At 38.2% G+C, this 144,179-nt stretch overlaps 1 long non-coding RNA gene and 2 pseudogenes across 1 annotated transcript; 1 reads left to right on the plus strand and 2 right to left on the minus strand.

The window, feature by feature from the left end:
* The first annotated feature begins 17,561 nt into the window (after positions 1-17,561).
* LOC134761716 (uncharacterized) lies at positions 17,562-61,868 on the plus strand. The gene is made up of 3 exons (XR_010140781.1): positions 17,562-17,711; positions 29,522-29,566; positions 61,405-61,868. It is a non-coding gene; the product is annotated as an uncharacterized LOC134761716 (long non-coding RNA).
* On the minus strand, positions 31,515-53,105 carry LOC100460387 (rho GTPase-activating protein 5-like; annotated as a pseudogene).
* Positions 40,088-40,173, minus strand: LOC112134545 (small nucleolar RNA U3; annotated as a pseudogene).
* Positions 61,869-144,179: the final 82,311 nt, after the last annotated feature.

The following is a 144,179-nucleotide window of genomic DNA, read 5'->3' on the forward strand; positions in this document are numbered from 1 at the left end:
CTACTTTCCACACCACACTGAGTAAGGACCGAAAACCTTCTGATAGAGATTGGCTTGGAGGGGAAATTGACATTCACTGAATTTACACAACCAGGTCAATGATAGCTCAGTTTAGAAAGAAAAAATCCAATCAGAAAAAAAGACAAAAACAAGCTTTTATACAAATGTAACCTCTTGTACACACTTGAGTTTCACACCTCCACACCCCACCCTCAGCAGGCTGATGGGAGGATCCTGTCCCTGAGCCCAACCTCCTGGGCGACAAGCACAGGGATGAGAAGGGTGAGCTCTGGCAGCCCCTCACGTCCCCTCCTTCCACGTGTGGCCCTGGCGGTCCTGACAGTGCCGCCACCCCACTAGCTCCCCTTGGTGACTGTCCTTTCTCTAGAGGGATTGTGGGTCTTTCCTTCTTCAGTGTAATCTTCTCTTAATCTTATTTCACCAATATTCCTCAAATGATTCATCATATTAGTCATTTGTCATGAGTTTTTTTTTTCTCTTAGTGGCTTCTTTTATACTATTTTTTAAGTGACAACAGTTGTATGTATTTATAACGTACAGCATGTTTTGAAATGTGTGTATATTGTGGAATGGTGAAATCAAACTAATTAACATGTGAATTACCTCAAAAACGTATCGTTTTTGTGGTGAAAATGCTTGAAAGTTACTCTTGTAGCAATATTCAGGAATATAATACATTGTTGGGAACTATAGTCATCATGTTGTACAATGGATCTCCTGACCTTATTCCCCGTGTCTAACTGAAATTTGTATCTTTTGACCAACACCTCCCCAGCCTCGCCTCACAGCCTCTGGTCACCTCTGTTCTGCTCTCCACGCACGTGAGTCCACCCTTGCTACATCCCGTGTGTAAGTGAGATGATGCTGTCATTAGTTTTAGGATTGTGTCAAGTGTGGGAGCGTGGGTGCTGCAAGAGGTGAGATCTTCCACTGACTCCCAATCATGAGACTATACAAATCATTAAACATATAAGAAAAATACCTATCAAAAGGAAAAACAAATAACTTGGAAAATATTTTTGGCTTATATAGGAAAATGTATTTGTTATTCAAACTAATGAGAATTGAATGAGAGCTTCAAGTTTAAGTACAGAAAATTTGCATAGTAGGAAATATTTTTAATATGCAAACATCAAATGATGATTAACATTGTGATGTGTGAATGAAATTATATTTAAAAGACTGATAAGTTACCTTTTATGATTAATGAGGTGTCAGCAGTGAAGGAGGTGTCCCCCCGTGATATACCTGACGTAATGAATGCAGTGTTACTGAAGCCAGGTTTGCATCATCTGTCCTGTGAAAACTGACAAACATACTGACAAGTAAAAATACCTTTGATCAGGATCCTACTACTGTGACTTTATCTAAAAGTAAAAAGATGATCATTGTAGCATTTACATATAATAGCAAAATATTGGCATCAATCTCAATATTCTACCATAAGATAAAAACGGAAATAAATTTTAAAATGCAGAACTTAAAATAATAACTGTGGAGTTTATGCAACATAAAATATGTTCAATGTTAGCATAAATACAAAAAATATATACTTATTTTCTATGTCAAGGTTATAACTATAGAGGTGATGTTCTTTTTTCTGCAACAGAAAAGTGGAAATAGTTTGGCATTTGGGGATAGCAGCATCAATTTAATTGAGCAACAATTAAGCAAACACTAATTTTAAAATGTACTATTGTTACTAAATGTTGCATAGTCAACATGGCAATACTTTCATTCCTTATGATTAGTAGTGGTTGTATTTCAAGGCTTTGCAAATGTCAGTCCCTGTCTCTCAACCCCAAACCCAAATGGCCACCGGCAGTTCCAGCCCTTTCGAGCCTGCAATAGAAACACCTGGGCTGTACTGACAGCTTCCAGAGTGAAATGAAGACCGCATGTGATGCTTTGCCACAGGCCTGGGAATCGAGCTGGGCAGTGCTTGTAGGAACACTGGGCTGGCTTCCTGTCTCCCCACCACCAAGTGCGGCCAGGTTATATGACTGGCCTGCCAGGTGCTAGGTGTTGGTTTACATTTGCAGTCCTCTCCCTGTATAAGCTTCTGCTAGATTCTTCTGTGTTTAAAAGAACGTATTATTCCTCAGAGGGTTCATAAGAGCCTCCCTTTTCTGGGCTGAGAATGCCCACAGGATATCAAGAACCACCACTGCTCCCTTCTCTTCCACTTGGGAGCAAATTCCTTGGCTACCAAGACCATGGCAGTCTAGTGTGTCACATCTGTTGGATGTATTGAGACTTCGGGAAATCATTGACCTGGTCATGAGTAGACCCAATAACTGCTCTATCCACTGTCTCTAAAAAAACCCTGAACTAGATACCATGGCTTATCCTGGGTCCTTTATTTATTTCCTTGTTAGCCTTCAGTCTGAATAATCCTTACTTATGGATGTTCACCATGTGACCTGAGGTGGAGGATGGTGGCCTGAGAACATGAGGTGGCCCAACATGTTCAAGCAATGGGATTGGGTTGTTTTGTTCTTGTTTGCTATGATATGTGTGGGGAACTCTGGATGCATAGTTGGAATAGTTGGCATCCCTACAATTTGGAATGTTTGTGTCTCACACATTCCAAGGACATGCTCAGGTGTGCAATTGCCCGGCCTGTCGCAATACAGAGAAATGGGATGTTCAACTTGAGTCAGAATAATCACAAACAATGCAAAGTACAAACTTCTCATAAACTTGAATGTGTCTCTAGACTTCTCATGTAGCTATTGAAGGTGAAACCCTCCTCCCCCAAAAAACAAATGGACTAAATCAAGGTTATAGAAGAATGAGCATAAAAGCACTTTATAACAGGGCTATGTTGGAATGTCACTTGGAATTCAGGCACTTGTCTGAAACTTGGCATCTTAGAATTGGAAGAGAAAGATTGTGAAAGGAATATTTAATTTGCTCCATTCCAAAACTTGACATCTAAACACTATTTAAAGAAACAGTTTTGATAATCTGTAAACTTGACGTTTTGAACAGTCTTGTTCATTAAACCCCTTCTCTTTTCAGCCATGTTTATGAATCTCAAAAGCAGCACATAAACCTTCACTTACTGACAATTATTTATTGATCTGTTTCATTTTAATTTAGTACTTTTAATATAACAACTGCTGTTATGGTCCAGACATCAAGCTGAGCAATTTACAAGGTTTACCTCATTTAATCCTCATGACACCCCTATGACATGGTTACTATTTCTACATACATTATTCAGAATAGAGACTTACACAGGTTTGTTAACTTGCCTTCATAAGTAAAAGCTTCAGTAAATTCTAAGACTTAATAAATTCCATGACTGTCATATAAACCCAGATGGCTTTATTTCAGAGTCAACCCATGTACTTAACACCACACTATGTGATGCATGCCCGACACAAACAAAGAAAACTCAAGTCAGATGTCAAAGCATTCTAACATGATAGTTTATATGCTCTTCTCACAAGGGTGACCCCTAGTGTCTTGATTTCACTCTGTCCCCTGACCTAGCTCACATAGTTATGTTCCCTGACCTAGCTCTCATGGTTATGTTTCCTTTTTCACCTGCCTTAGGTAGTGAAGGTGTTACCTAAAGGAGGGTGCGTGTGTGGCTCAGTGACATTGCTGAGATGTCACAAGCTTATTCTGAATAATGCACATAGAAATAGTAACCATGTCATAGGGGTGTCATGAGGATTAAATGAGGTAAACCTTGTAAATTGCTCAGCTTGGTGTCTGGACCATAACAGTATTTGTTATATTTTAAAGTATTAATAACAAGCTTACTTTCCTGAACACATCTCACCCTGTTTTGTATCTGTCTCAATGGGTAGAACATAACTATTGTGCCCAAGGAAGCTGTTCATGAAATAGAAGATGTAGTTAATACCATGGTTCCAAACCTTCTAAAGACAGGTAAAGTTAGCTCCAGAACAGTTAAAGTCATTAGACCATGGTTAGAATCAATTGTCATTCCTCCTTTCCCAAGAAAAGTATCCTATAATAAATTTAAATATAAGAAAAGGCTTTAACTAAGTTATTGCTGACTATATCTTATGTCCAATGAGATAATGAAAGAAAATGAAAACTTTTATTGTTTAAAGTCAGTAACAGTTTAATGGGTACAGAGTTTCTGCTTGGGGTATGGAAAGAATTTTGGAATGGGACAGTGGAGATGTAATTAATGCTGCTGAATTTTACACTTAAAAATAGTTAAAATGGAAAATCTTATGTTATATATATTTTACCATAAAGTTGTTTGGTTACTTCAAGTTGAGTATAGTCATCCTTCAGTATTTGTGGGGTATTGGTTTCAGTATCCTCTGCAGATAACAAAATCCACAGATGCTCAAGTTCCTGATATAAAATGGCATAGTATTCGCATATAACCTACGCACATATACGTTTCTCCTCTATACACTTTAGATTATCTCTAGATTATTTATAATACCAAATACTATGTAAGTTCTATGTAAATAGTTGTTATACTGTAAGTTTTATTTGTATTATTTTTATTGTTGCATTGTTATTTATTTTGAATATTTTCAATGTGGGGTCAATGAAATCCATGGACGAGGAACCCACAGATATAGAGGGTTGACTATAATCCAAGAAAGGGAGAGAGGAGAAAATCACAGTGTCCTTTATAAACTGGTCTCTGAAGTTAGATATCATCACTATGTTTCATTCTATTAGTTACAAAGGAGTCAGTAAGTCCAGCTCACACTCAAGGGCAGGGGAATTACGTTCTACCACAGTATTGGAGGGGAATATTAAAGCCTTTGTTGACGTATTTGAATTTCACCACGTGTGGTGAGCTATAATGAATATCTTTCAAGTATTAAGCTACTATTAACCTCCTAGAATAAATTTACTTGGTAATAATGTATTTTTTGTATATTGTTATATTTGATTGCTAATTTTTATTTAAGAGTTTTGCATGTATGTATTTTGTAAGATGCTTGTGAAGTCTTGGTATCTAAGTTATTCTGGCTTCATAAAATACCTAAGATTCTTTATTTCTTTTCCTATTACTTTTGGAATTTTTTTCAAAGAATTTATTTGTCTGTTTCATCTAAATTATCAAATTCTAGGTTGTAAAGTTGTTTATATTATACTCTTGTTGCCTTTTTAATATCTGTAGGATACACAGTTATGTTTCTCTTTTCATTCCTAATATTGGTAATTTGTGTTTTCTCCTTTTCTCTTCCTTGATCTGTCTTGCTAAACTTTACCGATTTCACTAATTTTTTTAAGGAAACAACTTTTAGTTTTGCTTTTCTTTTTCTTTTTGACAGCTTTACTGAGATAGAATTCATATACTCACCCATCATAAGTCTACCACTTGTCTCAACCCTCTTGGGCTGCTGTAACAAACATTCCATAAACTGGCTGGCTTATCAAGAACAGAAATGTATTCCTTCTAGAGGCTGGGAAGTTCTAGAGGCTGGGAAGTTGCAGATACAGGCTCTGGCATATTCTGTGTCTGGTGAGGGCTCTCTCTTCCCTCCATAGATGGCACCTCTTGCTGCAGCCTCCCTAGTGGGAGGGGCATGCATGCTCCCCTGGGCTCTTCTGTAAAGGCACTAGCCTCGTTCATGAATGCCGCACCATCATGGCCTGATCACCCCCAAAGCCCTGCCTGTTAATACTAGTACATTGGGGATTAGGTGTCAACATAAGAATTTGAAGGGGACACAAACACTCAGACCATAGATCCATTTAATAATTTTTAGTAAATTTTAACCAACCTCACAACCCAGTTTTAGGACATTAATAAAATGTTCATCATTGCCAAATATCCTGAGTGACTTTCAACCAAAACCACTAAGCTAAGCCACTCCCAAACCCTCAAACCAAAGAAATCATGAGATGATGAGTGTTTGTTGTTTTGTGTCTAAATATTGGAGTGATTTTTATTCAACAATAGACAAAGAATATAGATCACCACTCTTTTCTAGCTCTTCTATTTATGCTTACAGACAGACTTCAGTATCATTTAATTGCTCCCCACCCAAAATATCTTTGTTACTTTAAGTCAAGAATTTTCTGTAACATATTGATGTACTTGTCAGGGTTCTCCAGAGAAACAGAATTTGTATTTATTTACTTATTATAAGGAATTGGCATGTGATTGTGGAGGCCAAGAAGTCCCAAGATCCGCAGTTGGCAAGGTGGAGACCCAGGAAGCCAAAACCCTGAGAACCAGGAGAGCTAATCTCCTAAGTTCTAGACCAATTCTGAGTCAGAAGGCAAGTGAAGACCAAGAGCACAAATTCTCTCTTACTCAGACTCAGACTTTTTCTTCTATTTAGGCCTTTGATAGATTGGATGAGGTCCACCCACAGTGGGCAGGGCAAGGTACTTTATTCAGCCTACCAATTCAAATGCTAATCTCATCCAGAAAAACTCTTATGGATGCACTTAAAATAACGTTTGACCAAATATCTGGGCACCCCATGGCTCAGTCAAGTTGATACATGAAATTAATCATCACATGTGATAAGAGCACAAGCTCTGTAAACAAAGTGAACAGGATTCAAATTCCTGCTCTGCCATTTATCAGCTGTGAGGCCTTAGTAGTTATCCTAATTTGCCTTACAGAAAATGTTTTATTAAAAACAAATTTTAGCTGTATTCATATTGTGATGGACTCTAACTCCCAGCCTGACACGTGAATTATTGGTTTTCTGGTTACACCTGGAGCCCTGTTGTCCTCAGAATTCTGGCAAAGTCTATGATCCTTGGCAGAAATATGTTGCCTCTTTGGAAACACCAGGTTCCAACACTTTGGAAACTCTTTATGCTTATCCTTGACTTACTTCCTGATAAATACACGGAAATGATTTCCAGATTAGCGCATGGCTTCCAAAGGCAATATGAACACCCTGCCAAAACTGCTGCCCAATGCCTTTAAAGGTTGCTTTTCAGTTTGAGATTAATTTTTTATGTAACAATAGACAACTAATATAGGTACCACTCTTTTTTTCCCCCTATCTAATTTTTTATTATACTTTAAGTTCTGGGGTACATGTGCACAATGTGCAGGTTTGTTACCTGTGTATACATGTGCCATGTTGGTGTGCTGCACCCAGTAACATGACTAAAACACCAAAAGCAATGACAACAGAAGCCACAATTGACAAATGGGATCTAATTAAACTAAAGAGCTTCTGCACAGCAAAAGAAACTATCATCAGAGTGAACAAGCAACCTACAGAATGCGAGAAAATTTTTACAATCTACCCATCTAAGGACTAATATCCAGAATCCACAAAGAACTTAAACAAATTTACAAGAAAAAATCAAACAACCCCATCAAAAAGTGGGCAAAGGATATGAACAGACACTTCTCACAAGAAAACATTTATGCAGCCAAAAGACACATGAAAAAATGCTCATCATCACTGGCCATCAGATAAATGCAAATCAAAACCACAATGAGATACCATCTCAAACCAGTTAAAATGGCAGTCATTAAAAAGTCAGGAAACAACAGGTGCTGGAGAGGATGTGGAGAAATAGGAACACTTTTACACTGTTGGTGGAATTGTAAACTAGCTCAACCATTGTGGAAGACAGTGTGGCGATTCCTCAAGGATCTAGAACTAGAAATACCATTTGACCCAGCCATCCCATTACAGGGTATACACCCAAAGGATTGTAAATCATGCTGCTATAAAGACACATGCACATGTATGTTTATTGTGGCACTATTCACAATAGCAAACACTCTTTTCTAACTCTTCTATGTATGCTTACAGATAAACTTTAGAATCATTTAATTACTCCTCACCCAAAATATCATTGTTATTTTAAATCAAGAAATCTCTGCAGAGTATTGGTGTATTAGTCAGGGGTTCTCCAAAGAAACAGAACCAATAGGATATGTATTAGCAGGATATGGATTAGGATCCTGCTGCTAATTAGGGTGTGGATAAGCTATAGAGAAGAGAATAAAATTATTTATTTATTTTTCCTTCTGATCCTTTTGCAATGAGTCTCCCTTCTTAGAGCTTGAGGCTGGTAAGGATTATTTTTTTTAACCTCACTTTCAAGCTGGTGGAAATGTGACAATGGCGGCTTATATTTGCCAAGATATGGGTGGTTTGCATGTGTTGTCAGCCCCAACTCTGAGCCCAGGACAAAGAGCAACACCAGGCTAACAACCCAAGTGCTCACTGCCCAGGCATTGCCTGGCTACATGGCCTAAGGGATGCAAAACTTTCAAAAGTTTTATAGCTTGGAGTTTGTTGCTTACTTTTTTTTTTTTTGAGAAGGAGTCTCACTCTGTCACCCAGGCTGGAGGGCAGTGGTGTGATCTGGGCTCACTGCAATCTCCCCTCCCAGGTTCAAGCAATTCTCCTGCCTCAGCCTCTGGAGAGCTGGGATTACACGTGCCATCCCACCGCACCTGGCTAATTTTTGTGTTTTTAGTAGAGATGGGGTTTCACTCCATTGACCAGGCTGGTCTCAAATTCCTGACTTCAGGTGATCCACCCACCTCGGCCTCCCAAAGTGCTGGTATTATAGGCGTGAGCCACCGCGCCCAGCCTGCTTACGCTTTTAAAATAAAGCTTTCTATTTTCATATTTATATTCAAGTGTCATAAATGATTTATGGTGAGGGTGAAATGACTCATCAGAGATGACAATGATTATGAAATGAGCCTAACAAACATGAAGGGTCTGAATTTGAGCCTGCCGTGTTATTACCTGATGTGGGCTGGTCTCTAAGGGCAGAAATGCCTCCGAATAGAAGGAAAGAAAACTTAACTCCTTGTTGCTATTAGTAGAAGAAATTAAGAATTAGCAAACATTGGGCTTTCAAAATTATTGTTTTCCAAATTTTAGAGGTGGGTGTGTGTGGGCAGGAGAGTGTGTAATACATAAACATCTAGACATGAACTTGTATATAAAGAATTGTAACTTTCTTGTTTTCTTTTGTTCCTTCCCTCCCTCCCTCTGTCCTCTCTCTTTCTATTTTAAACACTAACTCAATTTCCTTTTGAACTCCATCTTGCTATTTGACAGAAACCTAATTTGGATTGTGTCTTGCTTCCATTCCCGGTGTTTCGCAGACAGTCAGGGGCTTGCATAGAAGCAGCACAGATCATGGTGATCGTGATGCTGGGTGGGTGGGGGTCATCTATGTAGGCAGGTCCTTGACTTTACCCATCCACTCTGACAATGGTTGAAAATCCATTTGGTCCTTGGTCCTAGGCTCCTGAGGGTGGCTTGCTACTGAATCACACTTTGTTTCAGTATTGTTAGGGTCAAGGAGGATTTCGTTCTGCTTCAGTACCATTCTCAGGCCCCTGGAGTCAGTTGCTTCCTGGACCATGGTGGGAAGGGAGCCCTGTGTGACTATTACAGCCATTCTGACTAATCACATCCATATATACTTTTGGGCTAGTTCTTGCTACCTCCCTTGGCTCCACCTACTTAAGGGGCATAATTCCCCCTTGCAGTTGGACACCCTCAGACAATGTGACACGCCTCCCCACCAACTGCCTGAGTCATCATTTTCTCAGGTGTCCACTGATACTGCCTGCATTGTCTTCATTTCCTTTCCAACTCTGTGCCATCCCCCTGAAGAGGAAAGCCTTTCTCTGGGTTGGCCAATGAGGAAACTGCCATTTCTCATCACAGCTTCTAAATGGGTTGCTACTATGTTTCATGAGACTTTCCTTTTACTCAGAGACTAGACTTAAAAAAAAAAACACAAAAAAAACAAGGACAGGCTGTTGCTTTTCCCCCAATCATGTATCATCTGCTTCTTCAAGCAAATCAGCCTAGATTATCCTGACTGCTCCCCACAGGCGGAGGAAGGCGAGTGGGAATGGGAATGCCGGGGAAAGTCATGCCTCCTGCGTGGAAGCCAGCTTTGGAGGCTGGAGGTGTCATATAGGGCACTAAATCAAGGTGAATCGCCTTTCATTCCTTCAAATACAATGATGGGAATTGTGGTCAAGGAATTGTCGTTTCTATGTGATTCTCCTGCTTTATCTCTGTGTTATGCCAGGACGCCGGGTACTGTGGCCCTCCCTATCGCTTATGTCGCTCCTCCACCTTGGCTTCTTTGAAGGCATTCTCCCCTCTGGCAGGACCTTCACTTTCCAGGCTGTTCTCAGCATCCGCCCCTTCTCATTTCTCCTGAAGTGCTGATGGTCCCCAGGCCTCACCCTGTGCCCTCTTCCTGGATGTCCTCATCCTGGCCTGGCACTGCTGTTTTGTGACTTCTGGTGATCTCTTCCAGCTGATAAGCAATAAGGAAGGATTGGTGGAGTTGACTATTAGCATCTTTTCACATCTAATGAAATAATAGGTTAGGCCCTGACCACCAGTGTCTGCTAATGTCAGAAAGGTGAGGCTAGCAGGCTTCTGTGCCCAGTGCTGGAAGTGCTGGCATTGCGTGAGGGCAGGCATCCCTCAGCATCTGCAGGCACTGCTTTCAGGGCCCCCGTGGGTGCCAAAATCCACAGATGCTCAAGCCCCTGATAAAAAATGGATTCGTATTAGTATGTAGCCTACATACATTCTCCCATATGTTTTAAATCACCTCTATATTACTTATAATATCTAATACAATGTAAATGTTATGTAATAGTTATAATATTTTATTGTTTAAGAAATAATGACAAGAAAAAAGAAGTCTATACATGTTCAGTACAGACACAGTTTTTTAAAAACTATTTTCTTTCTGCAGTTGCTTGAATCCATGAGTGCAGGACCCACAGATATGGGGGGTTGATTGTATTTTATTGCTAAAAATTTGAACGTGGATGTGATAAAATATCTAGATTGAATTACCAGTTAACAGGAAATATAGGAGACAGTGCATCATTGGGATACAATCAGCAAAATGTAGACTATATAAAATTCTACCAACAAACTACTAACTTTCTTCAACAAATAAATTGAGAAAGAGTAAGGGAAGAGGGGAGGTAAAAAAAAAAATAGAGGGAGAGAGAGAGAAAGATGGCAGGAGAAAGAAAGAGAGAAAGATTTTAGAGTCTGCAAAAACCTTAAGAGACATCCTGGTTTGAATTCTGATTCAAATTTTAAAAATACATGTTAGTCAATGGGAAAAATTTGTACATAACTGGATATTTGATAATATTAAGAAATTATTGCTAATATTTTGGTGCAATAGAGGTATTGTGTGTTTAAAAAAATCTTCATTCTTGAGACATTTATGGATGAAAAGATGTGATGTCTGCTATTTACTTCAAAATAGTTAAGGTTGGGCTTATGTGAGGGCATGGATAAAACCAGATTGGCAGTGGAATGACAATCTTGGAAGCTTGGTGATGGATACATACAGGGTCCACTATCTTACTTTCCTAATCTCGGCATATGTTTAAATTTTTTAGAATAAATCAGCAAATAATGAAGTTAAACGTCATCCATATCTGAGCTCCAGACCCATCTAACCATACACTAGGTAGTCACAGAGATGTCACTTCTATTTCCCACAGGCACCTCCAGGTCATTGATTCTAGATGCCCTTTCCTCTGCCCAGCGCCTGGTCTCTGTTTCTTCTGCTAATGGCACTGCTATTCCTCCAGCCATCCAGGCAGCACCCCAGGGCTTCATCTGAGTGGCTTCCCTCCTCCAGCCCCCCCCACATCCTGTCAGTGTCCACTGCTCAGATTCCATCCCTCCCCTCACTCCTTTTTTTTTTTTTTTTTTTTGAGACTGAGTCTTACTCTGTCACTCAGGCTGGAGTGCAGTGGTGCACTCTCAGCTCACTGCAACCTCCGCCTCCCAGGTTCCAGTGATTCTCCTCCCTCAGCCTCATGAGTAGCTGGGATTACAGGCACCCGCCATCACGCCCGGCTAATTTTTGTATTTTTAGCAGAGACGGGGTGTCACCATGTTGCCCAGGCTGGTCTCAAACCCCTGACCTCAGGTGATCCACCCACCTTGGTCTCCATAAGTGCTGGGATTACAGGCATGAGCCACCATGCCCGGTGATGCCATCCCCTTAATACCTCTCCTATCAACGTTGTCCTCCTCACTCCATGGTCATTGCACTAGCTCAGCCACTCACTCTTTCTCACTTGAGGTCCTGCAGAACCTCCAAACATCCCATACTTATTCTTCAAAACTTAGTTTTCAGGGTCATCTCCGCTAGGAACCTCTGCTGACCTCACCTTTAAGGGAACTTTGCTCTGTGCCTGCGTGGCATCCTGCATGTCTGCTTCACTGGCTGCATCATCAGACCTGCCATATTCTCATTCTTTATAGCAAGAAAGAAAAGGAGAACTGACAAGGAGGGAGGAAGGGGCTTCCTCTGCCTGTCAGCATTTTCCCCACACCCCATCTCCTAGAAGAACCCCATTTTCTGCTGCAAGACCTGGCCTGCATGCTACCTCATCCAGAAGCTCTCCTCATCCCATCAGGCTGAGTTAGGCAAGTGCATTCCATGCCCCACTGCATGTTGTCCATCCCTGTAACAAGACACAGAGGCGTGGGCTTGTTAGCACCAGTTAGTGTTTAAATCATCAACACCAGGGGGTGAGCATTTTGAAAAGTGCTTTGGGATCCAACACTCAGTCCCTGCTCAATTTTTTTCATGCTCCTCTGCTGCAGGAACTGTTTTAGAAATTGGAGATAGAGCAGTAAACAAAACTGCTCCTTAGGGATCTTGCATTTTACTGCATGGAGGCACATGCTGACCCCATGCAAGAGCTGATTGTGAAGGGTGCTGAAATGTCATAAGCACTCAGAGAAATGAGAGAAAATGAGTAGGGGAGAGGGAGGATGAAGAGGCGTCGTGACTTTTCAACTGTCAGAGAAGGCTACCTTGAGATGGCGACATCTAACACAGACTTGAGTGAGCTGATCCCTGTGCACTTGTGAGGGAAGAGAGCTGCAGGCAGAGGGTCCCCAGGGAGGGCAGGCCCCAACTTGGGACCCGCTGAGAAGGGAGACGTCCAAAAGACAGTAAGGAAGGCCAGGCGGCCAGCCGGGTGCCAGTGCAGCTAGAGCCAGAGATGAGCTCAGCAGGCTGACGGTGACCTCGATCCTATGAGGCCTGTGGACCACGGGAGAGATTCGGGTCATATTTCTCATCTGTTTGGGAGCCTTTGCAAGATTTTGAGCAAGGACCTCTCATCGTTGACTCACATTTTATAAGAACCATTGTTGGCTGCTGCCTGGAGAACAGATAGCAGAGGTAAAGAGTAGAACAGGGGCCAGGCACAGTGTCCCATGCCCATAATCCCAACACTGGGAGGCCGAGGAGGGTGGATTACCTGAGGTCGGGATTTTGAGACCAGCCTTGCCAACATGGCAAAACCCCATCTCTACTAAAAATACAAAAATTAGTCGGGCATGGTGGCGTGCGCCTGTAATCCCAGCTACTGGGGAGGCTGAGGCAGGAGAATCGCTGGAGCCTGGGAGACGGAGGTTGCAGTGAGCTGAGATCATGCCACTGCACTCCAGCCTGGGAGACAGGAGAGAGTAAGCCTCCGTCTCAAAAAAAAAAAAAAAAAAAAAAAAGTAGAACTGAGCACCCAGTTGGCAGAGGTGCTGATGGCTCCAGGCAGGTTGGAGGCAATCGAAGGAGGGTTGGATCCTGAATACACATGGAAGATAGGACAGGATTTGCAACAAGTAGGATGTGGATGGGAGAGAAAACTGTGAGTTGAGGTTGAAATGACCTCCCATAAGATCAGCAGGTAGTAGATACATAAGTGTATTTGTTGAATGACCTAGCGTGCATCTCATTCTGGTAGATTCTTCATCTCTGAATTGAAATATCCTTGAGGGCTGTGATCATGTTTCACCCGACTTTACACCACCAACACCTTGTGTAGACCTCATACACATGAGGACCCACCACATATTTCCTCCATAATCGAATGTCATGGCTTCCAGGATGCAGGGGGAGGAACACGGCTTCATTCCTGCTCTGAGTCATTGTCACTATTCCCACATCCACTTGGTGATGAGGGACACACATCTCAGCTGTGAAGCTCACGGAACTTGCTCAAGAGCCACAGATCTATTTCGAACACATTTGGAGAGTTGGTGTGTGCAATCCGAACAGTGAGTGCAGTGGGAAGTGAACACGCAGAAGCAGATGCCCTGCTCTTTGTGGGTTGCCAAGAGTTCAACTGAGAGGAAAGGGAGCATAGCCATTGTCTCTTGAGGAACAAAGATGAATCTTGCCCAAAATGAAGAATAGGCAGAGCTCTGATTCTTAAGGTCTCATTCAAACAGCCCCTTATGTGTGGTGGGTACAGATGAAGGCGCTGAGTGGGAATGGCCAGGATTCCAACCTGCCGACTAAAACTGGTCTGGGATGCCAGCTGCCGGGGTTGACTGGAGTCCAAAGTGCTGGACCCAGAGAAAAAGAAATCCCAGGGGCCAGCACTGGCCTTTTAATTTTTTTTTTATTTCTGCATCCCAGAATGGCAGAACCCACAATTGGCAAGATTTGCAATTTCCCTGCTGCTTCTTGTTCTCTGCACTGTGGCAAATGCAGCTTCCTTCAAACTTTCTGTTAATTGACTTTATAAAGTTACCCCAGAGTTAGCTCCTAGGAGGTGAGACTGGTGTGGCTGCTTTCAGAACTCAGGAAATAAAAAAACACTTTCTTCTAGCCATACCAAATACATCAACAGATAGTGTAAATATTATTTGTAAAAGGGCTAAATTTGGTGGCATGACTGGAAAGCAGGGATAAAAGTAGTTCATGTATCATGTGCCAACTATGTGGTTGCACATGACCACAGTAGATAGCAAACACAAACCAAAATGTGCTTATGGAATCTCTCTCTTTCTCTGTCATATCTATGTATATAATATAGATATAAGACTGCACACACACACACACACACACACAGGCAACCTCTTTTAATCTTGCACAGAATTTGAAGCTGTTTTCAATGTATTTAGTTTAGTTACATGAATAAACATCTAGAACTGTGAATAACAAGTTACCAGTGAAAAAATTAAACTGATTCAATAGTTCCAAGGTGATTGAATAATTTGGCTCAGATACAGTAAGTACTTGGGAATTTTATTCCTCTTAGCTAAAGCTGATTTAGTATTAAGGAAATAAATGAAAACAATCTTGAAACATGTTGACCTCTGTTACGAAGTGCAACAAATAAATTCTAGGGCATTTGAATGCATGTTAAGTCAATTTTGTGTCCTATTTTATTAAAAATATTCATGAGTCATTTCATTTGGTTGGTTGCTCTTCATTTTGACACATAGAAGTCATAAAAGCCTAGAGATTTGTTGACTAATATGCAATAATACCCTCTAAAATGTGGATTAACTGTAAACTCAACGTCCCAAATAGAAGCCTTCTTGAAATAAAAGGGGTCACAAAGCTTCTCATATAGGTGCCTCCTTCATACAACCTTCTGATGTCTACAGCCCCAGATCTAAAGGGATGAGGCTCCACCAAAGCTCAGCATGATACTCAACAGATTTCAGTATCTTGAAGCCCAGGAGTGTATGTCTTTATTCATTTGGACCCATTCTCACTTAGAAGAGAGAATCTATGGTAAGAAATGTTTCTCAAATTGCTCTTAGCTGCTTCAGGAGCCTGCATGGGTGGCTGGTCCATGCTAAGGATGGAGAGAGATGGCCTCTTGTGCTGTGGCTAGAACTGGACATCTGGGGTCTTGCTGTTTCATGTGGACCTTTAATCCACCCCTTCCTTCAGCCGCATTCCAAGCCCAGCCTTTAGAGGTAGCTCTGATGCCAGCTGTGGTGCCTTTAGAGATTCCATGGGCCTAGACTAGCTTGTTCTTTCTGCTGCCTTCCCCTCCTCGCCCCACTGCAGGGTGGCCTCCGTTCTCTTCCTCCTAAGCCTGTCCACATGCCTCAGGCGTCTTCACACAGCTGCCATCTCTCACCTACCTTCTTCCCTCTTTTGTTTCCATTTTCCTTTTGGAGAGATTCAGATAGAGACATCAGTTTTTAAATTTCTTGAAAAATGTCTTGGGATTTCAGGAAGTCCTGGAGATAAATATAGGGTTTCTATCTGTCGTGCCTTACCAGGGTGTGTGTTGAAGTTCATCCTCAGGCCACACTCTGGTTTCCCTTTTGCAGGTCCAGTCAGTCAAGCTCAAGGGCTGATTCAATTCCTGTGCAAAGGAGAGATCTGGCCCCCTCCTCCTCATCCAAGGGGCATGTGCTTTTGCCTTGGGTAATCTCAGGAAGTAACCCAAATAATAGGAGATGCAGGACATGGATTAGGAATAGCCGCATTGGGTAGATCACTATCGATTTCATTTATTCAGATTTTAGCATTTCTGTATAGAACAGTGCTGTTCATTTAGTCCTTACAATATTATAGAACTGGGCAAATTTAGTTTTATAAATATCACAATGACACAAAGAAATTATACATCCTTACAAACCTTTGTGGGATATTTTATTTGTAGCTGGAGTAGAAAGTTTAAATTTTGGTTGCCTCATTTATAGCTGCTTGGTTTTATGTTCAGCTAAAATTTTATCAATACTTATGTAAGCTGTGTATTCCTTTGGAATTTTTATTCTCAATCATTTTTATCTGATAGCAGTTTTCCTGATCACCAGAAATGTTCATGTTGACAGTTGACATTTTGAGAAACAGAGACAGTATAAAGATATAAGAAAAGGAATCCATAATTCGTGGCCCAGGACCAGTTACTATCCATAGTTTGGTGTATTTCCTTCTGCATGTAAATATTTTTCTGTATGTGTGCACATACCTTCTCGCTTATAGTGTATATTATGTTGTATATACAAAGTTATACCCTGTGATTAATTAACATTATATACACATGTTTATTTTGTATGAAAATGAAATATTCTGCACATATTGCATTGCAACATGCTCTTTTACTTTGCAAAGTACAAAGATCATCTTTTCTCCCCAAGTATCTTATTATTAAAATTATTTCCTAAGATGGATACCGCATTTTCCATGATGTGATTATTACACATTTGCATGCCTGTATCAAAATATCTCATGTACCCCATAAATATATACACCTACTATATACCTACAAAGATTACAAAAAATAAAAATGCAAAAAAATCCTGATTTTTATCAGCTGCTTATTATATCATCTTGGATTTGCCCATCTTGGATTTTGCTAATCTATTTGGGGAGTTTGCAGTTTTGTCTGTTTTACACTGCACTGAATATCCACAATAAAAATTAACTCACATCTCTGAAAAAAGAGCTGTTTCCTAATTTAATAATAAAATCATGGTATTTATTCTTATTTTTATGTGTATTTATTTGTTTATTATTTAGGGTGACATTTCAAATCTTATTGATCATTTTTTTCTTTCTTTTTTTAATTGTCTGTCTCTGGTGTTGTGATGGTTAATACTGAGTGTCAACTTGATTGGATCAAAGGATACAAAGTATTGATCCTACTTGTGTCTGGGAGGGTGTTGCCAAAAGAAATTAACATTTGAGTCAGTGGTCTGGGGAAGGCAGATCCAGCCTTAACCTGATGTGCACAATCTAATCAGCTGCCAGCGAATATAAAGCAGGCAGAAAAGCATGAAAAGGAGAGACGGGCTTAGCCTCCCAGCTCACATCTTTCTTCTTGCTGGATGCTTCCTGCCCTCGAACATTGAACTCCAAGTTCTTCAGTTTTGGGACTCCGACTGGCTCTCCTTGCTCCTCAGCTTGCAGCCTGCAGACAACCTATTGTGGGACATTGTGAGCATGTAAGTTAATACTTAATAAACTCCCATACACATATATTATATATGTATATCTCCTATTAGTTCTGTCTATCCTATCTAGTAGGATATATATGTATCCTGTTAGTTTAAGTTCTGTCCCTCTAAGAGAACCCTGACTAATACAGATTTTGGTACCAGGAATGGTTCTAGAGAAACAGAATATTAAGGATGGAGTTCTGGAGTTGGCTGTTTAATATGATTACACCCCAAAATGCTAAGAACTCTACTTATAGTATGGAGAACACTGATAGTCCTTGGCATAAACTGTTTAGAGAGTTATGCAAAATAAATGCATTTGGTACTCCTGATTCACCACTCATGAGAGGCAAAGAGTTTAGTGACTCTATACATAATACCTTTGATCATATGTGGAGAACCATGGAACAAAATGAAGCTGGTTGGTTGCTCCTAAGTTTAGTGAACACAGCGATGAAAGAAAATGATGAACTTAGGGATTCTGCCTCCCAGCTTCAGAAGCAGACACTGAGGCTCAAATCTGCTAAGATTTCCCTGAATGAGAGTCTTATCTCCTGTAGAGAAAGAACTGAAATTGTGGAAAAACAGACACAAGCTGTTATCATGCAAGTGGCTGACCTTCAACGAAAGGTTTATGCACTGCCTCACCAGGTGTCTGTTGTTAAAGTGAGGGCATTGATTGGAAAAGAATCGGACCCTGCAACCTGGAATGGGGATGTGTGGGAGGACCCTGATGAAGCTGGGGACACTGAGCTTGTAAACGCCGATGAACTTTTTTGCCAGAAGGAACAGCTTCCTCATCCCTAGTAGTGACAACATCCCCTCCCTGACCCATTCTGCCATTAGCCTTTCCACCTTTGTCTGGGGAGATAAACCCTGCACTGCTTGAGGCAAGAGTGATGGCCTCCCCTGAGGCAGTTGCCAGGCAAGATAGTGTTGATTCTCCTCTGAAGCCAACCCCAACACATCTGTTTGCTTATAGACCTATAACTAGACTAAAGTCCCAGCAGGACCCTAGAGGTGAGGTTAAGAGTATGACCCATGAGGAGGTGCGCTACACTCAAAAAGAACTGTTTGAGTTCTCCAATTTACATAAACAGCAATCTGGAGAACAGGCATGGGAAATGAATATTACGGGTATGGGATAATGGTGGAAGGAACATAGAGTTGGATCAGGCTGAATTTATTGATTTGGGCCCACTAAGTAAGAACTCTGCATTTAATGTTGCAGCTTGGGGAGTTAAAAAAGGTTCTGATAGTTTATTTTCTTGGTTAGCTGAAATATGGATTAAAAGATGGCCACTGTGAGCCAGCTAGAAATGCCTGATCTCCTTTGGTTTAACATAGAGAAAGGGATCCACAGGCTTAGAAAGATTGGGATGGTAGAGTGGATTAATCACTTTAGACCTACTTGTCCCAGATGGGGGGGGCCAGAAGATATACCCTTGACCAGTGCCTTGCAAAATAGATTTGTGAGGGCAGCACCTGCATCTTTGAAGAGCTCCGTAATTGCTCTTCTCTGTATGTCAGATCTAATGGTGAGAACCTCAGTCACTTAACTACAAAATTTAAATACAATGGGAATAACTGAGCTGGCAGGGTCCAAGTGGCAGCACTCAACCTTCAAAGGCAAGGTGGGCATAGCTGCTGTAATGGACAGTAGAGGCAAAGCGGCAATCAGAATAGTCTGACTTGTGTAGAGCTCTGGTACTGGCTAATTAATCATGGTGTTCCTAGAAATGAAATTGAGAGGAAGCCTACTGCATTCCTACTTAAGTTATACAAACAGAAAACTTGCAGGTCGAATGGAAAAGGCCAATTTGAATTATAAAAACAGAGAGCAACAGCCCCTCTACCAATTTCCAGACTTGAACCAGTTTACAGACACAGAACCCCTTGAATGAAGGGGAGGCTGGGCCCCCTTGAGGAAGGACCTCACTATATTACCAACAATTTATGCAGTGAATCTTTCTCCCATCCTTCCCCAAGGAGACCTCTGGCCTTTTACCAGGGTAACTGTGCACTGGGGAAAAGGAAATGATCAGACATTTCAGGGACTACTGGACACTGGCTCTGAGCTGACTTTGATTCCAGGGCACCAAAAACGTCACTGTGGTCCTCCAGTTAAAGTAGGAGCTTATGGAGGTCAGGTAATTAATGGAGTTTTACCTCAGGTCCAACTTACAGTGGGTCCAGTAAGTCCCTGGAATCATCCTGTGGTCATTTCCCCAGTGGCAGAATGTATAATTGGCACAGACATATTTAGCAGCTGGCAGAACCCCCACATTGGCTCCCTGACTGGTAGGGTGAGGGCTATTATGGTGGGAAAGGCCAAATGGAAGCCATTAGAGCTGCCTCTACCTAGAAAAATAGTAAATTAAAAACAATATTGCATCCCTGGAGGGATTGTGGAGATTAATGCCACCATCAAGGACTTGAAAGACGCAGGGGTGGTGATTCCCACCACATCTCTGTTCAACCCTCCCATATGGCCTGTGCAGAAGACAGATGGATCTTGGAGAATGGCAGTGGTTTATCATAAGCTTCACCAAGTGGTGACTCCAATTGCAGCTGCTGTACCAGATGTGGTTTCATTGCTTGAGCAAATTAACACATCTCTTGGTACCTGGTATGCAGCCATTGATTTGGCAAATGCCTTTCTCTCCATTCTTGTCTATAAGGCCCACCAGAAGCAATTTGCCTTCAGCTGGCAAGGCCAGCAATATGCCTTTATTGTCTTACCTCAGGGGTATATCAGTTATCTGGCTTTGTGACATAATCTTATTTGGAGAGATCTAGATAACTTTTCACTTCCACAAGGTATCACACTAGTCCATTACATGGATGACATTATGCTTATTGGACCCGGTGAGCAAGAAGTAGCAAACACACTGGACTTATTGGCGAGACGTTTGCATGCCAGAGGATGGGAAATAAATCTGACTAAAATTCAGGAAGCTTCTACCTCAGTAAAATTTCTAGGGGTCCAGTGGTGTGGGGCATGTAGAGATATTCCTGCTAAGCTGAAGAATAAGTTGTTGCATTTGGCCCCTCCTACAACCAAGAAAGAGGAGCAATGCCTAGTGGGCCTGTTTGGATGTTGGAAGCAACACATTCCTCATTAGGGTGTGTTACTCTAGCCCATTTATCAAGTGACCCAAAAGGCTCTCAGTTTTGAGTGGGGTCCAGAACAGGAGAAGGCTGTGCAACAGGTCCAGGCTGCTGTGCAAGCTGCTCTGCCACTTGGGCCATATGACCCAGGAGATACAATGGTTTGAGGTATCAGTGGCAGATAGGGATGCTGTTTGGAGCCTTTGGCAGGCTCCCATAGGTGAATATTAGCGGAGGCCTTGAGGATTTTGGAGCAAGGCCTTGCCATTTTCTTTTTTTTTTATTATTATACTTTAAATTTTAGGGTACATGTGCACAACGTGCAGGTTAGTTACATATGTATACATGTGCCATGTTGGTGGGCTGCACCCATTAACTCGTCATTTAACATTAGGTATATCTCCTAATGCTATCCTTCCCCCCTCCCCCCATCCCACAACAGGCCCCGGTGGTGATGTTCCCCTTCCTGTGTCCATGTGTTCTCTTTGTTCAATTCCCACCTGTGAGTGAGAACATGCAGTGTTTGGTTTTTTGTCCTTGCAATAGTTTGCTGAGAATGATGATTTCCAGCTTCAATCATGTCCCTACAAAGGACATGAACTCATCATTATTTATGGCTGCATAGTATTCCATATGTGTATGTGCCATATTTTCTTAATCCAGTCTATCATTGTTGGACATTTGGCTTGGTTCCAAGTCTTTGCTATTGTGAATAGTGCCACAATAAACATACGTGTGCATGTGTCTTTATAGCAGCATGATTTATAATCCTTTGGGTATATACCCAGTAATGGGATGGCTGGGTCAAATGGTATTTCTAATTCTAGACCCCTGAAGAATCGTCACACTGACTTGGTTGAACTAGTTTACAGTCCCACCAACAGTGTAAAAGTGTTCCTATTTCTCCACATCCTCTCCAGCACCTGTTGTTTCCTGACTTTTTAATGATTGCCATTCTAACTGGTGTGAGATGGTATCTCATTGTGGTTTTGATTTGCATTTCTCTGATGGCCAGTGATGGTGAGCATTTTTTCATGTGTCTTTTGGCTGCATAAGTGTCTTCTTTTGAGAAGTGTCTGTTCATATCCTTCGCCCACTTGTTGATGGGGTTGTTTGTTTTTTTCTTGTAAATTTGTTTGAGTTCATTGTAGATTCTGGATATTAGCCCTTTGTCAGATGGGTAGATTGCAAAAATTTTCTCCCATTCTATAGGTTGCCTGTTCACTCTGATGGTAGTTTCTTTTGCTGTGCAGAAGCTCTTTAGTTTAATTAGATCCCATTTGTCAATTTTGGCTTTTGTTGCCATTGTTTTTGGTGTTTTAGTCATGAAGTCCTTGCCCATGCCTATGTTTTGAATGGTATTGCCTAGGTTTTCTTCTAGGGTTTTTATGGTTTTAGGTCTAACATGTAAGTCTTTAACCCATCTTGAATTAATTTTTGTATAAGGTGTAAGGAAGGGATCCAGTTTCAGCTTTCTACATATGGCTAGCCAGTTTTCCCAGCACCATTTATTAAACAGGGAATCCTTTCCCCATTTCTTTTTTTTGTCAGGTTTGTCAAAGATCAGATAGTTGTAGATATATGGCATTAATTACAAATCTTGAATGTCATAGATTACAGCATCAGTAGACTATTATCTGTATAAAGTCACATAATTTTAGAAACTCTGTTCATGAAGTTTGGCAATGGAAACATTGCAATAACATAGTAAGTGGTTATTTTGGACACAGTTTATGTAGATAGTTAAAATGCTTTGTCAAAATCAATGAACTGTAGAATTGCATACCACATACTCCCAACATCTAACCATCTTTAAGCAGTCCTTCTTTAATCTCGCTGGGATGGTAGCATTTCAAAGGCCTAGGGCTAGACTGCAGTGAAAAGGCTATTACCCTGCCCCTGTAAGCATAGAGTGAGCGTCAGAATCCTGACGCTTGGTCTCCTGACACTTGGTCTCTGTCTCTCACTGTTACATGAACAACGACAAAACAGAGATTCTTAAAATTTTGTTGCTTCAGTTATACATTTAAAAAAGCACACATAGAGATTAAAAAAATAAAGAATAAACAGTAGATACCTATATATTCAAGCAGGAAAATAGGAAATGTACTTTCATCTGTTTTTAAGTTCTAAGACACAACCTATTTTTTAATAATGGCTGTCAAATCATTTTGACTTACTCAAAGAAAGGGATTAACTACCTGGATGCAGATAATCAAATAGCATGCACCCTTTTTCTTCACTTTCCCACCCTGCCCCCAGTCTCAGGCACACCCAGAGATTATATATAACAACGTTTTTTCCATTAGATCTTCTGTAGACAATCTCGCTGAGAAATCAGGAAAACCAAGCTTACCACATAGTGAGTGAAATCTTTCCTTTTATTGGATTTGGCTTAAACTCAAGCTTTTTGAGCAGCAAATTTGACAGGGGTTCAGGAAAATCTCTGCCTGGACTCATCCTGGAACACGGGGCCACACCTCATTTCAGAGTTGTATGGCCCAGGTATGTACAAGGTGTGGCACGCAGAAGTGAGCTCAGTTAAATAATGAATTCTGTATTCCTAGCTTCTTCTTTGCTGCAGTATTTTCTTCTTACTGGAACTTCTCTATGACCTAGTATTTTCCTCCTTTCTTTTTTTTCAAATTACTGTCAGAAAAAAAGATTCGATAAATTCATCAGTTCCACAAAACAAATGAAGGATCAGTTTAGGTGAATACTCCTTTCAAGAATTTTTTAAACTTTAACAGAAAACAAAACCTTAAGCTAAAGGTCTTTTATAGAGTTGGTGTACCAGTATGGCAGGCTAGAGGAATGTAGTTTGGGCCAGTGTGTTTTTCCTGTTACCATAACACCCAGATACCTTTTTAAAGCAAATATGAGAGCTTATATATCTCATGCCTCAATAAGGACCTCCTAACATGCCATCCTCCCAAAAGAGCAACATGTGACCGAACGTATGACATTCCCTGTCAACCAGTCAACAGAAAGATCCTCAAAATTCCTTGAAGGTTTCTGTACTTGTGTCTATCCCATCACGGAGTACACGCACGCACACACACACCTTTCTCTTATCAGCTCCATTATATCCTTACTTGAATTCAGTCTTGTTTCATTTCTAATTCAATCACCTGCATGCAGGACCAGGCCCTGATTCGGACCCTCTTCTAAAGGGTTGTGCTCTCTCTGACACAGTCATCTCTCCAGTTGCCATTCCCCAAGTTCTCTTGAATCAACTCTGCCATTTTTATGATCTCTAGGAAGTTGATAGCTTTCTATTATTCAATTATGTCGTTTCTATCTTGAGATCTTTCTATGTAGCTTGGTTTAACTAACACCCTACTTTTTTTTTTTTGGTTATTGACTAACCTTCTATAATATTGGCCTCCTAATCTTAAAACTATGATGGCAAAAGTCATGTAATATGTTAGCTTTTTCTACTAGTAATTAATACATTTAATATAGCTTTGATCTTCAAAATCATCTTATACATACATATATTTTAGTTTTGTCCTATAATTTGCTTCCACTTTCTTGCATCATTTTATTTCTCTTAATTCGTACTGACTTTTTCTGATTTTCCCATGAAACTTCTCATACTCAACAAGGCCATTTGACAAGAAAGATTTTACTATTTCTTAGATGCAATTACTGTTTTTATTGCATTACCATCCATATATATATATATACTTTAAGTTCTCAGGTGCATATGCAGAATGTGCAGGTTTGTTACATAGGTATACACGTGCCATGGTGGTTTGCTGCACCCATCAACCCATCATCTACATTAGGTATTTTTCCTAATCTCTCCCCTAGCCCCCCACCCTGCTACAGGCCCCCATGTGTGATGTTCCCCTCCCTGTGTCCATGTGTTCTTATTGTTCAACTCCTGTTTATGAGTGAGAACATGCGGTGTTTGGTTTTCTGTCCCTGTGATAGTTTGCTGAGAATGATGGTTTCCAGCTTCATCCATGTCACTGCAAAGAACATGAACTCATCGTTTTTTATTGCTGCATAGTATTCCGTGGTGTACATGTGCCACAGTTTCTTTATCCAGTCAATCCCTGATGGACATTTGGGTTGGTTCCAAGTCTTTGCTATTGTGAATACTACCGCAATAAACATATGTGTTCCTGTATCTTTATAGTAGAATGATTTATAATCCTTTGGTTATATACCCAGTAATGGGATTGCTGGGTCAAATGGTATTTCTGGTTCTAGATCCTTGAGGAATCGCAAGACTGTCTTCCACAATGGTTGAAGTAATTTACACTTTCACCAACAGTGTAAAAGCATTTCTATTTCTCCACATCCTCTCCATCATCTGTTGTTTCCTGACTTTTTAATGATCGCCATTCTAACTGGCGTGAGATGGCATTGTCATCCATTCTATCTCATTTTGTTCCGGTTTAGAAAAATGCTTCCCATTTTCAGTGTTTCCATCCACCTTAACTCAATGTGTTCACATTTCCTGTAGGATCTTTATTCATCTCTTCATTCTTGTATGCATCAACTTCCTTGAATTCCATGATATTAATTTTTATTTTACTTTGCTTTTATTATTTTTATGCTTTCCTTTAAAAACCTTTATATAATAGTTGTTTTCAAGTCCTTGTCTGTCAATTGCATTATCTCTGTCATTTCTGAGTCCATTTTTATTCATTGATTTTCTTTCGATTATGAGTCCTAGTTTCCTGTTTCCTCACATTTGGGTTTTTTTTTTTTTTTTTTTTTTTTTTTTACACTGTACAATGTGAATATCACCTTACTGAGGTCAGGATTTTTTTCTTTCAAGAGCACTGAGTTTTGTTTTAACAGGCGGTTAAGTTTCTTTCGGCTCAGCTGGATTCTTTAAATGCTTTTGAAAAAAAAGCATTTTTTTAAAGCATTTTTAAAAAGCATTTTTAAATGCTTTAAAAAAAAAAAAGCATTCTGTCAGGGCAGGTTTATAGTTCCCTATGCTAGATACTTTAGCCCTACTGTAATTCTTGACCTTTCTGAGCGCTCTTTTGAATGCCTTTGGTGTTTAATGAGCTTTCTACATTCTGCCTGGTCAGGTGCCAATTATTCCTCTGCCTTGTGCAAGCTCTAGTGAGTGTTCAGTTTCAGTTCCCTAGTAGCTGTTCTTTCCCCTATAGTTTTGTGCCTAGTCTCATGGATCCATACTCTAACCATGCATAGCTTGGTGTTCAGCCGAAGACTCCAGTGAATGCTATTGTGCTCTTTCCCTGCCCTGCTCACTCTTTTCCAATACTTTTTGCAATTCCAGTGACTTTAGACTCACTGAACTCCAATCACTGTTTCTTCAACTCAGTGAAGCTATCATGCTTTGTTTGGATTCTCTCCTAGTACTGTGTGTGTGTGTGTATATATATATATATGTATATATATATATTTTTAAGTTTTGTAAAGTTTGTGGATAACTTTTTATCCACAAACAAGGTATATTCCTCCATTTTCTAAATTCTATTTCACGTCTTTAATAAAGGTTTATAATTTACCCCCCAAAAGTTTGTGTATCTCCCTTGTTAGACTTATTCCTTGGTCCTCATGTAGTTATCGTATATTGTATCTTTTTTAGTTTTTTAAAAATTCAAACTTATAGAAAATTTCAAAATTACATAAAAGTTGCAAGAATATTAAAAAGAACTCCCATACAATCTGGAATTGACAATTTTAAACATGATCATGTTTATTTTATCATCTTTATCCATATCTAGATACATAGACACAATGGCAAAATTTCACGGAGTCATTTGACAGTGAATTGTATACATTATGTACCTTCATGCCATAAAAATTCAATATATATATTATATTTTTTGAGACAGAATCTCATTCTGTCTGTCACCCAGGCTGGAGTGCAGTGGGGCAATCTTGGCTCACTGCAACCTCCCTATCCTGGGCTCAAGTGATCCTCCCATCTCAGCCTCCCAAGTAGCTGGGAGCTGAGACTGAAGGCACGCACCATCATGCCCAGCTAATTTTTGTGTTTTTTGTAGAGACAGGGTTTTGCCATGTTGGCCAGGCTAGTCTCAAACTCCAGGGCTCAAGTGTTCTCTCTGTCTCAGCCTCCCAAAGCGCTGGGATTACAGGCGTGAGTCACCACACCCGGCCTCAATGTGTATTTCTTAAGAAAAATGATATACATACTTTTAGACATTTACAGTTCAGTTATAAAATGCAGGAAACTGAATATTTATAATACACTTTTATTTAAACTATAATCTATATTCTAGTTTTGTCTCTTACATCAATAATTTTTCCTTTACAGCAATGATTTTTCCAGTATAGAATCCAGTTCAAAATCATGAACAACAACAAACAATTCTATGGTAATTGTTTGTTGTTCACGCCATTGGCATGTTTGAAGAATAAAGGACAGGTATTTTACAGAGTATAACTCAATTCGAGTTTGTCTGATGTTTTCTTATATTTAGATTTAGATTTTAGATATTTTTCCTAGAATGTTGCATAAGTGATGTATGTTTCTTAAAGATACATGTGATAATCTTTTGCCCCTTAGCGATGTTTATTTTGATGACATGTGGAAGGTTTTGTCTGACTTCTCCACTGCTTACTTACTATTTTTTGTAATTAATAAGTATTTATGTATTATTAATCTAACAATTAACAAATTAAATCATTTCTTCCTTCAAATCTTTCTATTCTGTATTTGTATCTCGTATTTTTTTTGCCATCTTACTGCACTGAACACACAGTAGTAATACTAAGAATCAGCATCCTTGTTCTCTTTCAGTTTTTGATTCCTTCCCTCCTTCCTTCCCTTCTTCCTTCCTTCTTTCCTTCTTCTTCTTCCTGCATTTTACTTCGTATTTCTAGAAATCTATTTAAAAAAAAGAAATATATTTAATTTTTTGAGTCTATATTGTGAAATATATTTTTTCTGAAAAACTAAATTTTACCTAAGTGTTCATTTTTGTAAAATGTGACTATAGAATTTCCTTCCATTGTAATTCTGTATAGATATCTAGTTATGTCCCCATTTTATTGCCATCATTATTTCTTTGTTTTTTGTCTTTTTGCAATAGGTTTAAGAATTTTATTAGTCTTTTTCAAGAACTTAGTTTTAGGTTAATCAATCTTTTCTGCTGTATTCATTTCCCTCACTACTTTTCCATATGCTCCCTCTCTTTTTTTTTTTTTAACTATGTTATGGTCTAATTGACAAATAAAAATTACACATATTCAAGGTATGCAATGTGGTGTTTTGATAGACCTATATATTGTGAAATGGCAACAACAATTAAGGTAATTAGCATATCACCTCACCTAGCCACTTATGTTGTTGTTACGTGGTGAGAATAGTTAAGATCTACTCTCTTAGCAAATTTCAAGTGCATAATATGTTATTATGAAGTGTAGTTATCATGCTGTACATTAGGTTTTCAGATCTTATTCTGCAAGTGTGTACCCTTTAACCTTCTTCTCCTCATTTCTCCCAACTCTTCAGCCCCTCATAACAACCATTCTGCTCTGTGCTTCTATGTATTTGACCTTTTTAGACTTAGATTCCACATATTCTCTTCCCTCAGTTTTCTTTAAGAACACTCTGCTGCTTTTCTTTTCTTTTCTCCTTCTTTTCTTTCTTTCTTTCTTTCTTTTTCTTTCCTTCCTTCTTTCTTTCTTTCCTTTTTCTTTCTGAGTTTTGCTCTTGTTGCCCAGGCTAGAGTGCAGTGGCACGATCTCAGCTTACTGCAACCTCCACCTCCCGGGTTCAAGCCATTCTCCTGCCTCAGCCTCCCAAGTAGCTGGGATTACAGGCATTTGCCACCACGTCCGGCTAATTTTGTCTTTTTAATAGAAACGGGGCTTCTCCATGTTGGTCAGGCTGGTCTCGAACTCCTGACCTCGTGATCTGCCCACCTCCACCTCCCAAAGTGCTGGGATTACAGGCACGAGCCATCATGCCTGGCCTCATTTTCTAACTTGTTAAGCTGGTTTTTGAGCTTTTATAAATAAGCATTTATGAATATAAATTCCCCTCATAATACTTTGACTATAGCCCATACATTTTGATATGCTGTATTTATGTTTTGTTCACATCTAGGTATTTTAAAATATTTGTTATGTGTAATATTTGACCCACGAGTTACTGAGAAATGCATTTGTAAATGTCCAACTGTATAAATTTTAAGTTATTCTTCACTGATTTCTAACTTAAGTCCACTTTTCATAAAATATGCCAGTGTGACGCTTGTTGAGGTTTGATTCTTTCCTTACTTTTCCATTCCACATCCTCTCCTCCTCACAGGTTCACACAATAGCCTGCAGGCACTGCGTGACCTTCTCTCTCTCCAGTGTTTACCTTTTGGTCTTATTCTCCTGCCACTAGGTCATCCTCTAAATCAACACATTCTAAAAATATTGGCCCATTTACTGTTTCTTGGACATGCCCCGTTTAAGGCCTTAGAAGTTGTTGTTTCTTCTGAAATACTCTTCCCTTAGAAATCCAGATGTCTGTCCTTGCTTCTTCACCCCCCTTAAATGTTGCTCAAAAACTACATTTCCAGGGAGGCTTTTTCCTAAACACTCTTCAGCAAGGCCAACTCCCTCCCTGTGTTCCTCCTTTGTCTTCTATTTTTCCATAGTACTCACCCCCATGGAATACCATACACATGTTACTAGAGTATAAGCTCCATGAGGGCAAGCATTTTTATGAGAATTCATTTTTCTCTTTGTAGCATCCCCTGCAACTCAAAGAGTGCCTGGCACGTAAGAAGCAACCTGTAACTATTTGTTCAAAATTTTTTTCTCTTTAATCTCTCATGTGCTGTTAGATTTCTCAATCTACCTTTTTGATTCTGTACATTTTTTCTTTATACTTTTAAGACTATGTATTAGTTTTATACAAGGTTAAAACTGTTGTGTGTTATTGGTTAATTTAATGTTTTATGACATAATCTTATAATCCTTTTGCCTAAAATTTAATCTATCTGACATTCTTACCTCTGACCCAGATTTCTTTTCATTAGTATTTAATGAGTTTATCTTTTCTCCATTCTTTTAGTTTCAACCTTTCTGTGCAGTAATTTCAAGTGTTTCTTTCAAGTATCATTTAGTTAGACTTTATCAAAATCTAATCCTACAAACTCTGTGTTAATATGTTTATCTGATTTACATATATTGTGATTAATGGTATATTTGCATTTCTTCTGCCATGTTATTTTATAGTTTCTAATTGCCCTGCTCTTTCTTTTCTTGTTTCTTACTTTGACTTAATGGATTTAAACTCATTTCATCATACTAGTTGGGAGCTTATATATTCTACCCCTATTGTTAGGAGCTACTCTTACATGTTATGTTAAGCTACTCTTAAACGTAACATACATACTTGGCATAAAGTCTAAAGTTACTTTATATCTACTTCTACCTTCCTTGAAAACAATTATTACTAAGGTTTCATAATACTAATACTTGTTTAGATTTACCAGCCTGCTTTCTTTTTTAAGATCTTAAAAATTAAAAAAAAATTTTTTAGGTACATAGTAGGTGTATATATTTATGGGGTACTTGAGATACTTTGGCAGGCATGTAGTAAGCAGTAATCACATCATGGAAAGTGGGATATCCATCCCCTCAAGCATTTATTCTTGAAATTGCAAACAATCCAATTTTTTTTTGAAAATCATCTGTTTACTATAATACATATAAGACAATCTTAAAATTGTAGTCTGAATTAAGATAACACTGACCAAAGAATTTTTTTCTTTACTACACAAAATATAACCTAGTGAAATTTGCCTGTGCCACCTATTCTGAAAATTTTATCCATAATTTATTGTTCTGGTTATATCTTCACTAACAACATGTTTACCCCCAAAAGCAGCAGTCGTTTATAGTAATTCTGGTACCAACATCAAAGGAAAAAAATTGGCTTAAAATGGCGCAAAAGCCATTTTGGGTTTTAGGATAACACATCACAGGAAAGAACATGAATACAAATTTGTAACATAAACACTCGAAAGAGTTTGTCAGTACCCAAAGTATTTTTATTGGTTTTTTGGATATGTTTTTAAGGGCCACATAAAAATACACACAAGGAACAAATTAAATTGAAGTCTTAGATTTAAATGTTTGGTTTAAAGAATTTTCTACAACAAATTTCATGTTTATGCATGAAAAGTTATATAAACTTAATGCAAATGTCATGAATTATTTTCTACACTATACTAAATGTGTTCTCCAAGAGGAGAAAAAATTAAAACATCTAAAACATATTAGATTAAGATTATAAGAACATCATAGATCTTTTGAACATGCATCTGTTTACAGAATTAACAGTCTACAAAATGTTTATTTCATTATGGACCATAAAGAAATGAGTTGGTGACAACTATCCTTTGCACAATATTATCAACTCACTTTAGTCACAAGCATGTCCTTGGTATGTGTGTAAAAGAAATAGGTTCATTTATCCTTCATCAAATCATCCACAGGTTTATTTGGAAGTAAAGATGAAGGTACAGAAATGTGAAATATGTCAAGTGTATTTTTTCTTTCTTTCAAACAACATCCCAAGCATGGCCTCAGTAGCCTGAAATTATAAAATACTTAACTGGGCTTTTACTTATCTACACTGACTGCCAGAATGTAAATTAAGTTGCCCAAATTAGCACATCAAATAACAAAATCAGCCAGAAAGCAGGCTGAAAAGCATTAAATGTTTCATATAGGTGAGTTTTTAAATCATTTAATTTCTATAGAAAAATTTTATTCACAATATAATGTGACAGAAATTGTCACAGGAATGATATACTGATTGCAATAAGGTTGCATGCAGCAGCAGCTTTGTATTCTATAGCTATTTTGTTTATAAAAATTAAACCTCTCCAGTCATGCTTATCACATGGTCTTAGATTTGTAATGTAAGTGAATAAGGAATACCATCTAGTTCAAAGAGAAAATGTCATTTTGAATGTGAATTATCTGTATGAAATATGAAGTATACTACTGAATCCTGAAACATGCATGTCTAGGTTTGTTTTTTGTCCAAATCCAGCCTGTTTGCAATCACCTCCTACTCGCATAATACAAAGAGGTTCCGTTTGTAATTGTGGTTGTATCAGCTGAGGTTGCAATGGTGGCGGCAACTGAAGTAGTACCATTGGTTCCACCAACTGTGCTGGGTTTGAAGGTGGTGGAGAAGCCACAGTGTTTGTCGTTTCTACAATTTCTCCATTGTAAAAGAAAAACTGACACTGTTGAATGAATGTTTCAACAACAGATTGATGAATCTTAGTAGTAGACAGAAACTCTTGATTTTCAAAATCAGCTCTCATCAAGGTTGGCCAAAAACAGATGGATAAGTTGTCTGCTGTCATTAGGTTGATTTTATTTTGCTGACTAACCCTGTTCAGATGTGTTATCATGTATCTGAATACATCATAGTTTACAGGATGAAATTTCTTAACAATTTCTTTCAAGGCATGAAGATGTTCTGTTTTATCTGGGATTTTTGCTGCTTCCAATAGCTCTTGATGAAGAAAATACGGTATTAAAGGAACTGGCAGATCTGCAAAGAAAGCTTTAAGGGCTCCAGCTACAGCATTTACTGTTACTTCCGTTGACACTAGATTGATATTATGATCTTGATCAAACTGCTTTTGAATATTGTCTTGGTCAGTTTTGCTCCCGCTAACACGGTAGAGTCCTTCAGTACATAACCTTGTATCTTCAATAAATTCCACACATTTCTCAACAAATACTGGTATGGGCTTCTCAGCTGTAAACAGATCCTGGAGGGGCATCCCAAAGTAATTACTTTCCCAATTTCTACATGTTGGTGGATTGAAGGTCTTAGTTTTCTTTTTCTGCTTTTTATCTCCTTTCACTTTGCGGGTTTTCTTCTTCATCTTCTTATCATCTAACTCCTGGTCAGAAGTGATTGCAGGATTACCAATACCTAAACTTTCCAAGTTTCAACAGGAGAAAGAAGCGGATCTTCTTCACTTCCACGATGTCTTCCTTTTCTTTTTGTTTTAGAAGTGGTGAAAGCCTCATCATCACTTGCATCTGAATGTGTTCTCCTATAGTACGACTTGGCTTTACTAACCAAGATTTTAGATTTATATTTGTATTTTGAAGGCCTCCGTTCCCTGTGATTTTTTGAGGTTCTATCAGAAAATCCATTTTCTTCATCTCCTTGGGTGTTATTTACAAGTGAGTTTTGAATTTTAATGTGATTTTGACTATCATCTGGGACAATATAAATCTCATCAGAACAGCCCTTCTGTTTGAAAATTGTATCAATGGGTTCTGCATAGTTATCAGAAGGATCCATATCTCAAGATGTGCCAAAGGCACCCAGGAAGTCCGCTTTCTTGGATTTTTACCAATACCAGCTTCAATTGTTTTTAAAAGGTTTGGATCCATTTTTTTTCACATTTGTCTTAGGTACAACTGGTTTAGGTTTAATAGGTGGAGGCACTTTATGGTTGCGTTCATGGTCATGACAGTTTGGGGTACTATGAATAGAATATTCATTTCCTTGCAAATCTAATCTATATCTGGAATGGTCACTAGGTGTTGGAAGCAACTGTACATCATCCCCAATTGGACTATAAGGAGGTAGTGCTTCTGTGTCATCATCTGAATCAGGGTAGTTGTTATAGGGAAAAGAGTCTCTGGGAGATGGTAGGAAAACATCTTCACTTTGATGGGTTGATTCCCTTGTATTATCAGACAAATAAGAATTTTCTATCATATGTTTTTTCTCTACAACATCACTAAAAAACAGAATAAAGATCTCAGTTTGCCGATGATACTGAGATAAAGAATACAATGCTGTAAATTTAGCAGTGATCTCAGTTGCAATGTGTTCTCCTTCAGTCATTAATTCTTTGATAGCCTCATTTTCAAAAAAAATCTGCTTGGTTATCAGTAACTGCCACCAGCTGTACAGGAATGTGTCTTGAACTTCTGATAGAAATGCTCGAAGCATTCCCATTGATGCTTTCCGTTTTGCAGAGTAAATTAATATATACCCATGAACTAGTTCATCTTTTCTTACTCCAATTGAAGAGTGGTATGATAATATTGTAGTCTGTATTTGCCTCCTTTTTTCACCAATGATTTTATCAAGCATTAGGGAATTATTCTGTCCAGCTTGAGCAGCACTGCAAGAATGAGAATCAAGGAAGGGTGAGAGGAATAAGATCCACACTAATTGGATCTCCACACATGGCACACATGACAATTCTCACGTCAGCTTCTGATATGTCCTTATTGGCAGAAACTGGGCTCACCACATCCAAATTGGGTTTAACAGATTCCAGTACTCCTCTTAGAGCTTGCTTTATTTGGGTTTCATTAAAATTATGAGGATATGTACCAGCAGGTACATCTACAAAAGGACATTGTAACTTGTTTGCCATCTGCTGCCCTTGGTGCCTGAGAATTGGTAGATTCTTACTAATGGAATCTCTCTGATTAGCCAGAATTAATGTAAATGGAAGATTACCCAAATATTTATCTTTTCTGATCTGAGAAGCTTCAGTTCTTATTTTCCCAATAAATTCCCCTAATAAAACTCAATGACTCAATGGAATTAAATACAAGGAGCACCAATGTGGTTTTAAGGCAGCAGTCCATAACTGACTCAAAAAGTAAGGCGAACTGGCCGAAGATCAAGTTCACAAATTTTCCATCTAAGGCATACTCATCATCAGTGGATTGTGTCCTTATCTCATTTGCTAGTTCTTGGGCAAGGCCAACCTTCCCTAAAATAAAAAGGTTAATTTTATCTATATTGGTACTATCGTGATATAATCTCAAGCAGCCGTGATCCAACTGTAAAAGACTGCTAGCAAGTAACTGCTCCACTTTAATGTCTGTACAATTTTGGTCACTAAGACACGTTTCTTTAGTGGGATGATAAACAAATCCTATATGCTTAAGTAGAAGAGAGTCCCTATCAGGTGCAAGTTTCTGTAAAGCTTTATATCTAGGTTCTTCACTCAGAACTGTATGAATTTCACTCATTTTATCTGAACTAGGTGTTGCATTAAGATCTAAATCATAAAAAAGTTCAGAATGCTCAAAAAGCATTTCTTGAAACTTTTATTTGGCTTTTGCAACTATTTCTCACTGATGCCTACCATATACCTCTTTGCTATCAGCCTCAGTGATATACTTGAAGGCTTCATCCTCCATAACAAAGCACATAACTTCCTCCCATGGCTGTCCAGGTGAAATGACTTGAATTTTTTCCAAAGTCTTTTTGAATGTTTCCTTCATTTCTACCCTCCTCTTCTCGGATATTGGATGTTGTACATGGTTCTGACAGACTTTTTCAGCTTCTAAAGTGCTCAGGAGGTCAAATGGAATCTGCCTGTCATTAATTTTGTCTGTATGGTCAGTTTCATCCCAAGGTGTTTTTTCTAGCACCACAAAACATAACCGGAAATCTATTCTCTTTTCCATTAACTTCAAAGCTTCTGACCAATTCAAATGTTAAATCTCTTCTAGACTTGGCAAGAGTGTTAAAAGCTCTTGGTAAAGTATTTATATACTCTTCTCTCCTTTTTCTTATAGGTTCCTGTTTAAGTTGTTGTGTATGTTTTGAGAATGTATTTCTGGCGTTTCTTGTTCCCTCTAAGTTGATGTATTCTTCATAATCAGGATGATTTTTTAATTTATTACTAAGTTTTCCAAGTTGCATGATAATCTCTCACAGTCTGCACAAGTTTTCAGATTTATCTGTTGCTGTGACAAGTTGTCTCTGTGTTTTATAAGCATCCAAATAAGGAATAATTTTAGGCTTGCTACGAGTTTTATCCAACATTTGTACCAGTGCAGTGAAACACGTTTCAATGTTGACATTAAATCCTGCTGATGTTTCCACTACAAGAAGCTTCTTTTTGTTTGAAGCAAATGCCTGAACTTCTCTAAGATAATGATCCACGCATTCATCACATTTAGTTGCCGCTATTATTACAGGTACTTTTGATTTTGATAACTGGCGTAGATATGAAACCAGATATGCTTCTCATTCTGAAAATAAAATCATCTCAAAATACAGATCCCAAGTTTCAGAACTGTATTTGGTTCTTTGTATTTCCCTCATTTCTGTGCAGAAACCTCTTCAAGATCATAGAGATCATCTTCCTAACAACGTCGGTCTCCTCTGTCTCCTCCTCAACCACAGCGGCCCTGGCTGTGGCTGCAGCAGCAACATTCCTGGGTAACGCTCCCGCCGCCACCGCCTTCTCCTCCAGTCTCTGCTCGCCTCTCTTCTCCGGAGCGCTCACCGAGCAGCGCGTCCCTTCAGCCACCTCCCTGCGCCCTCCCCGACACACACGCCCCGAAACCCTGAGCCCCACGGCTCCCGCAGCCTGCTCACCCACCCTCCCTCCTTCTCTGCCACCAGCTGCGGCCCCGTCCCTCCCCGCTCTCCCAGCGCCAGCCGCAGCGCCAGGCTCAGTAATGGCGGCCACTCGGGCTCCCTCGCGCTGACCTAAGTTAATTTTTGATGTACAATTAAAGTATTATTGACTATAGTCACCCTGTTGAGCTATCAAATACTGTCTTATTCATTCTAAATATATATATATGTATGTTTTGTACCTATTAACCATCCTTACTTCCCTCCTTCACCCCCCACTACCCTTCCTAGCCTCTGGTAATCATCCTTCTACTTTCTATCTGCATGAGTTCAATTGCTTTGATATTTAGCACCCACAAATAAGTGAGAACATGCGAAATCTGACTTTCCAAGTCTGACTTATTTCACCTAACATCATGACCTCCAGTTCCACCTACGCTGTTGTAAATGACAAGATCTCATTCTTTTTATGTCTGCATAGTACCCCATTGCGTATATGTACCACATTTTCTTTATCCATTTGTCTGTTGATGGACACTTAGGTTGCTTTCAAATCTCAGCTATTGTGAACAGTGCTGCAATGAACACGGAAGTGCAGATATCTCTTCCATACACTGATTTCCTTTCTTTTGGGTATATACCAAGCAGTGAGATTGTTGGGTTATATGGTAGCTCTATTTTGAGTATTTTGAGGAACCTCCAAACTGTTCTCCGTAGTGACTGTAATAATTTACATTCTCATCAACAGTGTATGAGGATTCCCTTTTTTCCACATCCTCATCAGCGTTTGTTATTGCCCATCTTTTGGATAAAAGCCATTTTTACTGGAGTGAGATGATATCTCATTGTAGTTTTGATTTTCATTTCTCTGTTGATCAATGATGTTCATCTCCTTTTCATGTGCCTGCTTCCATTTATATGTCTTCTTTTAAGGAATGTCTATTCAGATCTTTTGCCTATTTTTAAATCAGATTATTATTTTTTCCCTATAGGGTTGTTTGAGCTCCTTATATATTCTGGTTATAAATTCCTTGTCAGATGGGTAGTTTGCAAATATTTTCTCCCCTTCCGTGGGTTGTCTCTTCACTTTATTGACATTTCCTTTGCTGTGCAGAAGCTTTTAAACTTGATGTGATCCCATCTGTTCATTTTTGCTTTAGTTGTCTGTGCTTGTAGGATATTACTCAAGAAATTCTTGAAGTAATCTCTTAGTTTCAGGTCTTAGATTTAAGTCTTTCATCCATTTTGATTTGATTTTTTTGTATATGGTTAGAGATATGAGTCAAGTTTCAGTCTTCTGCATTTGGATATCCAGTTTTCCCAGCACCATGTATTGAAGAGACTGTCCTTTCCCCAGTGTATGTTCTTGGCACCTTTGTCAAAAATGAGTTCACTTGAGATGTGTGGATTTGTTTCTGGGTTATCTGTTCTGTTCTATTGATTCATACTTCTGTTTTTATTCCAGTACCATGCTGTTTTGGTTACTGTAGCTGTGTAGTATAATTTGAAGTCAGGTGATGTGATTCCTCCAGTTTTGCTCTTTTTGCTTTGGCTATTCTGGATGTTTTGTGGTTCTATGTAAATTTTAAGATTGCTCTATTTCTGTGAAGAATGTCTGGTATTTTTATAGGGATGGCATTGAATTTGTAGATTGCTTTGAGTAGTATAGACATTTTAACAATACTGACTCTTCCAATCCATGAACGTGAAATACTTTTACATTTTTTTGTGTCCTCTTCAATTTCTTTCATCAGTGTTTTATAGTTTCGTTGTAGATATCTTTCACTTCTTTTTGATTCCTAGGTATTTAATTTTATTTGCGGTTATTGTAAATGGAGTTACTTTTTTTATTTCTTTTCCAGAATATTCACTTTTGGAATATAGAAATGCTACTGATTTTTGCATGTTAATTTCTGTGGTATCAGTTCTAATGTCTTTTTTTTTCCAACTCTGCAACTTTTCTGAATTTGTTTATCAGTTCTATACTTTCTTTGGAGTCTTTGCAGATGATATCAGCTCATATCATCTGCAAACTAGGATAATTTGACATCTTCCTTTCCAATTTGGATGCCCTTTATATCCTTCTCTTGTCTGATTGCTCTAGCTAGGACTTCCAGTACTATGTTGGATAACAGTGGTGAAAGTGGGCATCACTGTTGTGTTCCAGATCTTAAAGGAAAGGCTTTCAGTTTTTCCTCATTCAGTGTGATACTAGCTGTGGGTCTGTCATATATGTCTTTTATTATGTTAAGGTAGTTCCTTCTATGCCTGTTTTTTGAGGATTTTTATCATGAAAGGGTGTTGAATTTTGTCATTTGCAGCACCAATTAAAATGATCACATGGTTTTTGTCCTTCATTCTATTGATATGATGTACGACATTGATTTATTTGCATATGTTAAAGTGTTCTTATATCCCTGGGATAAATCCCATTTAGTCTTGATGAATATTCTTTCTAATGTATTGTTTAATTCAGTTTGCTAGTATTTTGCTAAGGCTTTTTGCATCAATATTCAACAGAGAGAGTGTCCTGTAGTTTTCTTTTTTTGATGTGTCTTTGTCTGGTTTTGGCTTCATAGAAGGAATTTGGAAGTATTTTCTCCTCCTCTACTTTTTAGAATAGTTTGAGTAGGATTGGTATTGGTTCTTTAAATGTTTGGTAGAATTCTGCTGTGAAGCCATCAGGTTCCCGGACTTTTCTTTACTGAGAGACTTTTTATTCTTTTTTTTAAAAAATTATTATTATACTTTAAGTTTTAGGGTACATGTGCACAATGTGCACGTTAGTTACATATGTATACATGTGCCATGCTGGTGCGCTGCACCCACTAACTCGTCATCTAGCATTAGGTATATCTCCCAGTACTACTCCTCCCCCCTCCCCCCACCCCACAACAGTCCCCAGAGTGTGATGTTCTCCTTCCTGTGTCCATGTGTTCTCATTGTTCGATTCCCACCTATGAGTGAGAATATGCGGTGTTTGGTTTTTTGTTCTTGCAATAGTTTACTGAGAATGATGATTTCCAATTTCATCCATGTCCCTACAAAGGACATGAACTTATCATTTTTTATGGCTGCATAGTATTCCATGGTGTATATGTGCCACATTTTCTTAATCCAGTCTATCATTGTTGGACATTTGGGTTGGTTCCAAGTCTTTGCTATTGTGAATAATGCCGCAATAAACATACGTGTGCATGTGTCTTTATAGCAGCATGATTTGTAGTCCTTTGGGTATATACCCAGTAATGGGATGGCTGGGTCAAATGGTATTTCTAGTTCTAGATCCCTGAGGAATCGCCACACTGACTTCCACAATGGTTGAACTAGTTTACAGTCCCACCAACAGTGTAAAAGTGTTCCTATTTCTCCACATCCTCTCCAGCACCTGTTGTTTCCTGACTTTTTAATGATCGCCATTCTAACTGGTGTGAGATGGTATCTCATTGTGGTTTTGATTTGCATTTCTCTGATGGCCAGTGATGGTGAGCATTTTTTCATGTGTTTTTTGGCTGCATAAATGTCTTCTTTTGAGAAGTGTCTGTTCATGTCCTTCGCCCACTTTTTGATGGGGTTGTTTGTTTTTTTCTTGTAAATTTGTTTGAGTTCATTGTAGATTCTGGATATTAGCCCTTTGTCAGATGAGTAACTTGCGAAAATTTTCTCCCATTTTGTGGGTTGCCTGTTCACTCTGATGGTAGTTTCTTTTGCTGTGCAGAAGCTCTTTAGTTTAATTAGATCCCATTTGTCAATTTTGGCTTTTGTTGCCATTGCTTTTGGTGTTTTAGACATGAAGTCCTTGCCCATGCCTATGTCCTGAATGGTAATGCCTAGGTTTTCTTCTAGGGTTTTTATGGTTTTAGGTCTAATGTTTAAGTCTTTAATCCATCTTGAATTGATTTTTGTATAAGGTGTAAGGAAGGGATCCAGTTTCAGCTTTCGGTGCTCTACACGTTCGGAGAAACTTCTCTAGTAACGAACTATAGAAATAATCCCTGAAAGTATAGTCTTACTGAGAGACTTTTTATTACAGCTTTGATCTCATTGCTTGTTAATGGTCTGTTCGGGTTTTGGATTTCTTTATGGTTTAACTTTGGCAGGTTGTATATGTCTAGGAATTTACACATTTCCTCTAGATTTTCCAATTCGTTGGCATACAGTTGCTCATACTAGCTACTAATGATCCTTTGAATTTCTGTGGTATCAGTTCTAATGTCTCTATTTTTTTCAACTCTGATTTTATTTATTTGGCTCTGGTGTCTTTTTTTCTTAGTCTCCCTAAAGATTTGTCAATTTTATTTATTGTTTCAAACAACTAAATTTTCATTTCATTGATCTCTTGTACTGTTTTCTTAATTTCAAGTTTATTTATTTCTGTGCTGATCTTTATTTTTTTTTCTACTACTGATTTTGGGTTTGGTTTGCTCTTGTCTTTCTAATTTTTAAAGATGCATTCTTGGCTTATTTATTTGAAGTTTTCTTTCTTTCTTGATGTAGGCTTTTATAGCTATAAATTTCCGTTTTTGCTACATTCCATAGGTTTTGGCATGTTGTGTTTCCTTATCATTTGTTTCAAGAAAATTTTCAATTTCCTTCGGATTTCTTCATTGACTCACTGATCATTCTGGGCCATATTGTTTAATTTCCATGTGTTTATATAGTTTTCAAAATTGCTGTTGTTATTGATTCCTAGTTTTATTCAACTGTGGTCAGAGAAGATGCTTGATAGTATTTCAATTTTTCTGAATGTTTTAAGACTTGTTTTGTAACCTAACATATGATCTATTCTTGAGAATGATCCATGTGTTGAGGAGAAGAATGTGTATTCTGTGGCCATTAGATTAAATCTTCTGTAAATATATATTAAGTCCATTTGTTCTAAAGTGCAGATTAAGTCTGATGTTTCTTTGTTGATTTTCTGTCTGGAAGATCTGTCCAATACTGAAAGTGAGGTGTTGAAGTCTGCAGCTTTTATTGTGTTGAAGTCTCTCTCTCTCTTTAGCTCTAGTATTATTTGCTTTATATGCCTGGGTGCTCCAGTGTTGGGTGGATATATATTTACAACTGTTATATTCTGTTTCTGAATTGACTCATTTATTATTATATAATAACCTTCTGTGTCTCTTATTACAGTTTTTATCTTGAAGCCTATTTTGTCTGACATAAGTGTAGCTACTCCTTTCTTTTGTTTTGCTTCCATTGTCACGCAATATCTTTTTTCATCCTTTTATTTTCAGTCTATGTGTGTCTTTATAGATGAGGTGTGTTTCTTATAGGCAACCGTCATGGGTCTTGCTATTGTGTTTATTCAACCACTCTATGTCTTTTGATTGGAAATTTTAGTCCATTTACATTCAATATTATTATTAATAAGTAAGGACTTGTTTTTGCCATTTCGTTATGTGTTTTCTGGTTGTTTGGTGGTTGTTTTATTTTTTTCTTCCTTCCTGTCTTCTTATAGTGGAGTTGATTTTTGTTGGTGGTATGATTTAATTTCTTGCTTTTTATTTTTTGTGTGCCCATTGTGTGTTTTTCAATTTGAGGTTACCATGAAGCTTGAAAAATAATCTTATAACCCATTATTTGAAACTGATGACAACACTAATTGCATAAACAAACAAATAAGCAAACAAGCAAAAATAAAATGAATAAAAACTCCACACTTCAACTTCATCCACTCACTTTTTAACATTTTATGGTTTCTCTTTATGTCTTATTGTACTCTCTACATCTTGAAAAGTTGCTGTAATTATTATTTTTGATCGGTTCATCATTTAGTCTTTCTATTTAAGATAAGAGTATTTTACACAACACAGTTAGAGTATTATTATACTCTGTGTTTTTATGTGCTATTACCAGTGAGTTTTGTACCTCCAGATGATTTCTTATTGCTCATTAATGTCATTTTCTGATTGAAGAAATCCCTTTAGCATTTCTTGTAGGACAGGTCTGGTGTTAATAAAATCCCTCAGCTTTTTTTGGTCTGGAAAGGTCTTTATTTCTCCTTCATGTTTGAAGGATTTTTTTTTTTTTTTTTGGCAGAACTATTCTAGGGTAAAAGTGTTGTTCCTTCAGCACTTTAAATATGTCATGCCATTCTCTCCTGGCCTATAAAATTTCGACTGAAAAGTCTGCTGCCAGAAGTGTTGAAGCTCAGTTGTACATTATTTGTTTCTTTTCTCTTGCTACTTTTAAGATCCATTCTTTATCCTTGATCTTTGAAGAGTTTGATTATTAAATGTCTTCAAGTAGTCTTCTTTGGGTTAAATCTGCTTGGTGTTCTACAACCTTGTCGTACTTGAATATTGATATATTTCTCTAGGTTTGGGAAGTTCTCTATCATTATCCCCTTGGATAAACTTTCTACCCCTCTCTCTCTCTATCTCCTCTTTAAGGTGAATAATTCTTAGATTTGCCATTTTGAGGCCATTTTCTAGATCTTGTAAGCATGCTTCATTTTTTTTTTGTCTTCTCTGTGTATTTTCTTTTGTGTTTTCTGTGTATTTTTGAATAGCCTGTCTTCAAGTTCATTAATTCTTTCTTCTGCTTGATCAATTCTGCTAGTAAGGGACTCTGATGCATTCCTCAGTATGTCGGTTACATTTTTCAACTCCAGAATTTCCGCTCAATTTTTAAAAATAACTTTAATCTCTTTGCTAAATTTATCTGATAGAACTCTGAATTCATCCTCTGTGTTATTTTGAATTTCTTTGAGTTTCCTCAGCACAGCTATTTTGAATTTTCTGTCTGAAAGGTTGCATATCTCTCTTTATTCAGGATTAATCCTTGGGGCTTTGTTTGGTTAATTTCATAGGTCATTTTTTTTTCCTGCATGGTCTCGATGCTTGTATATGTTAGTTGGTGCCAGGGCATTTAAAAAAAGATTTGTAAAATCACCAGAACAATTGTGTGCTTTATTTTATAGGTAGTGGTTATTAGTATTACATCCCCATTTTAAAAACAGAAACATAATAATGGTTACAACATGTGGAGTTTTACTGACACACATATGAAATCAAAGTATATTCTTAAAAGTACTTGTGGAGTAAAATCTTGTGCATTTTTAATACTTGTAAACTGGAAATCAGAAAATATTTACTATGAACAGGAAAATCTGACTTATACAGCCCTTTTTGATATGTTTATTAATAATGATTCTTAATGGGGCTCATAATAAGTTTAATATGCACAGCATCTTAGAAAAGTTTAACCTGCAAACCCTTTTAAAACATAATGCCTACTTGATTTATATCTATAAAAAGACTGTCAGGTAATTATATTTGGAAAACATTTAATGCACTAACTTTAAAGAAATTGAAAATTCAGGTGGATAAATAGTCTTACAAAAGACAATGCACTTTATGTTATACTTATAGCTTTGGTCCCATCTTTAATTGAGAAACATTTATCTGTATAAAACATATTTTTGGATAAATATACATATATATATATATATACATCTCTACAGAAAGGCTCTAAAAGGCATTTGAGGAAAATATTTGGTTCCCTTTTCTATAATCATCCTTTAAGATCCTTATAGCTACATTTGGTTTATTCATTGTATTTACAGTATATATATATTGTTCTTTTCAGTGTTCACATCTTGTTCCCCATTTCTCACTTGTGTCACCAGCTGTTTGTGCCATTTTTAGTGTAAAAGTTGCAGACCTATTAGATCTGCAGTTTAAGTTGCCATGCTGCTAAGAAATTGTCCTTTTTCTTTCCAGCTGTTTACCTACTTCCTGGAAAAAGTAGTAGCTCTCTGTAGCATTATGGAGTTTCAGTGGAACCAAATTTTTGCCATTAAAAACTGGCATTTTACTGAACTATACATTGAGAAATCAATCAAAATAAAAATTTTTTACTTTCAAAAAAAAAAAAAAGAGTTAGGCATTTATTGCAGTCTTCACTGTCTAGGCTTGCTTGTTTATACCAACCCTTCTTGGGAAGGCTTTCCAGGTATTCAAAGAGACATGGGCCCCAAACTCAATAACATTGTTGTTCTTGTAGGCTCAGAGAGGTACCACCTTGGTGGTCTTGGACAAGATCTAGAATAATTATCTGGATTACCAGGCAGAAACTCTTGTTCTTTTCCCTTACCTTCTCCCAAACAAAGTCTCTCTCTCTTTGCTAAGCCTCCTGGAACTGGGGTGGGGGGACAAAAGAACCCTGTGGTCACCAACACTAGGACTGTGCTACTTTAGACCTGAACAGCCAAGCACAGCATTGGGTCTCACCCAAGGTCCACTGTAACCACTACCTGGCTACCACCTAGTTCACTCAAGGCCCTAGGGCTCTATGATCAGCAGGTGGCAAAGTTGGCCATCAGTTTGTCTCCTTCAGAGCAGCAAGTTCCCCCAAGCCCTGGGTGGGTCTGAAAATGCTGTCTGGGAGCCAGGAATTGAAGTCAAAAACCTTAGAAATTTATCTAGTGTTCTATTCTACTGTGGCTAAGCTGATACCCAAACAACAAGACAAAGTCTTTCTGACTCTTCTCTCCCTTTTCCATAGGCAGAGGAGCCTGTTTCTGTGGCCACCACCACTGATCCATGTGGGGTTCTGCCAGGCCACCACCATTGTTCACTTAAAGCCCAAGGTCTCTTTAGTCAGCTTGTGGTGAATGCTGCCAGACCTGGGACTCACCCTTCAGGGCCATTGGCTCCCGTTTGGACCAAGGCAGGTCCAGAAATGTTGATCAACAGCCTTGGCCTGGACTCAGGGACCCCAAGAGCCTGCTTGGTGCTCTACCCCATTGTGGCTGAGCTGGTACCTAAGGTGCAAGACTGAGTTCCCTTCGTTTTCCCCCCTACTTTTCTCAAACAGAAGGAGTCTTTCACCATAGTCACCACAGCTGTGAATGTGCTGGGTTACCCCTGAAGCCAGCAAGTCTTAGAGCCCTAGGCCTGTGGTGTATTACCTGGGTATCACTGTTGGTTACTCAGGGCTGATGGCGGAGGGGCTCTATAGTCAGCAAGTGATGAATCCTGCCAGGTCTCTGCTGTGCCAGGGCAGCACTGAGTTCAAAGTAAGGTCCTCCAGTCACTGTGCTCTCCCTCTCCCAACACATAGATTTCTCCATACTGTGCAACACTACCTTAGCCACCCTGGCTGGTGTCTCAGTAGGTCACATGCCCCTCCAGTCCACTGGCCCTGAGCCCCACTCAGCACTAGGACTTGCCTAGAAATTGCAGTCCTTGTGGCCTAGACTGCCCTTCAAGTTTATTTAGGGCCCCAGAGCACTCAGCCCACAGTGGTGAGGCTTGCTGGAACTCAAACTCTGATCACTGGGATGGGTGATTCTTCTCTGGCTAGGGCTGGTCCAGATGCTCCCTCCATGGGCAGATGTCAGTTGAGTACAACCTTGTTCTGCTTTCCACTGGGACAAGGCAGCAGCGAGTTCAATGCAAAACTTCACAATCACTGTGCTCTCACTCCCTTAAGTGCATAGATTTCCCAGCAGGAGGGAACGAGGGAGGGAGAGCATCGGTGTGTGGAGGCTGTCTTTCCTGCCCTCTTCAATGTCTCTTTCTGTGATATGAAGTTAAAATCATGTATTGAGATTGCTCGCCTGATCTTTCATTCTTGTGATAGTGCTTTTTGCGTGTAGTTAGTTGTTAAAATTTGGTGTTACTGTGGAGGAACAAATGGTGTAGGCCTCTAGTCCGTCATCCTGCTCTGCCCCTCCCTTTCTAATTTCTTTGCACGCCATTACCTCTTGTATATCAGTCCATCCTAAGAATTGAGATCACTTAAGAATATCCTTTTCCTTGATAAACTACGTATTTTAAAATTCCTTTAATAAATTAGGTCTGTTAGTGGAAACTCAGGTTTTATTTGAAAATGCATTTACTTTGCCCTCTTTCTGTCTTTCCTTTTTTTATACTTTAAGTTCTAGGGTACATGTGCACAATGTGCAGGTTTGTTACATAGGTATACATGTGCCATGTTGGTTTGCTGCACCCATTAACTCGTCATTTACATTAGGTATTTCTCCTAATGGTATCCCTCTGCCTGCCCCTCAACCCACGACAGGCCGCCATGTGTGATGTTCTCTGCCCTGCGTCCAAGAGTTCTCATTGTTCAGTTTCCACCTATGAGTGAGAACATCTGGTGTTTGGTTTTCTGTCCTTGTGAGAGTTGGCTCAGAATGATGGTTTCCAGCTTCATCCATGTCCCTACAAAGGACATGAACTCATCCTTTTTTTATGGCTGCATAGCATTTCATGGTGTATATGTGCCACATTTTCTTAATCCAGTCTATCATTGATGGACATTTGGGTTGGTTCCAAGTTTTTGCTATTGTGACTAGTGCCACAATAAACGTACGTGTGCATGTGTCTTTATTGTAGCATGATTTATTGGGTATATACCCAGTAATGGGATTGCTGGGTCAAATGGTATTTCTAGTTCTAGATCCTTGAGGAATTACCACACTGTCTTCTACAATGGTTGAACTGGTTTACACTCCCACCAACAGTGTAAAAGCGTTCCTATTTCTCCACATCCTCTGCAGCATCTGTTTTTTCCTGACTTTTTAATGATCACCATTCTAACTGGTGTGAGATGGTATCTCATTATGGTTTTGATTTGCATTTCTCTGATGACCAGTGATGATGAGCATTTTTTCATGTGTCTGTTGGCCGCATAAATGTCTTCTTTTGAGAAGTGTCTGTTCATATCCTTTGCCCACTTTTTGATGGGGTTGTTTGTTTTTTTCTTGTAAATTTGTTTGAGTTCATTGTAGATTCTGGGTATTAGCCCTTTGTCAGATGGGTAGATTGCAAAAATTTTCTCTCATTCTGTGGGTTGCCTGTTCACTCTGAGGGTAGTTTCTTTTGCCATGCAGAAGCTCTGTAGTTTAGTTAGATCCCATTTGTCTATTTTGGCTTTTGTTGCCATTGCTGTTGGTGTTTTAGTCATGAAGTCCTTGCCCATGCCTATGTCCTGAGTGGTATTGCCTAGGTTTTCTTCTAGGGTTATTGTGGTTTTAGGTGTAACATTTAAGTCTTTAATCCATCTAAATTAATTTTTGTATAAGGTGTAAGGAACGGATGCAGCTTCAGGTTTCTACATATGGCTAGCCAGTTTTCCCAGCACCATTTATTAAATAGGGAATCCTTTCCCCATTTCTTATTTTTGTCAGGTTTGTCAAAGATCAGATAGTTGTAGATGTGTGTTGTTATTTCTGAGGCCTCTGTTCTGTTCCATTGGTCTGTCTCTCTGTTTGGGTACCAGTACCATGCTGTTTTGATTACTGTAGACTTGTAGTATAGTTTGAAGTTAGGTAGCATGATGCTTCCAGCTTTGTTTTTTTTGCTTAGAATTGTCTTGGCAATGTGGGCTCTTTTTTGGTTCCATATGAAGTTTAATTTTTTCCAATTCTGTGAAGAAAGTCATTGATAGCTTGATGGGGATGGCATTGATCTATAAATTACCTTGGGCAGTATGGCCATTTTCACCATATTGATTCTTCCTATCCATGAGCATGGAATGTTCTTCCATTTGTTTGTGTTCTCTTTTATTTCATTGAGCAGTGGTTTGTAGTTCCCCTTGAAGAGGTCCTTCACATCCTTTGTAAGTTGGATTCCTAGATATCTTATTCCCTTTGTAGCAATTATGAATGGGAATTCACTCATGATTTGGCTCTCTGTTTGTCTGTTATTGGTGTATAAGAATGCTTGTGATTTTTGTACATTGATTTTGTATCCTGAGACTTTGCTGAAGTTGCTTATCAGCTTAAGAAGATTTTGGGCTGAGATGATGGGGTTTTCTAAATATACAATCATGTCATCTGCAAACAGGGACAATTTGATTTCCTCTTTTCCTAATTGAATACCCTTTATTTCTTTCTCTTGCCTGATTGCCCTGGCCAGAACTTCCAACACTATGTTGAATAGGAGTGGTGAGAGAAGGCATCCCTGTCTTGTGCCAGTTTTCAAAGGGAATGCTTCCAGTTTATGCCTGTTCAGTATGATATTGGCTGTGGGTTTGTCATAAATAGCTCTTGTTATTTTTAGATATGTCCCATCAATGCCTAATTTATTGAGAGTTTTTAGCATGAAGTGCTGTTGAATTTTGTCGAAGGCCTTTTCTGCATCTATTGGGATAATCATGTGGTTTTTGTCATTGGTTCTGTTTATGTGATGGATTACATTTATTGATTTGCATATGTTGAACCAGCCTTGCATCCCAGGGATGAAGCCAACTTGATCATGGTGGAAAAGCTTTTTGATGTGTTGCTGGATTCAATTTTCCAGTATTTTATTGAGGATTTTCGCATCGATGTTCATCAGGGATATTGGTCTAAAATTCTCTTTTTTATACCAGGCTTTGGTATCAGGATGATGCTGACCTCATAAAATGAGTTAAGGAGGATTCCCTCTTTTTCTACTGATTGGAATAATTTCAGAAGGAATGGTACCAGCTCCTATTTGTACCTCTGGTAGAATTCGGCTGTGAATCTGTCTGGCCTGGACTTTTTTTGGTTGGTAGGCTATTAATTATTGCCTCAACTTCAGAGCCTGTTATTGGCTATTCAGAGATTCAACTTCTTCCTGATTTAGTCTTGGGAGGGTGTATGTGTCCAGGAATTTATCCATTTCTTCTAGATTTTCTAGTTTATTTGCATAGAGGTGTTTATAGTATTCTCTGATGGTAGTTTGTATTTCTGTGGGATCGGTGGTGATATCCTCTTTATTATTTTTTATTGCGTCTATTTGATTCCTCTCTCTTTTCTTCTTTATTAGTCTTGCTGATTTTCAAAAAATCAGCTCCTGGATTCATTGATTTTTTTAAGAGTTTTTTGTGTCTTGATGTCCTTCAGTTCTGCTCTGATCTTAGTTATTTCTTGTCTTCTGCTAGCTTTTGAAAGTGTTTGCTCTTGCTTTTCTAGTTCTTTTAATTGTGATGTTAGGGTGTCAATTTTAGATCTTTCCTGCTTTCTCTTGTGGGCATTTAGTGCTGTAAATTTCCCTCTACACACTGCTTTAAATGTGTCCCAGAGATTCTGGTATGTTGTGTCTTTGTTCTCATTGGTTTCAAAGAACATCTTTATTTCCGCCTTCATTTTATTATTTATCCAGAACTCATTCAGGAGCAGGTTGTTCAGTTTCCATGTAGTTGTGTGGTTTTGAGTGAGGTTCTTAATCCTGAGTTTTAATTTGATTGTACTGTGGTCTGAGAGACAGTTTGTTGTGATTTCTGTTCTTTTTGGTGAGGAGTGCTTTACTTCCAGCACACATAGGCTCAAAATAAAGGGATGGCGGAAGATCTACCAAGCAAATGGAAAGCAAAGAAAAGCAGGGGTTGCAATCCTAGTCTCTGATAAAACAGACTTTAAACCAACAAAGATCAAAAGAGACAAAGAAGGCCATTACATAATGGTAAAGGGATCAATTCAACAAGAAGAGCTAACTATCCTAAATATATATGCACCCAATACAGGAGCACCTAGATTCATAAAGCAAGACCTTAGAGACCTACAAAGAGACTTAGACTCCCACACAATAATAATGGGAAACTTTAACACCCCACTGTCAACATTAGACAGATCAACTAGACAGAAGGTTAACACGGATATCCAGGACTTGAACTCAGCTCTGCACCAAGCGGACCTAATAGACATCTACAGAACTCCCCACCCCAAATCAACAGAATATACATTCTTCTCAGCACCACTTTGCCCTCTTTCTTAACACACTACACAGCTCTGCATTAAATTCCAGGGTGTCAGTTATTTACACTAAAGTTATTATTGTGGCTTTTTTCCTCCTGTAGTTGGTGATTCTTGATTATGGATTTATATTGTGCAGGATTTTATCTGTGGCAATGTGGGTATCCTCTACTGGCAAGGTGAAATCATGTACTGCAAAAAGGACTTGATTTTGCTTTTGCCAAGTGCTCTAGGACTTAAAATCCGGCACTTCAGGCTAATTTTGTAGTATATGTTTCCCTAGATCACACAAGCAACATAATCTGGATTTCAAATTCACGTGGGGCAAGTCTATAGTGAGAAAGTTTTAGAGAAGAAGAATTTTTATTTTTTACACAGAGTAGACAAATTTCCCCAACATCTGTGTGCCTCTTGGGAAGATATTTTTAGGTTCACTGTTTCACTGAGTGAAAGAGTCCAAATTGTCAGGAGATTCTCAGGGTTCATACCTCATTTGCATAGTTAAAATATTTGTTTCCTGACCTCTGCAGCTATTAAGCCAACCCTGGTGGTTCCAAGATCAGCAGAGGCCCAGGACAACTGTAGCATCATCATCTATTCATCATTATATTTTCAGCCTCTTCGATATTTTTGGATGCTGGGAATTTTCATTTTTTGAGGACTTGGCAATACATTTGAGATGTTGTTTATTACATTTTTACTCAGTATTGTTTTATAGTGAAAGCCTATCAGATTTTGTCATTTGTCTTTCCTCCCTCATGTTTTTGTTACTCTAAGATAACATTTTAAGCATATTTCATTATACTTGGTTTACATTAATAAGAATTATCTTCCTCTTCCTCCATAAGTTTAAGTTTTTATTATCTCTTTCCCAAATTATTTTACGAAGTATTTAATCTACTACCCTCTAATTTCTCTGCTCCCTTTCTTTATGTAGAAACCAAAATGTGAATTAAATCTCATGCTTTTTGCTCAAAACTTTTTATATTTCAAATTTTCCTACTTTATAAAATTGTTCAGATTCTTCAGCATGGCATTCAAGGTATTCCAACTATTTAGCCATAATTAATATCAAAATATTTTTCTCCTTTCCTTGGGCCCCTACTGTATTTTATTATGTATATTATTGAACATAACAGGGTGAGTTTTATTATAGTTGCATTCCTAAATCTTTGCCCATCTACTTTCACTCCATACCATTTCCCTGCCCAATCACAGTCTTACCAAAGTCTAAAAATCACTTCCTAAAAACTTTTATGTTCTATAGTGCTTATTCAGATGCCGAAATATTTTTCTTATATTGAACTTAGTCCTGTAGCAATCTATTTGCAGTGAAGCTATTGTTTAGGCTAATTGCTGAATTCTACTATGTAGCAATAGTAATTATCATTGTTTCAATTGGCATTTCAGAAAAATCCTATTTAATGAACATTGCTGAATAAAATCTCACAACTCTAGGTATTACGATTATCAAATTATGACATGAAGAAATTTGAATTATGTTACATTTTCTCAAAATAACAATAACAGAAAAAAATTCAGCCTAAATCATTCTGTACCATTTACTAGAATTCTGCAAACTTTACTGAATTCCTATTGTGTTCAAACTAGGAGCAAACTGTTTTGCTTAAGACTCATTCACTTAAAAACAATTTGCTTTTAGGTTAATGGTACATTTATTTAAAATTTATATTTACCCCATGCTGTATTTATAACTTATCTTTATTTTATATGCAACAGAATTGCTTTAGCTCACTTTTAAACTTTTTAAAAATTTGACTATTTATATTTTTCTAAACTCTGAAAATTTCAAAGATATTTCAGCCAGTTTTCTAAGGGTATTGTCCCTTAGGATTTGGATTTTAAAAATTAGTACACATATTTTAATTCTTGTCACATTACAAACTTGGTTTAGCCATTTAAAAGTATGTTCACATCCTTGGATGTGCCTTTTTTTTTTCTGATTAGCACACTTTTAAATCTTTCTAGAATTAAGAAAAAAACAATGCACTGAGTCACTCTTAAAATTTTCTTTGATCTTTCTACATAGATCTTTATAAAATTTACAAGAGTTTATGTATAATTTATTAAATCATGTCTTTTAAATATTTTGGATTATTTTGAGGAGTGTTTAGAACCTTTCTACATTATGCAAAATAATAACCGATAAAACCATGCTTATTGTTTGATTTCATTCTCTGTTCTTTATTAGCATGTGAATTATACTTCTTGTTTTACTTTTCTTAGTGTTGCCCTAGAGTTTGCAATGTACATTTACAACTAATCCCAGTACACTCTCAAGTAACACTATGCTGTTCTACTGGTAGTGTGAATACCTTATAATAACAAAATAATCCTATTTCTTCCAACAATTATTTGGCTATGTAAACTGATGTATATATATGTGTGTATACATACGCATACATATATACACACATATATATAAGCATACATAATCAAATAATTGTTGCTGTTAGATCAATTAAGAATAAGAAAAATGAAAGGTTTTATTTCACCTTCACTTATTTCTTCTCTGATACTCTTCCATTTTTTATGTAATTCTGAATTTCTGTTCTTTATCATTTTCCTTTTCTCTAAAAAATTTCTTTTAATATTTCTCACAACAGAGTTACTGGCAACAAATTCCCTCAATTTTTTGTTTGTCTGGAAAAATCTTTATTTTTTCTTCATTTTTGAAGGGTAACCTCACAACGTATAGAATTCTGGGTTTGTGAATTTTTTATCTCAACATTTTAAATATTTGACTACATTTTCTTTGTGGCTTGGTTTCTGAGAAGTTGGATCCAGTTCTTACATTTGCTCTTTTATAGGTAAAATGCTTTTTTGTCCTTCTGTGTTCTTTCAGAATTTTTTCTTTATTTTTGATTTTCTGTAGTTTGAAAATAATATGCATTGGTGTAAATTTTTGGAGTTCCTCCTGATGGTGTTCTCTGAATTTCCTGCATCTATAGTTTGGTGTCTGACATCAATTTGAGAAAATGCTTAACCCCTATTGTTTCTGTTCCTCTCTCTGTCTTTTGATTCTGATACTCCCTTTACATGTATGTTATACCTTTTGTAGCTGTACTACAGGCCTTTGATATTCTGTTCTGACACTTTTCTGTCTTTTCGTCTTTGCTTTTTCAGTTTTGGCGGTTTCTACTGAAGAATCTTCAAGCTCAGAGATTCTTTCCTCAGCCATATTCAGTTTACCAGTAAGCCTAGCAACGGCATTCTTGATTTCTTTTATAGTAAGTTTGGCCTTTAGCATTTCTCTTTAGTTCTTGCTCAGAATTTTCATCTCCCTTCTTACAAGGCCCATCTGTTCTTGCCTGCCATGTACTGTATCCATTAGGGCCCTTAACGTGTTAATCACAGTTGTTTTATACTCCTGGCCGGATCATTCCAACATCCCTGCCGTGTCTGACTCTGGTTCTGATGCTTGCTCTGTCTCCTCAAACTGTGTGTTTATGTTGTAGTATGTCTCGTAACCTTTTCTTGATGGCTGGACATAATGTCCCAGGTAAAAGGAATTGCTACAAATAGTCCTTTAGTCATGCTAAAGGACTTTAGCCTTTAGTGGTAATGTGTGGGGTAAGGAAAAGCATTCTAGAGTCCTGTGAGTTGGCCTCAGTCCCTGATAAGCCTGTGTCTTGGACTTTACACTTACAAGTGCTTCTCAGTTTTTCCAGGTGAGAAAGAGACTGCTAGAGTGGGCTGGAGTTGTGTATTTCTCTTTCCCCAGGTTGGTTAGGCTCTGATAAAAACCCAGCAGGCCGGGCATGGTGGCTCGCACCTGGAGTCCCAGTACTTTGGGAAGCTGACAGGGGCAGATCACTTGAGCCCAGGAATTCAGGACAAGCCTGAGCAACATGGTGAAACGCCATCTCTACAAAAAAATCCAAAAATAAGCCGAGCATGGTGGCACCTGCCTGTAGTCCCAGCTACTTGGGAGGCTGAGGTGGGAGGATTGCTTGAGCCCAGGAGGTCAAGGCTGCAGTGAGCTGTGATTGCACCACTGCACTCTGGCCTGCATGACAGAGTAAGACCTTGTCTCAAAAAACAAACAAACAAAAACACCCCTGCAGGTTAGGCCTCTAGTAAGACAGTTTCTCCTGAGGGTTGACCTCGTTAAGAACAGAATGCTCCAACCTATTTCATTTCCCCTTTCTCCCTCCCCCTGCCAAAAGCAATGACTGGGGCTACATCACATCCCGGTCACTTTCCACCACACCCCGCTCACTTTCCACCACACCTGTTCCACCACTCCAAGGGCTCTGACTTCGGTGTTTTGCCGTAGATTAACTTGTTTAGAACTTCATGTAAATGGAATCATGCAATATACACTCTTTTTTTTTTTTGTAAGGCAACATGTTACTGCATGAGATCTTTTCATTTCCTTCTCAATGCTACATACTGGCTGTTGAAGCTATGAACACCTCAAAGTTTGTTTACCCATTCCTGCTGATGGACACCTGGGCTGCTTCCAGTTTTTGCCTATTATGACTAATGTTGCTATGAACACTTATGTACAAGTCTTTTGTGATTACATGTTTTTCTTTCTAGGAGTGAAATTGTTGGGACCCAGGGTAGATCTATGTTTAGTTTAGTACAAAGCTGCTAGCCTTCTTCCATAATGGTTGTTCCATTTTTACTGCCACCAGTAACACTCAAGAGTTCCAGTAACTGTCCTTTTATTTTAGCAATCCTAATATGTGGGTTGCGATATCTGATTGTGATTTTCACTGGTATTTTCTTGATGACTACTAATGATTTTGAACAGTTTCTCATGTCCTTATTTAGCATTTGTATATCTTCTTCTTTGAAATATCTGTTCAAAGCCTTGATAACTTTACAGGCAGAAGTAACTTATTTAAAAAAGAAACTAACATATTTCATTAAATGCCATAATGTATAAAAAGCAATAGTTTTTAAAAAGAGAGGATTTAATTATGCGTAATTAAATAAGAAATAGATAAAGAAAACAACAGACTTAGTAATTATGAAAGTTGATTTTTAAAATATATGTAATGGACAATTGTCTGCAGAATAAATGGAGAAGTAAAAACATGAACATTAGAAAATACAGAATAAGAAGAATTTGTAAAAATTACAAATGAGAAAGTGAATATAATCTACATCATGTGGGAAATAGTTATAAGAATACTATGTACAAATGCATGCTAATAAATCTGAAAATTTCAATTAAAAGATGATTTTCTGATACATTAAAACTATCAAAATTAACACTTCAAAACCAGAAAAATGTCATTGACTATGAACACAGGAAGGACAGTTTCAACTTTATCTGTCAGGGGTAGGCCCTTTCTTATGATCACAAATTACATCAAACATTCATGCAAATATTGGTTTTTTAACACAGAGAATTACTCCTGTTTCACCATCCTTTGCAGACTTTGAACCGTTTCTACATGAGTTAACCTAGAATTAATCCAATGTATTTTTTCTACACATTTTGATTTGGCACCTGTATTGCACAGTTCATTTTGCCAATTCTGCACCAATGGCTGCATGAAGTTCCGTTTAGCAGTTTTGCTGGTTTGGGACTGAGTCAGAAGGGCATGTGGAGTGTCAGGCAGTCTGCTCTGCCAAGGCTTCTTGCACCTTCTGGCCACAGTTGGCAACAATGACCTATCCCTTCCAGCTGATACCCTTGGAAGGTTTGCAGAAGTGTAGGAACTATTAGGTCAAGGAGCTCCAGCTTCACGACTAGGATTTGAGCTTGTGGGTTTACTGTTAGGAAGGCCACTAATATGAACACATGTGAAAATGATCCTGAACTGTCTTTACTTTTCTGATTGTAAAGAAACTTTCCCAACAATAGAGACACATTTGAAGGTCCTCCCAAATATTCCTGCAGCTACTATAGAACTTCTCCTGCCAAGACCAGATGAAGAAGCTGATGTTGCTGGCGACCCACACTCAATGCGGCTTATGCCGTGGAGCAGGTACGCTGTCAGGCTGAGGACCTGCAATTCTCCCGCATCAGATGGAGACACGTTATCCACACACCATTATCTGAAGTGTGCTGCCATACAGCTGAGGCTCTGCTCAGGTCTCTGTCAGGAGAATTCAGTAGAACTGGTCTGAGGAAAGGGTGTTTTGTGAAAGTTAGAATGATGGCTTTTGCCTCTAGAATGAAGTAATTTTAAGGTAAGAAGTGACTGACTGGTGGACCAAACCCCTTTTCAACATTGTCAACTCCATCACAAACCCAAAGCTTCCCTGCTTTGAAGTAAATTCAGGCCCAGTTGAAGTGGCCAATGACCCATAAAAGCATTCCAATAGGTGAAAGGATAAAACAAAAGGCTAACTGTCATTGTAGCCATTGTAACACCCTCTAAACATATTCCCTAAAGCTACCTTTGTTGACATAACCATCCCTGATAGAAGCCCACCTTCACCAAAGATCTATTAAACTGAACTAGGAATATGATAATACGGAAGAATCCATATCAGCATTGGAAACATTTCAGGAAATATAAGGAAACTCTTTCAATACAGAACAGCTTAAGCAAAATGAGCAAAGAACCAGTAATTATTTTTAAAATATTGCTTAGTAAGTGAGTGGAAAATACCCTCAGGAGAACCTCCTTAGGACTTCTAGCACTGAACTGCAGATGCAGGGCATGTGGGCAGTGATAGATCGATTTTGGCATGGTAAATCTTGATTATATCAACGTTTTTGAGAAGGGCGTCAGGTGCTGGAGATCAACTAGAAGGAAGAATCTGCAAAAAAAAAAAAAAAAAGGAAAGAAAAAAAGAAAGAAGGAAAGAAAAAATGAAGCAATAATTCAAAGGTTGAGAAAAAAACAATCTCAATCTAAATGGATAGACCCAAGCTTTCCATTTTGAGGCATGCACTAAATTCATGTGTAAATTAACTGCAATACATGTTCAAGAACATCAAAAATCATAAGTGATATTACCCCATCCTATTAGTGTCCAAGTGCTGCCATAACAAAGTAACATAAATGGAGTTATTTAAAACCACAGAAATGTATTGAATCACTGTTCTGGAAGCTATAGGTTCAAAATCAAGGCGTTGACAGGACTATGTTTCCTCTGAAACTTAGGGTGGAATCCTCCCTTGCCTCTCCAGCTTCCGGTGATTCGTTGGCAATACTTGATGTTGCTTGGCTTTCAGCAGAAGCACTTCCACTCTTGTTGCCTTCTGTCATGGCCTTTTCCCCTTCCATGTCTGTGTGACTGTCCTCTCTCCTCCTCTACAGGAACATGAGTTATATTGATTTAGGGGCCCATCCTACTCCAGTATGAACTCACCTTAACTATTAGGTTGGCACAAAAACAATTGCAGATTTTGCCATTAAAACTAATTGTAGGCCAGGCACAGTGGCTCATGCCTATAATCCTAGCACTTTGGGAGGCCAAGGCAGGTCAATCACCTGAGGCCAGGGGTTCGCGACCAGCCTGGCCAATATGGTGAAACCCCGTCTCTACTGAAAATACAAAAATTAGCCAGGCATCGTGGCACATGCCTGTAATCCAACTATTCAGGAGGCTGAGGCAGAAGAATTGCTTGAACCTGGGAGATGGAGGTTGCAGTGAGCCAAGACTGTGCCATTGCACACCAGCCTGGGCAACAGAGACTGCTGCAAAAAAAAAAAAAAATTGCAAAAACTTAGTATATCTTCAACCCTTATTTCCAAATAAGGTTATATTCTGAGGTTCTGAAGTTTAGGACTCCAACATATCATCATTTGGGGGCATCAATTTAATCTATGGTAACCATGTGTTTTTGAAAAAAATACTTAAAAAATTTGTCTTGCAAAGAGAGAAATTAACAGCAATTAATTAAAAGAAGTGAAATTAGGTATTTAAAAGAAATGATACTAATCAATTAAACCTGTTATAGCTAAAAAATTGTCAATGTTTTTATAAAGCAACACATATATTAAAAATAATTGTTAAAAGTGAAGATGATTGATATAAAAAAGAAAAACTGTACATAAAACTGCAGACAAAATCTGTAAAATATTGGAAGGTGTGTTGAAAAATAGAAGGTATAAAGGCATCCAACATTTTCATCTTTCACAATCGGAGATATTAGCTGTTACATTCTTTACATTAACATTATTTCTCAAATTTATTATTTTATATTTAAAGTGAATTACAAGCAGAAAAAAGAAAATAATTCTTAACTTTCAAATAAGAAAAAGATTACAAAAGTGTAATGAACACATTATCAGTAGAGCAACAGAAAAAGAAAAACAAGGTGAGAAAGAAGCATGAAAAAGTATAAACTTAACTCAGGTAAAACTAAACATATCAATATACATACAAATACATATTAATGTTCATATTAATACCTATGAATGGCTAAATTCATATTAAAGCTACATATTGAAAGACAACACAAAATTTGACTGCACATAAGAGAAGCACCTAAGCAAAATGATAGTTTAATAAAAAAAGAAGCATGCAATAATATACCGAAAAAATGCAAAGCACAGGAGAGCAAGCGGAGGAGTTCCAATGGTAGTGGAGGTAATTTCAGGAGCAGACACAATAGAACTCAGTGGACAAAGCACAGGGATTTCAATGGAAATAGCACAGAGGGTTAGCTCATATTAACAAAAGGTAGTGGATTTATAATTGAATTATGACATTTACTAACTCTTATATGAAACAATATAGCATCAAAATAAAAATAAAATTCTTGAAAACATAAAGAAATTGACAAAACCTCAATTGCAATTTGCTACTCCACCACTCGTCTTATTTCTTTATTGACAAGCAATAATAAATTAGGATAGAGAGAATTTGAAAAATATAATTGATAAGCTTGCCTTAGTAGGCATGCTTAGAATTTTGCGGCTGATGAGCAAATATATATTTACAGACTTGCAAATATATATTAAATATTTATAAAAACAAACCAAAATTCTTAATGAATTTTAAAATATTGAAGTATTACTAGTTACATGTAATGATAACAAAAAATCTATACATCAATTACAAAAGTTAGCCTAAAACAAAATCCAAACCATCAGAAATTTTAAAATAAAAACACCATCTACAACAATAACTATCATATGTAAATATTGGGTAAAAAGCAAAATTAAAACTTTCCTTCCAGACTATTTAGAAAATAACTATTATAAAAATACTTACTATCCAAGATAGTTAGATGTAAGAGGCATGTTTCAGTAATCTTTTTATTTTATTTATTTATTTTTGAGACCAAGTCTTGCCCTGTCGCCCAGGCTGTAGTGTGATGCCACAATCTCTGCTCACTGCAACCTCCACCTCCTGGGTTCAAGCTATTCTCCTGCCTCAGCCTCCCAAGTAGCTGAGATTACAGGCGCCCACCACCACTCCCGGCTAATTTTTGTATTTTTGGTAGAGACGGGGTTTCACCATGTTGGCCAGGCTGGTCTCCAACTCCTGACCTCAAGTGATCCACCCGCCTCAGCCTCCCATAGTGCCGGGATTACAGGTGTGAGCCATCGCACCCAGTTAGTAATCATTTTTATTTTTAAGGGGATAAATATAAACTAATTAAGTATTCATCTCAAGAAGTGAGAAAAAGTGAAATCAACCAAAGGAAATTAGGTTAAAAGAATTAAAATTACAGAAGAGAAAGTAATTAATCTGAAAGGAAAATTGAATAAAATAAATAAAATTCATAAACTTTTGGCCCAGAGTGGGGTCTATCATACATCTAGATCACAAATTTACCCACAAGGCTCTAAAAGACTTATCCCGAATTTTCCACCCCAGCAGATCCTGATTGCCCAGTCAGAGCTGAAAGCTTCATTATTTTAAACAAACTCTAGAACTGATGCTGATGTGTTTCTCACATGACAATAAATATGAACCTCCTTTAAACGGAAAAAAAACACCTCAATGTACCTATTATTATTTTATCATAATTATTCTATGTTATTTCCACTATTTTTCTTATGAATTCCTTATATTTATAATACATCTATAAAACCAAACACTTTAATAAGTAAATACCATAGAACTGTCTAGAAAATCATTCTGTCATAGTGGCTGGTAATGCTTTGCTGAAGCTAGAATGTTGTTGAAATTCAATGTTGGAAAATTATATTTTGCATTTTACATTTTACTTTCTTAACTCTTACATTTGAGCATGCACGACCATCATACAAGGCATCTTCGTTATCATTTTAACCCTTGTTACATTATTTAGATTTAATCATCAACTTAGTAGTGCAATTCAAAATGCATTATTAATTTTTTTTAAATCTCGTTTATAAAAACTCTTCATTGCCTATTCACTAGTATCCCTACTGCTAAAATATGTTCCAACCTGGCACAACAATGGATAAATTCTTCATCGGAACAGAAAAGACACAGGCTCTCAGTTCTTGTGGCCTGCTGATGCTGGCCTGCCCTGCACGATAACTCGGTTCTCCCACTCCACTGTTCTATTTCAGTGACTTCAAAATGTCCCTCAGTACAATGTGCTGTAATATCATTTGGCCTGTAGGTGCCTCAAGGGCAGTGTCCTGCATTAAGTCCACCTCTGCTCTTTCATCATTAGCACACAACAATTAGAGCAACACGTTTCACCAGTGCAATAAGCAGGGCTCATAAATTCAAACCAGGATCTCAACTGAGAAAGGTACAATCTTGCACTGTGATAAGGTTTATCAATGGAATATTTTCATTGCAAGACAGAAGTTTGTCTTTACAACTGGTAAACAATTATTGTGTTCCTGTAACAGTGTCACGTTTTCTCGAGATTTTTTTTATGTTCCTTGATGTCTTACATTGCTGTATTCTCATTTGAAGAAGCAATCAACTCCTCTAGTCTCTAGTGATGACTTCAGGAGAAAAACAGCTTCACCAGCCAGCCAACAAGCTAGGGACTCTAGAGATCTCTCAGACATTTTTCTATGGATGTACCTGTTTTACTCCATCATGTTCTCTTTTCAGTGGACATCATACCTTCTCTCTCTATCCTGCAAAGCTGGCCTGGGTCCTAAGAGCCTCCTGTTTATTTTCCCTGGGACAGTGCCCTGAAGCATTCAAGGTTGAGCACCTTTCCCCAGTCCCTTTGAGTCTAGTAGGCTCTCTGCATTTGTTCATGCACAATGTGCAGAAACTTGCCTGTACCATCTTGGCGGGGGGATAGGGAAGGTCATGTGGAGTGCTGGTGGCATGCACCAGCTAGTTGAGGGGTCTGCTGGTAATGTGTCCCAGCAGGTTTTTGGGCAGGCCTCCTGGTGGAGTTCAGGAGGCTGTTAGTGGAAGCTGCAACCTTTGCTACTGTGTGCCCCCTACCCCTTTTTCCTGCTCCTAGCTCCTCCTCCCCCATGACTCAGCTGTGCTGATCCCCTCAGTGTTTTGAGTAAGCTTCTTGGGCAGCATTCTGGATGGCTGGGGAAGCCCAACCCTTGTTACACTCTCTTTCCCCCATCAGAGAAATCATGGGCCAATGGGCACCCTCTAGGCACTTGGTTCTGCCACCTTGAGGGAGGGGAAAGGCAGGTAAAATCAAACTGTTCTTCTTACTTTCATCAATGTGTTTACTCTCAAACCTTTTCCTCCAATAGGGTATTGGGCTCCCTCTGCCAGACTCCCAGCCTCTAACAATGGTCCTCTTGTCTTGGGTGTGTGAAGATCCCTGCTTCTGTTGGGGAATGAGGGTTGAAAGCTTCTATCCAACATCTTGCTGAGGACACTGTCCTTTCAGTATTTGTTTAGAGGACACAATTCATCCCTCTACAGTCAAAAGGTATTATCCTTTTTATATATTGCTGGATTTGATTTTCTATTATTTTGTAGAGAATTTTTGTGTCTAAGTTCATGAGAGGTATTATCTGTCATTTTCTTATAATGTTTTTTTACTGATTTGGAGATTAGGGTTACTTTAGTTTCATAAAATAAGTTGAGAAGTGTTATCTCCTCTTCTACATTCTGCAAGATATCATATTTAATTGGTATTATTTCTTCCTTAAAAATTTGCTAGGATTTACATGTGAAGCCACCTGGGCCTGATATTTTCTTTTCTTTTTAGTTTTAGGGGACTGATATTTTCTTGTTGGAAGGTTTTTAACTCTAGATTTTACTTCCTTAATAAATAATAGAACTACTTATCTAATCTATTTCTCATGTATTGACTTTTGGTAGTTTGTTTCTTTCAAGAAATTGGTCTATGTCATCTATGTTTCAAAAATTAAACTTATAGGTTTATTAATACATTCGCAATCTGTAATGATGTATTCTCTTTCATTATTGATATGGTACTTTGTGCTTTCTGACTTTTTTCTGTGATAAGTCTGTCTAAAAGTTAATCAACTGTATTGATCTTTTCAAATAAGTGGATATCGGTTTATTAATTTTTAAAAAATTTATATTTTCTAAATTTGGGGTTCTGTTCATCTTTATTAGTTCTGCTTGTTTTGGACTTCATTTTATCTTCTTTTCCTAATTTCTTATAATATCACCTTAGAGTACTAATTTGAGATTCTTCTCTTATAATATAGGCATTTAAATAAATATGTTCCCCTAAGAACTACTTTAGTTAGATCCTGCAAGTTCTGATGTCACATTTAATTTCCTCTACACTTTAAAATAATGTTTACTTTTAGCTGAAACTACTTTGACTCACAGGTTATTTAGTCATGCACCATTTTATCTCCAAATATTTGGAGAAATTTTCCAGATATATTTTTGCTAGCTTTTTTCCAGTTTAATTCCATTATAATTATAGATCACAATCTCTGAGCACACTGTATACTTTCTATTTATTTAAACATGTTGAGATTTGTTTTTTAGCCCAGACTCTGGCCTGTGTTAGTGATTGTTCCCTGCACATTGGAAGAGTCTGTGTACTCTTCCGTGGGTGAGTGGACTCTTCCATAGGCAGATGTCAATTGGATAGAGTTGGTTGATGGTGCTGTTCAGCTTTTCTGTACTCTCATTGACTTTCTAAATACTTATTCTATTAATTATTGACAAAGGAGTGATGAAATCTTAAACTATAATTGTAGACTTGTCTGTTTTACCTTTCATTTCTATCAGATTTATTTATATATTTTAAAATGTATTGTTAGTTGTTAGGTGCACACACACACACAAAGATTTGTTTCTCTTTATACCTGATAATGTTACTTGTGTGTTGTGTTTCAGGGTGTCTGTTTCTTCATTCTTTTTGTTTGAACTCTTGTATGTGCAGGTGGCTGTCTTGTGACAGCATATGGTTGTGTCTTGCTTTTATACACACTCTGTCAATCTCTGTACTTGAATTGGTGTGTTTATGCTGCTAAAATTATATTTGTTGTGTTTAGATTAACATCTGCTATCTTGCTAGATCTCTATTTGTTCCATCTATTTTGTTTTTTTAAAATTCCATCTTTCTGATTTCTTTTGAGTTGATTGGACATATTTTATGATTTTATTTTATCTTCACCTTTTGACTCATAATCTGTATTGGCTGCCATAGAATTTACAGTATACATAGTTAATCAGACTATGTCTTCAAGTAATATAATATTGCTGTAGTTTTTCTTATTCATTTCCTGAATGTCTCTGATAGCTCTCTGTTCATTTCAAGGTAAATTTTTCATTTTGCATTTTTCCAGTTCTCAGTGGGAGTTTTGTCTGCCTCAGGCAGGCTTGTCATACCCATCCTGAAAGGAAGATCTTCTGAAGAATCATCCTTAGTCACTAATATCTTTGGAGAGAGAGAAGTACCTGTGAAACAAGAACACAATGATATGAATGAGAAGCGAGAAACAAACATAGCTCTGGGAAATTAAAAACATGATAGCAGAAACTAAAATTTAATAGGAAGTTTGGAATTTAAAGTTGAGAAAATAACCTCAAATTAGAGCAGAAAGAAAAAGAGCTGGAAAATAAGGCATGAAAGATAAGGCAATTAGAGGACCAGGACAAAGTGTTTGACATCTGAATGGTAAGGCTTTCAAAAAGAGAGAACAAGAGGTCAGGAGATCGAGACCATCCTGGCTAACACAGTGAAACCCTGTCTCTACTAAAAATACAAAAAATTAACTGGGCGTGGTGGCGGGCACCTGTAGTCCCAGTTACTTGGGAGGCTGAGGCAGGAGAAGGGCATGAACCTGGGAGGCGGAGCTTGCAGTGATCCGAGATTGCGCCACTGCACTCCAGCCTGCACAACAGAGCAAGTCTCCGTCTCAAAATAAAAAAAAGAACAGAGGAGAGGACTCACCAATTAAATAAAATCAAAATTTTTCTAGAATTAATTTGTGCAGCCAAACTGAAAAATCCCATTGCTTCCATGAGAATAAAATAAAATATTCAAGCCATGCATATTCTTGTGACATTTTCGGAATATGTGGGCCAAAGAAACTGTAATATTATATTTCAGAGAGAAATAAGATCATAATTAAAAAATAAGAACTGATAACATTTTGTCTTCAACAGTACAAACTAGAAAATGGAAGAATGCTTTTAATATTCTAAAGGAAAACTATTTCCAGCCTGGACAACTGTATCTGGGCAAACAACTAATTAAGTTTGAGAACGGAATGAAGTTTTCATTATTTGCGGATTCTGTATTTGTGAATTTTCTTACTAAAATTTATTCGTAACTCTCAAATCAGTATTACAACACTTTTGCAGTCATTTTCAAACATGTGGTAAACAATTTGAGTTGCCCAACACACTTTCCCAGTTGAGGTTAAACAAGATGACATGGTTTGTTTAATGCAGCTTTCATACAAGAACATATCCTTCTCATGGACTATTTAGTGCAATTTTTTATTTGGATTTTTGTGCTTTTTTATTTGTGGTTTCTCCACTTAAAACGACCCCCAGGTGTAGTGCTGAAGTGTTGGCTAGCTTTCCTTAGAACAAGTGGGGTGTGATATGTGCGGATAAGCTTCATTCAGGCCTGAGTTACAGTGCTCTTGGCCATGAGTGCAATATTAATGAATTAACTGTATATAAAACAAGGTGTCTTTAAACAGAAACACACATAAAACAGGGTAAAGTATTGATTGGTAGATGAAAATGTTGTGAACAGAGACTGGCAGGAACCTAATCTTGTCATTTCCCTGAGAGCAATGGCTCAGTATTTGCTAATTCAGTGTTGATGGCAACTTTATAGGACATAACTATGGCAAATAATGAAAATCAGCTGTAAATATACTTTCAGGCATGTTTTCTCCCAAGTAATCTCTTCTCAAAACGTTTTTGGAAGATAGGTTTCACCAAGACAAGTGAAAGCACTAAAGAAAAGGAAGACATAGGAAATAGGAAAGTGAAGTTGTAACACGTGAGAGAAGCAAAGGGAGTTCCAGGATGATATTGAGGAAAGATCCCAAGGAGAAAGCATGACACCAGAGCTAGTGAGCAAAAAATTCCCAATCGGAGCAGTGTCACTCATAGGTGATAGTGTGTAGGAAGCGGTCATCTGTGCCATCTTTGCCATCAACACATGGCCTTTCTGCGTGAAGCTGGAATGGCGGTGTGTCCCGCCAGAATCATCAGCACACAGTGCTGGTGGAGCCTCTGTTCCGTCTTCTGTGCTTGCAGCCCGAATCCGCTGAGATCACCCCACGAAGGGCTGTGCACTAGTTACCCCCAAGGGTTGGAACTTGGCTGTGTTGAGCTTAGAAGAAGACAAACCCTGTTCCCACCACACCCCAATTGTATTCCTGCTGGACCACACTGCAGCCTTTCTAGAAGTTCCAGCTTTTTCACAGGTTTTCACTTCTGTCCTTGACCACTTGTTTTCTCAAATGGGGCTATTATAACTTCTCAGGAAAACTAAGGCCAGACTGTGATCCCGAGAGACACAGATCAGCTTCTCTTACCACGGAGGCTTTACTTAAAAAATGGCCCTTTCCTGAGATCAACTTTGAAAATATCTAAATAGTACATTTATTATACACAGCCACATGGGGAAAATAAAAATAAAACTATATGAGGAATTAATGACAAACATTCAGCATGGTGGTTACCTCTGGAAGGACAGAGTGAGGGGGATAAAATAAGGAAGACGCTTTTAAGTTCTGTTTCTTAAGCTGGGCAGTGTGTACACATTATTTGTTTTATTGCTATTCTTTATGCACAAACACACACACACATACATACAAGCAAACACATATACTATACTCTTTTATATATGTGTTATATGTTTAGAAACACAATTAAAAAAATTAAAGTCTTAAAAGTCACTGAACAGAAAAGCTGAGAAACCCTCCTAGACATCTCCAAAGGCTTGTTTTTATTTAACTGTTAGTGTTGCTGGAAAAAGGGGTCCTGTTCCAGATCCCAAGAGAGGGTTCATGGATCTTGCACAGGAAGGAAATGTGAGTGAGTCTCAGAGTGCAGTGAGAAGAGAGAGTTTATGGAAAGCTACTCGGTTACAGAGTAGGGCATCCTCAGAAAACAAGCTGAGGAATGTGCCATCAGTGCTTTAAATTCTTCTTGTATAGGGGTCTTATGTATGTAAAAGCTAAGGTGCTCACGGGCTAACAGCATGAAAAAATTGATTACTTTGTTGATATGGAGAAAGTTATCCTTGGCATTTGAGTGCGCAAGTACATGAAAGCATGCTATGATCATCTTAGAAGCGTATACTGTTATGTGATATTGGGACATCTGAACATTCTTCTGTCCTAGGAGTTTGCCCTTGCGGGCATTACTAAATTGCTTCCTTAGCTGTAAACATCTTATGACCACAGGGTGTGTCTGGCAAAGAATGTGACTTGCTAGTTTTAAGATGGAGTTGATTTTAAAATGGTGTCACTCAGACTCACCTACGTTCCTGTTTCCCAAACATTATTGTAGTACTTTTTCATTGACATTGATCTCTTGTTATTAAATATAAAGTCTTTTTATATTTAATTAAATATAAAGTCTTTTTATATTTAATTAAATATAAAGTCTTTTTATATTTAATTAAATATAAAGTCTTTTTATATATATTAAATATAAAGTCTTTTTATATTTAATAACAAGAGATCAATATCAATGAAAAAGTAACAGTGAAAAACGAAACAGTAAATATGCTAATATAAAGGAGGAAAAAATCAGGTCAGAATTTGAATAGAGGCATTTAGTTTCATCATAAATCAGGTCATTGGTCTCATGCTAAGAACACTTGAGGGTATCCCTTTCCACCAGGGACCTGTTTTATTTTTTCTTTCACTTTCTTTACTGTTTTTATGACTGTTTGCTTACTGTAGCAGTTTCTTCACATAAAGGGTTGCTTCGATTTGATCAAAATCCATTTTTTCCCTAGTAGATGGAGGCAAAATATTTTCAAAGAAAAAACAATACAGATGACAAAACAAACACTGGTTTTCTATTACAAAATATAGAAAATCAGAACGAATTAAAGGGCATGTCTATACAAAGAAACACACTAAAAATGTTGCTACATGTTGAATCAATTATTAAGAAGTCCCAGTTTATACAAGATAGAATGAAATGGCCATCAACTAAAGTTGTGAAATACTCTATGTTCTCATCATTGTCTGACAGTCTTCCCTGACCTCAATCCTCAAGAGACATTTTAGTCTTCTTTTTTTGCATGTGGAATTAATTTGGATTTTGTAGGAAGCAGACTGTGTCATGTGAGTCTCTTATTTCCCAAGTTACAGCTGATGTGCAGCTTCTGCCCTGGTATCTCATTCGACGTCAATGAGTAACAAGAGAATACTCTGTTCTTTAGAAATGAAGTAAGTTCAGGAGTATGTCCCTAATACTGAAAATTACTCTCTCGAGGGCTAGGTCAAGAGGGTATGTTTAGTGACAAAGCAGCTGAGTCAAGTTTTGGAATGAACCGATTTGCTAAGGAGGCTGATGAATGGATTTGCCCTTGATGTTTTGCAGTTTTCGTATCTTCCCATTCAAGAGAACACCTTACCTAACTTCTTCATTATTATCACTTTGTACATGGAGGAGACCCAGCCTAATTGGAGGGCTGAGGGATCATGAAAATTTGAACATTCCAAGAAAAATAACAATATTTGAATGATCCCTCTGAAAGAGATTTATCAGAACCTCTCCTGTTCTCTTCTTGCTAATGCCTCCGTTTGTCATGGTGAGAAATGTTATGATGATTTAGAAGTAGTCTGAAGAAAATTTGTTATCTTCAAAAGGGCAAAATAAAATGTCCCAAATTCGCAAAGCCAAAGTGGTCTTTTTCTTTAAAGTGTGACTGTGGGGCCTTTGGTACATCAGTTTTAGAGAAATAAAGTGTTTTTTTGTGTTCCTATATAAGTAACACATGCATTTTTAGAACTCTATAGAAAATGTGTTATTTTCAATAAATGATATTTATAATTTTGTTATCTCGATATGATACTTACCTTCTATACTTTGAACACCCTGTCATGAGATGCTTTACATCTTCTTTGCATATACTTACATTTTATATTGTCTGCCTTCTCTGCTCTTCTATAATTTCTGTGAAATCAGAAAATGGCTCTCACATCCCCAATTTCCAGTCACTAGTGAACGCCCCAAATATAATTGAATATATGAATGAATATTGAATAAGACTTACTAAATTCATCATGACAATATTATATATGTCTTACAAATGAAAAAATAAAAATTATGTTTTCTATTCAGGACTAAGCTTGAATCATTACAGTGCGACATTTCTGAAAGTATGTTCTACAGAAAATTATTTCTGGAGGATTTTAATAATCAGCAAAACAACCTTCCTCCGTTATTTAATAATTAAAGTAATTTGGAGAATTGAAAGTTGCTACATTAAGCAAAATTAGGTTACTTTACCACTAGACATAGAAATACATTAATAGGTATATAGAGTGTGCAAAGCTCTGGGTGGGGATTTAGACTTCTTTGACTGGTCGGAGGTCTTCTCAACAAGCTTCCTGCAGGAATAAAATTCTCCTTTGGGACCAGCTGTGTTAGAACATGGCATTTATGCTTGTTTCATTGAATACTCCATTTTGATCTGTCTGCCTTTTGACCTGATAAAATTTATGATTGCATATGCAATGTAGATGTAGCAAAGAGGCAAAAACTGATTGAGAATCTCTTATGAACCCTTGTCTAGCGCTTGCAACAATCCTATGAGGAAAGCTCTATTATCCCCACTTTATAGATGAGGAAGCCGAGACCCAAAGCAGTGAAGTGTGTTTCGGGTCCAGCACAGTAGCGCTTGTGAGGAGATGGTGTCTCGTTCCGGTTGGCCTGATTCCAGCGTCCAAGCTTGTTCCGCCGACTTCATCAAGTTTCCAGCTTCCATGGTACCTGTCCTCATGCTGACCCAGGCCTTTCCATGGCACCGGCTGCATCCCAGAGTGAGGTCCCTGGGTGGTCCTGCCTCCACAGCTCCTTGTTAGAAAACCTGTGGATTTGCTGCTTCTCAGAGTTTTTCTTGTTCTTTTCTCAGGTCCAGTTGCCTGTGAGACTGGCTGTGTTTTCTGCCCTTCGATTCTTTTAAATATCCCTACTTCTTTGTGATTATTCATCCTTAGACTATTTCGTGTAGGTTTCTCCTTTTGCCGTCAAACTACTCTTGTCTAAGACAAAGCTTGAAAGAGGGAAGATTCTTGTGTTGAGATTTGAATGAATGCCGGGCACTATGTTAGTAAACTTCCTGTGTGTGCACAGGTGTGTTCATGTGTGTGGAGATGTGAGCCTCAAAACAACCCAGAGAGAATATGTGATGACAGCTCCGACCAGCAACAGAAGCTAAGTCCGAAACAGATGGCCGTGGACGTGAATGGAGGCTTCTCACCATATTAGTTGCACCATAACACAATCACCAACTAGTCATCAGCATTAGATGATTGTGTGAGACAAGGCTGTCAGGCAAAGAGAAATTAGGGAAGAAAGTTGTGTAATGCTAAAGTCACCACCAGGGTTTGAGTTTGCACCAAAGATTATGCGGGTGGCTCCTTCCATGCTCTTCCCCAGCTGTCTCTTCCTGTCCTGCAGCACCTTTTGAATGGAATGTCCACCTTCCCCTTCCCAGTCAGGGGAGTCCTTTTGCCACAAAGGTTATCAGCCACTTGTATTTTGTGTGCATTGTATATATTTACCCCTGTTTATTTACCTTTTGATTTTGTAAAGGGATTTTTAAGCATACATAAGATTTAAATTATATTAGACTATAATAGCTATGTGTGTATACATAAATATATGTATTTTGTGTATACATAAATATATGTATTTTGTGTATACATAAATATATGTATTTTGTGTATACATAAATATATGTATTTTATATGCACACGCATATATATTCATATATACACATATACACATACATTTATAGTCCCTTAGAGTTTCTCCTAGCATGTTTATTCTTGTTTGTTTTTTTTTTCTTAGAAACTCAGTCCATTTAGGCTTAGTTTAGAGCTATATTTCCCTGACTTATTTATCAGGTAGCTGCTTTAAGTGGATTTTAGGACAAGTCTGAAAATCATGTATGTGTAAATAAATAAATTATCAAGTATAAAAATAAATAAGCACCATATTCTCCCAGATGCCATAATCATTTCACATTCTTGGCACCCAGGGGTAGAGCCAGGCATGCCTCAAGTTCAGTGGGTGCTGTTCAAGTCATGGGTCAGTAAATGAATCGTAATATATTACAAACAAGGCTTCTAGAGGCTATCTTTCCTGCTCTTATAGCTTGTGGAAGAAACTTCTATTGAAGTAGTACCATATACAGGCATGCAGTAAAAGTTCTCTTTTTTCTTCCTATCTGGCCAAAGAATCGCATTTTTTCGTACATGAAAGAGAGAGGCAGCTTCTTTTTCCATCAATTGTGTAAAAGTGCCTACATAGATAAAAATTGTGTTAACTTTCATTGGGATTTTTGTTTCTACCTAGAAGAGCTTTCCAGTAATGAAAGTTTCAGTCCTTTTCATATATTCAAAAAGTTAAATTGCCGTATTTAGCCAATTAAAGGACAGGATGCCCAGCTAAATTTGAAAAATAGCTCTAACTGCTGAATATTTGTAATTGATTGAAGAAAGCTTCATACAGGACGTTAGGACATACTGCCAAAGTCAATACAGTATGTGGGGTGAGGACACAGGAGCCCGGCAAGCCTAGCAAAAGATGGCCATCCCCAGTCGTGGCTCACACCTGTAATCCCAGCACTTTGAGAGGCCGAGGCAGGCAAATCACCTGAGGTCGAGAGTTTGAGACCGGCCTGACCAACATGGAGAAACCCCGTCTCTACTAAAAATACAAAATTAGCCAGGAGTAGTGGTGCATGGCTGTAATCCCAGCTACTTGGGAGGCTGAGGCAGGAGAATCGCTTGAACCCGGGAGGCAGAGGTTGCAGTGTGCCGAGATCGTGCCATTACACTCCAGCTTGGGCAACAAGAGTGAAACTCCGTCTCAAAAATAAAAAAAAGAAAAGAAAAAAAAAAGATGGCCATCCCCACACTCCTGAAATAGGTCTCCTGCATAGAACCCACCAGAAGCCCCCCACTCGCCTGCCCGTAGTGCTGCACTAGATGCTCAGAAATGGTTCTTTCTGAGGCACTAAGTTCAGTACATTTATTGAAGTTTTACTACATGGGAAGCACCTGCTGAGCTATGAGAGATATAACAATGACTGAGAATTGGTAGTATCTTCAACAAGTTTAAAAAGAGAGGAATCTCTTCACAACCTTCAGGTATCATGAAAAGCACCATACTAAAATAAAATATTGTATATAAGTAATTAATTTTAAAAAGTGTTCTCTCTTCCCACCTCTTCATCGCTATAAAATGTAAGCTCCCTGGGGCAGTGATTTCTTGTTTTGCTTACACTTATATTTCCAGTACCTAGAATGACATCTGGCACTTAGGAGACCCTCTGCAAGTATCTGTTAAATAAAAGAAAGGATTACTGAATGATAAAGAGGAAAAGGAAATGAATTCCAAAAAAAATGGATTACAGGTGGTTTCATGAAGGAAGACTGGTTATGAAGCTTTGTATGGTAGAGATGGAAGAACGATGATTTCAGTCTGAGAGAATAGGATACGCAAATATGGAAGTCATGAATTTCATGGAAAGTCTAAAAACAGAGGACCATGTTAACTAAAGTACAGAGATTTAAAAAGTAGGTTGGATTTGTATTGTAGAGAAACTTGAAAGCCATGTTGAGATATTTTGAACTTTCTTCTATAAGTTAATACTAAGAATTAAAATGGACCAGGCACAGTGGTTTATGTCTGTAATCCCAGCACTTTGGGAGGCCCAGGTGGGAGGCCACCCTAAGCAACATAGGGAGACACTGTCTCTACAAAAAAATTAAAAAATTAGCTGGGTAGAATGGTGTGCACTTGTAGTCCCAGCCTCTCAAGAGGCTTAGGTGGGTGGATCACTTGTGCCCAGGAGATTGAGGCTGCAGTGAGATAGGATTACACCACTGCAAGATCCTGACTCAAAAAAAATCAGTTAATTAATTAAGATGGAAGTAAGGTAATAATAGGTGTTTCATGTAAATGATACTTTGCAGCCACTTAAATCTGGACTATATTGTTTTTCACATGACTCTTAGAGATCAATACAGACAAAACGGCCCCAAGGATGCCACAGCAAAATCCAACTTTCCAATCAATCACAGGCAAAAAATGGCTGTTTACCTCTAGTTAATTCAATGAATTCTCAAACTAATTTGAGCATGGAGCCCTTTTCTCCAGGGCCATGTTTAACTGTGGATAGACTGATTCTGCTGAGCCTTGTTTTTCTCAGGTAACTGGTTGTGTGGACATGTGACTCATGGCTTGGTTTTATTCAGTCTATTCTGTCAAATGACAATTTCATAAATGCAGAGTTAATTCAGAGAGACCTGCATTCTAGTCTAGCTTTGCAACTGATTTGGGCAATTTATCCAACCTTCATAAGCATTTTTTAAAATTTTGCAACTGTAAGATGAACAGTCTGAATGAGACTATCTTTAATTTTTATGATATTATGATCAACTCTCTTCTTACAAAGCCAAGATTCCAGCTCAGTAAGAAAATGTCCTTGAGATCCAAGGACAGGATGACCTCAGACGTGGGACGATGTTGAAACTTCCTCAGAGACACGTTCCCAGGCTTTTACATTTCTTCCTCTCTGGACACATCGTTTATGTCCTGATGTTCAACAATCAGATCTGTCTCGTATCCTGGCCTTATCCCTGGAGAAGCAGGTGGTGCTCGGTCATAAAATTTTGCCAGTTAGTTTTTAACAAAACTGTTAAGGTCAAGATTCTTCTCCAGATGATGAATTTTTTCCATATTGCTATCCAATTTTTTGAAATTTTGAGGATGTGCAATTCTAATTATTAAGATTAACATATAAATTTGGGCATGCCAAATAAGCATTATGAGAAATAACACTAGATTTAAATTGTTTAAAGCAAGCAATTACACCTGATAATATAGTCAAAGGACATAAAATAGTACAAGAGCCCTTTTAAAAATGTAATTATCCTCTGCCCCTTTAATCTACCAACCTGGAAACATGTGGCTTTTGTGTTTATGTATGAAGGTAGGTAAATTTCTCACCAATCAAAATTTAAAAAGAATGCAGAACAGTGACAATTTGTTCTTTCCACCTCATGCCAAAGCTGCATATTTTCTCTTTACAAATAAAGCCAACGTTTAGTTCTGCCTTACATAAAATACTTTATACTTCTGTATACAAGCAAATAACTATTTATTTCTCCAACTTTGTGCCCTAATGCTGTCATTTGTTCTGAGCCTTTGGGAATGTGTGTATTGATATTGAAAAGATAGAAGTTATGACATCCAAGATGATCATGAATGTGATAATTCCCTTGTGATGCACATTCCCTTGTGATGACTCTAGCATCTAAATCTAGCATCTAAATCTCTCAAATCTAGCACATCTCTCCAACCTCCTTGTCAGCTGCCCTGTTCAAGCCACGTTATGTGTTTCCTAGACTACTTCAGGAGCCCCTCATCCAACCTTGCTGCTTCCAGCCCTGATTTTTCCTATTCCTCTCCAGCCTGCAGCCAGACTGGGCTCCCAGAAAGCTGTTAATATTTCTGATTATACCGGTCCCCAGACCAAAACCCTTTCATGGTCCTTCCTGAGATCTTCATTCTTGAAATTGTTTCTCAAGACCTAGAAAAATGTGGCCTGTGTCAATTTCTCCAGTTTTTTTTCATTCCCAATCTTGTGTTCCATACTTCACTCATCTTTTCCATCTTTATGTGAAGCTGGCATTCCTCTTGAGTCTCATATTCTGCTGAAACAATTTGTCTTTCCTCCTCCATTTTCTATTCTTCTGAAAAGCTCTTTAGGATCCTCAATAATTTTTATGACCATAAAGAGATCCTGACACCAAAAAGTTGAAGAATTTCCATCCTAAGGCAAGGACTTGGCAAGGAAAGCTGAGAGTGAACCCAGAGCCAATAAGTCTGCACATACCACAGGGCTTCCAATCAGCGGAAGAATAGAAGTTCCAAGAAGAGAAGAACCACATTAGGCAGAAGAGAAGAAATCGTGAAAGCAATGATTCAAGAAAAGTTTCCTTTGCTCTATCTTTCAATCTTTCTAGCTTTCATTTATGTTATCACATATTTAACTTTTCAGAGCTCTTTTTGTTCTCTGAATATCCTGCCTTCTTCCTCTTTTTAACAGTATTTCTTGTTTTATGTTTCATGCATTCTGTAGCTTCTTTATTATCTCTCAAAAGATATTTGTGGTTATTGCCTTTGCAGTTTTCTTCTTCCTTCCAAATTTCTCATCTTATATTTTTTCTTTCTCGGAGCTCAGGGACATATTTCCAGGTTAAAGGCACACTGCTGTCCAGCACTATGTGAAAATAGTCTCACACAAACATACATCATTGCAAATTTTGAAAATGCTAAGAACAAAGTAAAAGATGCCAATTGCTTTTAAGAAAGGGAAGAAGTAGGTTTTAAACAAAGAATTAAGCATCAGAATGGGATCGAACTTGTTAACAGCAACATCGAAAGACAGAACGTAATGGAATAACATCTGGATGGAACATCAATATTCTGAGGGTGATGTTTTCAACATGCATTTTGTGCAACCAGACTCTTATTTAGTGTGAACATAATATAAAGACATCCCAGGCATGCAGGGTCTTTGGAACTCAGCCTCAGGCATCCTTTCCCAGGAAGCGAGGGGAGAATGTGCTCTGCTAAAGCAAGAAGATAACCAAGAAAGATGAAGTCAGGGGACCCAGTACTTGGGGAAATCAACATGAAAGAAAGGCAAAAGAGGTCCCCATGATGGTGATAGAAGCCCTGGGAGGAATGCTGAGCAACCAGGCTGGAGCTGACCAGAGCCAAGTAGGACAGGGTGGAAACTCCAACAGAGGTTCCTTTAAGATGTTGGGATTGTTAGACTCCCTCCCAAGGGGTCGCTTGTATATATGGGGTTGCAGAGGACAGAGGGAGACCACAGACTCTGGAGTCAGATCACATGGGTCGGAATAAGCTCTTTCATATATGAGCTATGAATTTGTTCTCTTCATGCCTCACATGAAATATGAGGATAATAAGATAACTACTTGTTAATGTTGTAAGCTTTCAATGAATTTGGAAGTGCTTGGAATAGTGCCTGTCACACAGGAAGTGCCATGTTTATGTTACCTTGAAAATAGAGGAATTGATAGTTTGATAGATCAATAGATGACAAATCTATAGAGGGTAGAAAGAACATTACGTCACATATTTTTGGGGCTATGTTTGGGTGATAAATTCAGCATATAGAAAACTGAGCAAAACTAAAATAGACACTACTCCAGAGAAAACAAAAATTGAGTACCAAAGGAAAAATCAGTATTGAAGGTTTAGCTGTATAAACACTAAATATTGACTTAACAAAAATTATGGCATAACTCTATCAGTGGAACAGAATACAAGAAGTGTGAGTGAATTGGTGGCATGTGTGATAAGAGCTGTATCTTATTCTTCCATACTGAGATGCCAATAAAAATTCCTAAGATTGGAAAAAAATAGAAAAACTAAAATATTATCATGTTATTTAGCAACATAAAAGTAAAACCCCAAATAATCCATCAACAGGAGAGCATAGTTTTTCCTAGTAAGCTTGTGTAGCTGTTTTATTTTAACTCTTTAAAATATGTGAATATATATTGCGTTAAAAATTAGTGGGCAATAGAGAAAAGGAACAAGATAAATCAAGACAGGGAAGAAGAGAAGATTCGTTTCAAGAAAACATAATCAAAGAAAGGCACAAGAACTTAAAAATAAGTTTCAATAATATCTGCAGAAATATTTTCAGATTTAGTGAACAAGTTTGTAACATGAAACAGATTGCTTTGAAAATAGAGCAAAGAAAATTTCTAGTAACAAAAGAAGATTGCCAAAATAAAGTATTTAGTGGTAGGCGTCAGTAATTGATGGCCAGATTAGTAAATTGGAAGATAAAATAGAAGAAATATCCCCAAATATGGATTAAAAAATCAAAATGAAAATATTGCAGAAATTTTGAGGGAGCCCAGGACGGTTTTAGGAGACTCAGTGTTCATTTGATAGTTGTTTGAAATAGAACAGAGAGAAGGGAGAGAAGGAACTAATCCAGGAAGTAATAAAGTAAGCATTTCCTGGAAGTCAATGTAAATCTTCAGTTGGAAGTGGCCATGAGATGCTGAGAAACAATAATGTAATATCTGGGAAAATCTTGATGATATTTCTGATTTCCAATGATAAAGAGAAAATCTAACAACTTCTCGAGGGGAAAAGCCCCTGAAGAACTAGAGCGAGACTGCAGTGAAGGATCTCTGGAGACGCCAACCTGGTGGTGCTTTGAACCTTCTTACGGGAAGAGAGTTGTACTCATCCATCACACTATTCCATGCTTGCAACCCAAATCCTTTCACACATGTGAATACTTGGCTACCCCTCTCTGGGGAAAAAAAAGAATTACCCTGGGTTTTATTTTAACAAAATAAAAAAAAAAGAACCCAACCGAGGAAGTAGATATGTAATACAAGGAAGGCTGGTGACAGGACAAGCCAGTCAGTGAGACACACAGTGAGTTCCAGTCATTGCTGGTGATTTTGCTAAAAGCTTTTTTTCTTTTTCTTTGGTTTTTTTTTTTTTTTTTGAGATGGAATCTCATTCTTTCGCCGAGGCTGGAGTGCAGTGGCATGATCTCGGCTCACTACAACCTCCGCCTCCTGGGTTCAAGTGATTTTCCTGCCTCGGCCCCTTGAGTAGCTGGGATTGAGGCATGCACCACCACACCAAGCTAATTTTTGTATTTTTGGTAGCGGTTTCACCACGTTGGTCAGGCTGGTCTCGAACTCCTGACCTCAAGTGATCCACCCGCCCTGGCCTCCCAAAGTGTTGGGATTACAGGCGTGAGCCACTGTGCCTGGCCTTGCTGAAACTTTTTATACAACAGTTGAGAATGGATTGTTACAAATGTAAAAGATATAGTATAAAAACATTGACACTAAAATGCTACATGATTTTAACAAGTTATAGTTGGTGTGGAGAAGAGCTAGTGAGGAAAACTGCAAAAATGTCTCCCCTGGTCTTTGAGGGTTGCCCAGCTATTGGTTAATTCTCAACATTGAGTAGAAGGGTACACTTACTGACAGTTTGAGGTCAACCATTAAAAGAGAAATAGAATTTATGACTACAAAAATCACTAAAAGAAAAAAATAGAAAAAAAAATCAATTTAGAAAAAAAAAAGGAAAACATGAACTTGTTTTTAGATCTTAAAAGAGGATTAATGTTCAGTTACAAAAAACAACAAGACTATTTTTAGTTTCAACAGCAATACTTGAATCTATCATTTTCATTTGTCCTTATGTAATGCTTGACATTTTCTTATTGTTTTCCTGTTCTTCAATAGCAATTAGTTTATCACATCGTTGTGTCTGGATACAGTTTCTAAGAGTCTACTTGGTTATCTGCCAGACTGAGTTTCATAAAGACCACCCTGGAAATGAGAAGAGGACACTGGCTGTCATCTCCCTCCTTGTGTCTTCACCATGGGCTCTGTTCTCTCATCCCTTAACAGTATTTCAACTGCAGAATACCCATATTATACAATTAAGTTTTTTTACTCTATTGCATTGCTAAAATCCAACTAATGACAAAGAATGAAAATAATCAGAATACAAGAAAAAAAATCCATCTTTAATGAAACAGAGTAGCAACTAAAAGTGCAACCTTAAACACAAATTATGCAAAGGTTGTGGCGTCAATAGCAGGAGAGTGCAAGGAAGCTGAAGAGTTCAGCCCTGCTGGCTCAGACTCAACGCAGGGAGAGTTTCTTCACAGGTAGCATCATCTAGAAAGGCCCATCCAGCAATCTTTTGAGTAGATAAAGGTTTGAGGGCATGAGCAGGCCACAGAGAGTGGATAACTATCCTGTGGAAACAGCAGGAGGCTTGATGCTGAAGGAAAACCCAAACTGACACTTTACACCTGTATGTGACCTGGCCCACCGAGGGTGCAGAGGTGAGGGGGTGAAGAGAAAAGAATCAAGGGCTCTATTGTAGTCTACCTACAGTCAGGGTAACTCCTAAACTTGAAGGAGATAAACTCAAAAAGAACAGAAAGTAACAAACTTGGTAAGAGTGAGTTTGATAAAAAAATACCAGAATGAAAGCTCTAGATGGCCGCAGCCCTATATCTCCCTGCTCCTCTCCACAGCTAACTAATCAAAACTCACGGCCCCCCTGCAAAGAGGAACGCCACAGTTAACAAGAAATGAACAGAGGCACTACAGAGGGAAAGAAGCAAGGGACATGAGCAGCAGACACACAACGATCGCACATTGCATGAAAATTACCCTGTGGAAGAGGAAAAGATTCTCCAGAGTCTCAATAAATTACTACGAAATCTCTTAAAGCTAAAGAAAGAAAAAAAAAAAAACCCATGTTTTCAAAGTAGAGCTTATACAGCAGAGAAGAGATAAAAATGAGCTGGTCTGCTTAACCTTGCTAGTAATTAGTGAAATGCAAATTAAAACACAAATGAGATATGCTTCAGAATCACATTTGGCAAAAATTAAAAATCTGAAAGTATTAATGTGTTTTTGCTGAGAGCAAAGAAAACTTGTGGCATTCTCCTAATGAGTGGGGGAAATGGTATAATCATATCAGAGGGCAGCACCTAGTCAAGTTTAAAATGCACAGGCCTTAAGATCTAGCAATTCCATTCCCAATTCTACAGCCTAGAACAACTCTCACTGAAATATACAAAGATTGACATTCATGGGTGTCAGAGTGAGTGTTCATCAATGTTAATGACAGCATTGTAACAGGGAAAGACGAGAAATAACCTAATTGTTCATGATTAGGAAAAGGGGTAAATAAATTGTGACATATTCTTAAAATGGAATTATATAAAGCAGTAAAAGTAAAAAACTGGAAGTATATATTTCTATGTAAATATCACAGACAATGAATAAAATTAAGTGGCATGCAAATTTGTACACTTAAAAGATATGATAAATAAATTTATTTTTTCAGCAATTAAATTGATGCTTTCTCTAGCCTCTGAGGCTATAACAGTGAATAAGACACAAAAATATCTTCCTTTATGGAGAGTCTATTCTAGGGGGGGAAGCCAGACAATAATCAAAATATATAAGCATGTTATTCAGTGTATTTGAAGAAGTAAGTGATATTGAGAAAAAATAAGCCAGGATGGAGGAGATGGAGGTCTGAGAGTGTTGCAGTTTTGAATAGGATGATGGGGCTAGGCATCCCTGACAAGTTACACTTGAGCAAAGCTTGAAGGAAGTGAGAGAGCTGACTGTGCAGCTATCTGGGGGAAGAGTGTTCCAGGTAAAAGGAAAAGTAAATGTGAAACCCTCAAGTCAGGAGCCCCCTAGGCTTTGTCAACGAATAGCAAGGTGTTCCAAGGGGGAGCTGGGTGCAAATGGTGGGGGGGTCTCCTAGGAGAAAGAGGAGGATAGGTTCTGAGGAAGTAGGGGGACCTGGAGTAGACCTCGTGGGCCATTGCAGGGGCTCTGGCTTCTCTGAGATAGGAGCATTGGAAGGTGTGCTGTTCTGCTGTGCTGAATGACATATCTGCTTTTCCGAAACTTTCATCTGGAAATAATTTCAAACTTACAGAATAGATACAAGAAAAAGACTGGTATAAAAATACCTATATATGTCCTTCAACCAGCTTCACCTACCGTTAATCCCATTAGCTCCATCATTTGTGCACATGTGCTCCCTCTATATACAGACATGCACATAGGTGTCTTTCTTAAAAATTAAAGAAGAAAAGGACATGTTTAGAATAGTACTTATAAAACAAGAGAAGATAAACAAGAGCTGGAGTGCTATTTTCACCAGTAATTGAGGAAAATTAAAACAAAAATAAGATAGACTTTCACTATCATCAGATTTGGAAAAGAAATAAATTCTGAAAATAATGTTATTGATGATGCACAATAAAGGAAATTCATATGTATGTGTCTGGGTGTGTGCGTGTGTGGGTGTGTGCGTGTGTGTGTGTGTGTATATATGCTCCTATATATGTATACAAACATATATACATACATGTTTATATGTATTGTGTATATATGTATATATGTGTATATAAACATATATATACTATACACACACACACACACAATTTTCCCCCCTAACATTTGAGAGTATGTCATGACATTTACTCCTAAATCTTCAGTGTGTATTTCCTAGGAATAGAAAATACACAACCACAATACAATTATTAATTTCAGTAAATTTAACATTGACACAGTATCCCAATCTACTGTACATATTACCATTTGTCAGTTGACCCAATAATGTCTTTACAGCATTTTTCTGCCCAGGACAAGATTTGGTCTAGGGTCAGCTATTGCTTTTAATTAGTAGAGAGGGCAGAAGAAAAAGAAACCATAGAATACAAATTGGCAAAAATTATTTCAAATACACAAAATAACACAATATATGTGAATGGATTAAATTTCCTACCTTAAATACAGGGACTTTTAGATAGGACTTGAAACAATTAAGAAAGCTAAAGTCATAAAAAATGTATCTTAAAAAGAATAGACCTAGAAAGGACAAAAGATATTCCAAGTATAGTCTAACAAAAATAAAATAAAAGTGCCAATATCAATAAGATACATGTAGGAAAGACTAAGCATAAAATATGAAAAAGTGGGATAGTATTCCTTAATAAAAAGCAATTCATCAAGAAGGTGATAGTAATCAACCTTTGTGTCTCAAATGAGAAGATTAGTATTTATAAAAATAAATGCATTTATCTACTCAAGGAATTATTAACTGATCCACAGAATGGAGAGAAAAACTCTTAGAAACTTAGTAAATGGTTCAAGTAGAAAAACAAACTTACAGAGAATTTGAGCAACATTATTAACAAACATGTTTTTTTGATTTTTATGCCAAATTTTATTCTGAAACAAAAGAGCACTTTTTTTTCTAATGCCAATGGATTATAATATAATTTTCATCCTGTAGCAGGCTATAAATAATGTCCACACATAGTTAAAGATACATAAATAATAGAGACCATGTTATCTAAACTAAGAAAAATATAAATAGATACATTAACAAAGAATAGTAACAAAAATCTATCCAATTAGGGATTAGATATGAAGTTAAAAAAGAAAGAAAGGAACTGGTTAACATTTTTCGCGGATGCTGTGTTTATATTAGAAACTCTGAGTATAGCAACAAAATAGAGATTGAAATAAGAATAACAATAAATATTGTTCCCCTGCATAGTGACAATACCAAATTATAAAAATATATTACAAAACAATTCAATTTACAATAACAACTCAAACTATAACATTTCTAGAAATGAACACAGTCGAAATTTTATAAGACCTCTATGTGGAAACTACACAATTTATGAAAGAAAAAAATTAAAAATAAATAAATAGAGGCTTGGTGTGGTGGCTTCCACCTGTAATCCCAGCATGTTGGGAGATTGAGGTAGGGACATTGCTTGAGCCCAGGAGCTTACTGCTGCAATGAGCCACGTTCATGCCTCTGCACTCCAGGCTAGGGGACAGGGTGAGACACTGTCTCAAAAATAAATTAACAAAATAAAATAAAAATAGAACACAATGTTCATGGAAAGGAAGATTTATTATACTAAACATGCCAATTAATTTGGAATTACCCTGTAAAATTAGCCTTACACAAATCAAAATTTTAAGGTAGTTTTGTGAAAATCTAAATTGGGCAAGTTATTTAACTTATTTGTCCTCAGTTTCTTTATCTGTAAAATGAGGACAATCCGTCTTCATAGGACTGCTTGAGGATTAAAGGAGATAATGTGTACAAAGGGCATTGAACAATACTGAGTATATGTTGAATGCTATGGAAATGTGTATTGTTATTTCCTTTTCTATGTAATCGTATATGGTATATTCTATCTTATTCTCAATAAATAATTTATTATTAAGATGTATTACTTTTATAAGGTGCAATAAATGAATAGAAAGGATCCATATAAGAAGACAGGAGAAAGAATGGCACTAACTTACTGGGTATCTAGCACGTGCAGTGATGGTTCACGTATAATACATTGTGTCCTGGGCTGAGGCAGAGGAGGGGCGATGAGGAGGAGCCGGGCCCAGCAAGGACGTTCACTCCCTTGCCTCACATCTTGTAGGATAGTCTTTAAAGAAAACAGTTTATGCTTATTTTATTAAAAGAAAAGGAAAGGTACATTGCAAATATGACTTTACAATTGATAATACAATAGGGTGGGGTTTTTTCTTATCATCTCCTTTATCTGTTTCCTTAAAAAACGGATCCTTTTTGTTATAGAGCCCCCACTGCAATTTGATAACATGTAATAATAATGCCTATTTTTAAATTGCATTCAGCCTAAGTGTGATATAGCTACAAAACAATCTTTCTATCACTTTCTACTACCTAACATACAACTTCTATGAATCCTGTTGGCGTATATTATTTTAACCTGATTTGCATATGAATATTTTGTTAGTGGTATTCAGTGTGAATATGATTTTATATCTTAGCTTTAAAACTCAGCATATTATAATAACATAATTTTCTGTTCTTAATTCTGCAATGATGTGACCCATGTGGCACGGGTCAGTGGGGTTACAGGAAGCTGCCAGGGTGGAGCCCCCTCCGCCCCCACCATCGCGGAGGTCCTCCCGCCTGTGTCCTGGGAAGGGGAGCTTGGAAATCCCGCTGCAGTGATTGCTAGTCCGAGGGGACGCCACGGCGTGCTGATGGGTGTTTTTGTTCTTTTCTTCTTTGTCCTTCAGTTAAATAAGAAATCAGGTCCAGAGCCGAGTTCAAGGCATTCGTGGCTTCATGTGTAGCCACTGCCTGTCCGTCTTTGACGAGCACGGCCCTGGGGAGAGGGACAGTGGGGCTCTGTCCGCGCTCTCAAGAGCAGGTCCCCGCGGCCCCGCCTCGGACCCTCCTGGTGTGCGCCCAGTGCCAAGTCCGTCTGTGCTCTCTTATTCAGCCGGAACAAGGACTGTCTGCAGCTGCTAATGATGTCGTGTCAAAACTGAAGCGAGGACACCATAGTGATGGGAGGTGGCTGCCAGGGAACCCACAGCGTGAAAACCCTGCATGAAAGGACAGGAAAGTGACACTAACAAGTTAGTGCCCAAATATCCATTAGGTGGAAAACAGAGTGTGCTACGGATCAATATAAAAAGAGAGAGAAAATGCAAATTAGTCATCCTTGGGTGACTAAACAAATTATATTAAACCAACAAATAACCACTCTTCCCTGTTACTTCCAGCCCGCTCTGCCGGGAGCTGTGGGCCTGAAGAGGTGGGCAGAATTTCTGCAGAGCGCGCAGTGCGCTTATGTCCCAGGTCTAAGGTGTGGACATGAAATTTTGCAGTCATACGTTTTCTTGTGAATCTGTTATACATTTGTAAAATACATTTTAAAAGTTTGCCTTAAATGAAGTGTGGGAAAATTAATGAAAAATCATATATGAAGTGCCGCAGACATCATGAATGGGCTCGTTCTCTTAGGAAAAGAAGACAGTAAGAAAGAGATTAAGATATTTTGATAGAGTGTTAAGCGGTGTTCATGACTGACCCTTGAAAAGTGTAACAGTTGACATGCTTTATGAATTATAAGAGAAAAGCTGATTTCTGTTTGTCTAGTTTTGAATTATTTCATGATGTTATTCCTGGCAGGGACTCTATTTGGAATATGCATCATACCATAAATATTTAATTATCTGAAAATTAAACTAGCCAGGATTCTATCTTATTCTCAATGAATAATTTACTATTATTAATTTTAACATAAAAGTCTTTTTTTCCTGGTTATTTCTGATTATAAAAGAATTGTGTACTCAGTAGAAAGTTTATGAATCAGTTAAAACTATAAAAATGCAGAGACAAAATGTCTATAGCATATCCACTCAGGAAACCAATACTAACACATCTGGAATATTTTCAAGAGTTTTCTTTATGTATTTTTTAGAATAACTGAATTCATATTATATATTTTTAAAATTTTGCTTTGGATACAGTGTTATTTAAAACTATAGGAGACGTGCTTAATAAATTTAATTTTAAAGATTGTATAATATTCTATTATTGATATATTATTATTTAATTATCTATTACCATACTATAGGGAAGTTTAAATGTTTTCCTTATTAAAGGTAATCCTAAATTGAATATACTTGACTTAAATATTTGTCTACCTTTCAGATTATTACCTTAGAATAAATTACTCCAGCAGTGGAATTGCACTGTCAGTAAGTATGAAAAACAGTACCATTCTTGTTAATATTGTCAAAATTCCCTTTAGATAAGTTTCTGTTTGACTCTCACTAGCAGTAGCTGAGATAATGAGCTCTATCCATTATCCTCATTTCTTTAATATTCGTTACTTTAACATTGAAATCATCTCATTTGAAATTGGATTTTTTTTTTAATGATTAGGAAGCTGGTATCTTTTGAATGTGTACTAACCAATTACAATTCATTTTATGTTGTGTTTTATTGGTTCATGGGCTTTGTTTAAAAGATGACCTTGCTTATGTGAAATAAATGGGTAAGTAATTTGGACAAACACTTCCACTGAAAGCAGCAAGAAAATATGGCAAAATATCTGTTAGATACAATGGAAGAGCCAATAACTCAGTGAAGCACGGGGCCAGGGTGAGTGGAGAAGTGAAGCCAGGCAGGTGGCCGTGGATTTAGGAGTCTTTATCTCAGGAGTCGTTTGCTGGTGTCAGAGGGAACAGCTGAGAAGCTGAGCTGCAATTTGGGCAGCCTCAAGGGGACAGAGGATCCAAGACTCGCCAAGAGGAAAGATGAGTGGCAAATCTGGGCCTCACTTTTGATTGGGACCCTGAAGAGCTGCTCCCAGATGGTGAACTATAAGTCAGTGGGCCTTACCAGAGACTGTAGCTCAGCTGGGAATCACCTCGGTTATTCACACTGGATTAGGGTCATCTTCAGGTGCCAGTGTCTCCAGGCCTCTTGAAAAAACAAATTAAATCCTCTCTGGGGAAAGATAATGTCATAGTAGATCTGACCTTACTTCTACAGGCAATTTTCCAAACACAATGTCTGTATCTGACACTTCTTTTATGTCTCTTCAAATCTTCCCAGTCCTCACTCTTAATTTAGCCACCGTTAGCATGTAGTACATGCTGCTGTAGAAAAGGCTCCATTTGATATTTGATAAATAATTTGTGGTATAATCATACAACGGAATTTTCTTCAGCAACGAAAATAAACAGCCCTAGGTACATGCAAAAACATGAATGGCTGGGTGCGGTGGCTCATGTCTATAATCCCAGCACTTTGGGATCCTGAGTCCAGTGGACCACTTCTGCCCATGAATTTGAGATCAGCCTGGGCAACATGATGAAACCTCATCTCTGCCAAAAATACAAAGTTAGCTAGGCATGGTGATGTGTGCCTGTAGGACCAGTTACTCGGGAGGCTGAGGTGGGAGGATGGCTTGAGCCCAGGAGGTCAAGGCTGCAGTGAGCCAAGATCGCACCACTGCACTCCAGCTTGGGTGACACAACAAGACCTTGTCTCAGTAAATAAATAAATAAATCATACAATCTTAATATTGAACAAAAGAAGATGGACATGAAGGATACATATTAAATCATTCTATGTATATAAAGTTCAAAAACAAGCAACCATAAACTCTAACAAAGTAAAGAAGAAAAATCATGGCCATTTCAATAAATGCAGACAAATCATATGATAAAATTCAATGTTCCTTGGCAAACCTAAAGCAGTGAACATATTCATTAGTGATATATTGAAAGTTTTTCCTTTTAAATTGGATGCCTACTACCAGAGGTCCTTTGCCAGTAAAATAAAGAAAGATAAAGAAATAAAATATATAAAGATGGCAAAAGAAATAAAATTGCCATTATTTGCAGAAAACATGATTATGTGTGTAGAAAATGTAGATGACCTATTAGAATTAATGAGTGAATTTAGCAAGATTGCTGGATAGAATTGAATATGTAACACACAATTTTAGGTTTATATGTCATCAAGGATTAGATAATGAAATTAAAAGTAATACTATTCACAGTGACATCATAAAACATTAAATATCTAGGGATAAATCTAACAATACATAAGGCTTCTACACTGGAAACTTGAAAACAGCATTGAGATAAGTTAAAGAAGACAAATAAGCAATGCTACATACCTTGTCCTTGAATCAGAAGACTGTATATTATTAAGATGCCAGTTTCCTGTGAAATGATTAAATTGATACAATCCCTACTTAGAAACGGCAGCAGTTGTGTGTATGCATATGTGTAAACCGATAGGATAATTCTAAAATTAATACGTTTAGTCCCAAGACACACAGGAAGAAGAATTAAAAATTTGAAGGATTTACACTCTGGATATAAAGATTTATTATTAAAGTGGAGTAACTAAAAGACTGTGTCATTGGTGCAAGGACAGAAAAACAGACCAAATGAACAGAACAGAGAATAGAGAAATAAGCCCACACGTATACAGTCACTTGATTGGAGAGTAGTGGCAAAAGGACAATAAATTAATGATGCTAGATTAGCTGCATATCCATAAGAAAAAGTTTAATCTTATCCTCAATTCACACTCGCCACAAAACCAAAACCCAGGTGGGTGATAGATCTAAATGTGATAAATAAATCAATAAAATATCTAAGGACAAAACAGGATAATATATTTTTAAGAGTAGGTAACATTTTCCTAAATGCCAAAAGTGTTAACCATTAACCAAAAAAAAGTAATTTTAGGAAGACTATATTAAAACTAAGACACTTAATATGAGCCAAATGCAAGCCACTGAGTCACAGAAGATATTTGTTGTGCATATAACTGACAAGGGACTTGCCCAGGCTGGAGTGCAGTGGGGCAATCATAGCTCACTGCAACCTCCAACTCTTGGGCTCAAGTGATCCTCCCACTTCAGCCTCCTGTAGTTAAGACTACAGGTGTGCACCACCATGCCTGGTTAATTTTTTAAATGGTTTGTAGAGATGGGATCTTGCTATGTTGCCTCGGCTGGTCTTGAACTCCTAGGCTGAAGTGACTCTCCCACCTTGGCTTCTCAGCACACTGGGATTATAGGTGTGAGCCACTGCACCTGGACTAAAAATTTTTAAATGTCTAAAATCTATTTTTAAAATGACAAACAACCCAATAGAAAAAGTGGGCAAAATATTCTAACAGGAAATTCACCGAGAGGATATACAAATGATCAATATACGTATGAAAAAGTAATCATGCTCATTAGTCATTAGGGAAATGAAAATTAAAACCACAATGAAAATCTGTTATACACCAAATAGAATGGCTAAAATTAAATAGGATGACAGTAGCAAGCACCTATGAAAATTCAGAGCTCTCATATGCTGCTGGTGATAGTGTCAACTGGTAGAGTCATTTGGAATACTGTTTTCTATTATATATTAAAGCTGAATTTATGCATGCCCTAAATCCCTGTAATTTTACTTCTAAGTTTAAACCCAACAGAAATGTATACAGATGTCAAAAGATGTGTACAAGAATGTTTTATAGGAACATTATCTTTAATAGACAAATACTAAAAACAAATCAAAATTCCATCAAGATTATAATGAATGAATAAGCTGTGATATATTCATACAATGGAATACTATTCAGTAATTAGGATGAACTAATTATGGCTGCACACAATACAAACTATAAATCTTGCAAACATGACACTGAGAGAAAGAAGCCAGACACAAGAAATGCATACCACATGATGCCATTGTATAACAAAGTTCAAATGAAGATAAACATAATCTATGATGTTGGAAGTGAGGACAGTGGTTGCCTTTGGAAATGAACACAGGGTACCAATAGCAAGGAGATTAAGAGGAGCATATGGGGTTTAGGATTGTCCTAACTCTTGGTCTGGGTTCTAATTTCATGATATGTGCCTTTGTGATAATCCTTCCTGCTGTGCACTAACATAATATACTTTCTGAGTGTGTACTATTTTTCATTCAAGGTATTCCTAGGACGGAAAACAAGTCATTTGCAGGTTTATGAAATTAAACATTCAAGGGTAGAAGCAGCTTCAAGCTCCATCAGATCTTGTTACTAAGAAATCTTCATTAAATGTGCAAGTGTAACGCTGGCAGCAATGTTAAGACGCTGACCCTGGGTTTGGCCAAGTGCCTTAAGTTTATTCAGTTGGTTTCCCATCTTGGCCGTCCTTCATCACATCTTTACTTATTATATTCCATGGGTAATCTCATCCTAGCCTGTGGTGTTAACTACTGCCTCTGTGTTTAAACCTGTACACCAAGTATAAATTGAACAATTATAAGAATTCCCTCAGTCCCATCTAGTCAAGGGTGATGTTTTTGTTTCTATGGGAAATAATTTGTTGTATTTCACATAGAATTGCATAACAGATATTGTTTGGTTGATGCGTGGTCTCATGGATTGTAATTTGGTTACAATTAGTTAGCTATTAACTAATGATTACTGATCAGTGAACTATACCACCTTCTCCCAGCATGGATTATAGCTATTCCTGCCATCCCTTAAGAATCATTCTTCTAAGCCAACTAATGCCCAAACCATCTTTCCAAGGATGTTTGTCTAGCAAACAGCCAGGCTGTGTGGAAATAGTATCTCTCTGGAGCAAGGGGCAGACTTGTTTTCTGTGCAGTGTGATAAAGATGATGTCTCCTTTGGGGAAAAGGCAGGTAGGTTTACTTACAGGCCCCTTATAAAAGATGGGGGTTTCCTGAGCTTGGGGTTCTTTGGCTGCAATGTATGCACAACATCACTTGCTTGCCTCTTCATTCCCCTATGGAAATTGCAGGGTGAGGGGATTGAAACAAACACAAAGCTCATGCTGCCTGCTGTGCTGTGAGCAAAAAAGTTGTCTATGACCTGGGAGTCTTGTCTCTCCTGCCAGCATCCATGAAAATGTGGCAGGCTAACCTGTTTGTCTGCAAGGAGAGTAAAATTTCAGACCTTTTGTCATTCTTGAAAGAGATATACTTGGCTTCATCTAGTGTTGCTACTATGTTTGCAATACAACTCCAAACCTAGATTCTGAGTTTAACAGTATCCTAGATAAGTACCAAGATATAATAGGCCTAAATTGCATAAGTTGGACAGTGACCAAACAGCCCTCTTCATTCCCCCTCTGCCTAGGGTGTGGGCTTCACACTATTACCTCCCAAGTAGTCAAGGAGCCTCAGCTTCGATTTGGGGCAAAGAGTCTTGGCCTGTGTTTTTCTGCAGCAGAATAGTCCCTGGAGAGGAGGTTGTGCCAGTTCCCAAACACTGACCAGTGTAACTCAAAATGAAATACTCAATGGCTGATAAGTGATTTGTGTTGATGGGGCTCCCAAAATTGGTAGAATAATAACTCAGCACGGAGTTCTCTTCCATGCACTTCAAGAAATGTTCTTGATCAGCTTCCAACATTGAAGAATGAGATGTCTCCATTTCCTCTTCCCTATAATTCTCATAGTTTCTGGCGCTGTTTTTTAAACAATCTTTCTCCTTAGGCTTTCATCTATTCTCTTACACTGAGAAGAAGTGTTACTGTCCAACCATGCATCCTACTCACCGCCCTTCGTTTCGGTTCTCATACAACAGACTCACTTCTTGGCCATATGGCCTGGAGTAGCAGAGTCTGGAGACACTGGGGTACATTTGAAAAAATTTAAAGAAAGTTTTTTCAACTTATTTTCCAGTCATATTTGTATTTCCAATCCAGCGTCTTCTTCTGACATTTGGAACCATCTATTCAGCTGTATGATGGACATCTTCACTTGGGCGCCCTCAGGAATCTAAAGCTCAAATGCTGGAGATGCAGCTCCCCGTGTTCACACTCAACACACTCCTCCCCACTTTGTGGACTCTAAACCAGTGATAGACATTCAGGACTATTCAGAATAGATTGTGTGTCAGCTCTTACTGAAAGAGGGTGATTAGAAATGCTAATGTCAAGTTCCCTTTGAATCTTCTGAGTGCAAAAGGGAACTAAACAACAAATGTAGTACTTGGCTTTCAGAACTTTGTCTTCATGAATGAAAATGAAAGACACACACAGTGAATATTTTTCCACTTGGGAGGATTTACGTGTATTTTATTTATCTCAAGTTGCAACTAACAATTTTGATGGTTCTTATTGTAACTCTCCTCAGTGACTATAGTATAAGACAACTCCAATTTTTAGAGGGGAAAAAAAGATTTGCAGTAAGAAACATTGTGTTCACTGCCTCTTACCTCTACTTGTGACTCATACTTAACAACATTAAAAGTAATGTATATTTGCAGGTTTCAGGCAAGGAATAGACTCTATTAGGAATTCCATCCCAAAAATATATTAAGAAATATTTGTACTCATTTGAGTTCTTTCTGTGGATTCTTATTTTGAATATAATTAACATAGTGCAAGCTGAGAGGCCTATTTGGCATTACTAACACTGGCTGATGGGTATCGTCATTGGTTCTGATAAGACAATTGTTTTAATAAAAAATTGTTTTAAAAAATAAAAGTGCAAAAAAAGTAACTATTTTGCTAACAAAACGTTGTGAATTTTAAAATGTCATATTAAGGTGTGCTGGCCTCAATGGAAGAGTAATAAAACAGCACGAAGTTTAGGGATACATAGTCAGAAACTCCTTTGACCTTGCCCTTCAGGAACAAACTCATGTCACAGGAAAAAAAAGAGCAAAAGGAATTGAATAAAAGCCAAGTAACTTAGTCAAATTTTGTTGTTTTTCCTCTTTCCTACTGCTAGAAAAACCACCCTTAAAATTTTGCTAAAATGTAATTAAATAACAGTTGATACCTCTAAGGGAGGAGACTACCCCTCATATTGGCTTATGCCCAATTTCTGCCTCCAGAAATAGTAAAGAAATAGTAAAGAAAGAAGTAAAAACTAAAAGGCAGAAATGAAATCCACAGGCAGACAGCGTGGCGCCGCGCCCTGGGCCTGGTTAAAGATTGACCCCTGACCTAACCGGTTATGTTATCTATAGATTGCAGACATTGTATGGAAAAGCACTGTGAAAATCCCTGTCCTGTTCTGTTCCGTTGTGATTACCGGTGCATGCAGCCCGCAGTCACATACCCCCTGCTTGCTCAGTTGATCACGACCGTCTCACACAGACCCCCTTAGAGTTATAAGCACTTAAAAGGGACAGGAATTGCTCACTTGGGGAGCTCGGTTTTTGGAGACTGAGTCTTGCCAAAGCTCCTGGCCGAATAAAGCCCTTCCTTCTTTAACTCGGTTTCTGAGGGGTTTTGTCTGCCGCTTGTCCTGCTACACCTCTACCTACACTGAGATTTTTTTGCTGCACAGACCTTCAAGCTTGAGAAGTTTACAATAGTATTGGAATAAAAACACAAAAGATATGCCTCTGATGTCATTCTCAACACCAGAGCACCATCTATTACATTGCTCTCCTGTCTTGTGTCTTATTCCCCACTATTAAATCCCTTCATTTTTCTCTACGTAATCACTGAAGTGGTCTTTCTAAATGCGGAATTTACTGTATCACTTCTCTACTTATAAACTGCTGTGGCTCTTGATTAGTCATAAGTTAAAGGGCAACTTCTCAGTATGTCATTCAAAGTCATTCACAAGCTAGGCCTAACCTATATCCAGCCTCATCTCCTGACCCCACCTCCCCCAACACCTGGGCTTCACCATATCCCACAGTTACGCTTTAGTGCCCAGCCTTCCCTGAACTTCCACACCCCCCATGTCAGTTCCGTGGCCCTGTGCTCTCTGGGCCTGGGCTCTGACCTCTCTTCCTCAACTACAGACTATCTATCGCTGAAGATCCTCTAAGGTTCTGCTCAAATGTTACCTCTCAGCTGGGCAGTCCCTCTCACCCCCAAGGAAGAGTAAATTGCTCCATCTCTTAGCCTCCCTTGAAACATTGCATTTTCACTAGCGGGGTGTACACATCACATAACATTGTTGAAATGTGTGAGTTGTCTGTACTATGATTTGTCTATCTCCTGGTATCTCCTAGAAGGAATTTTTGTTTATTGCTCACATGGTGTAAATTTGTTTTTATATAAAAGTTGTGATCAAGTATCTTAATAGCATTTATTGAATATTACCAGACAGAGTTATTCTGTCATTGTTCTCTCATTTATTAGGTCTATAATTTGGGCAAATTTCTTTATTTTTCTGAGTATCATGCTTACTCATCTCTATAAATAGAAATGCCAAGATAAATGGGCAAATGGGTGAATCTAGTGGGCCTGGGACTTGAGCAGAAATGACACTTTATGACTTCCAAGGCTAGGTCATAAAAAGTCAGAGTTTCCTCTTTTTCCTGTCTCTGAGGACACATGCCTTGGAAGCCCTTAGGTGACATGTAAAAGATCAGCTACCCTGAAGCATGCTAGAGAGACCACATGGGGAAGCCACATAAAGATAGCAATATCCAAGAAGCCCTAGCTACTATAACCTCTAGCGGTTTGAATTTTCCAAGTATAACCCACCAAAAATATGAACGAGTGAGCCCTTAAGTTATTCCAGTTCTAACTTTTGAGTAACCCTAGTCAACACGGAATAAAGCAAGAGTGAACAGTCTCTTTGGCAGAAGTTCTGCCAAATTGCAGATTCATGAGCAGAATGAACATTGTCATAGAGCACTAAGTGTTGTGATTTTTAATACAATCCTCCAAAATTATTATTGCATATGTGTTCTATAATTGAGAGCAATTAATATGCTTCTTTAGTTTTGAAATTCTTAGTTTAAAATTATATGATACTGGTAGACAATTTCCAGAATTTTGGCATAATAACCTACATGTACCCTCTCCCTAGTGAAACAACCTAATTGGTGAAACTGAGAAAAGAAAACCAAACATTTTAAATCTTTGGAACTTGTTCTATGGGCATACAGCATAAAAAGAAACATTTATTTAAGAAAATCTACTAAATTTTGCTAAGAACAGTGAAATTTGAGCTACTTCCTGTTCTTTCTTTCCCCATCCAGCTCATCAAATTGACAGCTCCACTCTGCATAGATGCAGGCAAGATCAAAGCTCTTTCCCATCGGCCAAGAACATAGGCCTTATATGACTGTTCCAAATAAAGTCAGTCCCTTAAGTATCTCCATGAGAAGTATCTCTATGAAAAGTATCTCTATGAGAAGGGCAAGCTACCAGCTCAGTGCTACAGAGGCTCTATTTGAGGCAAGAACAATGAGAGGTCTGGGGCTTCCTTTCTCCACCCGGCTCCCACTCATACCCCAGGTATGGCAGGCCAAGAATACTGGGGCCCCAACTGCCCTCACCTGTAGCTTAGAAAGCCAAAGGTTCCTCACAAAAGGAGGCAAGTTGAGAAGACCAGAGGCTGCTGCCCCAACCCAGTGCCCTGCTTGCGAAGCAGGGGTGTCACTCAGAGAAGTAAGCCACTATCCTGGTCCCCACCTCCAGACCAACGACACAACGGTTTTGCCCAACTAGATATGTTGGTCCTAAGAGGAGAAAGCTTGAAAGCTCCACTTAAGGAACTGACTTTATTTGGAACAGAAAGTAAGGGAAAGTCGAGCCTAAGGTCTTTCTGGGAAACACTGGAGGTAAGCAGTGATTGTAAGTAATTAAGACAGAGCTGGTAGTTCCATGACAGGAGCAAGCTGCACTACAAACAAGGTGGAACTTTGGCAGAGAAAACCAGGAAACAGACAGCTAAAAAGAGCCCTCCTGTGGTTGGAACAAACCTCAACAGTGGCCTCAAAGATAGGAAGCAATTTAGGCCCAAGGGCGTCATCAAAAACAATGGAATAATCAGCTAGGAATTGATGGAAGCTATAATAATAGCTAGATATAATACTGAGACAAGCAGACAGCTTAACAGAATGACTGGGAAGGAGAAAGTCAAAAACAGCCCTGCTAAATTCACCATTATCCCAGGTGACTGTGCACATGGCCAAGGCCACATCCTCTGAAGAGTGACATGAGAAATTGCACAGTACAAAAAAATAGACTTTCTTAAGTAGTTCAACAAAGTCACTAAACACATAAAAAAAAAAAAAACTCTACTGGGGTGTGTGTGTGTGTGACTATTCACCGTGGCTACAATAGTGTATCTAAAATGACATTTTTAACAAAAAATCACAAGATTTGCAAAAGCAAAAAAGGAAATCAATCTATATACAAGAAAAAAAGCAGGCAACACCAACTGCCTTTGAGAGAGTTCTGTTTTCAAATTTAGCAGACAAAGACTTCAAAGAAGCTATTATAAATGTGCTCAAAGGGGCTGGGCGTAGTGGCTCATGCCTGTAATCCCAGCACTTTGGGAGGCCAAGGCAGGCAGATCACAAGGTCAGGAGTTTGAGATCAGCCTGGCCAAAATGGTGAAACCCCATCTCTACTAAAAATACAAAAATATTAGCCTGGCGTGGTGGCGCATACCTGTAATCCCAGCTACTTGGGAGGCTGAGGCAGGAGAATTGCTTGAACCCAGGCGGAGGTTGCAATGAGCCGAGATGGTGCCACTTCACTCCAGCCTGGGTGACAGAGCAAGACTCCATTTCAACAACAACAACAACAACAACAACAACAACAACAACAACAAAATCTGCTCAAAGAACTAAGGTAAAAAAGGTAAAGGGGTAAAGGGAAAGGAAAAGGTAAAATAAAAATGAAAAGGTCAAGGAGGGTGTAATGACAATGTCTCATCACTGTGAAATAGAAAATATCATTTCTATATCTCACAAGAATAAAGTTAGTATAAATCCAAAGGACATTCTGACAAGTTAAGATGTATGTGGTAAGCCCAGCATACATAAAATAACTAAATATATAATAAAAAGGAACTAAAAGTTGCATAGGTTCATTAATGGAAATAAAGTCACACTAGAAAATGTTTACTTAATGCAAAAAAGCGATAAACGAGAAAAAGCAGAACAAAAATGACACAAGAAATATAGAAAAAAAGAAAAATAAAATGTCAGATATAAATACAATTTTATCAATAATAAAAATAAATGTGAAAGGATTAATTATGCTAATCAAAAGTCATAGATTGACAGTCCAGATATAGAAAGATCTGTCTTAGTTCATATGGGATACTATTACAAAATACCATAGACTGGGTGGCTTATAAACAACAGAAATTTCTCACAATTTTGGAGGCTTGATAGTCCAGGATGAAGCTGCCAGGAGATATAGTGTCTGGTGATAGCTTGCTTCTTTATAGACAGCTGTCTTCTCATCATAACCTCATGTGATGGAAGGGAGAAGGAGTCTTTCTTCAGCCTCTTTATAAAAGAGTACTAACCCCATTTATGAGGGCTTTACCCATATAACATAATCACCTCCCAAAGACCCCAATTACTAATACTACCACCTTGGGGGTTAGGATTTCAACATAAGAATTCGTGGGGGGACAAAAACATTCAGATTATAGCAAAATCCACCTTTATGTTCACTACAGGAAACACACTTCAGATTCAAAGATGCAATTAGGTTAAAAGTAAAAGAATGGGATAAGATATACAAACAGCAGCCATAAGAAAGCTGGAGTAGCTATACTAATATCAGAAAAATATACTTTAGGCTGGCGGTGGCTCATGCCATAATCCCGGCACTTTGGGAGGCCAAGGAGGGCAGATCACTTAAGGTCAGGAGTTTGAAACCAGCCTGGCCAACATGGTGAAACCTTGTCTCTACTAAAAATACAAAAAATTAGCTGGGCATGGTGGTGTGCACCTGTAGTCTCAGCTACTCTGGAGGCTGAAGCAGGAGAATCACTTGAACCTAGGAAGCAGAGGTTGCAGAAAGCGGCGATGGCGCAACTGCACTCCAGCCTGGGTGACAGAGCGAGACTGTCTCAAAAAAAAAAAAAAAGGAAAGAAAGAAAGAGAAATTTTTAACAAAAAACCTTACTAGAGATAAAGGGGGACAATTTATGATGAGAAAAGAGGCAATCCATAAGGAAGATATAACAATTATAAACATACATACACCTAAAAATAGAGTCCCCCAAAATACATAAAACAAAAATGACAAAATTGATAGAAGAAAAAAATAAATAATTATAATTGGAGACCTTAATAACCCATTTTTAATAATGAATAAAACAAGTAGACAAAAGATTGACAAGAAAATAGAAGACTTCAAGTCTAGTTAACTAGATCAAGCATCTATAGAACACTCTGCCCAACTATAGCAGAATACACATTTTTTTTTGAGTACACATAAAATAGACTATATGCAAGGTCATAAAACAAGCTTCAATAAAAATAAAATGATGGAGGTAAATTAAAGTATGTTTTCTGACCATAATGAAACAAAATTAGAAATCAAGACCAGAAAGAAATTTGAAAACATGTATGTACACATTAAACAACGCACCCCTAAATAATCAATTAGATAAAGAAAAAGTCACAAAAGTAATTCAAACATACTTTAAGATGATTGAAAGTTAAGACACAACATACTAAAACTATGGGATATAGCTACAGTGCTGCTTAAAGCAAAATTTATGATGGTAAATGCCTATATTGATAAGAAAGATCTCAATTCAATAACTTAATCTTCCACATTAAGACACTGGAAAAGAAAGAACAATTTAAATACAATACAAACAAGAAAAGGAAAGAGTAAACATTGAGGTTGAAAATAACTATTTAAAAAATAGAAAAACAATAGAGAAAATAAACCAAACTGAAATAAGTTCACTGAAAAGATCAACAATATTGACAAACCTTTAGTTCAATTGTCTAAGGAAAACAGAGTGAAGATTCAAGTTACTAGAATCAGGAATGAGACAGGGGACATCACTACCAATCTTACAGAAGCAAAAAGGATTATATGGAAATATTATGAACAACAAATTAGATAATTTAGATGATCTGGATAAAGAAAGACACAACTATCAAAACTGTCTCAAGGTTAAAGTAAATCTAAATAGACTTATAACAAGTAAAGAGATTAAAGAGATTTAAATTAGTAATTTAAAAATATTCCATAAAGAAAAGCCCAGGATCAAATGGCTTCATTGGTCAAGTTTACCAAAAATATAAAGAATCAGTATCAATTCTTCACAGACCTTTCTGAAAAATAGAATAGAAGGGAACACTTACAAACTTCATTTATGTCATTACTGCTTTGATACTAAAACAGACAAAGACATAAAAGGAAAAAATTACAGACCTATATCTCTGATGAATATATGTACAAAAATTCTCAAGAAAATACTAGCAACCTGAACCCAAGTGATTTATTTTTAAAATTATGCACCAGAGCATGTCTATATTTCTCCCAAGAATGCAAAGTTTGTTTAGCTTTCAAGAACCAATTGATGTAATATAGCATATTAATAGGATAAAGAACACAAATCACACGATCATCTCAATAGGTTTAGCAAATTAATTTGAGAAAATCCAATACCCTCTCATGATAAAAAGCACTTAGGTTAGAAATAGAAGAGGGACTTCTCAAACCTGATAAAGGGGCATCTATGAAAAACCCACAGCCAATGCCATATTTAATTGTGAAGGACTGAATGCCTACCTTCTAAGATCAGGAATAATACAAGGTTGGATGTCTGCTCTCATCACTGGTTCTCAGCATTTTACTGGAGGTTGTAACCAGGACAATTAGGCATCCAGATTGGAAAGGAAGAAAATATAATAATCTCTATTTAGAGATACAGGTCATAGGTATGTAAAATATCCTCAGAAATCCATGTAAAAACTATTAGCACCATATGGCCAGGTAACAGAATACAGGTTCTATATGCAAAAATCAATTGGATTTATAATCTAGAACAATTTGAAAACAAAATGAAGACAACAATTTCATTTATTAATACAATAGCATCAAATAATCAAATACTTAGGAATAAATTTAACAAAAAAGTAAAAGACTTCTACATTCAATAATACAATACATAACTGAAAGAAATCAAAGTCGATCTAAATAAATGGTAATCCATGTCATACTTACAGATTGGAAGACTTAATATGGTTAAAATGGCAATATTCCCCAGTGTTCTCCAAATTGATCTACAGATTCACCACAATCCCTATCAAAATCACAGCTACGTTTTTTGCATACATTGCCAAGCTGATCCTGAAATTCATATGGAAATTTGATGGGCTCACAATATCTAAAATTATCATAAAAAAGATGGGGGTTGGAGAACTCGAACTTCTCAATTTTAACATTCAGTAGAAAGCTATAGTAATGAGTACAGTATGGTGTTAGCATAAGGATAAAAATAAATATCAGTGGAATAGAGTTTATAGTTCAGAAATAAACTCTTACATTTATGGTCAATTAATTTTCAACAAGGATGCCAAGACAATTAAATGGGGGAAAGAATAATCTTTTTAACAAATCTTTTTGTAACAACCAGATATCTACATGTAAAAGAATAAAGTTTTCCCTCTTCCTCACACCATATAAAAATATTAACTCAGAATGGATCATAGATTCAAAAATGTAAAAAACAAAAGTATAAAACTCTTAGAAGAATATATAGAGGTAAATCTTTATAGTCTTGGCTTAGGCAAAGCCTTCTTAAATATGACAAGGAAAATACAAGTAACAAGAAAAAATAGATACATTGAACTTTACTGTAGTGCAATTGAAAACTTTTGCGCTTCAAAAGATGTTATCAAGAAAGTGAAAACCTAATCCAAAGAATGAGATAAAATATTTGCAAACCATGTATTGAATAACAGACCTATATTTGTAATATATAAAGAACTATTAAATTCAACAATAAAAAGACAATCCAATTAAAAATGGACAGAGTTTAAATAGATATTTCTTTAAAGAAGACATACAAATGTCCACTAAGCACATGAAAAGATTCTGAATATAATTAGTCATGAGGGAAATGCAAACAAAAACCACAGTGAGCTACCACTTCACACTCACTGGGATGGCTATGATTTAAAAGAGGTAATATTTGTTGGTGAAGATGTGGAGAAATAGAAACCCTCATAGATTGCTGATGGGAGTGTTAAATGGTGCAGTTCCTTGGGAAAACAGTCTAGCAGTTTCTCAAAAGTCTAAACATATAGTATATGACCCAGCAATTCCACTTTTAGGTATATACCTAAGACAAATGAAAACACATATTCCTATAAAACCTTATAAAGAAATGTTTATGCTTTTCCAGGATTAATTGGCTATTTTTATATTTCTTTTTCATCTCTACTATTGGCTTATTATTTCCACATCTACTAAAATTTTTTAGTGATTGCTTTAAAGTTTGAATGTATATTCTTAACTTAGCATAGTCTGCTTTTAAATTACATTAAACAACTTCAGATATAGTGTAAAAACCTTACAAATCTTCCATTTCCTCTCTTCCATTCATTATACTATGTTTGTCAAACTTTTAAATTCTACATGTGTAATAAAACCATACATTTTATTATTATTTTTGTTTTAAGTAATCAATCATCTTTTAAAATGACTTGAAATAAGAAAAATATACTTTATTTGTATTTACCCTTGTTTTGCCTTTTACAGCACTTTTTATTCATTTGTCTAGTTTCACATTTTGACTTGCATTATTATTTACTTGGTCTTAAGAGCTTCTTTTAACATTTCATCTTCCTGAACATTTTTTTTATTTGCTTTTCTTTATTGAAATACATTTTCACTGCATTTAGAATTCTAGCTTAATGGATTTCTTTTTTTTTGTTTTCTTTTTTTTTGAGACGGAGTCTCGCTCTTGTGGGCCAGGCTGGAATGCACAATCTTGGCTCACTGCAACCTCCGCCTCCCAGGTTCAAGCAATTCTCCTGCCTCAGCCTCCTGAGTAGCTGGGATTACAGGAGACTGCCACCATGCCCAGCTAATTTTTGTATTTTTAGTAGAGATGGGGTTTCACCATGTTGGCAGGCTGGTCTTGAACTCTTGACCTCAGGTGATCTGCCCATCTCGGCCTCCCAAAGTGCTGGGATTACAGGCATGAGCCACTGCGCCCAGCCTGATGGATTTTTTTTTAACATCATTATTTTCAAGGTGTCAATTGAAAATAATTGTTTTCTGGATTACATATTTTTAAGAAATTTGTCATCATCCTTATCTTTGTTCTTCATGTAGTCTTTTCTCTGGGTGCCTTTGGTATTTACTCTATCTTTGGTTTTCAGCAATTTGACTATGATGTATTTGGGTGTGTATGTGTGTATTTGTTTATGTGTATGTGTGTTTGTGTGTATCTGAATGCTAATTGGTGTTCTCTGAGTCTATTAAATTTATGGATTTTATTCATTTGGAAAATTATTGGCCATTGTTTTCTGAAGTATTCTGCCATGTTTTCTTTCTTCTCCTTTGGGGATGCCAATTACATACATGTATGTTAGACAGCTTGATATTGTCACACGAATGTTAGATACTTTGTTCTGTTTTTCACTCACTTTTCATTTTGTATTTTAGTTTGAATAATTTCTATTGACCTAGTTTGCTCAATGATTCGTTCCTCAACTTTGGCCAGTCTGATAACCCATTAAAGGATTTCTTTATGTTTTATATTGTTTGAGCCCTTTTTTAAAATTTCTACTGTTTGTACTCAAAACTTTTATAGTTTCTATTTATCTTCTGAAAATGCCCATCCCTTCTCTGTGTTGTTTGGGTTTTTTTGTTGTTTTGTTTGTTTGTTTTTGCTAGATCCTTTAGCACATAATTCATAGTAAATTGAAAGTTCCATGTGATAGTTTTGTGGTTCTAACTTTAATTCCCTTTTCTCTTAACAATGAGTTGTTTTTGTTTGCATTTGTTGTGTCTCATAATACTTGAGTGATTTTATAACATTGTGAGTAGAAGAGAAAAAAACAAAAATAAATAGTATTCACCCTGCAGTGGGCTTACCTAAGCTTCAAGTCACTAGATCCATACATCTATGCTTATTTTACTTTCAACAAATGTTTCAGAGTAACTCAATGAGGGAAAATAGCATCAAAAATGGTACTGGAGTAATTGGACATCAATTTTTTTTATATAAAAAGAAGGAAGAAAGAAAAGGAAAAATGAAAGAAAAGAAAAAAAGTAGAACTGAATTCTTATCTTGTTCTACATACAAAAAAATTAACGCAAAATGGATCATAAACCTAAATGTATGAGATAAAATTTTAAAACTTTAAGAATTAAGTATATGAGAAAAATCTTTGGAACCTTAAGCTGGGCAAATATTTTAGAGCATAAGCACAAACCATAAAAAGAAAAATACTAATAAATCAGACATTAACAAAAATTTAAGTTATGCTTTTTAAAAGACATTGTTAATAAAATAAAAAGACAAGCCACAGATTGGAAGAAAATGCTTTTTTAAAAACCCACATATATGGTAAAAAATTGTATTCATAACATATAAAGAAGCTTCAAAATCTAATAATAAGAGACAAACAATCCAATTTAAAAATGGGCAAAAGACTTGGACACTTCACAAAAGAATGTATATGAGTGGCAAGTAAGCCCATGGAAAGATTCTCAATATCATTAGATTGTTCACTATATTGAATTTTAGAAGTTTTTGAAAATACTTCATCATGAGATATCTGTGTGTGTTACATAAATATTTTCATTGTCTCTCTCTATGCCATAATAAATTAGTGTAAAGATTCTTCTATATCTTAAATGTCATTTTTGTAATAGGAATTACTTTGTTGATATCATATTATACTTTGTGAAGATCTGGATCATTAGATGTTGAGAATCTTTCCATGAGCTTACTTGCCATTTATATATATTCTTACATTAGATTCATTTGGGAAATACACATTAAAACACAACACTCTACTGGTTTGGCTAAAATGAAAACTATTTTCAATATTGATTGCTGGCAAGAATAAGACATAGTATTTGCTAGCACAATAGGGTGACTATATTAAAAAATAATTTAATTGTACATTTAAAAGTAACTAAAAGAACTTAACTGGATTTTTTGTAACACAAAGGATAAATGCTTGAAGTGATGGATATGCCATTTACCCAATGTGATTATTATGCAGTGCATGCCTGTATCAAAATATCTCATATTGCCCATAAATATATACACCCACTATGTACATACAAAAATTAAAAATTAACAACAACCAAAAAACCTCACCAAGAGAAGGAACTCATATTTTGTTTGTCAGAAGTCAAACTAGGATAGACATTTTGGAAAACAATTTGGCAGTTTCTTATAAAGTTACACATGCAGTTAACATGTGACCCAGCAATCTTTATTCTAGGTATTTGAAAACACACTCTAGAAATGAAAACACATGTCTACAAAAAACCCTGTATATGAATGTTTATTTTAGCTTTATTCATAATAGTCCCAAACTGGAAACAACCTAAACAATTATCAAGTGGTGAATGTATAAACAATTTGAGTTACAACCAGCAATGTGCTCAGTAATAAAAATAAAGGAACTACTGATACATGCATCAACAAGAATACATTTAAAAACCATCATGCTAATGGAAGACATGAAATGCTACGTATTCTATGATTCATACTGTAGTATCATATCTACATGACATTCTGGAAAAGGCACAATTATAAGGACAAATATCAAGTCAGTGGTTTCCAGGAGCTGGGATAGGAGAAGAGGACTCATGGCAAAAAGGGCATGGGAAGTTTTTAGGTATGATAAAAATATTCTGTAAATTGATTATGACGGTGGTTACATGATGAAAACTTCATTTAGAAGCTATTTTAAAATACATTTTATTTTTTACAGCAATTTTAAATTTACAGCAAAATTGTAAATATAATACAGAGACTTCCCACATACCCTGCATCCAATTTTTCCTGCTAACATCCTACATTAGTCATTTCATGCGTTACAATTAGTGAACTGATAAATAAGATCTATACTTCTTTCACACTTAGTTAGTTTTCATGTAATGTCTTTTTTTCTGTTCTAGAATTCCATATAGGGTATCACATTACATTTATTTGTCACATCTTCTTAGGCTTCTCTTGGCCTTGATTCTTTCCAAACAAGTTGAATTTCATTTTTAAGTTTTAAAACTTTTTGAAAATGACTTGTTTTAATAGATAGCATGAGCTTTCAGAAAATTGTAACAATGAATGTAATTAAAACATAATGTTTTAAAATCATGGCATCATAACAACTTAAAAATACGACTTCACCTGGAATGAGCTGATTTTGTATATTCATTTAAAAAAATTATCTGCTTGACAACATGCTATTCACAACTACTTATTTTAAAATACCAGCAAATGCACAACTAGTATTGAAATGTAGAAGTTTTTGAAAATACTTTGGCATATCTGTGGCACAGCTCATATGTATGTTGCATAAACATTTTCATTGTCTCTCTCCATGCCATTATAAATTATTGCGAAGATTCTTCTATATCTTAAAGGTCATTTTTGTAATAGGAACTACCTTGTTTACATCATATTATACTTTGTGTACTTCTGGATTCAGTTTCTTCGCTGCAACACTTTGCTTTGAGACCACGAAATGAATGAATTCATGAGTGATATTATTTCTATAACCTTATTCTATGATCCTTATTTATATCTAGTAAAATCGACCACTAATATTGGCTCATCTCCGCACAGTTTTTTAATGAAATATTGCTTTCATCTTCAAAAATAATATTGAGAATATGTCTTTTTTCAGTCATCTTTATGACTCACAAGAAGTTCTTAATTTACTGTATTTTTGAAAAGGATCCAGTAAATATCATAAACCTGATATATGTCAAAACATCAGCACTACTGCACAATAAAATTCCTAGAATTTGTTTGTTCTAATACTTATTACTTCATATTTTCAGCAATATTTTCTGCTTTCTACATATATTTGCTGACAAAGATAAGCTTTTGGCTTATTGTGTTATAATCATCATTTATCATTTTAACTATCTTTTTCACTGCAGTGGTAAGAATAAACATTAAACCTGAATATGTGTCATTTTGTCTTTTATTATTAAATAAAAAACTTTAAATGAGACTTCTAAATCATTATCAGAGCTAAGTGAAATTTTTCAAACTACTGGATTGAATTACCTTTGAATTAAACTTTGCTGAAAAACAAATAGAAAAGATTTATCATCATTCTGGAGGCCTAGTTTTAAAGTGTCTTATAAAATGTGATGAATAATACCTTGACATCACATAGGGGAAAACTATTCAGGGTGTATTTCATTGTTAATGTGCTTGATGAAAATTTGTCCTGGCAAGAGCAGTCTTGTCATTTTGTAACTGTTTATGTTCTTTATTAGTATTCTCTTCAATATTAATTTTCTTTTCAGGAGTGTCTATAAGTCACTTACCCATTTGTGACAGTTAATAGAGTTAAAAACAGATTTTAAAATCCACAAATCCATCAAATGGAGCATATCTAAACCGCACCAGGTTGCAATTTAGACAAAACAAATGGATATGTGTAGAAGTTGAGGGTACTGAGGCATCGTGCTTAGGGAGCTGGAGACAAGGCTCTGGAGAATACTTCCTGAGAGAGTTACTCTACAAGAGATGATGCTTGACTGGTCTTAAAAGAGAAGCAGAAGATAGTATTTAGGTTACAGAGGGAGAAAAAAATAAATTTTAATACCTGGAGAGTGAGCCTTGTCAGGAAAGAAGAGATCTGTGCAATGAATTGGAGAAGAAAGTACTTAGTAAAAGATCTATGCCTTAGTCCATTTTGTGATACTGTAACTAAATATCTGAGAGTAACCAATTAATAATAAACATGAATTTATGTCTTATGGTTCTAGAAGCTAGGAAGTCCAAGATCAAAGGGCTAGCATCTTGTGAGGGCCTTCTTGCTGTGTCATCCCACAGTGGAAGGGCAAGAGCCTATGCATGCATGAGAGTGAAGGCGCTGAACTTGCCCCTTTATAATGAACCAGCTCCTGCAATGAGAGCATTAATCCACTCATGAAGCGGAACCCTCATGGCCTAATCACCTCTCATCAGGCCCCACCTCCCAACACTGTTGCATTAGGGATTAATTTTCCAACACATGCTTCTTGGGGGACACATTCAAACCACAGCAACCTACTTACTGGGGACTTTCTACCTGAGATTTATAATTCTGCTTTCACACTGACTTTTCTAATGTATTTAAGCAGCTAAAGTTCTGAGGGAAACCAGAGCTTTCTGTTGAGAGGACTGGGAAAGGGGTTCCTGTGGGCACATCTCAGATAGGAGAGAGCTGGAGAAGGGAGTCCTCTAATTCTGTGTACTAAGTGGGGCAGAGCCCAGACTCATTCCTGAACTGTACCTGTGCAAGACAGAGCCAAGGAGTATAGCAGCAATATTGAAAACTAAACCAATATCAAAGAAGGTGAGAAAGAACTTTCAGTCTAAATACAACTAGGTGAATTGTCTGTGAAAACAAATAATTAACATTCTCCAGAGGATATTAACAGGATTCAGTCTAGACACCATAATTTTGAAAATGTTTAGAATACAAAGTAATATTACTTGACCAGAAAAAAAATCATGAAAAGGAACAAAGTAAAAATTTTACAACTAAAAAATATAATATTTGAAATTAAAGAACTATTTTATTAGCAGAATGGAATTTTAAAAAGGAAAATAATTCATGAACTTGACAGCATATTATAGAAGTTACCAATCTGAAGAATGCAGAGAGAAAGGAATTTTCAAAATCCCTTTTAAAAAGGATTTTTAAAATCTAAGCCAGCCTTGGGATGTGCTCCAAAAACCTATGGTATCATATCAGGAGAACTAACATTTATGTCTTTGGAGTCCCAGATGAGAGGAGAAAGAGATTGGTGCAAAAAACTATTTAAAGAAATATGTTTAAAACTTCTGAAAGTTAATAGATTACATAAATTTATAGGCTCGAGAAGCCCAGCTAATCCCTAGTAGGATAAAGCCAAAGAACACCATCTCCAGAACTGAGTGGACTGTGAAATGTTAGATGTTTATATTGCAGTCCCTAGAACAACTAAAATAAAATGATGCACAGCCCCAAATCCAATGTGGAAATTAAAAATAAAAGCAAAAAAAAAAAAAAACTTAAGTAATTGGAAAAAGGAGCGAAAAAATAAAAAACAGAAGAGAAATAATAAATGGTACACTTTCAAATATATCAATAATTACATTAAATTAAAATAAAACATGCTAATTAAAATTAAGTTGTCAGATTTGACTTAAAAAATGAGCCCTGACAATATGTTTAATACAAGAGCCAGTTTAAATGTCACGTAAGGTTAGAATAACCAGTAAAGAAATGGAAAAGACATACCATACACATAATAAAAAGAAGTTAGAGTGGCTATATAATACCAGACAAAGTGGACTTCAGAGCAAGAACCTTTATCAGGGATAAAGATATTACATAATGGCAAAAAGGTTAATTTACAAAGAGGATAGGACAATCCTAAATATGTATGCTCTGAATAACAGATCTTCAAAATATATAAAGCAAAACCAGATAGAACTGAAAGGAGAAATAACAAAATCCGTAATTATGCCTGGTGACTCTTCTTTCAGCAATTGTTACAGCAAGTAGATAGAAAATGAATAAGGGCAGAAAAGACCTGAACAATACGATCAACCAACTTGACCTAATCAATATAAGTGAATACTCCATCAACAACAGATTAGGCATTCTTATTAAGCACATATGAAACATTTACCAAGATGGCTGATATACTGAGCCACACGTGGCTCTGGCCTCCTACTAGCATTTATCCACATTGGGAAGAGGGACCTGCCTTCTCTCTGGACCATGCTCTGGGAATCCAGGGCCTGGGTACCCAGGAGCCTACTTCCAGGGGCCTGGAGAGGTCTATCACAGGCTTTTCCCCAACAGTGTCACACCTTAGGGGTAGGGATTACCAAGGGGTGGTCGCTCATGGAGGTGGGAACAGAGTTTGGAACCGAAGGCCATGTTGACCTCACAGGTGCACACCAGGCCTGACTATGAGGGCATGGGCTGGGACAAGAGGAGGGAGGCCACAGCCCAGGGTCCAGTTCTCCTGTGCTGCCAATTCCCATGCAGTCTTAGGCTTCTGAGGAATTCTCAAACTCTAAATTGTACTCAGCTTTCAGATAATTAAGGAGGTACACTTGTCAAGACAGGAGAATGAAACACACCTTATTTAAGAGTTAGTTTGGTTTAAAACTATAAAACATTTAAATGTATATTATGTGAGCCTCCGTTCATACTCATGCCTAGGCCTGGTGACGTGATTCTAAAATCCTACATAAGTAAGTTCCTACATAAGGTATGCTAAACACACTAGTCCCTTAGTTGGTCGGTAGTCGTAACTGCTTTGTGCAGTGGCTGGTTTGATGGAACTTGCCTCTACCATGGGGCTATTGAGAGAAGCTGGATCCTGCTGATATTAGCAGTGTCTTGCACTTACTTACTCTATTCACTTTTAGCAGCAAAAAATGATTTAGGTATTTTTAAATACCTTTTAAAAAAATCCTAGTTCTAAAAGTAATACATACCAACTATAGTCAATCTTGAATTTTATAAGCTTATATAGAAAAACGTATTTAAATAGCCCATAAATTTGCAACACAGATGTGAAAATTCAGATATTTTCTCCTGGGAATTATTTTTATGTGCATATACACATAGATATACGTAGCACAAACATATCAACCACTTATTCCCTGAAAAAAATTTGTAATGTATCTAGGATCATTGTTTAGATGGGATATTTGTATTCCAATATCTTTTCTTGTTCAACATAAATATTTCTTTATGTCATTATTTGCATTTAAAAACAACCTTTTGTATAGCTTCTTAAAATATCATCATTTTAATAAACAATATGTTCTGTATGGTTGGATATTTATTTCTAATTCTTCATTATTATAAATAATGCTGTAATAAAGATTTTGATATGGAGTTTCTACCATATCCTTAATATTAGGATCAAATTTGAAGACCCTTTTCATCAAATAGCTTGAGACCAGGTAAGAATCACCAGCCTGCTCTCCACAGATTGCGCAAACCTGAAAGACTTTCCTGCTTGTGTCACTTCATCCGAATGAAGAAAGAGAAATGCACTGATTTCACGCAGATTACTTGAAATGCTGTCTGCCTATAAAGGGAAGATTCCTCAAGACCAAGACTTTTTCTGTACATCGTGGGGCAGAGCCCTGGGTCCCTCTGTGCCACTTGAACAGAGCTGGGGAGAGTGACTTCCTGAGTCTGTCCATGTTGGATTAAGACCAAGACTTCTTTGCCCAGGCCAAAATCAGCTGTGTGGTCCAGTCTGTGCTACTGGTCAGTTCTAACAAAGCTGCAAAAGAATTTTCTTGCCACACTGCAAGTAACATTCAAACACACACAATAATTCTAAAATTAAATCACCAAGCAGCGGGGCGCGGTGGCTCACACCTGTAATCCCAGCATGCTGGGAGGCCAAGGTGGGTGGATCACCTGAGGTCAGGAGTTTGAGACCAGCTTGGCCAACATGGTGAAACCTTGCCTCTACTAAAAATACAAAAATTAGCCAGGTGAGGTGGTGCACACCTCACCTGTAGTCCCAGCTACTCAGGAGGCTTAGGCAGGAGAATTACTTGAACTCAGGAGGTGGAGGTTGCAGTGAGCTGAGATCGCACCATTGCACTCCAGCCTAGGCAACAGAGCAAGACTCTGTCTCAAAAAAAAAAAAAAAAAATCACCAAGCAATATAGTTACTAATAATATCGTCTGAGCTTGGAAAGAAGAATTTAAAGTAGTATGTAAACTAAGATTACAACTGTGTAAAATATGTATTCATGTAAACAAAGAGAAACTGAAAAGCATAAATGGCAATTTTTCTTAGGGTAGATGGACCATAAGACATTAAAAAATAGTCTAATGATATTATTTATAGTAAATAAAATATATATTGTCTTGATGTGCTGTTATTTCTAGGTAATAATTTTCCTTAATAGAAAGCAACATGATATCCTCTCTTTTCCATTACAGCTACCATTTGATGAATATCTCTGTCATCTGGAGTAGCCTCTTTGTTTAAAGGAAACCACATATTAACTTTTAATGATACACGGTTTATGTTAACAATGCGGCTAGCCTTGTGTCCACGCTTTGGTTCTAGCAGCTGTGTGTACAGAATCAATTAGTCATTTGTCAATAGTAGGGCAGTGAGGTCACTGCAGCTTCTAATTTGGTCCTTTTCCTGCTGTCACAGTTTTGCTGTCCTCAAAATATTTGCAGTAAACCTTGAAATCTACCTTATTTTACTGAAATACTGAAACCCAAGATGCCTAAAGTTGTCAGTAAACAAGAAAAGAAATTCCAACTTGTGACTGGAAGTCAGGTCCTGATTTCATGTTTGACGGTTCACTTGAAGCATGCATCACACTCCCGTTCATCCACTGGAAAAAAAATGAACAGCACACTTATCTGTAGACATTCCTCAGAATTTAGCACTTGAACTTCCACCTTCCCTGTTCACTGAAGGACATCGTATGGTACAGTGGGTGGTTGAAGCAATAAACTAAGAATCAATGAGAAGGTCTGATTCTTGGTCTGTCATAAGGAAGCTGTGAGATCTTGGGGAATAACCACACGTTGCAGAACCTTAGTATTTTTACCTAAAAAGATACACTAGTTACATTAGATGGCCCCCAAAAGTAGAGGCTTTTTAGGCTGCCTAGCTTATTTGCAAAGAATGATGCCAAAGAATCCAAGAAGTCATCCTCAACAGATCCCTCTCCTTGCTATCAGTCACCTCAGCCGTCTCTGTCCCAAGTGCACAGCCCTGGCTCAGGAGTGACAGGCTTACCATGGGGCTGCTGCAAAAACAGCCTGAACTGCAGGTCCTACCCATGCTGCAGTAACAGCTGGGTCCTTATACACAAAGGAAAGCATGTGCTTGTTGGAAAGATTGTCTTAAAGGAATCTCAGTGCTCCTTTTTTATTTAAGATAGGAGAAACAAGGCACAGAGATAAACCCAGATGTAATTTACTTCAAAAGTACATTTCTGAATAACACAGTCAAAATAAAGAAAAAAAGAGGAGGAATTTTTCCTACCAGCTATTGACATAGTATCAAAACATTGCAGCATTGGCAAGAGAACAGACAAGTAGGCCAATGGAACTGAATAGACCCAGAAGAGAGGAGGAGGTGTAAGTGGGAACTTAATATACCATAAATCAAATGGGCAAGAAAAGACTGTTTCATAGATTCCATTGGGAAAACTGGCTCGCTATAGGGGGAAAATCAAAATTGAACACCAGATGAAAAGGTGGATTCCAGATGTATTACAGCTCCAATTGTGAAAGGTAAAATTACAAAGTAATAGAAAAAAAAAATAGGAGAGTATCTTTTTACCTAGGGACAGGAAAAGTCTTCTTGAAAAATATTTGAAAGAACAAACACAAAGGCAAAACAATAGATAATATTATGGCATCCAAGTTAAAGGTTTCTGTTCAATAAAGCACAATTGTGGGTAACTGAAACATGACAGGATGAAAAAAGATGTCTATGATATCTAAAAGTGATATGCAACTTCCAGTGTCTAGTCCAACATATAAAGATGTTGAACATCATCCCTTCTGTCTTCAGAATGAGAAAAAAAGCTAAACGAATGGAAAATCAACAACTTTTCTTAGCTCCATAAGAGAATTGAGGTAACAGGACAAATTGCCACATTGAAAATTGAAGAGACAACCAGGCAGATACAGAGAATCACAGCTTCCTGGGAGCAGAAGCTGTCACAGCAGCCTACAGCTAGCATATGGATCTTGAGTGTGGACTAGCTTGAGTGACAGGATCTCCTGGGGACCTAGGCTTGCTTTTGCCCCTAGAAGCCCCACCAGGTTATCAGGGTGAAGGTAGAAAAAAGTCCCCTCATGCTCTGGCAGAGGAGGGAAAACGAATTGAGTTGAAACCCACCCAGAGCATTCTGTGCTCCTTGACAAAGACCTCCTGCAAGAAAAACCATCTTGACAAAGCCCAAACCACCTGGGTTTTGCCAATACCTAACTAATGTGGGGTGGGGAAAAAAAAAAAACAAACAATTCCAGCCTTGTCTAGCCCTCAAACTGAGAAGAGGAAAATGCTCAACACCATATCCCTCTAGCCCTTCTGTCTGCCTTCAGGAAGAGAAAAAGTTGAGAAGCACTTGTGAAGATCGCAGTCAGGGACACAGGCTTATTGAGAAACTGAGACTTGATGACAGGTATGTGGAATTATTCTCTTCCACTGCACACTCTCCTACCACAGCAATGGGTTCCTGCATAACAACAGGGATGACAATGGAGGAGCTGCAAGGCAAGACTCTACTTAAGAAGTCTTTAGAGAAACCCAAGACAACAGGGGAGACAAAGACATGGATGCTAGAGGAAATTTTGGCCTCTGACATCTATAGCTACATTAAAGAGTAAACACAGCCTAACTCCTAGCCATGAAGACACTAAAAACCTATGTACCTCAGTTCCTTTTACCTAATACATCATTTCTAGCTGTCAACCAAAAATTACACAGCATGCTCAAAGGCAAAAAACTCAGTCTGAAGAAACAAAGCAAGCATCAGAACCAGACTCAAACATGACAGACATTTGGGAATTGTCAGACCAGGAATAAAAATAACTATGATTAATATGCTAAGAGCAAATGGAAAAAGTGGACAACCTGCTAGAACAAATGAGTAAGGTAAGCATAGAGATGAAAATGCTAAGAAAGAATAAAAAGGAAATACTAGAAATTAAACACACAATGACAGGAATGAAGAATGCCTTTGATAGGCTCATCGGTAGACCAGACACAGGTGAAGAAAGAATCAGTAAGTTTGAAGATACATCAGTAGAAACTTCTCAGAGTGAAAAGCAAAGGCAATAAAAAGAAAAAAGAGAGAGAGAAACGGAATATCCAAGAACTGTGGGACAATAACAAAAGGTGTGAAACTGATACTAAGTTGCTATCTAGAACATAAAAGAAAATTCTGCAAATCAATAAAATAATAAAAATAATAAAGTATCAATCTCTATTTTTAAGAAACTGGCAAATTATAAGAACTAGAAATACAGAAAGGGAAAATGACACAAACAAGAACATGAAGAGAGGTCCAAATCCATTAGTCGTCACTAAAATTGAAATATTTTTAGATGAAATATCACAGTATTTACTAGATTGGCCCAAACTAGAAAGCTGCATAATGCCAAGTGTAGGCAGGGATGTGGGGATGTAGAAACATTCGTGCAGGAATGGAGGAAAGTGCACTGGTGCAGCCATTCCAGGAGTGATCTGGTGGTGCTAAGTCAGATGAAGAATATGTGTATCATGCATACTGTACTTTTACTTATACATACCAAAGGATGCGAAAGGACATGAGGTAAATGTGTACAGATATTCATTTCAGCATCAGTGTGATGGCAAGAAGGAAGCACAACCTGAGTGACATCACGGAAGAGGGGACGGGAAAACCTCTGTCTACATGCCATGGAAAGCCAGCGTGAATCACACTGAAACAGAACACAACATTGCCTACCTAAATGAAAAGCCATGACCCCCCATGCACATTCTTCAAGACACATACAGATAAAAATGTACACATTTACCAAATGAGAGTGGCTGATCCTGAGAAAAGTGGGAGTTGGAAGTGGGGAATGGAGGTAAAAGAACATTTTACAAAAACACAACGGAAGAGGACCTTCAAACATCAATAATGATAATGTGGACTAAGATTAACTCGCCCATTTGCATCTGTGTTAAAGAAAAAATAGTTAACAAAAAGTTCACAACCAAGGCCAGTGAGCACAGGGAAGGCCCCTGAAAGTTACTAGGGACTTACAATCTAGAATGGAAACTGGGCTCAACTGTGTGTATCAATTCACATCCTTGTCCTCATTTTTTATTAAATGGGCCAAAATCACTTCTAGTGGCCATACTTGAAAAGAAAAAGATTCAAGGTTTCTAAAATTCAGCTGTTAAAGTAATTCAATTCAATGCTGTCTCAATTCCAAACACATGTTTCCAAGAACCTACTGGATGTTGTCACATGGATGTCCTGAAGGAACCTCAAATTCAATGCTCCAAAAATTGAACACATCAGCTCCCCTTCAAAGTGCTTTTCCTCCTGCTTTGGTGTGCCTCACTCACTGAGGCTCCCCTCTTCTTTTCCCACGTGCAATCTGTCTGCTGGAGGTCACTGAAACCTCCCTTCCTCTGTTCTCTCTGGCCCTCCCTGAAGACTCTTCTCTGGATAGCTACAAGAGCACCCACACAGGCTTCCTAATCACTTTAGAAACCACATTCACTCCTGTCACACCCCTACTTAAAAATGAGCTCCATTGCCTGTGGGCTCTTCAGCATATCAGAAAAGACTCTGTGATATGATCCTACTCCCCTCCACAAACTTGCTCCCTCATTGCCCATCATACAGCCCCAGGGTGAAGGGAAGGGGAGCTCCCTGAAAACACCACACTCTCACATCTTTGTGCCCTCTGTCTGCAGACAGGATGAGTCAGGGTAGACTGGGGAGCCAGGCTCTGCCGAGGCAACAAATCTCCAAGGGTTATAAAAACAAATGGTTTCTTTCCCACTCATGTCTCATGTCCTTCATGGGTCAGCTGCCACTCTGATTCCTGTCACCTTCACTCTAGAACAACGGCTGATGGAGCCACCTCTCTGACCCTTTTTAGTTAGAGAAAATAGAGAGCGTGGCAAGCTACAAGGTGGCTACTAGCACTTTCTTCAGAAATGCTGCATGCCATCTCTGCTTGCACCCCACACGTCCAGTCTAGCATTCATGAGATAGGAAGAAAGTCCCACCCCTGCCCCACTCCAGGAGGGGAAAGCAAATACTGGAGATGAATGGACGCCTATTGCACAAAGGTGATTTCCTTCTGACTGCAGTACTCTTCCACACTTACCTCCGCCTATGAACACCTTTCCTTCCTCTGCTGCTGTATGTCCAGCTTTGCCAGGTAAAGTGAACTCTTTTATTCCTCTGTGTTCCTGTAGCATGTGGGATGTGCTTTTACACTAACGTGTGTTCTGGGGTAATTGCATATTTCTCATGTTTGTCTCCCCATTCTGATTTTGCGCTCTGCAAATGTAAGCATGCAGTCTTTATCATTTTTGTGTTGTGAGCATGTGTACTTTCATGTGGGCAGAGCATGGCACTTGGTGCCTAGTTGCTCAATAGTTGATTGTTGTATTAATATTTATCGAACACTGTGGTAGCCATGAGAATGTGTCTGACAGACTTCCAACTACAGATGGTGTAACTGACCCAAGGACTTTATCTGATGTGCTCTGAAATTCACGGCTGCAGTACACAGAGGCATACCTTTTATGGATGGCTCCCAGCCAACAGCTCAGTGCAGCAAGGATGCTAAGGCAGGCCCATTGCTGGGAGATGCAGGACTTCTTCTCTGATGAACTCTGCCTTGAGACTCCCCAGTAGCCTCACAAAAACTTCCAAGAATGGCACAGCATATGAGGAGGCTCCCAATCTCTCTTTCACCCAGGGTAAGTCTTGGATTATGGTCTGCCCATACTCCCAGCCTCTCTGGCCCCCGTCCCCAATTTCTTTCCCTGATGTTTCCTCCTAATGAAGTTCTTGCACATTTAATCTCCACTTGGCATCTGCTTCTCAGATGACCCAGCCTAACATAAGATTTCATTATTATAATTGCTGCTGGTAGAATATGATAAAACTTCACTGAGGGTTTAAAAGTGAGAGCTACAACAATTGGTTAAGGAAATCAGGAAATTGCTCCATGCTAGAAGTGGATTTCAGTCAGGCTTTGCAACATGGATGTGACACTAGTGTTGGCAGGATCTATGTTGGAAAGAGGAGGAGAAACTAGCAAGAAATGGGAAGAGGAATCATTCCAGACTTAAGCCTTCTTTCATTTACACACAATAGGCATTATATTTTTTAAATCTCCAGACTCAGATTTGTTTTTAACATTGGGAAGAGAATTTTCTTTTATATATTAATTTCTTTTCTTTATTTTTCCTTTGAATTATTGATTCTATTCATTTTGTTTAGCTTTCTCCTTTGGGAAGACGAACTACTCAACATTCAGGTTGTGCAAACTTTACTCCCCCTCTAATATCTTTCTCTGTCATCATTTTCATTCATTTGCTCCATGTTCTGATATTACTTCCCAGTTTCTTCCTTACATCAACAATATGACAATCTGCAGTGTCAATAACTATTCTCTCTTTCCAACAAACACTTTAATTTGGGTCTTGTGATTTTGGTTTTCATGGAATCTCTTCTTGTCTCAGCTCAAAGTTTTTTTTTGTAAGCATATAAAACAAATGTATGTTAAATTTTTCTTCTGTTTCCTGCAGCAAATTTATTTCAGAGAAAGTTTTTCTTTTAAGTCCTTAAATATCGTTCCACTTCTCTTGGGTGGTGGATCTTTTGCTGTTGGCCTGTTCTGTGGTAACTTGACCCTGCCCTACCAGTGATTGGGGTCTATTGCTCTGGACCTGGGCTGAGATGCAGACAGGAGGAAGCCCCGCTTATTCACAGGCCTCAGTGCATGAAGACAAACGAAGGGGAAACCTTTGTTCCTGTGGAATAAGCCTGTGTGAGAAGTCAAACAATGAAATGGGAGACCCGTGAGAGGAGTGTGTGATTAGGAGCCCATGAGACAGAAACCAGATGAAAAAGCATCAGAGGTGGAGGCAGGGCCTGGAGAGCTCTCCTGAGCCAAAGAGTCTATCAACAGTGACTTTTTACAGAGGGCTGGCAGGCTTGGCATGAACAGGAAGGAAGTGATTAGGAATACCAGTCCGGTCTAGACATGCATACAGATCATTAGGCTTATTTATTCTGCCATGAAGAGAAATTCTTTCAGGCCACACTTTTTTTTTTTTTTTTTTTTTTTTTTAACAGTCATCATATATTGAGTCTCCTTAGCTCCCTCACAGACCAGCAGGTGTGGCTGAGGCCCTGGCAAGTAGTAACCAAATGTCAAAGGATCTTTCAAGCCCTGCAGACAGGCCCACTCAGGTTTAAGCCAGGAAGGGGATAACTCACTACAGCAGTACTGCAGTTCAGCGGGACAGGAAGGCAGAAGAACATGTCATCCAGGCTCCAACCATGTCGAAGAACTCATTCAGTAGAGCCCAACCACCAACCACTCCCACCCCACCTCTTATTCCCAAGATGTGAAAGGGCAAAGGTGTGCTTGATCCTGATGAGATTCCCTGGGTTCTTTCCCCCATTTGCCTCTCATTTCTGCCTTCCACCCCTTGTGTTCGTTCAGCTCCAATAATCAAAACATGGGTCTCTCTTTATACCCACTACCTAGTATTCAGATCACTTCAGTTCTTTCCCTTTTAAGGAATTCCAAAATTTTAAGAACATTTGCTACCTTTATATTAATGGCACAGTTTTTATGACACTGGTTTGCAGGCCAAAAAACAGCCCAAAGTGCTGAGGGATAGACCCCTTTGGAAGTCCATGTGACTGCGTCTCTAGTGGGGGCTGAGGTCAGGAGCTGTGGGGTCAGTCAAGGCTCCTCTGACTTTCTGACTTCACCACTTTGGCTCAGGGAGCAAAACACATGTTGTCCATTAATGGTGTTTTTAAAATCTGGTCCAACTGGTGATTTATTTAGTGAAATATCCTCCAACTTTTGGTATATGTTGACTATTATCTTTAGTTTCCAATACTAATACAGACTTTTCCCTATTTGATTTCATGAGTGTGTAAATGAAAACTGGATGACACCTTTTACTTTTATTTCCTAGAATTTGAAAATATTTTTATTAAAAATTTTATTTTAATGAAAACAAAGAAAAATCTGCTTTGATTTTTTTTAAAAATGTCTGTTTTTCACAGAACTCTCAGTGCTTCATATTACTATATTACAAACCATTTGAAGGCAAGTGTTGAATCTTGGACAACTGACATGTAATGGAAAGACTTCTGCTCATTAAATTAGGAGCACCGATTCTAATCTCTGTTCAAAGGCTCTTTATCTCCTGAGTTAAAGAGTAAAAGGAATGGTATAAAGAGGTGAAATTTTATCTTCTAAGTTTTTCTATCAGACTGGCTGTGAAAACAACAAAAAGTTGGAAAAGATATGTGAAAGTTATAAACTGTTTTATTTTTATTAAGCCTCAAGAAGAAAGAATAACCATTGGACAAAATTCAACATTCTTTCATGATAAAAATTCTCACCAAAATAAATATAGAAGTTACCTCAACACAATAAAGGCCATATATGAGAAGCCCAGAGCTAACATCCTACTCAGTGACGAAAAATTGAAAGCCTTTCTTCTGAGATGTGAAAAAAGCAAGGATGCCCACTCTCATTCCTTCTGTTTGACATAGTATTGGAAGTCCTAGCCAGAGCAATTAAGCAAGAGAGAATAATAGAAGGCATCCAAACTGTAAAGAAAGAGGTGAAATTGTCATTGTTTGCTGATGACATGATCTCATATATAGAAAATTCTACAGAGTCCACCCAAAAACACCATTAGAACTAATAAATGAATGCAGTCAAATTACAGGATACATAATCAACACACAAATATCAGGACACTAACAATGAACAATCAAAAAACTTAAGATGGGCAAGATGGCTGAATAGGAAGAGCTCCAATCTGCAGCTCCCAGTGAGATCAATGAAGAAGGTGGATGATTTCTGCATTTCCAAATGAGATACCTGGCTCATCTCATTGGGACTGGTTAGACAGTGGGTGCAATCCACAGAGGGTGAACGGAAGCAGTGTGGGGCATCGCTTCACCCGGGAAGTGCAAGGGGTCAGGGAACTCCCTCCCCTAGCCATGGGAAGCCATGAGAGACTGTGCCATGAGGGATGGTACACTCTGGCCCAGATGCTATGCTTTTCCCATGGTCTTCACAATCCGCAGACCAGGAGATTCCCTCGGGTGCCTACACCACCAGGACCCTGGGTTTCAAGCACAAAACTGGGTGGCCGTTTGGGCAGACACTGAGCTAGCTGCAGGAGTTTTTTTCATACCCCAGTGGCACCTGGAACACCAGTGAGACAGAACCATTCATTCCCCTGGAAAGGGGGCTGAAGCCAGGGAGCCAAGTGGTCTAGCTCAGTGGATCCCAACCCCACAGAGCCCAGCAAGCTAAGATCCACTGGCTTGAAATTCTCGCTGCCAGCACAACAGTCTGAAGTTGACCTGGGATGCTTGAGCTTGGTGTGGGGAGAGGCGTCTGCCATTACTGAGGCATGAGTAGGTGGTTTTCCCCTCATAGTGTAAACAAAGCCACAGGGAAGTTCGAACTGAGTGGAGCCCACTGCAGCGCCACAAAGTCACTGTAGCCACACTGCCTTTCTAGATTCCTACTTTCTGGGCAGGGCATCTCTAAAAGAAAGGCAGCAGTCCCAGTCAGGGGCTAATAGATAAAACTCCCAACTCCCTGGGACAGAGCATCTGGGGGAAGGGGTGGCTGTGGGCATAGCTTCAGCAGACTTAAACTTTCCTGCCTGCTGGCTCTGAAGAGAGCAGTGGATCTCCCAGCATAGCACTTGAGCCCTGCTAAGGGACAGACTGCCTTCTCAAGTGGGTCCCTGACCCATGTAACTCCTGACTGGTAGACACTTCCAAACAGGGGGACACCTCATACAGGAGAGCTCTGGCTGGCATCTAGTGGGTGCCCCTCTGGGATGAGGCTTACAGAGGAAGGAACAGGCAGCATTCTTTGCTGTTTTGCAGCCTCCACTGGTGATACCCCAGCAAACAGGGTCTGGAGTGGACCTCCAGCAAACTCCAGCAGACCTGCAGCAGAGGGACCTGACTGTTAGAAGGAAAACTAACAAACAAAAAGGAATAGCAACAATATCAACAAAAAGAACATCCACACAAAAACCCCATCTGAAGGTGACCAACATCAAAGACCAAAGGCAGATACATCCATGAAGATGAGGAAAAACCATCGCTAAAAGGCTGAAAATTCCAAAAACCAGAATGCCTCTTCTCCTCCAAAGGATCACAACTCCTCACCAGCAAGGGAATAAAACTGGACAGAGAATGAGTTTGATGAATTGACAGAAGTAGGCTTCAGAATGTGGGTAATAACAAACTCCTCCAAGCTAAAGGAGCATGTTCTAACCCAATGCAAGGAAGCTAAGAACCTTGAAAAAGGGTTAGACGAATTGCTAACTAGAATAACCAGTTTAGAGAAGAACATAAATGACCTGATGGAGCTGAAAAACGCAGCACAAGAACTTTGTGAAGCATATGCAAGTATCAATAGTCGAATCGATCAAGTAGAAGAAAGGATATCAGAGATTGAAGATCAATTTCATGAAATAAAGTGTGAAGACAAGATTAGAGAAAAAAGAATGAAAATGAACAAACAAAGCCTCCAAGAAATATGGGACTATGTGAAAAGACCAAACCTACATTTGATTGGTGTACCTGAAAGTGACAGGGAGAATGGAACCAAGTGGGAAAACACTATTCAGGATATTATCCAGTGAACTTCCCCAACCTAGCAAGACAGGACAACATTCAAATTCAGGCAATACAGAGAACACCCAAAAGATACTCCTCGAGAAGAGAAACCCCAAGACACATAATTGTCAGATTCACCAAGGTTGAAATGAGGGAAAAAATGTTAAGAGCAACCAGAGAGAAAGGTCGGGTTACCCATAAAGGGAAGCCCATCGGACTAACAGCAGATCTCTCTGCAGAAACCCTACAAGCCACAAGAGAGTGGGAGCCAATATTCAACATTTTTAAATAAAAGAATTTTCAACCCAGAATTTCATATCCAGACAAACTAAGCTTCATAAGTGAAGGAGAAATAAAATCTTTTACAGACAAGCAAATGCTGAGGGATTTTGTCACCACCAGGCCTGCCTTACAAGAGCTCCTGAAGGAAGCACTAAATATGGAAAGGAAAAATCAGTACCAGCCACTGCAAAAATATACCAAATTATAAAGACCATTGACACTATGAAGAAACCGCATCAACTAACAGGTAAAATAACCAGCTAACATCATAATGACAGGATCAAATTCACACTTAACAATAATAACCTTAAATGTAAATGGGCTAAATGGCCCAATTAAAAGACACAGACTGGCAAATTGGATAAAGAGTCAAGACCCATCAGTGTGCTGTATTCAGGAGACCCATCTCACGTGCAAAGACACAGACACACATAGGCTCAAAATAAAGGGATGGAGGAATATTTACCAAGCAAATGGAAAGCAAAAAAAAAAAAACAAAAACAAAAACAAAAAAAAGCAGGGGTTGCAATCCTAGTCTCTGATAAAATAGACTTTAAACCAACAAAGATGAAAAAAGACAAAGAAGGGCATTACATAATGGTAAAAAGATCAATGCAACAAGAAGAGCTAACTATCCTAAATATATATGCACCCAACACAGGAGCACCCAGCTTCATAAAGCAAATCCTTAGAGACCTACAAAGAGACTGAGACTCCCACATAATAATAGTGGGAGACTTTAACACCCCACTGTCAATATTAGACAGATCAATGACACAGAAAATTAACAAGGATATTCAGGACTTGAACTCAGCTCTGGACCAAGTGGACCTAATAGACATCTCAGAATGCTCCACCCCAAAACAATAGAAAATAAATTATTCTCAGCATCATATCACACTTATTCTAAAATTGACCACATAACTGGAAGTAAAGCACTCCTTAGCAAATGCAAAAGAACAGAAATCATAACAAAGAGTCTCTCAGACCACAGTGCAATCAAATTAGAACTCAGGATTAAGAAACTCACTCAAGGCCAGGTGCAGTGGCTCACGCCTGTAATCCCAGCACTTTGGGAGGCCGAGGCGGGAGGATCATGAGATCAGGAGATCGAGACCATCCTGGCTAACATGGTGAAACCCCATCTCTACTAAAAATACAAAAAATTAGCCTGGCATGGTGGTGGGTGCCTGTAGTCCCAGCTACTTGGGAGGCTGAGGCAGGAGAATGGTGTGAACCCAGGAGGTAGAACTTGCAGTGAGCCAAGATCATGCCTCATGCCACTGCACTCCAGCATGGGCAACAAAACGAGACTCCATCTCAAAAAAAAAAAAGAAGAAAAAAAAAAGAAACTCACTGAAAACCACACAACTACATAGAAACTGAACAACCTGCTCCTGAATGACTACTAGGTAAATAACAAAATTAAGGCAGAAATAAGTAAGTTCTTTGAAACCAATGAGAACAAAGACACAATGTACCAGAATCTCTAGGACACAGCTAAAGCAGTGTTTAGAGGGAAATTTATAGCACTAGATGCCCACAGGAGAAAGCAGAAAAGATCTAAAATCGACACCTCAACATCACAATTGAAAGAACTAGAGGAGCAAGAGCAAACACATTCAAAAGCTAGCAGAAAACAAGAAATAACTAAGATCAGAGCAGAACTGAAGGAGATAGAGACGCAAAAAACCCTTCAAAAAATAAGTGAATCCAGGAGCTGGTTTTTTGAAAAGATGGACACAATAGATAGACTACTAGCCAGACTAATAAAGGAAAAAAAGAAAGAAGAATCAAATAGACACAATAAAAAATGATAAAGGGGATATCACCACTGATCCCACAAGAATACAGACTACCAACAGAGAATACTATAAACACCTCTACACAAATAAACTAGAAAATCTAGAAGAAATTGATAAATTCCTGGACACATACCCCCTCCCAAGACTAAACCAGGAAGAAGTTGAATCCCTGAATAGACCAAGAACAAGTTCTGAAATTGAGGCAGTAATTAATAGCCTACCAATCAAAAAAATCCCAGTACCAGATGGATTCACAGCTGAATTCTACCAGAGGTACAAAGAGGAGCTGGTACCATTCCTTCTGAAAGTATTCCAAACAATAGAAAAAGAGGGACTCCTCCCTAGCTCATGAGGCCAGCATCATTCTGATACCAACAGCAGAGACACAACAAAAAAAGAAAATTTTAGGCCACTATCCCTGATGAACACCAATGTGAAAATCTTCAATAAAATACTGGCAAACCAAATCCAGCAGCACATCAAAAACTTACCCACCACAATCAAGTGAGCTTCATCCCTGGGATGCAAGGCTGGTTCAACATACGCAAATCAATAACCATAATCTATCATACAAAAAGAACCAATGACAAAAACCACATGGTAATCCCAATAGATGCAGAAAAGGCATTCAATAAAATTTAACAGCCCTTCATGCTAAAAACTCTCAATAAACTAGGTGTTGATGGAACATATCTTCAAACAATAAGAGTTATTTATGACAAACCCACGGCCAATATCGTACTGAATGGGCAAAAGCTGGAAGCATTCCCTTTGAAAACCGGCACAAGACAAGGATGCCCTCTCTCACCACTCCTATTCAACATAGTATTGGAAGTTCTGGCCAGGGCAATCAGGCAAGACAAAGAAATAAAGGTTATTCAAATAGGAAGAGAGAAAGTCAGACTGTCTCTGTTTGCAGATGACATAATTGTATATTTAGAAACCCCATCATCTCAGCCCAAAATTCCCTTGAGCTTATTAGCAACTTCAGCAAAGTCTCAGGATACAAAATCAATGTGCAAAAATCACAAGCATTCCTATACACCAATAATAGACAAAGAGACAACCAAATCATGAGTGAACTCCCATTCACAATTGCTACAAAGAGAATAAAATACCTGGGAATACAACTCACAATGGATGTGACACACCTCTTCAAGGAGAACTACAAACCACTGTTCAAGAAAATAAGAGAACAAACAAAGGGAAAAACATTCCACACTCATGGATAGGAAGAATCATTATCATGGAAAAGGCCATACTGCCTGAGTAATTTATAAATTCAATGCTATTCCCATCAAGCTACCATTGACTGTCTTCACAGAATTAGGAAAAACTACTTTAAATTTCATATGGAACCAAAAAAGAGCCTGTATATCCAAGACAATCCTAAGCAAAAAGAACAAAGCTGGAGGCATCATGCTATCTGACTTCAAACTACACTACAAGACTACAGTAACCAAAACAGCATGGTATTGGTGCCAAAACAGATATACAGAACAATGGAACAGAACAGAGGCTGCAGGAATAATGTCACACATATGCAACCATCTGATCTTTGACAAACCTGACAAAAACAAGAAATGGGGAAAGGATTCCCTATTTAATAAATGCTGTTGCAGAAACTGGCTAGCCATATGCAGAAAGCTGAAACTGGACCCCTTCATTACACTTTATACAAAAATTAACTCAAGATGGATTAAAGACTAAAACCATAAAAACCCTAGAAGAAAATCTAGGCAATACCATTCAGGACATAGGCACAGGTAAACACTGCATGACTAAAACACCAAAAACAATGGCAACAAAAGCCAAAATTGACAAATGAGATCTAATGAAACTAAAGAGCTTCTGCACAGCAAAAGAAACTATCATCAGAGTGAACAGGCAACCTATGGAATGGGAGAAAATTTTTGCAATCTATCCATCTGACAAAGGGCTAATATCCAGAATCTACGAGGAACTTAAAAAAATTTACAAGAAAAAAACAAATAGCACCAATCAAAAAATGGGCAAAGGATATGAACAGATACTTCTCAAAAGAAGACATTTATTCGGACAACAAACACTTGAAAAAAGCTCATTCATCACTGGTCATTAGAGAAATGCAAATCAAAACCGCAATGAGATATCATCTTACACCAGTTAGAATGGCGATCATTAAAAAATCGGGAAACAACAGATGCTGGAGAAGATGTGGAGAAATAGGAACACTTTTACACTGTTGGTGGGAGTGTCAATTAGTTCAACCATTGTGGAAGACAGTGTGGTGATTCCTCAAGGATCTAGAACCAGAAATACAATTTGACCCAGCAATCCCATTACTGGGTATATACCCAAAGGATTATAAACCATTCTACTATAAAGACACATGCATACATATGTTTACTGCAGCACCGTTCACAATAGCAAAGACTTGGAACTAACCCAAATGCCCATCGATGATAGACTGGATAAAGAAAATGTGGCACATACACACCATGAAATACTAAGCAGCCATAAAAAAGGATGAGTTCATGTCCTTTGCAGGGACACGGATGAAGCTGGAAACCATCATTCTCAGCAAACTAACACAGGAACAGAAAACCAAACACTGCATGTTCTCACTCATAAGTGGGAGCAGAACAATGAGAACACATGAACACAGGGAGGGGAACATCACACACTGGGGCCTGTCAGGGGGTGGGGAGCTAGGGGAGGGACAGCATTAGGAGAAAGACCTAATGTAGATGATGGGTTGATGAGTGCAGCAAACCACCATGGCACGTGTATACCTATGTAACAAACCTGCACATTCTGCACATGTATCCCAGAACTTAAAGTACAATAAAAAAGAATTAAGACAACAACCCCACTAACAATAGCTACAAAAAATACACTTAGGAATAAACTTAACCAAGAAGTGAAAAACCTGTATGCCGAAAACTAAAAAATGTTGATAAAAGAAATTGAAAAAGACACAAATAAATGGGAAAATGGCCTGTGTTCATGAATTGGAAGGATTAATATTGTTTAAATGTTCATACTATCCAAAGGGATCTATCTACATATTCAATGTAATCTCTATCAAAATTCCAATGGCAATATCTTAAAAATATTCTAAAATTCATATAAAACCAGAAAAACTCCAAATAGCTAAGTCAATCATGAGCAAAAAGAACAAAAGCTGGAGGTATCACACTACCAGATTTCAAACTATACTACAAAGCTATAGTAATTAAAAGAGCATGGTACCAGCAAAAAACAAACAAAACAAAAAAAAACCACACTGATCAATGGAGCAGAGTAGAGAACCCACACGTGTACAATCAGTTGATTTCTTACAGAGGTGTCAAGGATATACAATGGGGAAAGGATAGCATCTTCAATAAATGCTGTTGGGAAAACCAGATTTTTTCAGGCAGAAGAATAAAACTGGACCCATGTCTCACACCATATATACAAATTAATTCAAAATGGATTAACGACTTAAACATAAGACCAGAAACTATAAAACTACTGGTAGAAAACATAGGGGAAAAACTATACCACATTAGGCTGGGCAACAAGTTTTTTGGATTTGATCCCAAGAAATGCCAGCAACAAAAGCAAAAATAGACAAATGGGATAATATCAAACCAAAACACTTCTGCACAGCAAAGGAAACAATTAGCATTATATAGAGATAACCTATGGATTGAGAGAAAAGTCATACATCTGATAAGGGGTTAATATCCAAAATATATAAGGAGCTCAAACAATAGCATGAAAACAAGAAACCCGATTTTAAAAATACTGTCTCACACCTGCCAGAATTACTTTTATAAAAAGACAAAAAAAAAAAAAGTGTCAGCAAGAATGTGGAGAGAAGGGAATCCTTGTTTACCATTGGTGGGAATGTAAATTAGTACAGCCATTATGGAAAACTATATGAAGGTTCCCCAAAAAACTAAAAATAGAACTAGTATATGATCCATATTTCCACTTCTAAGTATTTACCCAAAAGGTTTGAAATCAGTTTGTTTAAGAGATATCTGTCTGCACGGCCATGTTTATTGCAGCGCTATTCACGATAGCCAAGTTATGGAATGAGCCTATGAGTACATCATCAACAAGTGAATATCTGGTCTGTATACACAGCAGAATACTAGAAAACCTTAAAAGAGAAGAAAATTCTGTCATGTGTAACAGCATGGATGGAACTGGAGAACACTACACCAAGTGAAATAAGCCAGGCACAGAAGGACAAATACTGCGTGTTCTCACTTATATGTGGAATCTAAAACAACTCATAGAAGCAGAGAGTATATTAGTGGTTACAGAAACTGCAGGGTGGGAAGAATGGGGAGATGATGGTCCAAGGGTACTAAATCTGTTAGACAGGAAGAATGTGATTCTTTTAGTTCTATTGCACAATGTAATGAATATAGTTAATAATAGAGTACTGTACATTTCAAATTGCTAAAAGAGCAAATTTCAAATGTTCTTACCATAAAAACTGTTAAGTATTTGAGGTGCTGGATATGTTAAATAGCTTGATTTAATGATTCCACATTTTATTCAAAATCATAACATTCTATATCCCTTACATTTACCTAGGCTTCCCTTGGTATCCACAGGGAATTGTTTCCAGGACCCTCCATGGATCCCCAATCCCATGGATGCTCAAGTTCTTTATATGAAATGGCAGAAGTAGTAGCATATAACCTACACACATCCTCTTGTATACTTTAAGTCATCTCCAGACTACTTTTAATACTTAATACAATGTGAATGCTATAAAAACAGTTGTAATAGTGCATTTTTATTTGTATTATTTTTATTGTTGTATTGCTATTTTTAATTTTTTTCCAAATTTTTTGACCTGTGATTGGTTGAATCTTGGGTGTAGAACACACAGATACTGAGGGCAGACTGAGCAATTATAAACTGTCAATTTACAATCTACAAAAAGGAAAAGAAGAAAAAGACCATAACCTAGCCTAGTGGTTTTCAAAGTTTGTTTTAAGAAAATCAGGGATGGGAGGAGTTTATGTATTTACTATACTACACTTTTATCTTTGTTTTAGACTGTACTTATACAAAAAGCCTCAGGCTGGTCCCTCAGGAGGTATCTGCAAGAAGGCATTGCTGTCATAGGAGATGATAGTTCCATGCCTGTTATTGTCCCTGAAGGCCTTCCAGTGGGACAAGATATGGAGGGGAAAGACAGTGATATTGATGATCTTGACCCTGTGTAGGCCTAGGCAAATGCGTGTGTTTGTGTCTTAGTTTATAACAAAGTTTTTTAAAGTAACAAAAAAAAACCCAAAAAACTTTAAATAGAAAAAAGCTTATAAAGAATATAAAGAAAGAAAAAATTTTTATATAGCTGTACCATATGTTTTAAACTAAGTGTTATTACAAAAGAGCCAATAAGTTAAAAATAATAAAAATGTAAAAGTTAAAAAATTACAGTAAGCTAAGGTTAATTTATTATTGAAGAAAGAAAAACATTTGTTATAAATGTAGCATAGTCTAAGTTTACTATTTATAAAGTCTATCATGGCCCAGATCTTCACATTCACTCACTACTCACCCACTGACACCCAGAGCAACTTCCCCTGCTGCAAGCTGCATTTATGGGAAGTGCCCTGTAAGTGTACCATTTTTTAATCCTTTATATCTTATTTTTACTGTACTTTTTAATGTTTGGATGCACAAATCCTTAGCATTGTGTTACAACTGACTACAGTATTCAGTTCAGTAACATGCTGCATAGGTTTGTGGTCTAGGAGCAACAGGCTATACCACCATGGTGTGTAGAAGGCTGTATCATCTTGTGTAAGTGCAGCCTATGATGTTCACACAATGACAAAATCACCAAACAATTAGTTTCTTAGAACGCATTCCTTTGGTTAAGCAACACATGACTGTATTACTAATATGTTATTTGTCTTTTCCACTCTTATTTTCTCATGAGTGATTGAGGGGGGTTTGCAAAGCCTGCATTATGTATGACATCACAACAGATTGAATGCAAAAGCAGATAAAAGAATCCAGTTTTCTATTAAGCTAGACATTAAAGAGATTTGCAAAGGCCAGGGGCAGTGGATAACACCTGTAATTCCAGCACTTTGGGAGGCCGAGGCAGGCGGATCACGAGGTCAGGAGTTCGAGACCAGCCTGACCAACATAGTGAAACCCCATCTCCACTAAAAATATAAAAATTAGCCAGGCACGGTGGCGCACGCCTGTAATCCCAGCTACTCAGGAGGCTGAGGCAGAAGAATCGCTTGAACCTGGGAGGCGAAGGTGGCAGTGAGCCAAGACCGCGCCATTGCACTCCAGCCTGGGGACAGAGCAAGACTCCGTCTCAAAAAAAAAAAAAAAAGGAGATTTGCAAAACTGTGAAACAATGCTACCCTTCTCACTAAATTTTTTGTTTAAAAAATGTAGTTTTGTAAAAAAAATTTATTTTAATATCTAATGGGTATATTATTGATATTATTTAAATGAATTAATAAATAATTGTTTTAAGTTATCAGTTTTAATTTTGAATATAGAAAATATCAATACCTACAACCCACATAAGGAAAGACTCTTTGGGGTCTCCAGTTATTTTTAGGAGTATGAAGGAGTTCTGAGACCAAAAGTTTTGAGGACTGCTGACCAAGGCTAAAAGGTTTAGAATTAACCAAATCTTAGATAGTTATGCAGCTCCCAACTCTGAGATTCTAAAAGATCAATGGTCAATACTTGCCCATTTTAAAAAAACTATTATTCATCAGGCATTATTGATTCAAAACTAATTGTTTATAATAACTAAGAGGGATGTGTTTTTCAGATTATTCTGAGGTTCTCTATACATTTTTTTAAATTACTATGTTATTACTTCCCCCAATAGTTATTACGTATCAAGAAATTATATTAAGCATTTTAAATATGTAAACTCATTTTCTCTTCATAACAACCAGATTAAGTAGGCAGCACAGATTTCCCTATTGTATATGGGAGAGAGCTAAGAATTAGTATGCTAAAGTGACTTGCTAAAGGTCATCTTGCTGATAAATGGTGGAACAGGGATTGCTTCTAACTAAAGTTTAGTCAATTTCAGTACCAGGGTCTATTTCCACCATCTTATCTTATTGTCTTTCAAGCTAGTATTATTGACTTTTAATGCCATTCATTATTCATGATGTATTTTAATTTCTTATGTATGGTCATCATTTGCCTTTAGACCAATACCGTACACAAATGCTGACGGAACTGAATGTCCTAGCATCATGTTTGACCATGGAAGCATGGGTCCACTATTGGCATTTAATCATTCATTCATTCATTTGCTTATTCCATAAATATGTATTGAGTGCTACAATCTACCAGATGCTGATCTGTTTTATTCAAACAGAGCAGACAATAAGCTCCACTTGCTTAGAGAGCTTACATTCTCATCAGGTAAGATAAATAATAAATACTACACAAAAGATAATAAATATACAAATCATATGGGGTGCTGGAAGTTATAAATTCTGAGGAATTCACAGAGCAGGCTAAAGGGAACTATTTTCGTGTGCAGGCAGGGCATGGCGGGGTCAACAACAGGGAGCCCGTGGGTTGAGTGTCGTGAGTGAGGAGGAGAACAGGAGGAGACGAAGTCAGAATCACAGGGAAGCAGTGAATCTGCTGCCTCACACCCATAGGAAGAAAGGCCTTGAGCAAAAGGAGTAGGATTTGTAGATGGCGGATGACATGGTATCACTTACATTTTGTAAGGATCACCTGGCTTCCCTGTTGAGAATACTGTGGACAAAGGTGGCAATTTAGGAGACAGTTTAGGGAGTTAACGCTAAAATCCAGGGGAGACATGATGATTTGGCTTGCAGCAGGATTTAAATTCAGGGCCAGGGGTTTTATTTCACAAGTGGTGAGAAGGAAAGTAGTGAGAAGTGGTTGGATTCTGGATACATTTGAGAGGTAGAAGCTGTGAAACCAAGTTTCACCAAGGGACAACTCTAGGTATCATAGAGCAATTGATTATTACTAAAGTCATCCTTGTATCATGTCATCTACCCTAAAATGAAAGTGAAATGACTACTTTCTATTTATATCGTTTTATTTCTAGAATGCTTTGCTTAGAATCTCTTAAGAGTTGCAGGTATGAAAACTCTAGGAGCTGGTTAATATCTGTCAATGAGTCATTACTACATTATTCATGGATTAAAATGAATATGTGGCTTAGGGTGATTGAACTCGACTTAAATGACTACCAACAAGTGATTGACAAATGATTTAGGAGAGTTCAGTCTGATAAAACGTTTTCCTAAGACTTTAAATTGACTTCTCAGCAATTTTTGCAGCTACTCAAATCCAAGTAAAATTGTTAGCCCTGTCTAGAGAAAGGTCAATTGCTCAAGGTCAAAGGCAAGTAAATACATAATTTAATTGTTCTTGTTTGCTCTGAGTTTTTTAAAAGGACAGCCTGATATTGATTTGGATTAATTTAATGAGCATGTTCATTTTAAGAGAGAACTAATAGTGTTAAAAGACAAGATTAAAATCCCAGGAAGTTAAACCACCAGGGTTTAATTCTTACACCATTCTTTACCTTCAACACATTATTTAACCTCTGTTTTGGTTTCTTCTTCTGAGAAGCAGAAATAATCATAATAATAACTATGCCTTACAGGTTTTGAAGTTAAGCGAGCTTATGCCTGTACCAAACAAACAATGCACATTGTAAGTGCACAATAAATGCTATTGTTATTAGAAGGCTACACAGAAAATGTCAAAGAAAACATCTTCATTGATGCCTAGTATAACACTAGTTCAGTAATGGATCAATTACTTCTAATCTCAATCACTATGAGGGCCATAAGGCAAAGGATTTATGGTTTATAGCTAAGCAACCCAGGAGTATTTTGTGTAAAGCAAGAAAAGCAACACTGTGATACTTACAATTCATTTATTGATATCTGAAAAATTTCCCATCACTAAGAGTATTCCATTCATATATTGGAGAAATAGCACCATTTCAATCATAACTACAGTAAATGTCAAGACAGATATTCCTTCCATAGGAAAAAAAAATCTATGAAACTTAGATAATAGAAAAAAAAGAGGAAAATCTTCCAAAAGCTACATAATTTTCTAATTCATTCTTTTCTATCTAGTTCCACATTTGCCTTCTCTTGAAAAATACTTTTCCTTCACACCCTTGTCAGTTCAATATTTCTAGAGAAAATACATCTTTACAAAGCAAAAGCAGATTCCTCTTCATATTAAAATTAGTTGTACTTTAAAAAAAGTTTTTATTTTCTGACTGCGTAAATAATGTTCACCAGAAACAACAGAGAAAACTCTTAATGAGACCACATATTACATACGTTTGAAAATCAGAAATAGCCTGGAATTTCCTTAGTATGTATTTATGACTGTCTATGTTTCTGCCATAAATACACAGATATAATAAGTTATAGACTTTATGCTGACATATTTATATGTAACATGCCATTGTGTACATGGCAATATTATTGAAATTATCCTTGAAAAATAAAAAAGTAAACCAACTAAACAACAACAGCAAAAGGGATGTTAGGAACGATAAACATGCTTACATGGGACCAAAGACAATTGCAGCGCAGTAAAACCTTGATCAGGAAAGAAAGCACATTTCTCCTGAGCAGCTCCATGAATGTACAACACAGTGGTAGTATCTTCTTTCAATTACTGCTGGTGCCATGAGCCAAAAGATTCCGAATTTGTTTGAGCAAAGCCACAAAGGAACTGCTGTCAGGAATCAATTTCAGGCTGTGGAGAAAGCCCTCCAAAAGCCAAAGAATTTGGTCTCATGCAGGGTATGGGATTTTGAAGGCATATTTTGTAGTGTGGGAATGAGTTTATCCTGACATGAAGGAAATGGGGAGTAAATGGGAAAGTATTTTTCCTATGAGCTGGCTAAAACTTCAGTAACCTGATGCTTTTATAAATCAATCAGATGCAGCATCCTGTTTCTTCACATGACTGTTTTTCTTAGATGATTAGGCCCCCTTACCAAATGGATTTGAGTTTTAAAACGCAGTAAATGCTAAGTCAACTCGGTTGCAACAACCAGGCTTTTGTGTCTGCCTGAGCTGTTTAGTTAGCCTTGGTCCTTGTTCACTTGTTGAGACCAAATTCTTTTCATTGTGAAAGACCAACAGTTTGGAGAAGAGAAGCTCAAATAGTACTTTCTTTCACCTAGAAGGTTATCCTTTGAAAAAGTCTTATTTCCAAGAGTAATGGCTCCCTCTGGGTGCAGGAAAGCCTACAGTTTTCTGGACTCTCTGGCTTCCTTCAAGTTTGGCAGACAACCTGGTTTACTTTGCGTCTCCAGTACACATAAGAAATGGAGCAAAGAGAATAAAGTGCTTCTGCCAACGCTGCTGCAAACCAAGGCCACTGACCTGCTGGCCTTGGCTCTGTGTCCTCCAGGGGGCGTGACATATGCATTTCAGTGTGAATGATGTGCAATGTTGTACTCTAAAATCCCCAAAATTTATAGCATGTCCCTCTGACAGTTATACAAAAGTGACCTAGTGTGAAAACTGACATTCAGAGTCATCAAAACTTATGATACTAATGATACTAGTGGCTTTATTTTTTCCTCTTTAGAAGTTCTCAGATATTACACATATCCGGAGGAGGATTTGTGGTATTAATGTTTCCCAAAACGTGTTAGACCACAGAGCCCTTCTTCTGTGGAACATTATGAGACTAATGTCCACAAACTATTCTTTGGGAAACACTATTACCAGAATGCATGCACTTAAACACAAATAAATAGCAATGCAAAGATGTTTGTCTACATTACCCTTTCAGCAAGTTAGAGAAAATTTTCAAGTGCATTGGTCAAAGCAAAACATATGACAAAGCATTGAGTAACAATGTAAAACACTCAGTTAAAATATTTCTATTTCCTTTCGGATCCTCTAGAGAAATTAACAATCCGTATGTCTACCAATTTTACTTTCAACTCTTTCTCTAGTATCATAAACTCTTTGTGTCTTTTTGTCCTGACTTAAGATGAAAAATAGAAAATTACTGAATGAGAAAGATTGAGTAGCTTCTCAGGGTGTCTCCACCACACTAAAACCATTAAAATGCAAAGTAAAATATCTGAAATATCTGAAGGGACATCTTCAATGATAACATAAAGGCACAAAGTAAAAATGTCAGTGTAAAAATGAAAATCAGGAATTCAGTGAATATTTATGTGGAGACATGTTCCTTGTCTCGTTATCTTGCATCTATACAGATGTTCTTTAATTTCCATTTAATTCTTGTAAGCTCTTGGAGTATGAATTTATAATCCTGAAGTATTGAATGATTCTTATTTTGTTCTTTCTACTGTTATTCAATTTTTTTCAATAGACATGCATTTTGTATAATTATGTGTAGATTGTATTTCTAAGCACCATTATATAAAATGTAGATTACAACAATTTTCTGTATCTCAATTGGGTACCATATATTTGCAGTTCTCTCGTTCCTAAAGAAGTTGGCAGACCAGAAGGTAAACAGCAGCTCTCTGGGTGGTGGGGACATGGCGGAATTTTGAAAATATTGTAACTCCTTTTAAATTTCAGATTTTATACATGTGTTTGTTACTTTTTCAACAGAAAAAATACACATTTTTAGCTTTAAATGTATCACAATCATTTTATGAATGGACTATAAAGTCCAGATTGGTAGGGTGTGAATCTCAACTTCTCCCCTTCCTCTCTGTGTGGTCCTGGGCAAGTCACTTAACCCTCTGTATCTCAGTTTTCACATCTGTGACATGGGGGGAAATAACAGAATCTACTTCCATAGGCTGTTGTGTGGAATAAATGAATCAACACTTTGAAAGGACCTGGAGCAAAGTCAGTAGTCTGAAAATGTTAGCCTTGATGATAATTATTTTTTAACTGCTGAAGTGTTTGTTTTATTGATGAATTTGGAAGTATACCATTGCTAGAAGGACTTTCCCAAAGTAAACACTTTAATCCTGGAGGGGGATAGTTCCTCAGAAATGTTGTACTGCAGCTTGGAATCTAATTCTGCTTAAATGTGGCTCTTTTGTCCTTGTTTTTCCTATGACTGTGAGGTGCTGGGGGTGTGTCATGACTCCGGTGCCTACTGTGTTGCACCTCGCATTGTGTATGCAATAACGTTTGTTAAATATATGGACCCAGGCATCAGAGAACCCTAGGCGTCTTAATCAATGTTTCAGGGAACAAGGGCCTTGGTCTCTGCCCCAGCAGTTCTGAAACATTTGCACACTGCAGCCACTTTCCGTGAACTGGTGGGACTGCAGCAGTGGCTTCCTCAGTGTTGTTCCCCCGTCCTGCAGCATCAGCATCACCTGGGAACCTGTTTAAAAATGCACATTCTCAGCATGCACCCCAGGCTGACTGAATCAAACACTCTGGGGCTGGGGCCTGGCAATGTGTGTTCAAAACAAGCTCCGCAGATGAGTTTGACCCACATTAAGCCCCAAAGAGTCTGACACAGCAGGTCACTTCAAAGGCCCTGACCAAGCCCTGCTGCCAGGATGGCCACAGTGCCCACCAGAGGGAGGCAAAGGGCAGGGAGCAGAGGCAGGCGGCCACGAGGGAACACCCTGCAGCCCTGGCCAAGGCTGTCCCAAGCCAAGTGCAGATGCAGCCTGCAGATGGGAGGGGATCCCCAGGGTAGAGACCCGATCATGGAAGCCGTCGGGTCAAGCTGGGGACACAGGGCGTGGGTGGACCCAGGGAAGCAGAGCCCTGAATGAAGACTGAAATATTGAAGGGGAATCAAATTAGATGTAGATCTAAGCCCGTAAAGCAAAGCACAGCCTATAAGACACAGTACAATAATGACTGCAGGGTGTGGGACCCGTCAGATTTGCCTGTTTTCTCCTGGGGATCACCCCACCTCCCAGGGATCAACTGGGTTCATAAGCCCAGTTGCAGGACTTGTGTTTCTAATTCTTAACTTGATAGGTAACATCTGAGCTGGGTTTTGAAGTCATGTTCTCTCTCCTGTTCCCTCTTACTGAGTCCTTGGGTGTCCAGCAGTGAGAAGGTTGCAGAGAATACAGTGTTGGACTGTCATCTAAAATTCTGCTTTCTACACCTTAGCAAGTGCCTCCTCTGCAATCCCGGCAATGATGCTTTAGTACCGTCGCGCTTATCAAATGAGGCATGGATGTGAAAGTCCCTTGTAAACTGAACTTTGTCCAAATGGGACCTATATTTCAACCAGGGCTCTGTCTGTGACTCAACTTTGCCTCCCCATGTCCCCAAGATTGGTCCACCAGTTCTTCTGATGGATGCATTTATTTTGTGAAAGGTCATGTGTTTATTAGAACAGAAAATAACAGACTCAATTCCACCTTAGCTTGGTCAGTTACTAGCTCCATGACTCTGGGCAGATACTTACCCTCGTTAGCCTCTAAAATAAAGCAGAGATCATAAAACCTAACAGCGGGATTAAGTGGGAGGACAGGCCTGGCACACAACCACACTTGCTGCCTTTTTTTTCAATGACAAGACAACCGAGGTCAAGAAAGAGCTCAAAGAAGAAGCCAGTGATGAAGTTAAAATTTGTGCCGTTTCCCTGTTCGGAGTCCTACAGTGACTTCCCATCTCACCCAGAGTAAGAGCCAACATCATTAAAATGTCCCTTAAGGCTATTCCCTCAGACAGTTTGGGCTCTGCTATCCCTGGCCCCATCTCCTACTCCCTCCACCGCCAACCTCCAAACCCCCTCAAGGCACTGCAGCTGCACTGGCCTCAACTTTACCCAGCTATCACCCTTGGGGGAGGCCTTCCTTGCTACTTTACCTAAACTTCTCACCCTCCCCAGTATATATACTCTTCCTTTTTGTTCTGTTTTTCTCCTTGCACGTCTTTTTATCTAATGCACAAGTTATTTTACTTATTCGTCTTGTTTATTTTCTCCTCCCTTACTACAAGTTCCACTAGGTTGGGGAATTTTTATCTGTTTTCGTTCCTTTATCCCCAGGGCCCAGAATGTTGCTTGGCATGTAGTAGGCACTTATAAATTATTTGCTAGATGACTCAAGATGAGAGCTCTGTCAACTATACTATAAAAATAACTAAGATTTATATAGCTGTCTGGATTGACAAGTGCTTTACATGCATTATACTGTTCTATCCACGAGTGGATGTGCCATGATTTTGAACAAGAGTGGGCTAATTCAATGTATATAATTTTCCAAAACAATTCCTGTAAATCCTTGGCATTATATTGGTTTTCGACTGGAGGAACATGCTTGAATGTTCAGGGATCGTTTACAAAGGCTTCTGGTGTCTTAACTTTTGCTGCAGAGCAGAACAGGGGTGCTCTGGAATGTCAGTGTGGATCAAGGACACTGCAGTGGGAACTGGAGTTCACGTGACGTGGGCTCCGTCAGCTTAATTCTGAATCCCTAGCTCAGGAACAGCATCAATGCAACATTGCAAATACACTGAAGTGTGAGGAGGCTCAGGGGCAACCACACCTACAATCCTTCATGTAACTCATGAAACTCTACTCACTCTGCTTGACAACAACCATTTAATTTGTTGTTAGAAACTTTAAGTCCTACTTGGCCTGGACACCTATTCCATTCACTCAGAGCCTGTAACATCTCTATGTGAAGGCAGGGCCTGGCCGTTCTGCTGAAAAGCAGTCTTCAGGCAACAAGGACGGATTAGCTTATTTTCCACTAGCAAAAACAGTATTATCTACCGTTTTTGCTTTGAAATACAGAGATTTGTTTAACTGAAATATCCCAAAATATCTGACTAGCTTTAATCTTTAGTATTATAAAAAGACAAAGAAAACAAAGCAAAACAGGCCTCAGGACTCTGAAAACTCTGGCACATGTGACACTAGAAACTCAAAATTCATCACGTGCTGGAAAAGTTGTGCAAGATTCCTAAATTAGGGCTCTCTGGCCAGCGGTTGTTTCCTGAGAAATATTTTCAAAATTTCCATCGCTCATGACTACTGTAAAGTCCCACACTGGGATGGTCATCTGCTGGACACCATAAACGCATTCTGAGCTCTCTCTCGCACCGTATCCAATGCCCAGTTAGCGTTCCCAGGCAGGTCTGAGAAGCCAGCTGCCCCAGTTAAATGCCGTGTGTTTGGGTGCTGCGCACCTCAAGGGCTGCGCTGAGAAGCGTGCGAAGGAATCAGGTTCTGGGTCAGGCCACTGGGTCGCTTTCCTTAGGTCGACATTAAAGAGAATGTGTGTATTTGTGTGTGTGTAAGAAAGACAGCGAGAGAAAGTTTACACTTATTATAGCGCAGCGATCTATTTCCACTGGGAACAGGGTGATCGAGTACAAGGTTTCAAACTACGTTCCTATCCATTTCTTAGGCCAGGGTGTTTTTGCCCCTTGAGGAGTCTTATCTGTGATCAGGCATGTTTCCCACCAGAGATCCCCAGACGTCCATCTCTGCCTCAGGGTTGGCAGCCATTCCTGTCTGTCCACCACTCTCTGCCTCGTGAATTTCTCAGGAGGAGGAGAAATGGGAGAGACTACTCAGTCTGCACCAAGGCACCACATTGCTAACATCACGTGCTGGGTCACAACCCGAGGATTCACTTTGTCCTGTCTACCCTCCACTAAGCACAGCTGCACTGCGTGACCCCACTGAGTTGTTCGCAGGGTCTCTGGAAGAATGCTCACCCTCACTTGTTCACACCCCAGCCTGAACAAGAGGACCCCAGGATAATCTGTCTGCCCTTCTTATGTTCCGAAATTGTGCCAGGAACCTAATTAGCATGCGGTCCTCATTGGCTATGTTGGCTGCTTACCCTTTTGCTGTCTATCAGTCACAGTTATGAACCCAGGACTTGCGACAAATTCTTTAATTTTTACATAGCTTTTGATTTATTCATAGTGACACTGTGGAAAATTTGAATAATACAAAAAGGGTAAAAATAAAAGAAAATAAAACACAATCAACTACCTAGCATCATTCTTTATTTGGCTACTTTTCCCAATTGCTTTCTGTATATTTTTTGCACAGTTGAAATAATTTAACATATAGCATATTAAATTTTCTTATTATCCTCATCCCATAAAATGTTTCCAAAGTAAAAAAAAAAAAAAAAAAAAAATTCTCAGGTATTATTTTCATGGCATCATAATATTCCATCAAGAAGTACTTGATAGTTTATTCAATTATTCTCTAACATAGGATATTTAGCTTGTTTCCAGCTGTTTCTGTGCAAATAATAATTAAATTTATATTTAATCTTTGTCTGCCTTTCTGATTACATTATTGTAATATTTTCTTAGAGGAGTTATTAGAGATAGGAGTGAAAACACTTTTTTTTTTGTAGAGACAGCATGTCACTCTGTCGCTCAGACTGGAATGCAGTGGCACCATCATAGCTCACTGAAACCTTGAACTCCTGGGCCCAGAAGATCCTTCCACCTCAGCCTCCTGAGTAGCTAGGACTACAGGTGTGTATCACCACATCTGGCTAATTTTTAAAACTTTTTTGTAGAGATGAGGTCTCAGTATGTTGCCCAGGCTGGTCTCGAGCTCCTGGGATTGCTCCTCAAGCAATCTTCCCACTTTGGCCTCCCAAAATTCAGGAATTACAGGTATGAGCTACCATGCTGAGGAAAACCACTTTGGGACCCTTTTACTCTGTGAAAGCCATTGTGATGGGCACTGGCTTCGTGGAGTAAAAGGGTCCTAAAGTGGTTAGGTAAAGATTCTCAGCCTCTTGGATACTATGTTCTAGCTAACTAGAAACTCTGTAAGTTTAAAAATATGTATCTTTAGTGCAGGAGTCTTGCTTAGTGCACTGTGCCAGTTTTATTCAACACACATTTTTGAGGACCTCCTTTGTGCCAGGCAAGGTGTTAAGAGGCCAGCAAAGAGAGAGGCAGTTCGGCTAGGTGTGGTGGCTCACTCCTGTAATCCCAACACTTTGGGAGGCTGAGGCGGGTGCACCACCTGAGGTCAGTAGTTCAAGACCAGCCTGGCCAACATGGTAAAACCCCCGGTCGCTACTAAAAATACAAAAATTAGCTGGGTGTGCGCCCGTAATCCCAGCTACTGCCGAGGCTGAGGCAGGGGAATTGCTTGAACCTGGGAGGCAGAGGTTGCAGTGAGCCGAGATCGTGCCACTGCACTCCAGCCTAGATGACAGAGCAAGACCTCGTCTCAGGAAAAAAAAAAAAAAAAAAAAAGAGAGAGAGAGAGGCACTTCACGACCTTGGCATTTATCCTCTAGCAGAGGGAGGTGCCAAAGGGATCTCACAAATGCAAGCAAGCTTCCTTGATAAATATGATGCTGAATTGCTGAATTGCTGCATGGCGTCAAGGGACTTTATGATGGACCGAACTGACTTAGAGAGGTCGGGGCAGTGAGAATTGAATCGGGATTTGAAGGAGGCAGAGGATGTGTTGCCTTGCAGCAGATTTGAGGGAAGTTGCAGAGATGGGGATGCAAAAACTCTGGCCAAAGACTGTGCGGTGAGTATGAGGACAGGACGGGAGGTCACTGTACAGGGCATGAAGTGAGGCAGGGGACACAGCAAACATAGGGCCTGGTGAGAGTTCTGAATTTAATGCACACATTGAGGGTGGGAGCAGGGTGGGGGGAAGTGCATAACTTCCACCAAGGACATTATGATAGGCAAATCAGGCGCAAGACTCTGCCTGCAATTAAACCATTGCCTCTCAGCTCCAAACCACCCCTCCGCACTCCGCAGTAGTGATTTTCTGGCAATGTCACTGCCAACTCAATTTCTCCTTTGCGGATTGGTCCCTCTTCGCTTCTGCCACTGGGACACTGGACCAGGCACTGGGAGACGGGAGGAGAGCCGAGGGGACTAGGGGCTGTGGCTCCCTGTCCTTCCTGGTGGGGTCCCTCCTTCCTGGTGGGGTCCCTCCGCAAGGACATTTCGACCCGGCAGCAGCAGTTGGTCATCCTTTTCCAGCAGTTCTGGAAGCAGCGCCTCTATGTCCCCTGAGACGTCTGGGGCCCGCCCTGGGCCTTCAAACCCGAGCGCTCCAGGCAGAGAGAAGCAGACGTGCCGCAAAGGCCACGTGGTGAGCTTGACCCTAGGGCACCAGCCAAGGCTCTCAGCCTCCACTGCGTGTTAGAATCGTGGGCTCGGGGCCGGGAGCGGTGGCTCAAGCCTGTAATCCCAGCACTTTGGGAGGCCGAGGTGGGCGGATCACGAGGTCGGGAGATCAAGACCATCCTGGTTAACACGGTGAAACCGGTGAGCCGAGATCGCGCCACTGCACTCCAGCCTGGGCGACAGAGTGAGACTCCGTCTCAAAAAAAAAAAAAGGAATCTGCCTGCAGAGTCAGAATCCTAGGGCAGGAGGCCCGCCCTGTGCGGACGGGTGGGAGCCGGCCACCGGGGATGAGACAGGGTCAACCAAGAGCCAGGCTGGAGTGCAGTGGCTGCCAACCAGGCACCCTCCGGAAGCTTCCCTGCACCTGCTTTGAACCCATGGTTGCCAGGCGCGGTTACTCATGCCTGTAGTCCCAGCACTTTGGGAGGCCGAGGCAGGCGGATCATGAGGTGAGGAGTTCGAGACCAGCCTGGCCAACATAGTGAAACCCCATCTCTACTAAAAATACAAAAATTAGCTGGGCGTGGTGGCAGGCGCCTGTAATCCCAGCTATTCAGGAGGCTGAGGCAGGAGAATCGCTTGAACTTGGGAGGCGAAGGTTGCAGTGAGCCGAGATCGCACCATTGCACTCCAGCCTGGGGACAGAGCAAGACTCCGTCTCAAAACAAACACAAACAAAGACAAACAAACAAAAAAGAACCCATGGCTGAGAAATGCCGGCCGGATCTCAGCTCCTCTCGGCCCGCGTGTCCAGAAATCGACACGGATTCTAATCAGGGGTTGAGAGACATGAAGAGCCCACCCCCCTCCACCCCACCTGCCGCCAGCACCAGCCCGCACCGCTCTAGGAGCCACCACCGCTGCGGCCACCGCTGCGGCTTCCCTCGCATGGCCGCAGGGCCTGGAACCAGTGCGCGCCTCCCACGCAGGCTTCGCGAAGATTCGGCAGCCGCAGGGCCTGGCGCCTGGCCACCAGCCTGCACTGCTCCTGCTGTGTTGTGCCAGCCTCAAGCCAGATTTACGTTGCCTCTGGAAAAGAAACGCGTCATTACTCACCCAGGCTCTGAAACAAGCGGCACTTCAGCCTCGTCGCCGTGCTCTGGCTGCACAAGGCGGGCGAGTTGGGCCGGCGAGGCCAGGGCTGGACACGGCTCGGGATGAACGCGTCCTGACCCACGTCTGGCCTGCCGCCCACTCAGCCCTGCATTATGGAAGAGTCACTCAGCGTCGCTGCACGCCTCGGTGCCCCTATTCACAAACCTGCATCCCAGTCCTGGGCTTCCTCGCCCAGATGGAGCAGGCAGGGCTCCAGGACCAGTCCTGTGTGAACCCCAGGCCAGGGAGGTGCAGTCCTGGCCCTCTTAGGAGGAGAATCCTTAGGATCACCTTCCTCTACTCTGCGCTCCTATTGAAAAACCGCACTGCAAGAGGGAAGTGGTGGGGCAGGGAATGGGGAGGCTTTTCTACTTTGTTTGAAATGGCATTACAGCTTCTCTGATTTTAAGAGTCATACACTATCATCGTAAAAAACTCAAGGCAAAAATAATTTCTGTGATATCAACTTCTAGAGATAATTTCTACTAGTATTTTATTGTATTTTTGAGGTACATATTATGAAAAGAGAAAGAGGATAGGTGTATTTTAAAACCAACAATGATTTAATCTTTTTAATGATATTTAAATGCTTTAATGCTATTTTGTTTACTTTATTTCCATCTGCTATAATCTTTTAACTACTCTTTTGTAAACATATTCACTAAGATAACTCCTAACACCTTTTCTACTTTATATTTTTTGTGTATTTTTTCAGTGTTTGAAAGTTGTATGGTATATTTTAGAGGATGTGGAATAGATTTTTTAAAAGAATATGTATTGAATCAAATGGTGCACTTAATTCAGCCTAATGTCTTCAAGGTTTACCCATGTTGCAGAAATGTGTTAGAATTTCCTTCCATGTAAAGGCTGAATAATATTCCATTATATGTGTATATCACATTTTCTTTTTATGGTAGTAAACATTTTATTTTTATTTATTATTTTTTAATTGACAGAAAAATTGTTTGTATTTATTATGAACAACATGATGTTCTGAAGTACAGTAGTCTTCCCTCATCTGCAGTTTCCTTTCTGTGGTTTCAGTAACTTGTGGTCAACCATGGTCCAAAAGTGTTAGATGGAAAATTCCAGAAATTAAGAATCAGTTTTAAATTGTATGCCATTCTCAGTAGTGTGATGAAATATCATACTGTCCCGTCTATCACACCCAGGATGTGAATCATCCCTTTGTCCGGCGTACTTGGGCTATGTATACACTACCTGCCCGTTAGTCACTTAGCTGTCTTGGTGATCAGACTGACTGCCAAGTATATTGTGTAAACCAAAAAGTATCTGAGAAAAGTCTCCATAAATTCAGAAGTTAATTTTGCCAAGTTTAAGGACATGCCCACAAGGGAGGTCTGTGCCTTGCTCCAAAGACGATTCTGAGGGCTTTGGTATTTAAAGGGGAAAGAGGGAAGTTGTGGTTACATGACTGAATCCATGTGTTGCAAGAGAAAAGGAGCAGGTAGGGGAATAGCCTATTATGTGTTCTTCTAGCTCTCAGTAAATCAACACTTCACTTAAGATAAGGTGAGGGTGCAGTAGCTACCTGTGGAGATGTTTAACCTTTTATCTGTACTACTCTGCTTGGGAATAAAAGGAAAAGCAGCTTCTTGCATGACTCAGCTTTCAGCTTAATATTTTCTTTTAGCAGAGTGAAATTAGGTTCCTAAGTTTTTGTTTTCCTTTCGCAAGTATATGTGGGGTTTGGTACTATGCATGGTTTCAGGCATTTACTGAGGGTCTTGGAACGTATCCTCTTGGAATGGGTAAGTAGGGACTACTGTATATATACGTTGTGGAATGGCTAAATCTAGCTTGCATTATCTCACATAGTTGTCATTTTTGTGGTGGGAACACTTAACATCCTCATTCGATTTTCACATGCAGGTACTCAGCATCTACCATGTACCAGATTCTGCTCTGATACTGGGGACAGAAGAGAGACAGGCCACACCCTGAACCCACAGAGCCAGGAGAGACAATGAATAAGAAAACAAACAAACAAAATTGAGCAAGATGATTTCAGTGTGGCATTAGGTAGTAATAAACAAGATGATGAACGAGTAGGCAAGGGGTGGGAGAAGGTTATTCAGATAGGACGGTCTGGAAAGGTCTCTGTAGAGGTTGTGTTTGATCTAAGAGCTGAAGGATAAGAAAGACTCAGGGATAGAAGGGACTTGAAATATTACAAGAATGGAAGGGAGGCTAAACTGCTGAAATACCCCTGTGTGCATGTATGTGTACATGTGTGTGTGCATGCGTGTATGTGTGTGTGTGTGTGGTGATGAAAGACAGATGAGGCTAGAGAGAGCCTTTTATTATTGTAAAATATTACGTTTGAAGAGTTTTAAGCTTACGAATGAGACAACTTGATTATTAGATTTAAAAAGATGGTCCTGGCTGCTTTATGAATTAACGTTTGTGTAAAGTTTTAGTTTACAAAGTATTTTCCCATTCATAGTCTCATTTTATCCTCATCCAGACTTGTGAAAAGGTCTTCCTCATTCCCCTTTATTTTTCATTTGTGATAAGAACACTTAACCTGAGATTTACCTTCTTAACAGATTTCAAGTGTACAACACAGTATTGTTAACTGTAGGCATGACGCTGTGCATCAGATCTCTATAAGTTATTGATTTCGCAAAACTGAAATTTTATATCCATTGGACAGTAACTTCCACTTCTCCTCTCCCTCCAGCCCCTAGCAAACACCATTCTACTCTCTGCTTTTATGAAATTGACAGTTTTAGATTCCTCATGTAAGTGAAATCATGCAGTATTTATCTTTCTGTGACTGACTCAGCATAATGTCCTCAAAGTTCATCCATGTTTTCACATGTTGCAGAATGTCCTTCTTTTCTAAGGCTGAATAGTATTCCACTGAATATATACACCATACTTTCTTGATTCGTTTACCTTCCAATGAATATTTAGGTTGTTTCTACATCTTGGCTATTGTTAATAATGCTGCAATGAACATGGGAGTATTAATTTCTCTTCAAGATCCTTATTTCAATCCTTTTGAATAAATACCCAGAAGTTGAACTGTTGGATCATATGTTAGTTCTATTTTTAATTTTTTGAGGCACTTCAATACTGTTTTTCATTATAGCTGCACAATTTTACATGCCCACCGTGTACAAGGGATTCAATTTCTCTGTATCCTCACCGACACTTGTTGTCTTTGTTTTTTTGATAATAGACATCTTAACAGGAGTAGGGTGATATCTCACATTGTGGTTTTGATTTGCAATTTCTTCATGATTAGTGACATTGAGCAACTTTTCATATACAAGT

This window comes from Pongo abelii, chromosome 6 (assembly GCF_028885655.2).
Source record: "Pongo abelii isolate AG06213 chromosome 6, NHGRI_mPonAbe1-v2.0_pri, whole genome shotgun sequence".
Lineage (NCBI taxonomy): Eukaryota > Metazoa > Chordata > Mammalia > Primates > Hominidae > Pongo > Pongo abelii.